Source organism: Mobula birostris, chromosome X, assembly GCF_030028105.1.
Source record: "Mobula birostris isolate sMobBir1 chromosome X, sMobBir1.hap1, whole genome shotgun sequence".
Classification (NCBI taxonomy): domain Eukaryota; kingdom Metazoa; phylum Chordata; class Chondrichthyes; order Myliobatiformes; family Myliobatidae; genus Mobula; species Mobula birostris.
In genome coordinates, this window is record NC_092402.1 from 14,990,030 (window position 1) to 15,132,292 (window position 142,263).

Here is a 142,263-nt window from a genome sequence, read left to right on the forward strand (position 1 = left end):
CAGGTCGAGAACCCTGAAGACCCAAGCCAGACCTTGACCCAGATTATGGCCATTCATAAGCCTTTCACCCCAGGGAGAAACACAGCATCTTGTCAGAATTGCCCTCGCTTAAAGTTACATGTGGGAATTCAGAATCATGGTGCAAACTCGAGGAATACTTTGCTTCAGTATTCACTATGGAAAAGGATATTGGCGATTGTAGGGATGACTTACAGTGGACTGAAAACCTTGAGCATACAGACATTAAGAAAGAAGATGTGCTGGAACTTTAGGAAAGCATCAAGTTGGATAAGTCTCTGGGATCTTATGAGATGTACCTCAGGCTACTGTGGGAGGCGAGGGAGGAGATTGCTGAGCCTCTGGCAATGGCCGTTGCATCATCAATGCGGACGGGAGATGTTCCCGAAGATTGTAGGGTTGCAGATGTTGTTCCCTTATTCAAGAAAGGGAGCATAGATAGCCCAGGGCATTATAGGCCAGTGAGTCTTACTTCAGTGGTTGGTCAGTTGATGGAGAATATCCTGAGAGGCAAGATTTATAAACACTTGGAGAGGCATATGATAAGGAATAGTCAGCATGGCTTTGTCAAAGGCAGGTTGTGCCTTATGAGCCTGATTGAATTTTTTGAGGATGTGACTAAACACGTTGATGAAGGTAGAGTCATAGATGTAGTGCATGTGGATTTCAGCAAGGCATTTGACAAAGCTTAATGAGAAAGTAAGGAAGCATGGGATCAAAGGGGACCTTACTTAGTGGATCTAGAATTGGCTTGCTCACAGAAGACAAAGACCAGTTGTAGATGGGTTATATTCTGCATGGAGGTCGGTGACTAGTGGTGTGCCTCAGGGGATCTGTTCTGGGACCCCTACTCTTCGTGATTTTTATAATTGACCTGGATGAGGAAGTGGAGGGATGGGTCAGTAAATTTGCTGATGACACAAAGGTTGGGGGTGTTGTGGATAGTGTGGAGGGCTGTCAGAGGTTACAGGGGGATATTGATAGGATGCAAAACTGGGCTGAGAGGTGGCAGATGGAGTTCAACCCAGATAAGTGTGGCGTGGTTCATTTTGGTAGGTCAAATGTGATGGCAGAATATAGTATGAATGGTAAGACTCTTGGCAGTGTGGACAATCAGAAGGATCTTGGAGTCCGAGTCCACAGGACACTCAAAGCTGCTGCGCAGGTTGACTCTGTGGTTAAGAAAACATATGGTGCATTGGCCTTCATCAATCATGGGGTTGAGTTTCGGAGCCGACAGGTAATGTTGCAGCTATATAGGACCCTGGTCAGACCTCACTTGGAGTACTGTGCTCAGTTCTGGTTGCCTCACTACAGGAAGGATGGGGAAACCATAGAAAGGGTGCAGACGAGGTTTACAAGGATGTTGCCTGGATTGGGGAGCATGCCTTATGAGAATAGATTGGGTGAACTTGGCCTTTTCTCCTTGGAGTGACGGAGGATGAGAGGTGACCTGATAGAGGTGTACAAGGTGATGAGAGGCATTGATGGTGTGGATAGTCAGAGGCTTTTTCCCAGGTCTGAAATGGCTAGCACGAGAGGGCAAAGTTTCAAGGTGCTTGGAAATAGATACAGGGGAGATGTCAGGGGTACGTTTTATTTGCGCAGAGAGTGGTGAGTGCATGGAATGGGCTGCCAGCGATGGTGGTGGAGGCGGTTACGATTGGGTGTTTTAAGAGACTCCTGGACAGGTACATGGAGCTCAGAAAAATAGAGGGCAAAGGGTAACCCTGGGTAATTTCTAAGGTAAGGACATGCTCGGCACAGCATTGTGAGCTGAAGGGCCTGTATCGTGCTGTAGGTTTTCTCTGTTCTATGTTCTTAGATGGATGAGAGGATTTCCACAAGTCTAATGATTTACAGAAGTGTGCCACTGCAAAGTGCCCTTTCACCAGCCCAAATGCTGATGGGTCGACACAAACACACTAACCTTCCAATGCATGAAAACATGTTGACACCCACAGGAGCACATTAGGTCAAACTGGCTAAAGTGAAAGGGAAAGAAAAAGAGAAATGGTATCATGACAAGTCTACAAAAAGCCTACCAGTTCTGAAGCCTGGAGATCAAACTCGAATCCCAGTTCACAATTCTGGAACATGGTCCATGTCACGATACGTGCAAGAGGAAGTCACTCCATATTCCTATCAGATTCAGACAGAGCAAGGGACACCTCTGAGAAAGAATCGTATGGATCTACGACCACAGGATCCAACCCATGGCTGTGATGTCACCTGTCAGGACAGCAAAGGGGTCAGCATTTGTAAAAGATGAACATGTTGATCAGAGTTCTCAGAAAAACACAAATAGTAACACAGCAAATGCAAGCAGTACTCCTGGGGAAACAACTAGCAGACCAAAAGGACCATTAAACCATCTCAGAGACTGACTGAAAGCTGTTGAGTGGATAAGAGACTGTAGTTGCTCATCACAATTGAAGTTGAAATGTTGAACAGCTGAAAATTCAGCAAAAATAAAGGAAAGAGACCAGTTATGGAATGTAGATAACTTTGTTGGAAAGGATTATTGCTCCTTGCAGGTTTATGAGGACAAGATATTGTATTTGTTTGTCTATCATGGGTGGAAGGGAAAGATGTTTTATTATGTGTGCATAATAAAGAACTTCATTTCCCAGAGAGCAATACAAGGGGTTCACCCAGAACCTGAAGCTGTGATGGTGACCTGGTTGTGCACATTGGGGTTGAGCAGCAGTCCAGTAACAAAATGTTCCAATGTTTGCAGGCGCCAAGTTTGTCTTTATTAAGAACAAAAATAACAATAAATTTGATTCTCCTGGATTCCAATTCTCATATTTTCTCTCTCTCTCTCAAACCCCCTCCCTCCCCCCCCGACCCCCGCTGTGTGAAAAAAGACTTATATTTCCCAGTTTGAGCTCCTAATTAGCAGTTTTAGTTCAGTCACAACAGGAACCCTTTGGAGAGGGTGCAGAGGAGACTGACCAAGATTGGGGCCAATGTCTTACAAAGCCAAAGTTGTGAATGTTACGGCTTTTCTCCTTGAGCAAATGGAATGAGAGGTGGCTTGATAGTGGAGTGCAAGATGTTAAGAGACAAATGCAGAGTGAACAACCAGTGCCTATTTCCCAAGGCAGCAATGGCTAAAATGAGACGTCATAATTTTAAGGAGATTGGACGAAAGCATAGGGAGCATGTCACAGGGACATACTTTACAGCAGGGGTCCCCAACCTTTTTTGCACCGTGGACCGGTTTAATATTGACAATACATCACTTCTCGGCCTTTTGGCTAAGATCAAGTGTAGTATCTGTTCTTATCAGATCAGAAGGCGGAGGAGAAGATTTCGCGCTGACGCAGGGGTGCATCCTAATGCTGACTGGCTTCCAATCTAACACCCCATACCAGCGACGACAGCGGTGAGGAAGATGGCTGCAGAGACCAGCACATCGGCTCGAGGTCCAGAAATCAAGAACACTGTCAGGCTGACTGTGCGATACCGGAACGGGGGCACCGGCTTCACCCAAAAGATCTTCATCCGGAAGGTCTTGATGGAATGCTGCAGATTTACGCCCCAGGACATCTGCTGCGTGCAAGATTTCGCCGGCTTCTTCGACGTCACCTTCCAGCAGGCTGCAGGCTGGCAGAAGCTGCACCAGCAGTTTCAGCTGAAGGGGGGAGAGGCGCCACTGTCGCTGTTGAAAGCACAGGCCCTCTTTGCGACTGCCACCCAGCAGGAACGGACAATCACGGTCCAGATGGTTAGCCTGTACATGCCAGTGGTGGACGTTCTTACATTCCTCGCTCGGTATATGGAGAGCGTAGGAACTCCAGCGGACGTGAAGGACGGACTGGGGATCTGGACCAGCAAGCGGCAGGTCAAGGTGAAGCTGAGGTTGGACTCCAACAGCTGCGTCATCCACCCCTCCCCCCTCGGTCTTCGCCATCGGAGGGAACCGAGGCTTCGTGGTGTACGCGGGGCAACCCAGGGTGTGCTGAAACTGCAGCAAGGCGGGGCACATCGCAGCCCAGTGCAGGGTGGTGATGTGCAAGAACTGTAAAACGGAGGGCCAGCTGACCAAAGACTGCATGCAGGCCAAGTCCTGTAACCTCTGCGTGCGGACAGGCTGGCCACCTGTACAGAGCCCGCCCGAGACATGGGGGCACCTACGCACAGGTGACCAGGGGAGGTGCTGGCACAGAAAGGGCCCCGGCAGGTTCGGGCGTACCCGCCAGCGCTGCAGACGAGGCACCCGACAAGACGGACGACGATACCAGGGAAGAAGCTGCAAGCACCCCAAGACCTGCCACCCCCCTGCAGACCCTCCAGGACCCGGCAAACGACGAGGAGGAGTCCATGGAGGAGGGGAGAGCCGAAGTGGAAAGCGGATGGAGCGTCGTGGCCAAACGCAAAAAGACCCTCAAGGCAGCGGCCAATCGACAGAAGGCGGAGGAACAAAAGAAAATGGCAGTGAACCACACAGTCTCCGGTACCCTGTCCTCTTCAGAGGAGGAAGGAGTTGGGGGAGGCCAGCAGCCCCGGCGGAGGAGGCAGCTGGCAGAGCAGGCGGAGAGGAGGAGAGAGGAGGGAGAAAGTCTGCTGGCCACCCCCCCAAGTACAGGAGGCGGAGAGCAGCAGAGACACCCAGCTCCGGGAATCCGGGAGCAGAGCCACGGCTGTCACCCAGCAGCCCAGGAAGTCAACAACCCCCCAGGCTCAGTACCAGAACTGCCACACCCGGGGGAGTATAACCTGCAGTACCTGAGCCCACAGAAGGTGAAAGACTTCACAAAGGCGGTGGGCATGAAGGCTCAGGACTGCAAGGGTGAGGAAGGAGAGCAGTCGAAATAAAGGACTTACAAAGATGGCAGACCTTAAATTGGAGTGCTTGAACGTGCGCAATTTGAAAAGTATGGGGCGATGCGTCAACACGCTCCAGTACTTGGACACTGTAAAGGCCGACGTGACCTTCCTCCAGGAGTGCGGACTACCACACCTCCGCAACTACCGGAGGTGGACCAAAGGTTTGTCTGTGTGGTCGGGGGGCAACGATTGTCGCACTTCTGGCCTGGGGATTCTGCTGCGGGGAGGCAACTTCTCAATCACCCAAGTTAAAGAGGTGGTTGCGAAGCACCTCCTGGTAGCAGACGTCAAATACCGGGACACTCCGCTCCGGCTGATCAACGTGTACGCCTCCCCCATGCGGAGCGAGCGGCTGGCCGTCTTCGAGCAGCTCCCACAGCTGCTGGTGACGTCCCAGCCGGTTGTTCTGGCCGGAGACTTCAACTGCACCATTGATGCGGCTGGAAGATCCGGCAGAGCCGATGGCAGGCTGGACAGTACCTCTAGACTCCTGAGGGAAACGGTGAAGACAGCCAAGCTGCGCGACGCCTTTGGCACCCCCACAGGTGGAGCACAGCCACAAGCCGCCTGGACACGGTCGGACTCAGCCTGCTCCCGGATCGACTTCCTCTTAGAACATAGAATATAGAATAGTACAACACAGTACAGGCCCTTCAGCCCACAATGTTGTGCCGACCCTTAAACCCTGCCTCCCATATAAGCCCCCACCTTAAATTCCTCCATATACCTGTCCAGTAGTCTCTTAAACTTCACGAGTGTATCTGCCTCCACCACTGACTCAGACAGTGCATTCCACGCACCAACCACTCTCTGAGTAAAAAAACCTTCCTCTAATATTCCCCTTGAACTTCCCACCCCTTACCTTAAAGCCACATCCGCTTGTATTGAGCAGTGGTGCCCTGGGGAAGAGGCACTGGCTATCCACTCTATCTATTTCTCTTATTATCTTGTACACCTCTATCATGTCTCCTCTCATCCTCCTTCTCTCCAAAGAGTAAAGCCCTAGCTCCCTTAATCTCTGATCATAATGCATACTTTCTAAACCAGGCAGCATCCTGGTAAATCTCTTCTGTACCCTTTCCAATGCTTCCACATCCTTCCTATAGTGAGGTGACCAGAACTGGACACAATACTCCAAGTGTGGCCTAACCAGAGTTTTATAGAACTGCATCATTACATCGCGACTCTTAAACTCTATCCGTCGACTTATGAAAGCTAACACCCCATAAGCTTTATTAACTACCCTATCCACCTGTGACGCAACTTTCAGGGATCTGTGGACATGTACTCCGAGATCCCTCTGCTCCTCCACACTACCAAGTATCCTGCCATTTACTTTGTACTCCGCCTTGGAGATTGTCCTTCCAAAGTGTGCCACCTCACACTTCTCCGGGTTGAACTCCATCTGCCACTTCTCAGCCCACTTCTGCATCCTATCAATGTCTCTCTGCAATCTTTGACAATCCTCTACACTATCTACAGCACCACCAACCTTTGTGTCATCTACAAACTTGCCAACCCACCCTTCTACCCCATATCCAGGTCGTTAATAAAAATCAGGAAAACTAGAAGTCCCAGAGCAGATCCTTGTGGGACACCACTAGTCACAATCCTCCAATCTGAATGTACTCCCTCCACCACCACCCTCTGCCTTCTGCAGGCAAGCCAATTCTGAATTCACCTGGCCAAACTTCCCTGGATCCCATGCCTTCTAACTTTCTGAATAAGCCTACCGTGTGGAACCTTGTCAAATGCCTTACTAAAATCCATATAGATCACATCCACTGCACTACCCTCATCTATATGCCTAGTCACCTCCTCAAAGAACTCTATCAGGCTTGTTAGACACGATCTGCCCTTCACAAAGCCATGCTGACTGTCCCTGATCAGACCATGATTCTCTAAATGCCTATAGATCCTATCTCTAAGAATCTTTTCCAACAGCTTTCCCACCACAGACGTAAGGCTCATTGGTCTATAATTACCTGGACTATCCCTACTACCTTTTTTGAACAAGGGAACAACATTCGCCTCCCTCCAATCCTCCGGTACCATTCCCGTGGACAACGAGGACATAAAGATCCTAGCCAGAGGCTCAGCAATCTCTTCTCTCGCCTTGTGGAGCAGCCTGGGGAATATTCCGTCAGGCCCCGGGGCCTTATCTGTCCTAATGTATTTTAACAACTCCAACACCTCCTCTCCCTTAATATCAACATGCTCCAGAACATCAACCTCACTCATATTGTCCTCACCATCATCAAGTTCCCTCTCATTGGTGAATACCGAAGAGAAGTATTCATTGAGAACCTCGCTCACTTCCATAGCCTCCAGGCACATCTTCCCACCTTTATCTCTAATCGGTCCTACCTTCACTCCTGTCATCCTATTTTTCTTCACATAATTGAAGAATGCCTTGGGGTTTTCCTTTACCCTACTCGCCAAGGCCTTCTCATGCCCCCTTCTTGCTCTTCTCAGCCCCTTCTTAAGCTCCTTTCTTGCTTCCCTCTATTCCTCAATAGACCCATCTGATCCTTGCTTCCTAAACCTCATGTATGCTGCCTTCTTCCACCTGACTAGATTTGCCACCTCACTTGTCACCCATGGTTCCTTCACCCTACCATTCTTTGTCTTCCTCACCGGGACAAATTTATCCCTAACATCCTGCAAAAGATCTCTAAACATCGACCACATGTCCATAGTACATTTCCCTTCAAAAACATCATCCCAATTCACACCCACAAGTTCTAGCCTTATAGCCGCATAATTTGCCTTTCCCCAATTAAAAATTTTCCTGTGCTCTCTGATTCTATCCTTTTCCATGATAATGCAAAAGGCCAGGGAGCGGTGGTCACTGTCCCCCAGATGCTCACCCACTGAGAGATCTGTGACCTGACCCGGTTCATTACCTACTACTAGATCTAGTATGGCATTCCCCCTGGTCGGCCTGTCCACATACTGTGATAGGAATCCATCCTGGACACACTTAACAAACTCTGCCCCATCTAAACCCTTGGAACTAATCAGGTGCCAATCAATATTAGGGAAGTTAAAGTCACCCATGATAACAACCCTGTTACTTTTGCACCTTTCCAAAATCTGCCTCCCAATCTGCTCCTCTGTATCTCTGCTGCTACCAGGGGGCCTATAGAATACTCCCAATAGAGTAACTGCTCCCTTCCTGTTCCTGACTTCTGCTCTCTTCCTGTCCAGAGTCCCTCATGGTCAGGTCCACCGACGTCACACCGGTGTTCTTCTCTGACCACCGCCTTCTACGAGCCACCTGTCTCTTATGGGAGGACCAAAAGGCAGGCAGGGGGACTTGGAAGCTGAATGTAAAGCTGCTGGCCCCAGAGAACATCGAGGAACTAGAGAGGGAGTACACAGGTTAGAGAACCCTGAAAGCCTTCTTTGATTCCCCGGTTCACTGGTGGGAAGCCACCAAGGAGAACATCAGGAGTTTCTTCATTCGCAAGGGTATCTAGAAAACAAGTCAGGAGCAGAGGGAACTGCGTAAACTCCAGACAGAGTTGCAGCAACTTCTCCTTCTGCAGTCAAAGGGGGTGGATGTCAGGGAGGAATTGCGAGAGGTGAAGGGCCGGCAAGCCCAGCACCTCGCCGCCGAATCCTCCAAGATCAAATTCCGATCAAGGGTCCAAACCGTGGAGCAGGACGAGACATGCTCACGCTTCTTCTTCCAAAAGGTGCACAGGGGGAGTTCTTCTTCCTCACACGTCCGTCCTCTCTGCTTGCCTCCCGAAAAAGTCCGCACACCTCAACTCAGCATACATATAGAAGATAACAGAACATGACTTCCATTGGCTAACAAATGAATACAATTTCCATTTTCACACTGTATAACCCAAACATTGCAGTTCAGAGAACCCCTTGCTCAGCAGTTAACATTACGAGAAGCTATTTTAATATAACACTTCAGAGAAGCTATTTTGGTAATAAGCGATCAACAGTTAACACTCCATCTAGTATACTGAGAGCCCTACAAAAATACGTTGACACCTACAGGAGCACACAAGGTCAAACTGGCTAAAGAAAGAAAAAGGGAAATGGTATCATGTAAAGTCTACTAAAAGCATACCAGTTCTGAAGCCTGGAGATCAAACTCGAATCCGAGTTCACAATTCTGGAACTTGGTCCATGTCAGGATACGTGCAAGAGGAAGTCACTCCACATTCCTACCAGGATGAGAGGTGACCTGATAGAGGTGTACGAGATGACGAGAAACATTGATCATGTGGATAGTCAGAGGCTTTTTCCCAGGGATGAAATGGCTATCACGAGAGGGCACAGTTTTAAGGTGCTTGGAAGTAGGTACAGAGGAGATGCCAAGGGGAAGTTCTTTATGCAGAGATTGGGGAGTGCGTGGAATCGGCTGCCGGCGATGGTGGTGGAGGCGGATACAATAGAGTCCTTGAAGAGACTCCTGGGTAGGTACATGGAGCTCAGAAAAACAGAGGGCTATGGGTTACCGACAGGGGGGTGGTGGTGTTCAAGTTCAACAGTGCGTGACAGGGAATGAGGAAAGGTGCAGCTGACTCATATCGTCAAATCATATCGTTTCCTCGCGGCCCAGTGGTTGGGGACCAGTGTTTTACAGGACTGGTAAGTGGTGGAATGCACTGCCAGGGGTGGTGGTTCAGACAGATTTTCAGCAGTATCCAAAGTGATATACCTGTTATTGAGGGGAACAGCCACGGGTATTCTCTGTCCTGTCTGTCTTCTCGATCCGTCTCCTGGCATTCACCTGCCTCCTGCAACTTAAGGGTGACTGCCTCTCTGAACCTCTCATCTATCATCTCCTCATTCTCCCATATCAGCCGAAGGTCATCCAGTTGCAGCTCCAGTTCCCCAACACGGTCTCTAAGGAGGTGCAGCTGGATGAACTTTACACTGATGCAATTATAAAGTGCACTGGAGGTCTCACAGAACTCCCAAATCTGGCATGAAGAACACACCACTGACCATGGATCCATTCTCACTACTCTGGCCAGGCCTAACAGACAAGGAATGAAAGCAACTCACTAGAAACTCACCTTAACCTCCACCTCTTCTTGCCAAAGCCTCCAGCTCCCAACTCTAACCCTATCCACGCATATGATGACCACTCAGCTGAAACCTCACTTCTTTTGAAAGACCTTTGTCAAGTACCTGATAAACCACGATATTTGAAGACCACGGTTAAGTTTCTTCTTCTACTTCGAGTCATGTTTAACACACTTCAATTCCCCTCCAAGATGAAAATTAAGTAATATCAAAAATTCTATTGCTTTTCAGAAAGTCAGATCTGCACTTCTATGCATTACGGTGGCAGTACATCCCAGCCAACTTTCCACGTTAACTGTGTCTGTCCTAAAGATCTCAATTTAGCAATTGACATTTCCTTTGCACCTCATAGGAACTGCATTGAAACAATCTATGCGGCACTGTTTGTTGACAAGTGCACTCCCTACAAATGCCTGTATCATGCACAGTAATTCTGAACGAGGAATTATCCAACCGATTACGTCCAATATGTAAACGTGGAAGTATAACTTCTTCCCTCCTTTTATAACCATCTCTTGCTTGAGCTCTCCCCATCCTCTGATTTTTATACCAATGCCATCCTTTTCCTTACCCCAACTTTGTTACCACAGTGATCAAATGGAATTTTTAATTAGAAACATAGAAACAACACAATCCAGGCCCTTTGGCCCACAATGCTGAGCAGAACATGTACTTACTTCAGAAATTACCTTGGGTAACCAATAGCGCTCTGTTTTTCTGAGCTCCATGTACCTGTCCAAGAGTCTCTTCAAAGACCCTATCGTATCCGCCTCCACCCCCATCACCAGCAGCACATTCCATGTACACACCAATCTCTGAGTAAAGAACTTCCCCCTGGCATATCCTCTGTACCTACTTCCAAGCACCTTAAAACTGTGCCCTATCGTGATAGCCATTTCAGCCCTGGGAGAAAGCCTCTGACTATCCACATGATCAATGTCTCTTGTACACCTCTATCAGGTCACCTCTCATCCTCCATCACTCCAAGGAGGAAAGGCCAAGTTCGCTCAACCTATTCTCGTAAGGCATGCTCCCCAATCCGGGCAGCATCCTTGCAAATCTTCTCTGCACCCTTTCTATAGTTTCCACATGCTTCCTGTAGTGAGTTGACCAGAACTGAGCACAAGTGGGGTCTGACCAGTGTCCTGTACTGCTGTAACATTACCTGTCAGCTTCGAAACTCAGTCCCACGGTTGATGAAGGCCAATGCACCGTATGCCTTCTTAACCACAGATTCAACCTGCCCAGCAGCTTTGAGTGTCCCATGGAGTCGGACCCCAAGATCCCTCTGATCCTCCACACTGCCAAGTGTCTCACCACTCATACTACATTCTGCCATCATACTTGACTTACCAAAATGAAGCACATCACACTTATCTGGGTTAAACTCCATTTGCCACTTTTCAGCCAAGTTTTGCATTCTACCGATGTCCCGCTGTAACCTCTGACAGCTCTCCACACTATCCACAACACCACCAACTTTGTATCCTTCACTAACCTATCCCTCCATGTCCTCATCCAAGTCATTTATCAAAATCACGAAGAGAAGGGATCCCAGGACAGATCCCTGAAGCACACCACTGGTCACCAACCTCCGTGCAGAATATAACTCGTCTACAACCATTCTTTGCCTTCTGTGAGCATGCCAATTCTGGATCCACAAAGCAAGGTCCCTTTGGATCCCATGCATCCTTACTTTCTCAATGAGCTTCGCATGGGGTACCTTATCAAATGCCTTGTTGAAATCCATATACACTATATCTACTACTCTACCTTCATCAACACGTTTGGTCACATGCTTAGAAAATTTAATCAGGCTCGTAAGGCACAACGTGCCTTTAACAAAGACATGCTGACTATTCCTGATCATATTATGCCTCACCAAATGTTCATAAATCTTGCCTCTCGGGATCTTTTCCATCAACTTACCAACCACTGAAGTAAGACTCACTAGTGTAAGACTCTTGGGCCATCTCTATTCCCTTTCTTGAATAGGGGAACAACATCTGCAACCTTCCAATCCCCCGGAATCTCCCCCATCCCCATCGATAATGTAAAGATCATTGCTTCAGGCTCAGCAATCTCCTCCCTCGCCTTCCACAGTAGCCTGGGGTACATCTCGTCCGATCCCAGAGACTTATCCAACTTGATGCTTTCCAAAAGCTCCAGCACGATGAAGGTTAAGGGTGTTGGGAAAGTAAGAAATGATTCTCTGATTCTGGTAAATAGCGGGTTAAAATTAGGTGCCGGCTTGTGTATGCTCGGTTCTGTGAAAAGTTGGAGAGACTGTCCTTGACTGAAAAAAAACTGCCTTCAGTGTTTTTGTTTTAACAACTCACAGCTGTCCCTTTGAGAACGATCTGTGGGCTGTATTCACACATGCTGCATACATCATGTCTTATGAGTTCACATATTGATCTATGTTGCCACCTTTTGTCTATCCAAGTTTCACTGATAAGGCAAGAATTTGTCTGTAATTAAAACCCGTGATTTAGTGTACTCTCTTATCTAATTAATTAAGTTTGCTCTAACTGACTTGGCGGGAATATCATGGTAACTAAGTGTTCTTTGTCTGTTAGTCCTATAAATTGTAGCATTCCAGCTTGTTAAATCAGAAGCTCGTTTGAGCTGCCAGAGAGACAGGTAGAAACTCTGTCTCTTTGATGTTCGGCTTTGAGTTTTCTCGCCGGCTGAGCTCGAATAATAAACTAGTGAAAGGTTAAAGTAAAGACTTGTGTGTGGTGTGATTATTTGGTCCGGCAAAAGTTAAGTTTACATTTGGTGCTGTGACTCGGATCCCAACATAGGGAAAGTCCCTACGGGCTGAATAAGTGACAGGGAATTCCGGGTGAGTGTAAACGGGTGGTAGGGCGCCCCGAAGTGTTTTACCTCTGACCGTCCCTTCCACTCATTCAAAAAACTATTGCCCCTCGCCCCGAGGAACCTGTACCTTGACGGGATCCAGCGAACCACCCGGACCAGGAGAATAAGGTAAGCAGTTGTTTTTTAAGTGTTAATGTCTGAGGTGCTGAAGAATTGGGTAACAGGTCTCTGACCTGGTCAATTGAACTGTATAATTAAGTCGTCTTAACTAATTGGGTAACGGGCAAGGAAAGGGCCCAGTCTATTTGTATAATTGGGCAACAGGTCCTTGGCCTGGTCAATTGAGTCGACTGAATTAATTGGGCAATGGGTCTCTGGTCTGGTCGATTAAGCTGTATAATCAGCACAGGATGGGGCAGACTTTGGATACAGCAGGCAAGGGAACTCCCTTGCAGTCTGTGTGTGAACAAAAGCCAGATGAGGAAAAGGATCTCTGGATGTTAAGTGTAGCACTGACTAAGAAACTAGGAAAGGCCGGGTGGCCATTAGGGGGAACTTAGGACATAACCTCTTGTGAAAAAGCAGTAAATTTAATTTGAAAAAGAATTGCGGTAAAAAGTGGAAATTATTGATTTAAGAATGAAAAGATAAAGCTGATACCAAATGGAATAGTACTTTACTGGCCAGTTGGAGGAACAATGCCTGTGATAAAAGGATGTAGCGGTACGTATATCAAAAGGAAATCCCAAGAGTCAGGAAACATTAAAGGCGGAGTGCGAATGGGTAGAAGGGAGAAGAAAGAGAGAACGAGAAACAAAGAAAACAGGCAAAGGCAGAGCAGATATGGACAGACAGGAAGGTTTAAGATCAGCAGTGTGGCGCGTGAGATCTAGGGCTAATATGGGATCCCGAACGCATGTCTGGCATACCGACCCTATTTGAGGACAATGACCGCGATGAGGATTGGGCACCCACCGTATCCACCTTACCAGGGGCCAAGTGCACCCAGTGCTCCCAAACCCTAATTCTCCCAGTACTTAGATACAGTGGCCGCTCGGGTAAAACTGCGGCGGCAGGGAAGGGGAGGCTCTTTGTACCCTGAGATCCAGGAAGGGAATACAGAGGATTATTCTGAGACAGGGAGGGAAGAATCCAATAAAAACCCCAGAGTTAACGGCTCCACAAAGACAATTGCCCACCCGAATGCTGTCCAGTCCACGAGCAGCCGAGGAGCGACAGCTCTCAGTAATTCCTGTGTATGCATCCTGGAAGCCTCAAGAACTGATAATGATCATAAATCAGGCCCCAGACGGAAAAGAACAACCAGCACAGTTTGCTCAATATGTCTGCAGTATAATGCGTGTATAATGTGTATAATGCAACCCCACAAGATTTATTCGGTCTCCACAGCATGATTCTCTCAGCTGATGAGGGGCGGAAGTGGAAGGCAGAATCAAGTCCGTGTTGGCAGGAACATCTCTGACTCCATCACACTGAGCACTGGATCCCCACAAGGCTGTGTGCTTAGCCCATTGCTGTTTACACTGCTAACACATGACTGTGCAGCCAGATTCAAGGAGAACCTGATCATTAAATTTGCAGATGATACCACAGTGGTGGGGCTCATCAGCAAAAATGATGAAACTATGTACCGGGAGGAGGTCAAACACCTAGAGAGCTGGTGCAGGGATATCAACTTGATGCTTAATATCAGCAAAACCAAGGAGATGATTGTTGATTTCAGACGGTCTCAGCCTGAGCACACACCCCTCAGCATCAGCGGCTCCACAGTGGAGAGAGTGGAAAACATCAAGTTCCTTGGGCTGCAGATCTTGGACAATCTCACCTGGTCCAGGAACACCACTGGGATTGTGAAACAGGCCCAGCAGAGATTTCACTTTCTGAGGAAGCTTAAACAAGCATCACTCCCCACTAACGTCTTAACTACATTCTACAGAGGCGTGGTTGAGTGTGTGCTGACCTTTTGTATCACAACCTGGTACTCCAGCTGCAATGCTGTCGACAAAAAAGCCTTGCAGAGGGTGGTTACGGGAGCAGAGAAGTTTATTAGTGTCTCCATACCTTCTGTCGAAGACCTCTTTCAGAGTCAATGCCTCCAGAAGACACGGTACATCATTAAAGACCCCTCACACTCTCTCCGTGAACTGTTTGTTCTTCTGCCATCAGGCAAACGTTACAGGAGCATCAAAACTAAAACCACAAGGCTACTAAACAGCTTCCTCCCACAGGCAGTCAGACTGCTAAATGCTGCTCTACCTGACTCTGCTTTGGACACTTTTAACTTGCACTGGACACTTATAACTGATTTTAACTGACATGTGGCTGTTGTGTTTTACTATATATTGTGATGTTTATTATTTAGTGTTGCATTTGTTATGCTTGATTGCACTGCCCCTGAGAAACGCTGTCTCGTTCTGCCCTGCAGAGCTGATGTATGGTTAGAATGACAATAAAGTTTTTGAATCTTTGAAAAAAAAGATATGAAACCTATCAGGAGTTACAGGTGGGAATCCATAATGAGAATGGACAGACAGACCAGATTATTCAAGCCAAGGAGAGGGCTCTCCAACAACCTGTAAATATCATTGAAGTATTTATACATATATGGTTACTTTAATGCAAACCTAAGCCCAAGAAATCGGGAGCAATTTGTGGCCTGCTACGGCACTTTCACAGGAGACTAAGCCTTTAAATAGTGGGAATCCGTCCCCCCAGTTTAATGCCTTACTGCTTCAATGCTTACCAATTAAGTTAGCCAACATGATTAAAACTAATAATACGGATTGGCCTCGCAATGTCCAAAATCGAATGTGACGAGCTTTGACATATAACTGGGACCGGGCTTTCGAATCCCGATCAACCCAGAGGGGAACTAATATTAAATGTGAATATGTTCAGCGGGAAGAAGAACGCCAGCGGGCTATATCTGGAGATCAGAAATGGGAACCGAAGCATGGGTTGGAATATGGCTGGTGTGGTGGCCGGCTGGTTTTTGGTGTGGACTGGCAGTTGGGGCTGTTGATTGAGTGGGTGGGGACTTTGGCGTGGAGGAGCCTAGTAGTTTGGAAAGGGTTAGTTTGTAGCCTATGGCTGCAAAGGGGAGGCGGAGGGAGTTGAGATTGAAGGGGGAGGGCGGGAGACTGTGGAATACTCCAGAAGTAAGGGTAGCCAAAAAAGGGGTGCATCAAGTGAAAGACCTGAAGTAATGGGGGACAACAAATTGAGGAAAATGGGTGAATTGGAGGAATTTATAGTTCTGTATGAAATTAAAGGTCAGAAGGAAGGAAAAGAAGGATTTAGAGCCCTTAATCCTTTCAAAGTGGCAGCAGCATCAGAGAACCAAATAGGTAAAGGATTCCAGGCCAAGATTTTGTCTAATGGATTGCTGAAAATTTGTTGCAAAGATATTGACCAATATGACATATAAAATGGTGGGAAAATTGGTTGTGAAAGTGGAGTGTATTACTCCGAAAGAAAGGAAGGGAGTTAAGGGGGTAGTGTATGATATTTGGTCTGGCATGACTGAACAGGAAATTTTGGACAATATTAAAGGTGCTCGAGTGCTTGAAGCCAAACAATTAAAATCCAGAGAAGGTGGTAACTGGGATTCCCCTGTTCTTCTGGTTTTTGCAGGTGATGTTCTTCCAACTAGGGTCTATCTTGGGTGCATGTCTTATCAAGTTAGAGAATACGTTAGGCCTCCCTTGCGCTGTTATAATTGCCAGAGATTTGGACATGTTGCTGATTCATGTCGAGGTAAAAGAAGATGTATGAAATGTGGAGAGGATCATGATATTAAAGCATGTAAGGCAGCGGTGCCTAAATGCAGTAACTGTGGAGGGGACCATATAGTGGCGTTCAGAGGATGTGAGTATTTTAGTAAGGCAAAGCAGATTCAGGATGTTAGTATCCAACAAAAAATATCATATGCTGAAGCAGTAAAGAAAGTTGATAGAGAGCAAAGGATAAGTAAAGAAAAGATTGGAATGATGGGGAGTCAGTTCTTTCCGAGTTCTCCCAACTATGGTTCCTTCAGGCATGTTGTTGATGACTAAAGAGTCTTTTTTGGCGTTTGTTGTTGATGTACTGGTCGGGGCTAAAACTACAGCCAAGAGGTCGGATATGATAAAAGTAGTTGTTGGAGCTACAGAGAGATTCCTTGATATTAAACAGATTTTGCCGGAAAAAATTACATGAGTATATGACAGACAAACAATCACTGAATACTTCCCAGTTGTTGGGATCAGAGAGTATGGAGGAGCTTTATGTGGATGAAGAAGCTAATAATTAGTATTTCAATGTTTTTAATATTACAATGGAATGCAAGAAGTTTATCTGCAAATGGTCAAGAATTAAAAAGATTTATTGGAACTTTTAAAGACCTGCCTGATTTGATCTGTATACAGGAGACATGGTTAAAGCCTCATTTAGATTTTGTGATCCCTGGATATGATAGTTTGAGAGCTGACAGAACAGGTAAATCTGGTGGAGGGTGTGCAACTTTCATAAAAACAGGACTCCAGTTTAGAAGACTTGATATTAAATCAAACCTTGAAATTGTGGCTGTGGGGGTTTGGAGCTCTCGTGGTCAAATAAGTTTGATTAACTTTTATAAACCAGGTAATATGATGTTATCAGATTTGGATGAAATTATGAATAAAGTAAGATCCCCAGTAATCTGGGTTGGAGATTTCAATGCTCATAATCCTATATAGGGTAGTGAAAGTAAAGATAGTAATGGAGCAGTAATAGAGGAGTTTCTAGGTAAATACAACATGGTACTGCTAAATGACGGAAGGCCTACAAGAATTAATATTGTAAAGAATACTTATAGTCACTTAGAATTATCTATCACTTCCTCAAACTTAGCTAGGGTTGGGGAATGGGATGTTATGGACAGATACACACTAGGAAGTGATCACTATCCTATATTATGTCAATTTGGTAGAAATTTGATAGTAGAAGTTGAGGAGAGGTCTGCCAGGTATAATTTTTCTTTGGCCCATTGGGATGAGTACCAGGAGAAAGCTGTGGATATAATAGAAGAGATTAATAGCGAGGGCTTCATGGATGATTGGAATGAATCCCTCGGTTCTATAATTCAAAAAGTTGCTCAGTTGACTATTCCGCTACGGAATGTGCTTAAGGCTCGAGCATTAGTTCCGAGGTGGAATAAAACTTGTGATATAGCAGTAAGAAACAGAAATAGAGCTTACAGGAAATTAAGAAAGTGCCCAGTGTTAGATAATGTCATGGAGTATAAAAAGGAAAGAGCAGTAGCAAGGAGAGGAATTAGAAATGCAAAGAGGGATAGTTGGAGAAGATCTTGTGGAACACTGGGCCCTGGGATACCTGTGAAGCAGCTATGGACAATCATTCACAGAATGTCAGGGATATATAGGAAACCATCTATCCCAGCTTTGCTGGAAGGAGATATTGAAGCTGTAACCAATAAGGAAAAGGCTGATATGTTTGTAGAAGTGTTCCAAGCGTTACACAGTTCTGGAGAGTTAGGTGATTTGAGAAAGGAAATTATATTAAAGGAAAGTTGGAAATTGGACAGGAGTTTGAATGATAATAGCTCCATAAATTTGTTTTTCTCCCTTCAGGAATTGCAGGAAGCTGTCCAATCAGGTTCAAACACTTCTCCTGGCGGGGATGGACTGTGTTATGAATTGCTTAAGCATTTAGATGACTCTGTATTGATAGGAATTCTAGCATTGTTTAATTCAGTGTGGAAAGAAGGAAAATTACCAGTAGAATGGAAGCATGCAGTGGTAGTTCCAGTTTTAAAGCCAGGTAAGGATGCGTCTAGTCCTAGCTCGTATCAGCCTACAACTTTAGCGTCAGTGCTTTGTAAAACTATGGAACAAATGGTGACCAACAGACTTGTTTTTTTTTTGGAAAATAAGGGACGTTTTTCTGCCTATCAAAATGGTTTTAGAACTGGAAGATCAACAATGGAATCTGTTGCCCTTTTAGATCATGATATTAAAAAAGTGTTTCAAAATAGAGAAGTAATGGTAAGTGTATTTCTAGATATTGAAAGAGCGTATGACTCACTATGGAAGGATGGCTTATTAATTAAACTCTATGATGCGGGAATTAGAGGGAGAATGTTTAATTGGATCAAAGATTTCCTTAAGGAAAGGACAATTCAAGTAAGAATAGGTGGAACAAGCTCCAAGTCAGTTAAAATAGATAATGGTACCCCTCAAGGAAGTGTCATTAGTCCAGTTCTTTTTAATGTCATGATAAATGATATCTTTGCTCAGGTAGGGACAGGATTTGGCAAATCATTGTTTGCAGACGATGGTGCAATCTGGAAAAGAGGAAGAAACATCAAGTATCTATTAAGGCAGGTACAAAAGGCTTTAAGATCAGTTGAAAACTGGGCTAATAAATGGCGTTTCAGGATTTCTGCTTCTAAGTTCAAATACATGATTTTTGGCTTTAGAAGAAAGATTCCTGATTGTGGATTGTGTCTATATGATTCTCCACTAGAAAGAGTCAAGGTATTCAAGTTTTTAGGTGTCTGGTTTAATGAAAGACTTACTTGGAGGGTTCATATAGATGAAACCATTGGAAAGTGTGAGAAAGTTTTAAATGTTATGAGAAGTATTGCTGGATGCGACTGGGGAGCAGGGCGGGAAACTATGTACTTAATATATCTAGCTATGATTAGATCAGTTATAGATTATGGTTGTATTGTTTATGGTTCCACTGCTACGGCAGTACTTGGAAAACTAGACACTGTGCAGTCCAAGGCACTTAGACTCTGTTGTGCAACCTTTAGAACAACATCAGTCCCAGCACTATGTGTGGAGATGGGAGAAGTGCCTCTGCATTTAAGACGAATTCAGTTGGGCCTGGAATATTGGGTAAAACTGAATGGATTCAATCACAGCAGGGGAAGTCAGAGTGCCAAAGTAAAATTAAAAGATACCCATTTTCAGATTTGGTTAATAATTGGGCTGTGAAATTGAAACTGACTGAGGAATACATAGTTGGCCAAATTTGCCTGCCACCCATCCCTTTTTGACTCTTTCCAGAACCAGAAGTAGACCTATTCCTCCTTTTTCAGCTTAAAGGAAGCAGTGCAATTTTATCAGCGTTGATCACAAATGAATATTTAAATAATAAATGGGGATCTTACCTGAAGATCTTTACTGATGGCTCAGTGGACCCAGAGAGCAGTAAGGCAGGATTTGGGATGTATGTGTCTCAACTTGGAGTTAAGATTGGTCACCAAGTTTCAGATGGTGCTTCTGTCTTTGCAACAGAATTATTAGCAATCCTCTGGGCCTTATGGTGGATAGAAGACTCTCAACCACGTAAGGTTATCATCTGTTCGGATTCTGCTGCTGCCATGGAGTCTATAAAAGGGAGTAAATCAAAAGCTCGTCCTGACATAGTTCTTGAGATTCTCTTAGTGTTGTTTAGAGTAGGGAAGATGGGTTGTGCAGTTAGATTTTCATGGATACCTGGGCATGCTGGGGTGGAGGGAAATGAAATTGTGGATGGCATTGCAAAGTCTTCCTTACAGAGCAGGCAAGTAGAAATTAGAGTTCCCCTAGGCAGAGCAGAATTGAGAAGTAGGATTTAAAAAGGTACAGAGAAGAAGTGGCAGGAGGATTGGAAAAATGAATTAAGGGGCAGCCATTATTTTTCTAGTCACCCACTAGTTAAAAAGGTCTCAGACTGTTACCTTTTAAGTCGTAGAGATATGGTGAAATTTACAAGACTTAGGTTGTGGCATTGTGGGCTAAACTATTATTTAAAGATAATAGGCAAACATCCTACTGGATTAGGTGACTGTGGTAGTCCAGAGACAGTCCAGCATGTTTTGCTGAGCTGTAATCGATACAAAATTGAAAGAAGCATACTGTTCAAGAGGCTATCTGGCTTAAATTTATTTTGGTTTTCTATTAAATCTTTGTTTGGCCATCAAGAGAATCAACATCTGACTGAAGAGCCTATCATTCAGTTTATACGTGAGACTAGGCTGTATTCGAGAATTTGAGTTCCTTGAAGTTCTATAATTAGTTATACATCCTGCGGAGGGCTGTAATACACCTAGATGCTTTTAAACAGCCGGAAATGAAGATGAAGAAGATGAAGATGAAGAACCACCACCACCACCGGAGCACGGAACGCACGTGGAATTCCAGGGGGACCCAGTGCAAGGTTTCATTTACAGCCGCCAGCAGTATGGGGTGTAATCTAGCAGAGTGAGACTTGCTCTGTTGGAAGTCGAGATTCTAAGCACAGACAAGGGTATCACCTTGGGACTAGTGAACAACCCACAGCTTCATCAGTTACTGATCCCCAGTGGTGGGCACTTAATCTGGACTCGTCTTCATTTGAGCTCCCACTGCCAGCAGTCGACCCCCATGTGACCCTGTGCTATGACCCTACGGGGTGAGCCACTGAGGAAAGCCAATATTATGCACCCCTCGAAGGACAGAAGTTCCCAGTCGCGGTGTTTGGAGAGGTTAAAGGAAAAGAGGGCAGTGCATTACTGGCTAAAGGTCTGGATTCCCTTTGGTGACAGACAGGACTGGTGGTTTCCCATACCACCGTTAGGCTTTGCCCTGGGTTTAAGCCAAAGAACCTAGGGTTTCTTGCCTACGCCCTGACAAAACAAACCTCCAGCACTGAGAGAGACTGGCAAAATTTGGCCGCGGGCCAACTCTGATACTGGAAGGAGGCAAAGGTGAAGACAGGACATCTGGTAAGACACTCTTTTAATAATGACTGAACCCAAGAGGTTGTACCCCATCTCTGAGCAATTTCAGGCCAAGAAGTCAGTCGCACCAACTGCACCCCTCCCACCATGAAAGAAGGACAGACTCTCCCATCCCTTCCGCAATACACCCTCAAGCACGAGGCAACATTTTATGAGGATGGAAGCTCTTTTGTGGATCCAGCAGGTAAACGATGTTCTGGCTACGCAATAAGTGACGACAGTGAAGTAATTGAGCAAGTCTCCTTTGCAGCAGCTGTCTCCGCCCAGAAAGCTGAGCTACTTGCTCTATCTCATGCATGTATCCTAGCAACAGACTACTCAGTTCTGATTTTGAAGAATCCACCACAGAACCAATTCTTTGTAGCAGACCTTAAAAAAAAACGCAAAGTCATAAATGAAGATGACTTTGAAGAGGGAGCACACAACTATTTGGAACAAAATAAAAAGGGCCTGAATGAGGACTTCAGGGGAAGAGCCAAAAGTACAAGCCTAAGCTAGAATCCTCTTTGATTAACGTTTCGAATTTTAAAATGAAAAAGCCTGTGGAAAAGAAATCTCAAACAGTAGAGCTACTAGGACTTGATATTTCAATCCCTATTGTAAGTCGGCACTCTTGATATTGGCAGTGGGCTTGGAGTGGTGACAAGGAGGGAGGGTAGGTACATCATCAAGGTCATCAGGTGGGCACCCTCCTTCTTTGACGTTTCATTGATAAGCCCACGACATCTCCAGAAGGCTCAACGGTGCTACCTGGCATCCCAGATACACCCCCCTCAGTTCCATACCCTCCTGTCTTCATCTTGCAGCCCAGTTGTTGCCTTTCCTTTTAATCCAAATCCAATTGCTGCTTTCTTCTGCTGCATTTGACAAGGACTTGATTGCTTGTTGGAGGAAGTGACCCCTCACCCCGACCTTCTTCAATAGACTGGTTGTAGATATAGCAACGAATCCCCTGCATCCTACTTCTACAGGGAAAATGTTGGTCTTCCAGCCACTCTGGGCAGCTTCAGTTGCCAGTTCAGAGTACTTAGTCTTTTTCCTCTGGTAAGTTTCTTCGACACCATCTTCCCATGCTACTATCAATTCCACAACATATGCCAGCTTGGCTGTTGTAGACCACAGGACCATGTCTGGCCAGAGTGTTGTAGCTGCAATGTCTGGGGAAACACAAGCTTTTTTGCCAAGTCCACGTCCATTTTCCAATCCCAAGCAACCTGCAGAATGCTTACATCTTTTGATGTTATATGGTGCTCTGGAGGTTGGCCTGCTGGTACAAATCGTGTAATGTGGACATTTCCTGCCGATGTTTGTGGGGGAGCATTTGTGATGATTCGCCTCTGTTCCAAGATTGATGCCAGCTGTCCAAGAACTTGGTTATGCCGCCAAGTGTACCGCCCCTGGATGAGGCTCGTGGTGCATCCAGTTAAAATGTGCCTTAGTGATCCAGGTGCTTGACAAAGAAAGCAAGCAGGGTCTTCTCCCCACCACTGGTTCAAGTTCTGGGGTGTGGGTAAAAGGTCATAAGTGACTCTGATGACAAAACTTAGCCGAGATCCCTCCATCTCCCAGATGTCACGCCAGCTAAGTTTCCTCTTTTCCAGGCTCTCCCAATTAGTCCAGTGGCCCTGCTTGGTCATTGAGACGGCCCTGGCGTGTCGCTCTGCCTCCTCCTGTCTTCTCAACTCCTCCACCATGAGTCGTCTCTTCTGCACTGATGTTGCCTTCTGCCATTGAGGAGTCTTTGGGACAAGCCCAAGCCCGGCTCTCCCACGTTGGACTTGGCCTGCCACATCCCTGAAGCGAAGAACAGACTTAGCTACCCTCCCTCCTTGACACCACTCCAAACTCACTGCCAACATCGAGAGTGCCGACTTACCATAGGGATTGAAACATCAAGTCCTAGTAGCTCTACTGATCTTCTGGAAGAAAATCAGTGACTGCTGTGAAAGTGCAGCTGACAACAAGGGAAAGACCGTGTGACAGCTGGAGAGACAGCTGACAGGAGAAAATAGGCCCCAACAGGGCTGTTATGGGCTAGCTACCCATAACAGCAGGCTCCGTCACCTTGTCAGGGCACAAGAGCCACCCTCACTTGGCTACAGGAAGTTTAAAAAGAAGTATACCCCCAGAGTCTGCGAGAGCGGGGGCGCAAGAAGACTCTCTGACTGACCTCCCGGTAACGAACCTTGGCATGGACACGACAATGAATCAAGAAAACGGCAATACTCTTGAGAAAGCAGCAGCTGGATATGTTCTTCAGACCTGTAGGTGTGGCTGGACTAAAGTAACATCAACTCATGGTCTAAAAATTCATCAAGGACGGAAGAAATGCTTGAAAATCTCCAACCCAGGGCCCCGCATTGACCAGATTCTGTTAAGAGGAAGGTCAAATCAGTCAGATGAAACTTAGTGGCAGGAAGAAACCCACAGTCCGCAGAGTATCAGCACCCTATGGGATGTGCAAGAAGTTTCAGGCACAAGCAGCAGTCCAAGACACAGCCAGGCACATTGTAAAGTGGAGAACATGCAAGGCGTGAGCCGTTGGTGAAATGGCCAAAGTCTAATAGCAAGGAGTGGGAAACCATCAATACAGATGTGAGTCTGATCTTAAGTGGCATCAAGGGATCAGCAGAAAAGAAGTTAGAGAGTATGGGTGACCTGATCTACAGCTACAGAAAGGAGAAATTTGGAATAAAGGAACAAGTCAGCAGGAAAGATATGCCTCCTCCCCCCAAATCCCGTCGTCTCCAGGAAATCCAACGACCTGTTAAAGAGAGAAGAGGCCTGAGGATGTTGTGGGAAAAAGCAACAGCAGAAGAAAGGGAGGGCATCAACCTCCTTCAAGAGGACCTAAGACAGAGGCTCTCAAAACTGCGCAGAGCAGAGAATTTAAGGAAACGACGCAAAAAGAAGAAGAAAGCAAGAACAGACTTCTACAAAGATCCCTTTAAATATCTGAAAGGCATTTTCACAAAAGAGAAAAGCGGATACTTGAAAGTATCAAAAGAGGAGATTGAAAGACATCTCAGAATCATCCACACTGATAAGCAAAAAGATGAACCGATATTTGTCCCAGCTGACATCCCACCAATCTCACCCCCACAACATCAATTTAACATCAGCCCTCCCAAGCTGAGTGAGGTGAAAGAGGCAGTGAAGAAGGCAAGATCAGCATCAGCGCCAGGCCCTAACGATGTTCCGTATTGTGTCTACGAGAACACCCCGGATGTTCTGAAATTCCTTTGGAAAAACATGAGGGTTGCGTGGGAAAAGCAAATTATCCCCAAAGCCTGGAGAAGAGCGGGGGGAGTTCTGATCCCAAAAGAAAAGAATTTGTCCACCATCGAGCAGTTTCGCCAAATAAACCTTCTGAACATAGAGGACAAGATCTTTTTCAGCGTGTTGGTGCAAAGACTTACAAAGTATCTGAAACAAAATCATTTCATTGATACGTCAATCCAAAAGGCTGGCATAGTAGGCTTCTCGGGATGCCTTGAACATACCAGCATCATATGGTATCAAATCCAGATGGCTAAGAAAGAAAGGAAGGATCTGCATGTCTTGTTCCTCCACCTGGCCAATGCCTATGGATCAGTTCCTCATTCCCTACTGTGGACTGCATTTGAATTCTTTCAGGTGCTTGCAACAATAACAAATCTGGTAAAACACTACTTCCAGGATCTGCAAGTCTGTCTCACAACATCAGACTTCACCACAGCGTGGCAACCACTGGAAGCAGGCATCATGGCGGGGTGCACCATCTCCCCATTGGCCTTCACTATAGCAATGGAGCTCATTATCAGAGCCTCAAAATGGGTTGCAGGAGGAAAAGGGCTACAGTTTGGTCAACCACCGATACGAGCCTATATGGACGATATAATGATACTGACGACAACTGTCCCCTGCACCAAGAGATTTCTGGGAAAGCTTCATCAAAACATCACGTGGGTGAGGATGAAGATCAAGCCCAGCAAGTGAAGAAGCATCTCCATTGTCAAAGGTCAAGTCACGGATAAAAGATTTCAGATTGACGAGACACCTGTCCCAACTGTTTCAGAAATGCCAGTGAAGAGCTTGGGCCGATGGTATGATGCTAAGCTCAAGGACACTGAGCAGTTTGAACAACTCAAAAAGGATACCATCGTGTACATAGCTCGCATCAACAAGACCTTGCTGCCAAGAAAACTCAAGCAGTGGTGCTTCCAGTTCGGCATACTCCCAAGACTCGTGGCCTTTAACAGTGTATGAAATCCCCATCAGCAAGGTTGAAAAGCTTGAAAGAATGATCAGCACACATGTAAAACAGTGGCTTGGACTTCCGCGATGCTTAAGTCCTGTTGGACTGTACGGGAACGGCAAATTGGAATTACCAATTGCAAGTCTTGTGGAAGAATTCAAATGCACCAAAGCAAGGTTGGTCATGACCCTCACTGTATCTGAAGATACTGTTATTCAAACAGTGGCCCCCCGTGTGGTAACGGCAAGGAAGTGGATTCCATCTGAAGCTAGATTAAAGTGCGGACTTTTATATTATGCCCGTGATGACCTGACTATGGAACTTTGGGGATTCCTGACTTCCTCTGCACCCCCCCCCCCCCATTAGTAATGCTACCTTTGTAAACAACTTACTTACCGCTCTACAGCTACCTCGAGTTTTGGCTATTATTAGATGTGCAGTCCATACTGGGGAATCTGATGAGATATTTAAGGGTAATGCTCGGCTGGTGCAGCAGCAAAACGGACAGCCTTGGACCCCACACTTTTAGCCCCCTCGGGAACCTAGTAAGCTGCTATTACACAAAATCGAAGGACGGGTATGCCAGATATGGGGGAAATACATACGTTCAAAGGGGGACGCCCCTGAAGGAGAGCGCAGACTATGGTCCCAAATGGGTTGCCACCTTGAACCTCAGACCAATTTATGGGTGACCCCTGCGGGACAGGTCTGTGTTCCCTCTGTGTTTTTACTTATTTTTATAGATTATGTAAATAATTGTACACACTTGGGAAAGGAGGGAATGGTTGATACATTATTACAATCTTGGTGACACCTTAATTTCCAGAAAGCGAGCCACAGCATGTTTAATTTGTAAAAAGAAACAAATGCTGAAAAGGGATGCCTTGTGTTTCTGGAACTACCCCCTTGCCTGGTGGACCTTTTCCTTGTTTACAACTTGATTTTATAGAATTACCTAGAGTACATTGTTATAAGTATTGCTTAGTGATAGTAGATGTATTTAGCAGATGGATTTAGCTGTTCCTACAACTAATAATACCGCTGTGACGGTTATGAAAATATTGCTAAAAGAAATAATTCCTCGCTATGGACTTCCAGAAATGATAAGCTCGGACGACAGACCGCATCTTGTTGCCAAAATAAATGAGGAAATTTGCAAGGAGTTGGTTATAAAACAACAGTTCCACTGCACCCATCATCCAAAAGCAGCCGACGTAGTGGAATGAGCCAATCGTGCCTTGAAAGATAAGTTGGCCAAACTTACGCAAGAAACTGGATTGACCTGGTTGAAGGTTTTACCCTGAGCCCTATTCCATATGAGAATCATGCCAGCAAGTAAGACGGGGTTATCATCTGCAGAAATTATCTACGGGAAGCCTTTGAGAACCCCACGGGACACTGACCTTGTTTGCCGCTCCTCCCTGAGAACTTACCTGCAAAATTAGACATGCATACCTTGGGGGAGGAGATGGGAAAATATTTATGCAAATTAACTAAAACTTTCCTAAGCTTGCATTTACAGGTACGACGGGCCTATCGGGAAGACGAAACCCAGCCTAAAGGCGACTACCCAACAAGTGAGCCTGGAGATTTTATCCTGATCAAGAATTGGGATCCAGGGAAACTCGGACCTCGGTGGAGAGGACCACACTCGCCATGACTGATTCTAAATATTTCACAACAACCAAGAAAGGAGAAATCTTCGAAGTCAAAGCAGAATTCAATAGTGACAAGCAGGAGAAAAAGAAAGAAGCAGTGAAGAAAGGGATTACGTCAATGACCGGTGGCAGAAATGTCAGTGCCCTCTTTCCTGATGTCATAAACTACATGCAGACAGACAATTTGGAGTTGAAGAAGCTGCTGTACCTCTATCTAATGAACCATGCAAAGAGCCAACCAGATATGGGCAACTATGGCTGTCAACGCTTTTGTTAAGGACTGTGAAGATCCCAATCCATTTATCAGGGTGCTAGCCGTGAGAACAATAGGCTGCATCCATGTGGAGAAAATTACTGAGAGTTAGTATGAGCCCCTGCGGAAAATGTCTAAAGGATGAAGACCGTTAAGCTTGAAAAACTGCTGCTGTCTACGAAGCCACGCTACATGACATCGATGCACAGCTGGTAGAAGATCAGGGATTGCTGGACACTCTAAAGGATCTGATATCTGACTCTAATCCAATGGTCGTTGCAAATGCTGTGGCTGCTCTGTCAGAGATCGCACAACCTCATCCAAACAGCAAGTTACTAGACCTCAATTTTCAGACAATCAACAAGCTTTTAATAGCCTGAAATGAATGTACTGAATGGGGCCAGATATTTAACCTTGATTGTTTGGCCAATTGTAGCCCAAAGGATGACCGAGAAGCTCAAGGCATCTGTGAGTGTGTGACGCCACGTTTAGCTCACGTCAACTTAACTGTTGTCCTGTTGGCTGTAAAGGTTCTGATGAAATTCATGGAAATGCTTTCAAAGGACTTGGATTACTATGGCACTTTGTTGAAGAAACTGGCTCCCCCACTGGTAACGCTGTTGTCTGCAGAACCAGAACTCCAATATGTTGCCCTCCGGAACATCAGCCTCATTGTACAGAAAAGTTCTGAGATTCCTAAGCATGAAATGAAGGTTTTCTTTGTAAAGATATATGTGAAACTGGAAAAACCGGATATTGTGATTCGATTGGCTTCTCAAGCCAACATTGCACAGGTTTTGGCAGAATTGAAGGAGTATGCCACTGAAGCAGATGTTGACTTTGTATGAAAAGCTGTGCGTGCAATTGGATGATGTGCAATCAAAGTTGAGCAATCAGCAGAATGCTGCGTGAGTACGCTACTTGACCTCATTCAGACAAAAGTAAACTACGTCGTCCAAGAAGCTATTGTAGTAATAAAGGACATTTTCTGTAAATAGCCAAACAAGTGTGAAAGTGTTAATGCAACACTTTGTGTAAACCTGGACTCATTGGATGAACCAGAAGCAAGAGCAGCAATGATACGGATAGTTGGAGAGTATGCTGAAAGAATTGACAATGCTGATGAGCTATTAGAGAGCTTCCCGGAAGGATTCCATGAGGAGAGCACACGGGTTCAACTACAACTTTTGACTGCTATTGTGAAACTATCTTAAAAATACAACAACTGAGACACAAGAGCAGATAAACCTCTAATTTCAGAAGAAACTGATCTTATTGAGCCAATGCTCCTTGATGAATTAATCTGCCATATTGGAACACCGGCCCCTGTGTACGGTAAGCCACCCAGTGCACTTGTGGAGGGGCACTCTCGGAGGATACATCGAACAGACTGCAAACGTCTCACTGAAGGAACTGAGCAGAAGGACTCTCTTGGATTAAAGGAAAATATGTTGATTGATAGTGGTGTTTATGCATGTCCGAAGTCTGATTGTATTAACTTTGATTATTATCTGTATCCTATGCTGCTTGTGGCCATGTTTCGTATCATGTTGTAGAAGCGACAATCTGTTCTGAAAGGTTATCGTGTAATGATAAAAAGGAGGGAATGATGAAGGTTAAGGGTGTTGGAAAAGTAAGAAATGATTCTCTGAATCTGGTAAATAGCGGGTTAAAATTAGGTGCCAGCTTGTATATGCTCTGTTCTGTGAAAAGTTGGAGAGACTGTTCTTGACTGGAAAAAAAACTGCCTTCAGTGATTTTTTTTAACAACTCACAGCTGTCCCTTTGAGAACGATCTGTGGGCTGTATTCACACATGCTGCATACATCATGTCTTATGAGTTCACATATTGAGCTATGTTCCCACCTTTTGTCTATTCAAGTTTTACTGATAAGGCAAGAATTTGTCTGTAATTAAAAGCCATGATTTAGTGTACTCTCTTAACTAATTAATTAAGTTTGCTCTAACTGACTTGGTGGTAATATCATGGCAACTAAGTGTTCTTTGTCTGTTAGTCCTATAAATTGTAGCATTCCAGCTTGTTAAATCAGAAGCTCGTTTGAGCTGCCAGAGAGACAGGTAGAAACTCTGTCTCTTTGATGTTTGGCTTCAGTTTTCTCGCTGGCTGAGTTCGAACAATAAACTAGTGAAAAGGTTAAAGTAAAGACTTGTGTGTGGTGTGATTATTTGATCCGGCAAAATTTAAGTGTACAAGCACATCCTCTTTCTTAATGTCCATATACTCAAGTTTTTCAATCCACTGTAAGTCAACCCTACAATTGCCAAGATCCTTTTCCATAGTGAATACTGAAGCAAAGTATTCATAAAGTACCTCAGTTATCTCCTCTGGGTCCATACACACTTTTCCACTGTCACACTTGATTGGTCCTATTCTCTTATGTCTTATCCTCTTGCTCTTCACAGACTTGTAGAATACCTTGAGGTTATCTTTAATCCTGCTCACCAAGGCCTTCTCATGGCCCCTACTGCCTCTCCTAATTTCATGGCTTTCGCTACCCCTTTATGCAAAGACACCACATTTACTTCCTTAATTTGAAGTCATTGCTTGGCTAGAAGGTCTGGCACCTTGTTTCCTTCAACCCCAACAAGGGCAGGGAGCCATATGAAATGTATGCTCAACACTGCAGCCTCAACAGATGTTGTCCAATCTCAATGTAACACCCTGATAGAGGTTTCACTGTTGATGTAATGGTGTTTCTGTAGGAGCAGTGCTTGAGTTATGGTTGGAGATAACAGGTGCTTTGGAATGAGAGCCATCCAATCTGGGGAGCAGGTTTTTGTCGGTGTGCCTGACACCCGTGTGATCTGGGGTCTTGGTTCAGAGGGACATGAAGAGAGAAGACATTGGAGAGAACTGGTTGCAGGATTCGACCCGGTAGAGGACCATCATTCGATGGAGCAAGGTGCAGAGGTCTACTGAGTATCGGTGAATATAACTTTGGGAAGAGCTGAGCTCCAACTTGTACACATTTGACTGTTTAATTATAATGGGCCCTTTTTGTTTTTTTTCTTTCTGTTCTTTACTAACCCTTTTGTTAAGTTAACATTCATAAATATAATTCATATAATCACATGCAGCGTGCTGTTATTTCTTGGCACTGAGATGTACCAAGGGAGCAAAATACACAGTCTCCACACAAACCGAGGTTTGAGGCGGGAGTACCATCTGAATCTCATGGATTTGGCAGGACCAGAGTGTGTATTCCCTGAACTAGCACAACCCAAGGAAACCAGGGGTTTTCATCAAGAAGAACGTCTGGCCTACAATTTGAAGTACGTTTTTTAACATATGTCAAAACAGATCAAATCAGAGCATGGAAGTACATAATCAGGATGTACTTCTCTGACCCATTCCAAGATTAAAATGATAGCAACCATCTCAGCCGTGAATACAGACACTTTGTATGATAATCCTTTCTTAATAATCACCTGAACCTTTGGAACATAATCAGAGACACCTGAACGACCTGTCACTGGGTCTTTGAATTAACTATGTAGATGTGTAAGAATCCACAATGTCTGCCTTGCATGTATTGCTGAATTGCCTGTACCACGGATGTACAATCAATTGTCATCTTGATCTTTTCTTGAAGGCTGAAGTCAACCACCGGCAAAGGGGAAAACTATGGAGTCGTGACAGAAAGGGGTACACCGGGACCATATTTCACATCAAAAAACCCAAGATTTTCTGCCCATTCATTTTCCATCCACCCAAAACTGAAGACCTTGCGAATGCAGTAGTCTCAACACTCCTGCTGTTGGCAATATTTTAGGACCAGCTTTATGTCCTCTTACATTAACCCAATAAACCATTGCTAACTGTAACCTGTGTAGATGTAAAGGTACTTAATCCATTTCCACTAGTAATGCTGAAATTGGGAATGATTTAATAGCACCACAACATAATCTCAATGATTGAATTTGAACTTCATCTAACGGGCTTTAAGACCGCTGGTGAGGCTGACCCAGAAGCAAAACATCCATAATCAAAGACAGATTTGATTAAAGCAAAATACATTTAAGTGACCTCCCACTCGCACCCTCATCAGACCCAACTCAGCAACTTGAGCACATTAAAGACATTATTTACGCATCTGCAGATTTTTATTGACATGATCCTTCCAAATTATCCTTGTGTCCATCCACATACTGAGACACTTTATCACTGACTCGATATGAGATTTAACATGTAAATTGAGATCAATTGTGGGGGCAATGTTCCTTTTAGAACACAAAATAAACAGCGTAAGTTTTCGCAATGGAAAATTTCAGCCCCCACTGATAGTCTCCATTTCACTACTTCATTAATAGCTGCTTGCATTTTCCTAACTATATAATTTATAGAACATAGAATAGTGCAGCACAGTACAGGCCCTTCGGCCCACAATGTTTTGCTGACCCTCAAACCCTGCCTCCCATATAAGCCCCCACCTTAAATTCCTCCATATACCTGTCTAGTAGTCTCTTAAACTTCACTAGTGTATCTGCCTCCACCACTGACTCAGGCAGTGCATTCCATGCACCAACCACTCTCTGAGTAAAAAACCTTCCTCTAATATCCCCCGTGAACTTCCCACCCCTTACCTTAAAGCCATGTCCTCTTGTATTGAGCAGTGGTGCCCTGGGGAAGAGGCGCTGGCTATCCACTCTATCTATTCCTCTTATTATCTTGTACTCTTGCATTATATTCCTACCTCTCTTCCACACTGCACCATCATTACCATTTCATGCTGTTCTTCTTCTTCTTCTTTTATTTCCGGCTGTTTAGACGCATCTAGCGTATTACAGCCCTCCGCAGGATGTATAATTAATTATAGAACTTCAAGGAATTCAAATTCTCAAATACAACCTAGTCTCACATATAAATTGAATGACAGACTTTTCAATCAGATGCTGATTCTCTTGAGGGCCAAACAATGGAAAACCAAAATAAATTTAAGCCAGATAGCCTCTTGAACAGCATGCTTCTTTCAATTTTGTATCGATTACAGCTCAGCAAAACATGCTGGACTGTCTCTGGACTACCACAGTCACCTAATCCAGTAGGATGTTTGCCTATTATCTTTAAATAATAGTTTAGCCCACAATGCCCCAACCTAAGTCTTGTAAATTTCACCATATCGCTACGTCTTAAAAGGTAACAGTCTGAGACCTTTTTAACTAGTGGGTGACTAGAAAAATAATGGCTGCCCCTTAATTCATTTTTCCAATCCTCCTGCCACTTCTTCTCTGTACCTCTTTTAATCCTACTTCTCAATTCTGCTCTGCCTAGGGGAACTCTAATTTCTACTTGCCTGCTCTGTAAGGAAGACTTTGCAATGCCATCCACAATTTCATTTCCCTCCACCCCAGCATACCCAGGTATCCATGAAAATCTAACTGCACAACCCATCTTCCCTACTCTAAACAACACTAAGAGAATCTCAATAACTATGTCAGGACAAGCTTTTGATTTACTCCCTTTTATAGACTCTAAGGCAGCAGCAGAATCCGAACAGATGATAACCCTACGTGGTCGAGAGTCTTCTATCCACCATAAGGCCCAGAGGATTGCTAATAATTCTGTTGCAAAGACAGAAACACCATCTGAAACCCAGTGACCAATCTTAACTCCAAGTTGAGACACATACATCCCAAATCCTGCCCTGCTGCTCTCTGGGTCCAATGAGCCATCAGTAAAAATCTTCAGATAAGATCCCCATTTATTATTTAAATATTCATTTGTGATCAACACTGATGAAATTGCACTGCTTCCTTTAAGCTGAAAAAGGAGGAATAGGTCTGCTTCTGGTTCTGGAAAGAGCCAAAAAGGGATGGGTGGCAGGCAAATTTGGCCAACTATGTCTTCCTCAGTCAGTTTCAATTTCACAGCCCTGTAATAAACCAAATCTAAAAATGGGTATCTTTTAATTTTACGTTGGTGCTCCGACTTCCCCTGCAAAAGACACTTTGATGGACAGCTGTGACTGAATCCATTTAGTTTTACCCAATACTGCAGGCCCAACTGAATTCGTCTTAAATGCAGAGGCACTTCTCCCATCTCCACACGTAATGCCGGGACTGATGTTGTTCTAAAGGCTGCACAACAGAGTCTAAGTGCTTTGGACTGCACAGTGTCTAGTTTTCCAAGCACTGCTGTAGCAGCAGAACCATAAGCAATACAACCACAGTCTATAATTGATCTAATCATAGCTAGATATATTATGTACATAGTTTCCCGCCTTATTCCCCAGTCGCATCCAGCAATAGTTCTCATAACATTTAAAACTTTCTCACACTTTCCAATTGTTTTGTCTATATGAACCCTCCAAGTAAGTCTTTCATCAAACCAGACGCCTAAAGTCTTGAATACCTTGACTCTTTCTCGTGGAGAATCATATAGACACAATTCACAATCAGGAATCCTTCTTCTAAAGCCAAAAATCATGTATTTGAACTTAGAAGCAGAAATCCTGAAACCCCATTTATTAGCCCAGTTTTCAACTGATCTTAAAGCCTTTTGTACCTGCCTTAATATACACTTGGTGTTTCTTCCTCTTTTCCAGATTGCACCATCATCTGCAAACAATGATTTGCCAAATCCACTCCCATATCTGAATGGGAGTGGGAGCACATTATCTTCCGCCACCTTCAACAGGACCCCACCACTAAGCACATCTTTCCCTCTCCACCCCTCTCCGCTTTCCACAGGGAGCGGTCCCTCCATGACTCCCTGATCTGCACGTCCCTCCCCACGGATCTCCCACCCGGCACTTACAGGTGTAGCACAAGTGCTACACCTGTCCCTACACCTCCTCTCTTGCCACCATTCAGGGCCCCAAACAGTCCTTCCAAGTGAGGCAACACTTCACTTGTGAGTCTGTTGCAGTCATCTATTGCATCCGGTGCTCCTGGTGTGGCCTCCTCTACATCAGTGAAACCCGACGCAGATTGGGGGACCGCTTCATCGAGCACCTCCGCTCCGTCCGCCACAACAGACAGGATCTCCCAGTAGCCACCCACTTCAACTCTGCTTCCCACTCCCATTCAGATATGTCCATACATGGCCTCCTCTACTGCCATGATGAGGTTAAACTCAGGTTGGAGGAGTAACACATCATATACTGTCTAGGTAGTCTCCAGCCCCTTGGTATGAACATAGAATTCTCCAACTTCTGGTAATTCCCTCTCCCTCCCTTCCTCTATCCCTATGTCACTCTGCCCCCTCCCCCAGCTGCCTATCACCTCCCTCATGGTTCTGCCTCCTTCTACTACCCATTGTACTTTCCCCTATTCCTTCTTCGCCTTTCCTGCCTATCACCTCCCTGCCTCCCCTCTCCAACCCCTTTATCTTTCCCCTTACTGGTTTTTCACCTGGAACCTACCAGCCTTCTCCTTCCCACCCTCCCCCCCCCCCCCCCCACCTTCCTTATAGGGCCTCTGCCCCTTCTCTCTTCAGTCCTGATGAAGGGTTCTGCCCGAAACATCGACTGATCGTTTCCACGGATGCTGCCTGACCTGCCGAGTTCCTCCAGCGTGTTGTGAGTGTTGCTCGGTGTCGGAGAGCTGTCGGAGGCTCCAAGTTTTCAGACGGACTCGGAGTCGGACTGTGGTTGGGTGCTTCCAAGGATGCTGCATCAGCAAGTTTGCGGCGCTGGAAGCTCGTGGCAGGAAGAGTTTTCTTCCCTCAACCGTCTGCCTGAAATGATGGGACTTCCAAGAGACTTTGAGATTTTTTACCGTGCCCATGCTCTGTTCTTCTATCAAATTACGGTATTGCTTGCACTGTTGTAACTATATGTTATGATTATATAGTTTTTGTCAGATTTTTTTTAGTCTTGGTTTGTCTTGTGTTTCTGTGATATCATTCTGCAGGAACAAATTGTATTATTTCTTAATGCATGCATAACTAAATGACAATAAAACAGGACTGCGTGTCCTCATAATCTAATCTAATCTAATCTAATTTCTAAAGTAAGTACATGTTCTGCTCAGCATTGTGGGCCAAAGGGCCTGGATTGTGTTGTTTCTATGTTTCTAATTAAAAACTCCATTTGATCACTGTGGTAACAAAGTTGGGGTAAGGAAAAGGATGGCATTGGTATAAAAATCAGGAGATGTGGGGAACTCAACTAGGAGATGGTTATAAAAGGAGGGAAGAAGTTATACTTCCACATTTACGTGTTGGACGTAATCGGTTGAATAATTCCTTGTTTAGAATTACTGTGCTTGATACAGGCATTTATAGGGAGTGCACTTGTCAAGAAACAGTGCCGCATAGATTGTTTGAATGCAGTTCTTACGAGGTGCAAAGGAAACAGCAATTGCTAAATTGAGATCGTTAGGACAGACACAGTTGCCGTGGAAAGTTGGTTAGGATATACTGCCACCGTAATGCATAGAAGTGCAGATCTGACTTTTTGAAAAGTGATAGACTTTTTGATATTACTTGATTTTCATCTTGGAGGGGAATTGAAGTGCGTTAAACATGACTCGAAGTAGAAGAAGGAACCTTTCAGTGGTCTTCAAATATCGTGGTTTATCAGGTACTTCACAAAGGTCTTTCAAAAGAAGTAAGGTTTCAGCTGAGTGGTCATCGTATGCGTGGATAGGGTTAGAGTGGGGAGCTAGAGGCTTTGGCAAGAAGAGGTGGAGGCTAAGGTGAGTTTCTGGTGAGTTGCTTTCATTCCTTGTCTGTTAGGCCTGGCCAGAGTAGTGAGAATGGATCCAGGGTCAATGGTGTGTTCTTCATGCCAGATTTGGGAGTTCTGTGAGACCTCCAGTGCACTTTATAATTGCATCAGTGTAAAGTTCATCCAGCTGCACCTCCTTAGAGACCGTGTTGGGGAACTGGAGCTGCAACTGGATGACCTTCGGTTGATATGGGAGAATGAGGAGATGATAGATGAGAGGTTCAGAGAGGCAGTCACCCTTAAGTTGCAGGAGGCAGGTGAATGCCAAGAGACGGATCGAGAAGACAGACAGAACAGAGAATACCCGTGGCTGTTCCCCTCAATAACAGGTATATCACTTTGGATACTGCTGAAAATCTAGCTGAACCACCACCCCTGGCAGTGCATTCCACCACTTACCAGTCCTGTAAGATAGTGGTCCCCAACCACTGGGCCGTGGATCAGTATTGGGCCATGAGGAAACGATATGATTTGGTGATATGAGTCAGCTGCACCTTTCTTCATTCCCTGTCACGCACTGTTGAACTTGAACAACCCCCTCTCCCTCTCCTCCCCCCCCCCCAGATTGTCACTATTAAACCGGTCCACAGTGCAAAAAAGGTTGGGGACTCCTGCTGTAAAGTATGTCCCTGTGACATGCTCCCTATGCTTTCGTCCAATCACCTTAAAATGATGATGTCTCATTTTAGCCATTGTTGCCCTGGGGGAAAAAGGAACTGGTTGTTCGCTCTGCATTTGTCTCTTAACATCTTGTATTTCACTATCAAGCCACCTCTCATTCTATTTGCTCAAAGAGAAAAGCCGTAACGTGCTCAACTTTTCTTTTGTAAGACATTGGCTCCAATCTTGGTAAATCTCCTCTGCACCCTCTCCAGAGGGTTCCTATTGTGACTGTACTAAAACTGCTAATTAGCAGCTCAAACTGGAAAATATAAGTCTTTATTCACACAGCAGGGGGTGGGGGTGAGGAAGAGAGAGAGAGAGAGAGAGAGAGAGAGAGAGAGAGAGAGAGAGAGAGAGAGAGAGAGAGAGAGAGAGAGAGAGAGAGAGAGAGAGAGAGAGAGAGAGAGAGAGAGAGAGAGAGAGAGAGAGAGAGAGAGAGAGAGAGAGAGAGAGAGAGAGAGAAAATATGAGAATTGGAATCCAGGAGAATCAAAGTTATTGTTATTTTTGTTGTTAATAAAGAAAAACTTGGTGTCTGCAAACATTGTGTAAGGGGGTTTCGTCTTTATGTTACTGCGGAGGCTAATTAAAATGGCTTCTTTGTTATGTTATAATCGGAAATGCTTCTTTGTTAGGTTAAATGCTGAGAAAGCTTTGCGCTAGCAGCTTGTTGTGGGTTAGGGGGTGAACCAATTGGGATAGTTGTTATGACTTTGGTGTATCTGGAAGATTTGTATGCGTGGGGTTTTGAGGCAGGAGGTGGGAGAGAGAGACAGAGAATGGACCAGGTGCTGTGAGTCCGCTAACGGAGTCGGACCCCGAGCGGCGCATTCGGCGAGGAAGGGAGTCGGAGACGGACTCGTGTGGAGCGTCTGGTCGACGACCGTTGTTGGTCCCAGGCGGGCAGTCGAGGTGGTCCGGGGGGTTGCAGGGTGAAGAAGGAGGGTCCTGAGCTCCAACTGTTTGTGCATGAGGAGATTGAACTTTGATAAGTGTGGCACCTTTTATTTTCCTTTTATATTTTATTCTCTATTAATCATATAGTTGCAGTAATATCTATAAACTGTAAATCATTTAATCGTATCTGGTCTGTTATTTGGGCGGGGTGGGGTACATCACACAGCATCCACACAAACTATTACCCAGTTTGGCGGGGCCGAGGGCTGTTTCCCTGGACGACAGCGAGCCGAGCGACTCTGAGGCTGGTCGGGGGACTACAATTGGAACATTTTACTACCGGACTGCTTCTCAACCGCAGTGTGCGCAACCAGGTCACTTTCACAGCTTCAGGTTCCGGGTGAACCCCTCATATTGCTCACTGGGAAATGAAGTTGTATATTATGCATACATAATAAAACATCTTTCCTTTCCACCCATGAAAGACAAACAAATACAATACTTTGTCCTCATAAACCTGGAAGGAGCAATAATTCTTTCCAACAAAGATATCTACATTCTGTAACTGGTCTCTTTCCTTTATTTTTGCTGAATTTTCAGCTGTTCAACATTTCAACTTCAATTGTAATGAGCAACTACAGTCCCTGATCCACACAACAGCTTTCAGTCAGTCTCTGAGATGGTTTAATGGTCCTTTTGGTCTGCTAGTTGTTTCCACAGGAGTATTGCTTACATTTGCTGCATTACTATTTGTGTTTTTCTGAGAACTCTGATCAACATGTTCATCTTTTACAAATGCTGACCCCTTTGCTGTCTTGACAGGTGACACATCACAGCTATGGGTTGGACCCTGTGGTTGTAGATCCATACGGTTCTTTCTCAGAGGTGTCCCTTGCTGTGTCTGAATCTGATAGGAATATGGAGTGACTTCCTCTTGGACGTATCCTGACATGGACCATGTTCCAGAATTGTGAACTGGGATTCGAGTTTGATCTCCAGGCTTCAGAACTGGTAGGCTTTTTGTAGACTTGTCATGATACCATTTCCCTTTTTCTTTCCCTTTCACTTTAGCCAGTTTGACCTTGTGTGCTCCTGTAGGTGTCAACATGTTTTCATGCATTGGAAGGTTAGTGTGTTTGTGTCGACCCATCAGCATTTGGGCTGTTGAAAGGGCATTTTGCAGTGACACACTTCTGTAAGTCATTAGACTTGTGGAAATCCTCTCATCCATCTGAGAACATAGAACAGAGAAAACCTACAGCACAATACAGGCCCTTTGGCTCACAAAGCTGTGCTGAGCATGTCCTTCCCTTAGAAATTACCCAGGGTTACCCTTAGCCCTCTATTTTTCTGATCTCCATGTACCTGTCCAGGAGTCTCTTAAAACACCCTATCATAACCACCTGAACCACCATTGGTGGCAGCCCATTCCACACACTCACCACTCTCTGCGTTAAAAAAAACTTACCCCTAACATCTCCTGTGTATCCACTTCGAAACACCTTAAAACTGTGCCCTCTCATGCTAGCCATTTCAGACCTGGGATAAATCCCTCTGACTATCCACACGATCAATGCCTCTCATCGTTTTGTACACCTCCATCAGGTCACTTCTCATCCTCTGTCGCTCCAAGGAAAAAAGGCCAAGTTCACCCAACCCAACCTATTCTCATAAGGCATGCTCCCCAGTCCAGGCAACAGCCTTGTAAATCTCCTCTGCACCCTTTCTATGGTTTCCCCATCCTTCCTCCCCAACCAGAACTGAGCACAGTACTCCAGGTGGGCTCTGACCAGGGTCCTATATAGCTGCAATGTTACCTCTCGGCTCCAAAACTCAATCCTATGATTGATGCAGGCCAATGCACCGTATGTTTTCTTAACCACAGAGTCAACCTGCACAGCTGATTTGAGTGTCCTATGGACTTGGACCCCAAGATCCCTCTAATTGTCCACACTGCCGAGAATCTTATCATTCATACTATATTCTGCCATCATATTTGACCTACCAAAATGAACCACCCCACACTTATCTGTGTTGAACTCCATCTGCCACTTCTCAGCCCAGTTTTGTATCCTATCAATATCTCCCTGTAACCTCTGACAGCCCTCCACACTCTCTACAACAGCGGTCCCCAACCACGGGGCGGCAAAGTATGTGCTACCGGGCCGCGAGGAAACGATATGAGTCAGCTGCACCCTTCCTCATTCTCTGTCACGCACTGTTGAAGTTGAACATAGGGTTGCCAACCGTCCTGTATTTGCCGGAACATCCCATATATTGGGCTGAATTGGTTTGTCCCTTACGGGACCGCCCTTGTCCCATATTTCCCCCACTAAGGTAGAGCATTCCTATGAAACCTTTCGTGCTGAAATGGCGTAAAGCGAAGAAGCAATTACCATTAATTTATATGGGAAAAAATTTACAGCATTCCCAGTCCCAAAAAATAACCTAACAAATCATACCAAATAACACATAAAACCAAAAATAAATAACACTGACATATGGCAAAAGCAGGAATGATATGATAAATACACAGCCTATCTAAAGTAGAAATAATGTATGTACAGTGCAGTCAGGAAAATTAAGCCAAAACCGACTTGTGGAAAAAAAATCGGCAAGTACGCGCATGTGCACGTCACGCATGCGCACACAGGTGCCCGCACAAGGCTTCATGGTCATGGTCGTCTTTCTTGGAGTAAACAAGTGTCCCGTCAACAGACATACAAAATGCTGGTGAACGCAGCAGGCCAGGCAGCATCTATAGGAAGAGGTACAGTCGACGTTTCGGGCTGGAACCTTTCATCAGGATTTGACTGCTATTTTTGTCCCTTATTTGGGACTGAGAAAGTTGGCAACCCTTAGTGTAAAAGACATGTTGAGGTGAGTTTAACCCCATTTGAACATTCCACACACCCCCCACCAGTCAGCCGGTCCACAAGAATATTGTCAATATTAAACTGGTCCACGGTGCAAAAAAGGTTGGGGACCCCTGCTCTACAACACCTCCCAAGCTTTGAGTCATCAGCAAATTTACTGACCCATCCCTCCACTTTCTCATCCAGGTAATTTATAAAAATCTTAGGGATCCCAGAACAGATCCCTGAGGCACACCACTGGTCACTGACCTGCATGCAGAATATGACCCGTCTACAACTGGTCTTTGTCTTCTGTGAGCAAACCAACTCCAGATCCACAAAGCAAGGTCCCCTTGGATCCTATGCCTCCTTACTTTCTCAATAAGCCTTGCATGGGGTACCTTGTCAAATGCCTTGCTGAAATCCATATGTACTACATCTATATGCTCTACCTTCATCAATGTGTTTAGTGACATCCTGAAAAAATTCAATCAAGCTCATAAGACAAAGCAATGCTGACTATTCCTTATCATATGCCTCTCCAAGTGTTTATGAATCTTGCCTGTCAGGATCTCCTCCATCAATTTACCAACCACTGAAGTAAGATTCTCCTTCCTATAATGTCCTGGGCTATCTATACACCCTTTCTTGAATAAGAGAACCCTCCAATCCTCTGGAACATCTCTCGTCCCCATTGATGATGCAAAGATCGTTGCCAGAGGCTCAGCAATCTCCTCCCTCGCCTCCCACTGTAGCCTGAGGTACATCTCATAAGGTCCGGAGACTTATCCAACTTGATGCTTTACAAAAGCTCCAGCACATCCTCTTTCTTAATGTCTGTATGCTCAAGGTTTTCAGTCCACTGTAAGTCATCCCTACAATCGCCAATATCCTTTTCCGTAGTGAATACTGAAGCAAAGTATTACTCGAGTTTGCACCATAATTCTGAATTCTCACATGTAACTTTAAGTGAGGGCAATTCTGACAAGATGCTGTGTTTCTCCCTGAGGTGAAAGGCTTATGAATGGCCATAACCAGGGTAAAGGGCTGGCATGGGTCTTCAGGGTTCTCGACCTGATGTTGCCTGACCACAGTAGGTGCCATCCTAACAGACATATCTGGGTAAAATCTGTCCCTGAAATATCTCCACACTAATTCCCAGACTACAAAATATAAATAAAGGGTACCAGTTAAGCATTACATACTTATAACCACTGAGAATGTACTCTGCAATCTGCCACAGATGTGCATCGAAACTCATGAAGCCTGCTGTGTTCCTTTGTATCAGTTACACCAAGGCACACACACTCGCAAACATGCTTGCTGAAGTACAGTTCCTGGAACGAGTATACATGCCTCCACTGGCATCTTGAACCTTCAATAACCATCCTTCGCGACTGGTAGCCCCGCCTAACCAAATTAACACACAAAGATTAGCTTCTTACATAAAGGCACGTGCATGCACACACACTACTTTTATCTCCCAGTTCAGTTTTCCATTGTTTTCGTGATACGTAGCAATCCCGTAGCCACCGACCTGAACAGGTCCAAGTGAGAGTGCTAATTTAAAAAATACCTACCCACTTAGACTGCTGAGATCATCGTCCACACAATGGGCCACAAGAAGGTATCCCACTCCTGACACCAAATGTGGCATGGACAAAGTCACTGGAGAGAAGTACTGGTAAATATTAAGCAGCCTCTCTATTCAACAAAATGAGATACAGCAGCCATCAGATGGAGACCCTTTCAGAGGACAGTGGTCTGTCTGACCCAATGCTACATGACATTTTATGCGCTAAAGAGCAAAGGAAAATTCTATATTTACAATGCATCCACAATGCTTTCTTTGAACTACACACAAACTTCACACCTCCCTCTTCGCACCCACACCACAGACATGTCAGTGAATCTTAATCAGCATTGTCTGGTCTTCCAAATAACTGTGGTTCACAGTTCTTAGGAACCCAGGAGCTGCATTTTAGATTTAATCTACAGTTCATATTGGCATCTGAAGACTGGTGGCTGAAAGTCAGTTGCTGAAATTATTTGCCATATGTGCTGACCCAAAAAATCATTCTAACAGAAGACAAGGTTTATAGGTTTTTGGTTTGTCAGGTTACAGTGAAAAAGTAGGAGAATAGGGTTGAGAGGGATAATCAATCAGCCATGATGAAATGACAAGAGCAGACTTGATGGGCCGAGTAGCCTAATGTTTTCTGGTCTTATGCTTTAATTGAAGAAGAAATTAGTGAAGCTACACCTGAAGTATTGTGTTCAGTTTTGGTCGTTCTTCTCTCGCAAAGATGCCATTAAGCTGGAACAAGTCAGAGGAGATTTACGAGACTGTTGCTGGCTCTCATGAGACTGAGTTATGGACAGAGATTGGGCAGGTTTGTACTTTTGCCTTGGAGAATGAGGGGTGACCTTATACAGGTGTATAAAACCATGAGGGTCACAGAGAGTCTGAATGCGCATGGTCTTTCCCAACGGTTGGGGAATCAGGAACCGGAGAGCACATGTTTAACATGAGAGAGAGAGAGAGATTTAATAGGGACCCGAGGGAGAGGTCCAAATATGGGACAAGCTGCCAGAGAATGTGGTTGAGGCAGGTACATACATGAACAACATTTAAAAGACACTCAAGACAGGTTGGTGGATAGGAAAGGTTTAGAGAGCTACAGGCCAAATGCAGACAGATGGGAATGGCTCAAATGGGGATCCCTCTGCTGCCTCCCCCTCCATTACTCCCCGAACCCCAGATCATCGAAACGAGCTGGTACCATTGGCTCAAGGATGATAAATGTCATTAACAGAACTGGCCAAATTGAATTCCCTGATTGGCTTTGGGATATTGATATCACTGAGAAATCCTTCCAGACCGGTTTCTGTGATTGGCTCTGGGACAATAACATCACCAACTTCTTCAAGCAAGCCCTTGGCTGTGAGTGTTCCCAGAATTCTCAGCTCCAAAAATTTCTGCAGCAATGACTCCTGCGATTGGCTGTTGGGTTGTGCCTCCACTAATGGTTATTGGCTCCAGAGATTTGATGTTATCATACGGTCCATCCAATTTCACCCAATTTTGATGGGTCCTGGGTCCTCCTGCGGCCCCATTGGCTCATGGTCTGTTTCACTGGTGATTGGTTCATCTACTGTGACACAGTGAAGAGATCCTATCCAGTTTCACCTGTCGACGGTGGGTGGTCCTTCAGCAACAGAATCAGCTATTGGCTCCTATCCAATAACCCCATTGATTGGTCCACAGAAGGATAGCTATTTAGTGACCTCATTGGTTGGCATGTCATTGCACTCCAGCCCAATATCTTTGTACCACAATATCGACGGGTGCATCACGATTTGAATTCAACAGCTCCTATTGGTCCATTGACACCAGAACCTCAGCTCTCATTGGTTTGTCAACTAATTTCAGTATGGCCATTACAATTGGATCCTCCGATGACTCAACAACAGCACCGGTTGGCTCACGCAATGGTTCAACTCGGGCAGCTCTGATTGGCTCAAGTACAACAGCACCTCCTCCAATGACTGAAGCACAGCGCCATTGATTGACTCATCCAGTGAGCCGGCCCTGACGCAGCCAATTAGCTGGCCCAACAACTCGAGTCAGGCTGGTCAGTGGCTGACCAATCTCACCATGACTATTGCCATCATTTTGGGGAATTTTCACCAGGCCAGCCTGAAAAAGTCACTAAATAATTACTATCAACAAGTTGCTTGTAGTACCAAAGAAACAGCACATTGGACCACTGTTATGCCACCATCAACAATGCTTGCCATGTTATTCCACACCCTCACTTGAGAAGTCTGATCATCCGGCTGTACTTCTACTCCCTGAGAAAAGGCAGAGAGTGAAGACTGCAGTTCAAAGCTTAAAGTAAATTTATTATCCAAGTACATGTATGTCACCATATACGACCCTGAGATTCATTTTATGCAGGCACGTACAGTCGATCTACTTCTTATGCCTCAGATTTATAGACCCTGTATTTATCTCCTGAGTGAATACAGATGCAAAATATAGAATACAGATACAGATCTCCCCCCTCCCCATATCTTTCGGTTCCCTGCAGAGGTCTACACAATGATCTTCAATTCTCCCCCTTGCTATCCTTTTGCCTGTGATATATTTATGGAAAACTTGGGACTCTCTTTCATCTTGTCTGCCAGAGCATCCTCATGTCCTATTTTAGTTCTCTGATTTTTCTCTTGCATTTCTTACAATACTGGCAAAATAATAATTATAGAGCACTTTTCAAACAAACAATGTAGTTCCAAATGCTTTATAGTAGAAAATGAAACTAAAAGACAAAAAGCTGTTAATTAAAAGTAAGTCTAACTTAATAGGCGCTGCTTCCTGCACACATGCTGAGCTTGTTGACTTCACTAACTTTGCCTCCAACTTTCACCCTGCCCTCAAATTTACCCGGTCCATTTCTGACACCTCCCTCCCCTTTCTTGATCTTTCTGTCTCTGGAGACAGCTTATCTATTGATGTCTACTGTAAGCCTACGGACTCTCACAGCTGCTTGGACTTCCTCTTCCCACCCTGTCTCTTGCAAAAATGCCATCCTCTTCTCACAATTCCTCTGCCTCCGCCGTATCTGCTTTCAGGATGAGGCTTTTCATTCCAGGATGAAGGAGCTGTCTTCCTTTTTTAAAGAAAGGGGCTTCCCTTCCTCCACCATCAACTCTGCTATCAAACACATCTCTCCCACCTCACGCACATCTGCTCTCACCCCAATCTCCCGCCACCCCACTAGGGATAGGGTTCCCCTTGTCCTCACCTACCACCCCACCAGCCTTCGGGTCCAACATATAATTCTCTGTAACTTCCGCCACCTCCAATGGGATCCCACCACCAAGCACATCTTTCCCTCCCCACCTCTTTCTGCTTTCCGCAGGGATCACTCCCTATGTGACTCCCTTGTCCATTCGTCCCCCATCCCTTCCCACCGATCTCCCTCCCGGCACTTATCCTTGTAAGCGGAACAAGTGCTACACCTGCCCTTACACTTCCTCCCTCACCACCATTCAGGACCCCAGACAGTCCTTCCAGCTGAGGTAACATTTCACCTGTGAAGTCGGCTGGTGTGATATACTGTGTCCAGTGCTGCCGGTGTGGCCTTCTATATATTGGTGAGACCCGACACAGACTGGGAGACCATTTCGCTGAGCACCTACGCTCTGTCGGCCAGAGAAAGCAGGATCTCCCAGTGGCCACCCATTTTATTTTCATGTCCCATTCCCATTCTGATATGTCAATCCATGGCCTCCTCTAATGTCAAGATGAAGCCACGCTCAGGTTGGAGAAACAACACCTTGTATTCCGTCTGGGTAGCGTCCAACCTGATGGCATGAACATTGCTTTCTCTAACTTCCGTTAATGCCCCTCCTCCCTTTCTTACCCCATCCCTTATTTATTTTTATTCCCCCCCTTTTTTTCCCCTTCTCTCTCTCTGTCCCTCTCACAATCACCCCTTGCCTGCTCTCCATCTTCCTCTGGGCTACTTTCCCTCTTTCTTTCTCCCTGGGCCTCCTGTCCCATGATCCTCCCCCTTCTCCAACTGTGTGTTACTTTTGCCAATCAACTTTCCAGCTCTTAGCTTCTTCCCTCCCCATTCCGTCTTCTCCTATCATTTCGGATCTCCCCTTCCCCCTCTCACTTTCAAATCTCTTACTATCTCTTCTTTCAGTTCGTCCTGATGAAGCGTCTCAGCCCAAAACGTCAACTGTACGTCTTCTTATAGATGCTGCCTGGCCTGCTGCGTTCCACCAGCATTTTGTGTGTGTTGCTAAATTAATCGGGTTTGAGCAGGTGTCAACTGAGTGTGCATCCCTCATACTTTTCAGATTTAATTTGACAGTTTAGGTGCATAGTTCAATAAAACTGACCTGCCAATTCTCTTTTGAGGAGATTGTTTAAATTTAAGAGACTGTTGAACGAAGACCGAAGAGCTCGAGCAGGTTTATAAAACGAAAGTGATTCTGCGATGTGCTCCGCTCCCAGAACATTGAGAAATTTAAAAACAAGTTGGAGAACATTAAGTTCAATTCTTAAAAAAAAAATCAGGAAGCTGATGCAGAGCAGCTTGGGCAGGAGTGATATGCTCTCTCATCCTAGTTTCAGTTAAAAGTCCAGTAGTGGTGTTCTGACTGAGTTGTGGTTTGTCAAAAGATTGCTTTGGAAGTCCACTTAAAAATTGCAATGCAGTAATCCAATCTATTTGATATAAAGGCATGAATTAGTTTTTCAGCTTCATTACATGACAGAAATGGGTGTACCTTTGCAATATTTGTAAAGTATAGAAATGCTGCTTTGGTTACTTTCTTTATGTGGGATTAAAAATTCAAATCTTAGTCAAGGAGAACACCCAGGGGAACCAAGTTCCCAAGTTTATCAAGGAGTATATCTGGTTTGGCTTTGGGACCAACTAAAAGTGTTTCAGTTTTATCTTCATTTATTGTTAGGAAATTATTGCTCATCCATTTGTTTATTGCAGCCATACCACAAGACAGAGAAGATGAGGTGCATCAGGCTCAACTGAGATATACAATTGTGTGTCATCTACATAACTGTGGAAATCAAGTTTATGCTCTCTAATGAAGTCTCCAAAGGGGAGCATGTGTAAGGAGAATAGTAGGGGACCAAGACAGCTTCCCTGAGGAAAAGTAAAAGTGAATTCAGACAAATCTCAAGGTTGAATATTTTGTACATACTTTGATAATAAATATACTTTGAATCTTGAAACAGAACTGAGAGTCTGTTGGCATCAGTGCTGAGCCTGAGGTTGCTGATAATTTTGGTAAAGCCCTGAAACACCTTACGCTCCTTCAACACCTCATTTGATTCATATCACCTGCACCTGATAAGTAATTCCTTCTTCTAAACCTAGGCCTCAACATCACTGGAAAACCAAGGTTCCCTAAATGTGTTAGCCTTGCCTTTTATTCCAACAGGAACATGCAAGTTCCTACTTTCAATATTTCACTTATGAGGATGTTGCAGTTGCAGGGGAAGTGTGTAATAGAGGGGGAGGGTAGTGGATGGGAGTGGATCTGGGAGTCCAAAGTGAGTGGTCCCTGCAAAACCCCGTGATATCCTTACACTGGAAAGAGGGCAAAGGAGATTTCCAGTGATGTTGCTGGGACTGAGTTGTGGAGGGAGTTTGAACAGGTTGACTCTATCTTCCTTAGGTTGAGGAGAACAATGAGGGATCTTGTAGAGGTGTATAAAATCATTGGTTAATTGATTTACTATTGTCCCACGTACCAAGATGCAATGAAGTCAAGTCAAGTCACTTTTTATTGTCATTTCGACCATAACTGCTGGTACAATACACCGTAAAAATGAGACAACGTTTTTCAGGACCATGGTGCTACATGAACAATACAAAAACTACACTGAACTACGTAAAAAACAACACAAAACTACACTAGACTACAAACCTACCCAGGACTGCATAAAGTGCACAAGACAGTGCAGGCATTACAATAAATAATAAACATGACAATAGGCACAGTAGAGGGCAGTAGGTTGGTGTCAGTCCAGGCTCTGGGTATTGAGGATTCTGATGACTTGGGGGAAGAAACTGTTACATAGTCTGGTCGTGAGAGTCCGAATGCTTCAGTGCCTTTTGCCAGATGGCAGGAGGGAGAAGAGTTAGTATGAAGGGTGTGGGGGTCCTTCATAATGCTGTTTGCTTTACGGATGCAGCGTGTGGTGTAAATGTCTCTAATGGCAGAAAGAGAGACCCCGATGATCTTCTCAGCTGACCTCACTATCCACTGCAGGGTCTTGCGATCCGAGATGGTGCAATTTCCGAACCAGGCATTGATGCAGCTGCTCAGCATGCTCTCAATACAACCTCTGTAGAATGTGGACTTTCCTCAGCCTTCGCAGAAAGCAGAGACGCTGCTGGGTTTTCTTTGCCATGGAGCTGGTATTGTGGGACCAGGTGAGATTCTCCGTCAGGTGAACACCAATTTGGTGCTCTTAACGATCTCTATGGAGGAGTTGTCGATGTTTGGCGGAGAGTGGTCGTTCCGTGTCCTCCTGAAGTTAACAACCATCTGTTCTCTTTTGTTCACATTCAGAGACAGGTTGTTGACTCTGCACCAGTCCGTTAACCGTTGCATCTCCTCTCTGTATGCTGATCATTGTTCTTGCTGATGAGACCCACCATGGTCGCGTCATAAGCAAACTTGACGATGTGGTTCGAGCTGTGTGTTGCAGCACAGTCGTGAGTCAGCAGAGTGAACAACAGTGGACTGAGCACACTGCCCTGGGGGGCCCCCGTGCTCAGTGTGATGGTGTTGGAGATGTTGCTTCCAATCCAGACTGACTGAGGTCTCCCTGTCAGGAAGTCTGCGATCCAGTTGCAGAGGGAGGTGTTCAGGCCCAGCCAGCTCCTTGTCCTGCATACTGCATAATGAAAACCTTGTCCTGCATACTGTTCATAGACATCAAATCGTTGTACAGTACATTGAGGTAGAAGAAGATAAAATAATAACAGAATACAGAATAAAGTGTCAAAGTGCTGCACAGGTAGACAAGAAGGTGCATTATCATAATAAGGTAGACCGTGAGGGCAAGTGTCCATTTTATCATATCAGGGAACCATTTAATAGACTTATAACAGTGCAGTGGAAGCTGTCCTTCAGCTTTCTAGGACATGCTTTTGTCATGGTCCGGTCCGTGAAGTCCGTATTCCGGTTCACGGTCCGGTCCATCGACCCTTGCTCCAGGTTTTCCTGTCTACCCTGTTTCTGTTCTTGTTGAGCTCTAATTGAGGCAGCTGATGCTTGTTGGGGCTGGCTGCATAAATACCTTTAGAGACCAGGGCGTGGCTGCTAGATTATTCTTGTCCTTACTCCTTGTATCCCTCCCTCTGCCTTCTGTTTCCTCGCCTGAAGCCCTGCCTTGTCTTGCCGGTAACTCTCGCCTCGCCTGAAGTTCTTGTCTCACCTTGTTTTGCCAGAAGCCTTGCCTTGTCTTGCCAGTAACTCTCACCTCATCTCGCCTGCAGTCTTGTCCTGGAGCCACCCTGTACCTAGCTCCCTTCCTGTTCCTTGCCTCCACCCAGGTAAGCCAGGTCATCTTGCCGTTACCTGCAGTTGGTTCTGTCCCTTGCCTCCGTTGGGTAAGCCAGGCCGTGTTGCCGTTACCTACAGTTGGTTCTGTCCCTTCCGAACCCTTGCCTCCATCGGGTAAGCCAGGTCGTCTTGCCGTTACCTGCAGTTGGTTCTGTCCCTTCCTGTCCCTTGCCTCTGTCAGGTGGTGATTTACGCCCTGCCCAGGAGGAGCCTCTAACCTCCTACCTCCTGCCAAGCCTCGCCTCTAGTCTCTAGCCTGAAGACTCCAGCCTCCTGCCAAACCTCGCCTCAAGCGTGAACACTCCAGCCTCCTGCCTAGCCTCAAGCCTGAAGACTCAGCCTCCTGCCAAGCCTTGCCTCGAGTCTCTAGCCTCCTGCCTCCTGTCAAGCCTCGCCTCAAGTCTCCTGCCAAGCCTCGCCTCAAGTCTGCAAGACTTCAGCCTCGTCCTGCCTGCCAGCCAAGCCTCATCCTTGCCTAGTTCTGGGGTCCGAGCCAGAGGTCCTTGTCCAGTCTCTGGTTCGGAGTCCAAGCCCAGGCTCCCAGCTCCCTTGTTCAGTCCTGTTCCAGGTTCCTGGTTTTCCTGTCCATGTCCTTGCCATCGCCCTGTATCCCAGTCCTGTCCCTAGTACTTCAGTGTCTGTGTCTTGCACTTGGGTCCATTCCTAGCCACCTCCTTATGACAGTTTTCAGGCTTTTGTACGTTCTGCCCAATGGAAAGGAGAAGAAATAATGTCTGGGGTGGGTGTCAAAGTGACATGGAACATATTATGAACAGCAGGGCACTAGGGAGTTTAGTGGAACTGAGGGACCTAGGAGTACATGTGCATTGTGCATTGAAAGCAGCTTCACAGGTACACAGGGTGGTGAAAGAAAGCATTTAGCATGCTAGTATTCATTTGGGCATCAGAGCAGGGATATTACATTGCAGTTGAATAAATCATTGGTGAGGCCACACTTGGAGTACTATGTAGAGTTTGAGCATCCTTTTAAAGGAAAAATTGAAAGATTAAGAAGATTTAATATGGTTAAGCTGGAAGGAGTGCAGAGATTTACAAGGATTCTGCCAGGATGAGAAGGCCTCAGTTACAGGGAGAGACTGACCAGGCTAGGTCTTTAATTGTTGGAATGCAACAGATGTTGGGTGACCTTGGGGAAGTGTTTACAATGGGTGGTTAAGTCCTCAGACAAGGTCTGGAATCAAAAGATTGAGTATGGTACGACTAACCATTTAAACGGCTGGCTCTCATTGACCCGGTTCAAGTTGTTGGGCCAGATAATTGGCTGTGTCATGGCTGACCCACTGTATGAGCCAATCGGCGGCAAGGTGGTGTTAAAGTCGAATCTGAATGAAACTCGGGAGACCAGCTTCTTATAACTACCAGTTTATTGTGCACCTTCCTGCAGGAGTTTGAGACTCAGTTGTCAAAGGGAAGGCACCTAAGTACTGCCACCATCTGACAAGTGGACCCGCTCCCTCAGGTTACAGCCATATATTTATACACAGTAAGCCCCATACATCTATAATAACTAAGCAGTATCTATAGCAATGTATTCCAGGCAAATCAATAAAATCAACTTGTAGACATGAGGAAAGTCCACCTGGCAAGGGAGTCGTACTGTGTGCAGGGTACAGCTTACCAACCATTCCCTCCTTTCCCAGGTGTGTACAATTATGTATATAATCGACCAATTTTGGTAAAAACTGTGTGGGAACACAAACCTGTCCCGCTGGGATGATCCAAAGACCTAGGTCGGGGTCTTTCTGGCACCCCATCTGGGACCACAGTTTGCACTCCTCCTCAGAGGCGTCCCCTGAAAGGTACGTACCTCCCGCATGTCTGGCGTACCCGTTCTGATTGAATCGTGGTGGGTTGCATGACGTGAACCTGAGGGGACTACAACCAACGTGGATTGTACCGCACTCTTCACTGACTCATCCGCTAAAGAACTGCCTTTAGAGACCCAGTCAAACATGCGGGTGTGGGCTGCACATTTAATGTTAGCCAAAACTCAAGGTAGCTGTAGAGCTGTGAGTAAGTTGTCTACAAAGGTGGCATTACCAATGGGGTGGCCAGAGGAAGTCAGGCATCTCCGATGTTCCCAGACAGCCCCGTAGTCATGTGTAACTCTATATGCATAATGAGAGTCTGTGTAAATGTTCGCACTTGTGTCTGTTGCTAGGATACAGGCACGAGTCAGAGCAAATAGCTCAGCCTTCTGGGCTGAGACAGCTGCTTCAAAAGAGGCCTGCTCAACTACTTCACTGACGTCACTATCGCAAAGCCAGAACATCGTTTCCCTGCTGGATCCACAAAAGAGCTATCATCCACATAAAATGTCAAGTCTGCATCTGCAAGGGGCTGGTCAGTTAGATCCTCTCGAGCGGTAGTGAAAAGATGATTTCTAAGCACACAATCATGCTGTGGAGAGGAGGTATGCTTTGAAGGTTGGTTAGGAAGGTGGCGGGATTAAGCGTTGTGCAGTGAGAGAAAGTAAGCAATGGATTATTTAGTAGAGCTGTTTCATATTGATTCTGTCGTGCTTGAGTGAGATACTGGGTCTGCTGAGAGGTCAACAATTCTACCAATGAGTGGGGTGTCAGGACAGTTACAGGTTGGTGCAATGCTATGCTGGATGCTGCTGTTACTAAAACGTAGATGGCTGGAAGTACTTGCATGCATGAAGGTACTCCCGCAGCTACGGGATCAAGCTTGGTTGAGTAATAGGCTACTGGACGCTTCCTGTCTCATCTCCATGGTTTTGGGTGAACACCGCAGTAGCACATTCTTCCTTTACCGTTACATAGAGCTGGAATGGCCGGTCATAGAGTGGGCGACCAAGAGCCGGTGCTCGAATGAGGCTCTCCTTTCGCTCATTGAAAGCTTCCAGCTGTGTGTCTGTAAGCGAGAAAGTAGATGGTGAGTTTGATGAAGCGAGGGGGGTCAGGTGCTTGGTGTGAGTGGCGATGTGAGGAATCCATTGCCGACAGAAATTCAGGAGCCCCAAGAAGACCCGCATCCATCTCGGGGTAGTAGGTGGGGGAGTATTTACAATGGGTGTTATCCGATCTTCTGTGGGGCACCGCTCTGCCGCACTTATCAGGATGCCCAAGAATTTTACCTCGGGCTGTGATCACTTTACTTTGTAGGGTGGAATAATGTATCCCAATGAATGCAAAAAGTTTAGTAGGAGTTTCACAACTCTTCAAAGTGTCACTTACCAGTAATAAATCGTCCACATATTGGATTGTAGTAGAGTTGCCAGGCAACTGGAGATCACGTAACTGCTTCTGGAGCGTCTGTGAGAAGAGTGTGGGAGAATGTACAAATCCTTGGGGTAGACACGTCCAAGTGTACTGACACCCCTGATAGGTAAATGTGAATAAATATTGAGAATCTGGGTGCAAAGGGACAGCAAAAAAATGCGTGCTGTAGGTCAATGATAGTAAGTACCAGGGCAATAGCTGGTTTGTGATTCAGGGTCGTTGCGAGGTTCGGAACCAGAACATGGAGAGCAGCCACAATCTCATTTATTTTGCGCAAATCTTGGACAAGATGCCAGTCCTTGCTTCCTGGTTTAGGTACCGGGAAGATAGGTGTATTGCATGGAGAGGCGCAAGGAATCAAGATTCCTTGTGCCAAAAGGGAGTCAATTAACGACTGTACCCTTTGTATTGCCTTGGGTTTGAGGGGGTATTGCGGAATGGATGGGGGAGTCTGTCCTTCTTTCACAGTGATCCGGACAGTGGGGCAGTTGGTGTGGCCGACTTCATGGTCCGAAATTGCCCAGAGATGGGGTACAACATCCTGGGTTCTGTCAGTATTAAAAGAGTGTCTTACCAGATGTCCCGTCTTCCAGTATGGGAGTTGGCCCGCATGCAAGTCTTGCCAGTCTCCCTTCGGGGTTGATCAGAAATCGGAAGCCGGGTCCCAATAATATGTCAAAGCTCCTCGCAATCGATTTTGGTCATTGTCAGGCCAATGCATATTATTTGTTTTAATCATGTTGGCTCACTCAGTTGGTAAGCATCGTAGTAGTAAGGCATTAAACTGGGGGGATGGATTAAAGGCCTGGTCTCCCGCGACAGTGCCGTAGCAGGCCACAAATAGCTCCCGATTCCCCAGGCTTAGGTTTGCATTCAAATACCTTAGTGATGTTTACAGGTTGCTGGAGAGCCCTTTCCAGGGCTTGGATAATCTGGTCTGTCTGTTCATTCTCATTGTGGTTTCCTGCCTGTAACTCCTGATAGGTTTGGTATCTTAATTCTGCCTTCCATTTCCGCCCCTCATCAGCTGAGAGAATCATGCAGCAGAGACAGAATAAATGTTGCGGGGTCACATTATACATTTGTATAGTACTGCTGACATACTGAGCAAACTGTGCTGGGTTTTTTTCTACTTGGGGCCTGATTCATGATCATTATCATTTCTTGAGGCTTCCAGGGTACATACACAGGAATCACGGAGGGCTGTCCCTCCTCCACTGCTCGTGGACTGGGCAGCATTCGGGTGGGCAATTGTCTTGGTGGAGCCGTTAACTCTGGGGTTTTATTGGATTCTTCCCTCCCCGTCTCCGAACAATCCTTGGTATTCCCTTTATGGATCTCAGGGTACAAAGGCCTCCCCTTCCCTACTGCCACTGTATCTGAATACTGGGAGGATTGGGTTTTGGGTGCACCTGGCCCCTGGTAAGATGCAGGGCGGGGGGGTTGCGGTGGGTGCCCAATCCTGATCGTGGTCACTGTACTCAAACCGGGTTGGTATGCCAGACATGGGTTCGGCATCCCTTGTTTCCCTGTTAGTTCGAAATCCAGACCGACTTTCCTGCCCTTCTCTCCTATCTCGGTCAGCCTTGGTTTGCTTACGTTGTTTTTCCCGCTCTCATTTTCAGTGCCCATCCACCCATTCACGATCGACTTTAGCGTCTCCCAACTTTATGGCGTTCCTTCTCCTGTACATACCTTTATCCCATTGTCACACACATTATTCCTCCAACTTGCTAATAATGTACTCTTCCACTTTACATCTGCCTTTTCCTTCCATTCCTTTACCAACAATTTCCACAGTTCTTTTTCCCTATCAAATTTACTGCTTATTCACATGAGCTAATATCCTAGGTCCCCCCCCCTCCCCCCAGTGGCCACATTTTGTTCCCTAATTTCTTATTCAGCGTTGCACTCAACATTCGCAAATCTTTTTCCTTGTCTGGAAAACTCTCACACATGTTGTGTAGGGCTGTTCCTGGCCCAGTCGTATCAATCAACTGCAATTGACCATGTTCGCTAAGTAATTCACCCGGCACAAAGCCTCCTGCTCAATTAATAAATCAGATAACTTTACCTGGCTTGGCACCTCCTGCCCAATTAATAAATTGACCTGGCACAAATGCCTACTGCCAAATTAGTAAAATTTACTCGCTACCGCCTCCTGCTCAATGAATAAAATTTGCCTGCCGTATGAGTCTCCCAGCAGATTCTTTCCCGCTCCCGTCAAGAGTATGTGATCAGCCTTGGGCGAGGGACTGTACCTCCAAAGGAACTAACAGAGAGCGACGAAAGGTAAAAAGGTGATAAGATTATCAGTCTCCACAGTCCCCAGAGTGGTCCAGCCACTGACTCAGCCCATCTGCTTGGCACTCCATCTGTTGGGATCCTGTTCGTGACGCCAAATGTTAAAGTCGAATCTGAATAAAACTCAGGAGACCAACTTCTTATAGTTACAACAGTTTATTGTGCACCCTCCTGCAGGAGTTGGAGACCCAGTTGTCAAAGGGAAGGCACGTAAGTATTGCCTCCATCCGACAACTGGACCCGCTCCCTCAAGTTACAGCCATTTATTTATACATCGTAAGCCCCATACATTACTGTTGCAAGATGTTATTTGAACTGGTATGCCCCACCAAATCTGTTGGTGCAAAACTTAGTTACTGTCATAAGGTGGTGGCTGTGAACGGACCCAAGTGCAAGACAAAGACACTGAAGTAATAGGGACAGGACTAGGATACAGGGCGATGGCAAGGACATGGACAGGAAAACCAGGAACCTGGAACAGGACTGAACAAGAGAGCTGGGAGCCCGGGCTTGGACTCCGAGCCAGAGACTGGACAAGGACCCAGTACCTGGGTCTTGCCTCTGGCTCGGACCCCAGAACTAGGCAAGGACGAGGCTTGGCAGGCAGGCAGGCAGGATGAGGCAGAAATCTACAGGCTTGAAGCTCGGGGCTCGGCAGGAGGCTGGAGTCGTCCGGCTCGGGGCTCGGCAGGAGGCTGGAGTCGTCCGGCTCGGGGCTCGGCAGGAGGCTGGAGTCGTCCGGCTCGGGGCTCGGCAGGAGGCTGGAGTCGTCCGGCTCGGGGCTCGGCAGGAGGCTGGAGTCGTCCGGCTCGGGGCTCGGCAGGAGGCTGGAGTCGTCCGGCTCGGGGCTCGGCAGGAGGCTGGAGTCGTCCGGCTCGGGGCTCGGCTGGAGACTTGAGGCGAGGCTTGGCAGGCTCCTCCTGGGCAGGGCGTGGATCACCACCTGACAGAGGCAAGGCACAGGAAGGGTCAGAAGCAACCCCAGGTAATGGCAAGACGGCCTAGCTTACCTGGGCAGAGGCAATGGACAGGAAAGGAGCTAGGTACAGGGTGGATCCAGGTCCAGACAGCAAGACAAGGCAAGGCTACTGGCAAAGCAAGGCAAGACAGAACTTCAGGCGAGGCGAGAGTTACCGGCAAGACAAGGCAGGGCTTCAGGTGAGGAAACATAAGGCAGAGGAAGGGATCCAAGGAGTAAGGACAAGAACAATCCAGCCGCCATGCCCTGGTCTCTGGAGGTATTTATGCAGCCAGCCCCAACTAGCATCAGGTGACTCAATTAGAGCTCAACAAGACAGAAACAGGGTAGACAGGAAAACCTGGAGCACGGGTCGATGGACTGGACTGTGAACCGGAATATGGACTTCACAGACCGGACTATGACAGTTACAGGTAAGAGAGTCTGTTAGATCAAGGCTTAATTACAGATGGATGTGCTGTCCAGTCCTTATCAGTTATTCCCTTTGCTCAACCTTGACTTAATTACAGATGGATGTTCCTTCCTGTCCTTATCGGTGAGCCCTCCTACCCCACTCAAACGAGGGTACAATGTTATCAAACTCTCAGTGTCTCTGTACAAGCTGGGGAGAACTGGTAATGAGCCTGTCTTAGCTGGCTGCTGAAGGCAGAGTTTACTTCAGTTCAATAATTCCTATTCAATCCCAATTATTCTTTTAGCCAGAGGTTACATAGGTTCAAAATGATTTTTTAATATTCTTAATTCCTTAGTGCTTGAGTCACAGGAGCGGGCAATTGGTGCTGTTGTGCTTGAGTCCTTGGAGGAGCTGCTGCTGTACTTGAGCCAATCAGTGCTGTCTGGGTTGAATTGTTATGTGAGCCAATTGGTGTTATCGTTGTTGAGTCATTGGAGGATCCAATTGCAATAGCCATACTGAAATTAGTTGACAAGCCAATCAGAGCTGACACTGGTGTCAATCAATGGGCCAGTCGGAGCTGTGGAATCCGAATCGTGATGAGCCCATCGGTGTTGTGCGACAAAGATGTTGGTCTGAAGTGCAATGATATGGCAGCCGAGAAAGTCACTGAGTAGTTATCCTTATGTGGTCCAATCAGTAGGGTTATTGGGTAGGGGCCAACGAGTGGGATTATTGAATATGAGCCAATCAGTGATGATGTTGCAGGTCAGCCAATGGACGAGGGCAGTCCGCTGGAGCCAACAGCTGATATTGTTGCTGAAGGACCACCCATGGGTGAAAGGTGAGAGCTGGAGAGGATCCCTTCACTATGTCACAGGGGATGAGCCAATCACTAGCGAGACAGGCCCAATGGGGCCACAGGTGAAGCTTATCACAGGGGTGAAATAGGTTGGGCTGCACAATGACATCAATTCTCTGGAGCCAATCACCATTGCCGTGGGCAGAACCCAAGAACCAATTGCAGGAGCTGTTGCTGCAGAACCTGTTGGAGGTGAGCCCTGGGAGTAATGACAGTGAAGTGCTTGGTCAGTGAAGATGATGATGATTTTATCGTCCTGGAGCCAATCACAGAGACCGGTGTGGAAGGATTGGTTGATGATATCAATGTCCCGGAGCCAATCAGGGAAATTGATTTGTCCAGATCTGTTGATGACATTATCATCCTTGAAACAATTCCACCAGCTTGTCTGAATGATCTGGGGTTAGGGGAGTAATGGAGGGGGAGGAAGCAGAGGGATCCCCATCTGAGCCAGTCCCATCTGTCTGCATTTAGCCCACAGCCCTCTAAATCTTTCCTATCCATCTACCTGTCCGAGAGTTTTAAACATTAATTATGTATCTGCCTCAGGCACTTCCCCTGGCAGCCTATACCATGTATGGACTGCCATCTGGGTTAATAATTTTCCTCTCAGGTCCCAACTAAATCTTTCCCCTCTCATCTGAAACCTGTGCCCTCTAGTTCTTGCTTCCCTAAAGAGGAAAAAGACTGTGTGCATTCACCCTATCTGTGCGTCTCATGGTTTTGTAAACCTGTATAAGGTCACCCCTCATTCTCCAAGGAACGAAGTACCAACCTGCCCAATCTCTCTCCATAACTAAGTCCCTTAACAGCTGACTACAGTCTTGTGACTCTCCTCTGCTCTTTTTCCAGCTTAATGGCATCTTTCTGAGTCAGGTAATAGAGAGTACCCCGGTGGCTGTGCCCCTTGACAATAGGTACTCCTGTTTGAGTACTGTTGGGGGGGACAGCTTACCCGGGGGAAGCGACAGTGGCCGTGCCTCTGGCACAGAGTCCGGCCCTGTAGCTCAGAAGGGTAGGGAAAGGAAGAGGAGGGCAGTTGTGATAGTGGACTCGATAGTAAGGGGGTCAGACAGGCGATTCTGTGGACGCAGTCCAGAGACCCGGATGGTAGTTTGCCTCCCTGGTGCCAGGGTCCGGGATATTTCTGATCGTGTTCAAGATATCCTGACGTGGGAGGGTGAGGAGCCAGAGGTCGTGGTACATATAGGTACCAATGACATAGGTAGGAAAAGGGAAGAGGTCCTGAAAGGAGAATAAAGGGAGCTAAGAAGGGAGTTGAGAAAAAGGACCGCAAAGGTAGTAATCTCGGGATTACTGCCTGTGCCACGCGACAGTGAGAGTAGGAATGCGATGAGGTGGAGGATAAATGCGTGGCTGAGGGATTGGAGCAGGAGGCAGGGATTCAAGTTTTTGGATCATTGGGACCTCTTTTGGTGCAGGCGTGACCTGTACAAAATGGACGGGTTACACTTGAATCCTAGGGGGACCAATATCCTGGCAGGGAGATTAGCGAGGGCTACTGAGGTGACTTTAAACTAGAATGGTTGGGGGGTGGGAATCAAATTAAAGAAGCTAGGCGAGAGGAGGTTAGTTCACAACAGGGGGATGGGAACCAGTGCAGAGAGACAGAGGGGTGTAAAGTGAGGGTAGAAGCAAAAAGTAGTAAGGTGAAAAGTAAAAGTGGCAGGCCGACAAACCCAGGGCAAGCATCAAAAAGGGCCACTTTTCAACATAATTGTATAAGGGCTAAGAGAGTTGTAAAAGCGCGCCTGAAGGCTTTGTGTGTCAATGCAAGGAGCATTTGTAACAAGGTGGATGAATTGAAAGTGCAGATTATTATTAATGATTATGATATAGTTGGGATCACGGAGACATGGCTCCAGGGTGACCAAGGATGGGAGCTCAATGTTTGCGGATATTCAATATTCAGGAGGGATAGACATGAAAGAAAAGGAGGTGGGGTGGCGTTGCTGGTTAAAGATGAGATTAACGCAATAGAAAGGAAGGACATAAACCGGGAAGATGTGGAATCGATATGGGTAGAGCTGCATAACACTAAGGGGCAGAAGACGCTGTTGGGAGTTGTGTACAGGCCACCTAACAGTAGTAGTGAGGTCAGAGATGGTATTAAACAGGAATTAGAAATGTGTGCAATAAAGGAACAGCAGTTATAATGGGTGACTTCAATCTACATGTAGATTGGGTGAACCAAATGGGTAAAGGTGCTGAGGAAGAGGATTTCTTGGAATGTATGCTGGATAGTTTTTTGAACCAACATGTCGAGGAACCAACTGGAGAGCAGGCTATTCTAGACTGGGTTTTGAGCAATGAGGAAGGGTTAATTAGCAATCTTGTCGTGAGAGGCCCCTTGGGTAAGAGTGACCATAATATGGTGGAATTCTTCATTAAGATGGAGAGTGACATAGTTAATTCAGAAACAAAGGTTCTGAACTTAAAGAGGGGTAACTTTGAAGGTATGAGACGTGAATTAGCTAAGATAGACTGGCAAATGACACTTAAAGGATTGACGGTGGATACGCAATGGCAAGCATTTAAGGATTGCATGGATGAACTACAACAATTTATGTTCCTGGCAGGGAACATAAAAACTGACTGTAAAAGCTTTTATAGATATGTAAAAAGGAAAAGACTGGTAAAGACAAATGTAGGTCCCCTACAGACAGAAACAGGTGAATTGATTATGGGGAGCAAGGACATGACAGACCAATTGAATAATTACTTTGGTTCTGTCTTCACTAAGGAGGACATAAATAATCTTCCAGAAATAGTAGGGGACAGAGGGTCCAGTGAGATGGAGGAACTGAGGGAAATACATGTTAGTAGGGAAGTGGTGTTGGGTAAATTGAAGGGATTAAAGGTAGATAAATCCCCAGGGACAGATGGTCTGCATCCCAGAGTGCTTAAGGAAGTAGCCCAAGAAATAGTGGAAGCATTAGTGATAATTTTTCAAAACTCTTTAGATTCTGCACTAGTTCCTGAGGATTGGAGGGTGGCTAATGTAACCCCACTTTTTAAAAAAGGAGGGAGAGAGAAACCAGGGAATTATAGACCGGTTAGCCTAACGTCGGTGGTGGGGAAACTGCTGGAGTCAGTTATCAAAGATGTGATAACAGCACATTTGGAAAGCGGTGAAATCATCGGACAAAGTCAGCATGGATTTGTGAAAGGAAAATCATGTCTGACGAATCTCATAGAATTTTTTGAGGATGTAACTAGTACAGTGGATAGGGGAGAACCAGTGGATGTGGTATATTTGGATTTTCAAAAGGCTTTTGACAAGGTCCCACACAGGAGATTAGTGTGCAAACTTAAAGCACACGGTATTGGGGGTAAGGTATTGATGTGGACAGAGAATTGGTTAGCAGACAGGAAGCAAAGAGTGGGAATAAACGGGACCTTTTCAGAGTGGCAGGCAGTGACTAGTGGGGTACCGCAAGGCTCAGTGCTGGGACCCCAGTTGTTTACAATATATATTAATGACTTGGATGAGGGAATTAAATGCAGCATCTCCAAGTTTGCGGATGACACGAAGCTGGGCGGCAGTGTTAGCTGTGAGGAGGATGCTAAGAGGATGCAGGGTGACTTGGATAGGTTGGGTGAGTGGGCAACTTCATGGCAGATGCAATTTAATGTGGATAAATGTGAAGTTATCCACTTTGGTGGCAAAAATAGGAAAACAGGTTATTATCTGAATGGTGGCCGATTAGGAAAAGGGGAGGTGCAACGAGACCTGGGTGTCATTATACACCAGTCATTGAAAGTGGGCATGCAGGTACAGCAGGCGGTGAAAAAGGCGAATGATATGCTGGCATTTATAGCGAGAGGATTCGAGTACAGGAGCAGGGAGGTACTACTGCAGTTGTACAAGGCCTTGGTGAGACCACACCTGGAGTATTGTGTGCAGTTTTGGTCCCCTAATCTGAGGAAAGACATCCTTGCCATAGAGGGAGTACAAAGAAGGTTCACCAGATTGATTCCTGGGATGGCAGGACTTTCATATGAAGAAAGACTGGATGAACTGGGCTTGTACTCGTTGGAATTTAGAAGATTGAGGGGGGATCTGATTGAAACGTATAAAATCCTAAAGGGATTGGACAGGCTAGATGCAGGAAGATTGTTCCCGATGTTGGGGAAGTCCAGAATGAGGGGTCACAGTTTGAGGATAAAGGGGATGCCTTTTAGGACCGAGATTAGGAAAAACTTCTTCACACAGGGAGTGGTGAATCTGTGGAATTCTCTGCCACAGGAAACAGTTGAGGCCAGTTCATTGGCTATATTTAAGAGAGAGTTAGATATGGCCCTTGTGGCTACGGGGATCAGGGGGTATGGAGGGAAGGCTGGTGCAGGGTTCTGAGTTGGATGATCAGCCATGATCATAATAAATGGCGGTGCAGGCTCGAAGGGCCAAATGGCCTACTCCTGCACCTATTTTCTATGTTTCTGACAGCAAAGTGATCAAACCTGAACACAATACTCCAGAGCTAGCTTCAGTAATGTCTTCTTCAATTAGACCAGTAGACATAGGAGCAGAATTAGGCTGTTCAGTCCATCGAGTCTGCTCTGCCATTCCACAATGGCTGATTGAATACCCCTCTCAACCCCATTCTCCTGCCTTCTCTCTGTAACCTTTGAAGCTCAGACAAATCAAAAACCTATCAACCTTTGCTTTAAATGTACTCGATGATGGCATCCACAGCGATCCATGGCAATGAATTCCACATATTCAGCATCTCTGGCTGAAGAAATTCCTCTTCATCTCTGTTCTAAATGTTTCAGAAAGGACAGGGAGGGAGGCAAAAGAGGTTGGAGCATGGCACTGTTGATCAGAGATGGTGTCACAGCTGCAGAAAAGGTGAACATCATGGAGGGATTGTCTGCAGAGTCTCTGTGGGTGGAGGTTAGGAACAGGAAGGAGTCAATAACTTTACTGTGTGTTTTTTTATAGGCCACCCAATAGTAACAGGGATATCGAGGAGCAGATAGGGAAACAGATCCTGGAAAGGTGTAATAATAACAGTTGTCGTGATGGGAGATTTTAATTTCCCAAATATCCATTAGCATCTCCCTAGAGCAAGGGGTTTAGATGGGGTGGAGTTTGTTAGGTGTGTTCAGGAAGGTTTCTTGACACAATATGTAGATAAGCCTACAAGAGGAGCGACTGTACTTGATTTGGTATTGGGAAATGAACCTGGTCAGGTGTCAGACCTCTCAGTGGGAGACCATTTTGGAGATAGTGATCATAATTCTATCTCCTTTACAATAGCATTGGAGAGAGATAGGAACAGACAAGCTAGAAAAGCATTTAATTGGAGTAAGGGGAATTATGAGGCTATCACACAGGAAACTGGAAGTTTAAATTGGGAACAGATGTTCTCAGGGAAAAGTACGGAAGAAATGTGGCAAATGTTCAGGGGATAATTGTGTGGAGTTCTGCAAAGGTACGTTCCAATGAGACAGGGAAGTTATGGTAGGGTACAGGAACCGTGGTGTACAAAGGCTGTAATAAACCTCATCAAGAAGAAAAGCTTACAAAAGTTTCAGAGAACTAGGTAATGTAAGAGATGTAGAAGATTGTAAGGCTAACAGGAAGGAGCTTAAAAAGGAAATTAGGACAGCCAGAAGGGGTTATGAGAAGGCTTTGGCGGGCAGGATTAAGGAAAACCCCAAGGCATTCTACAAGTATGTGAAGAGCAAGAGGATAAGATGTGAGAGGATAAGACGTGAAAGGATAGGACCTATCAAGTGTGACAGTGGGAAAGTGTGTATGGAACCTCAGGAAACAGCAGAGGTACTTAATGAATACTTTACTTCAGTATTCACTGGGGAAAAGGATCTTGGTGATTGTAGTGATGACTTGCAATGGACTGAAAAGCTTGAGTGTGTAGATATTAAGAAAGAGGATGTGCTGGAGGTCTTGGAAAGCATTAAGTTGGATAAGTCACCGGGACTGGATCAGATGTACCCCAGGCTACTGTGGGAGGCGAGGGAGGAGATTGCTGAGCCTCTGGCGGTGATCTTTGAATCATCAATGGGGATGGGAGAGGTTCCGGATGATTGGAGGGTTGTGGATGTTGTTCCTTTATTCAAGAAAGGGAGTAGAGATAGCCCAGGAAATTATAGACCAGTGAGTCTTACTTCAGTGGTTGATAAGTTGATGGAGAAGATCCTGAGGGGCAGGATTTATGAACATTTAGAGAGGTATAATATGATTAGGAATAATCAGCTAGCCATTCATTGATTCAATTTAAAATTGTACATCGTTATCATTTGACAAAAGAGAGACTTTCTAAGATCTTTTCTAATGTTGATAGTCATTGTGATAGATGTAAAACTGAGATAGCTCCACTGACACATACGTTTTGGTCTTGTTCTATATTGGAACAGTTCTGGAAGTCAGTTTTCTCAACAATTTCTAAAGCACTTAAAATTAATTTACAAACTAATTAATTAACTGTGCTTTTTGGAATAGTTCCTCAAAATATTCATGGTATTTCTGTGTCTGACCAACATGTTATTGCATTTGTCACATTGATAGCCATTTTGTTGAAGTGGAAGGATACATCAGCTCCCACTTTGTCACAATGGTTCTCTCAAGCGATGCTATGTCTTAGTTTAGAGAAAATTAGAAGTCGAACCTTTGAACCTTTATTTGATTTTGAGAAAACATGGGGCTCATTTGCTCATTATTATCATTTGAGTTAATTGATATAATTTTTCCACGATCTAATTGTAAATTTTTTAGAATATTTTCTTTTCTTGCTGGTGGTTTGATGGTTATTTGTATGATGCATGACTCCGGGGTTGTACACCTAATGGGTTCTTTTTTTCTCTCTCTCACTTTTCTGCTTAGTAGGTTTTTTTTGTTATCACAAAATTTTTTTTCAATCTTTAAGATAATGTTTTTTTTTGAGGCATTGTAAGTGTCGTTACTTCAATGTACTCATGTTATTTTTCCTGTATAATACAATAATAAAAAGATTTGAAAAGAAAGAAATAGTCAGCATGGCTCTGTCAAGGGCAGGTCGTGCCTTACGAGCCTGATTGAATTTTTTGAGGATGTGACTAAACACATTGGTGAAGGAAGAGCAGTAGATGTAGTGTATATGGATTTCAGCAAGGCATTTGATAAGGTACCCCATGAAAGGCTTATTGAGAAAGTGAGGAGTCATGGGATCCAAGGGGACATTGCTTTGTGGATCCAGAACTGGCTTGCCCACAGAAGGCAAAGAGTGGTTGTAGACGGGTCATATTCTGCATGGAGGTCGGTTACCAGTGGTGTGCCTCAGGGATCTGTTCTGGGACCCTTACTCTTCGTGATTTTTTATAAATGGCCCGGATGAGGAAGTGGAGGGATGGGTTAGTAGGTTAGCTGATGACACAAAGGCTGGAGGTGTTGTGAATAGTGTGGAGGGCTGTCAGAGTTTACAACGGGACATTGATAGGATGCAATACTGGGCTGAGAAGTGGCAGATGGAGTTCAACTCAGAACAATAGTCCCCCATGCTCAACCTTTTGCTTCCTAATTTTGTCTGAGTTCTGAACAACATGTCTCCAGAACCACTCCACTATCTGTTCTGGCATCCTGATTCCCATCCCCCTGCAACTCTAGTCTAAACTCTCCCATGCAGTATGACCAAACCTTTCTGTTGGGATATTTGTCCCCCTCCAGGTTAGGTACAAACTGTCCATTTGTTTTAGATCTCACCTTCCCTGGCAAAAAGCACAATGATCCCAAAAATCTGAAGCCCTCCTTCCAACACCAACTCCTTAGTCACATGTTAAACTCTATGATCTTCCTATTTCTGGCCTCACCAACACAGGGCATGGGAAGCAATCCTGAGATCACAACCCTGGAGGACCTGTCTTTCAACTTTGCACCTGACATCCTGAGCTCACTTTGGCAAACCTCGTCCCTCTTCCTACATATGTATGTCATTTGGATCGATATGGACCATGACCTCTGGCTGCTCACCCTCCCACTTAAGAACGTTGAGAACTCTACCTGAGATGCCTTGGATTCTGGCATCAAGAAGGCAACATACCATCCTGGGATCCTGTTCTCATCCACAGAGCCTCTTTTCTGTTCCCTAACTAAAGAATCTTTAACCACAGCTCACCGCTTGTCCACCCTTTCCTTCTGAGCCACAGAGCCAGAGTCAGCGCTGGAGACCTCATTGCTGTGACTTTCCTCTGCTCGGTCATCCCTCCAACAGTATCCAAAGTGAATTACTTGTTTTTGAGGGAGATGGCCACAGGGATACTCTGCATTGGCTGTTCACCCTCCTGACTGTCACCCAGTTTCCTGTATCGTTTTACTTTGGGTGTAACTACCTCTCTATACACCCTGTCAGCCTCCCGAATGATCCAGAGTTCATCCATTTCCCCAGCTCCGACTCCTTTATGTTGATTGTTCAAAGCTGCAGCTGGATGCACTTCTTGCCGTTGCTGTTCTGCCATCATCTCTGCCAGTGTTCCCTTCCAATCAACTTTGGCCAGGTCCTCTCTCATGCTTCTGTAATTCTCTTTACTCCACTGTAATACTGATGCACCTGACTTTATCTTCTCCTTCTCAAACTGCAAGATGATTTCTATGATATTATGTTGACTGCCTCTTAAGGGTCCCTTTGCTTTATGCTCCCTAATCAAATTGGGTTCATTACACAACACTCAATCCAGAAATGCTTTTTTCCTGGTGAGCTCAGCCATAGGTGCTCTATAAAGCCACTTCGTAGGTATGTTACAACTTCTCTTTGTTGGGATCCAGCACCAACCTGATTTTCCCAATATACTTGCATGTTGAAATATGCCATCACGATCATAATATTGCCCTTAATGCATGCCTTTTCTATTACCTGTTGAAATTTCTAACCCACATCCTGCCTACTGTTCGGTGGCCTGCACACGACTTCCAACAGTGTCTTTTTTCACCTTGCAGTTTATTTAATTCTACCCACAAGGATTCAACATCTTCCGTTCCTCTGTCACCTCTTTGTAAGGATTTGATTTGATTTTTTTTTAACCAATAGAGCCTCCCCACCTTCATAGCCCCTTGTGGCTCTCCTAATTTCCTTTTTAAGCTCCTTCCTGTTAGCCTTATAATCTTCTACATCCCTTAGATTACCTAGCTCTCTGAACCTTTCATAAGCTTTTCTTTTTTTCTTACAAATATAAGAAACACAGACATAACCAACTGGGCAAACAGAAGATTTAAAGGGGACAAAAGAAACAACACAAGGGCCTAGGTACAAGCCAAAAACTTGGCACAAGCCAAATGTTACTTCATTTTAAACCATAATATTTTGGAGCAGAATTCAGCTATTCGGCCCATTAGATGTGCTCCGCCATTCCGTCATGTCTGATTTAATATCCCTCTCAAACGCATCCTCCTCTTTCCTCCCTGTAAACTTTGACACTCTGTTTAATCAAGAACCTATCTACTTTTGCCTTAAAAATACCCAATGACTTGGCCTGCACAGTCACAATGAATTCCACAGATTCACCAACTCTGGCTGAAGAAACCTAAGAATGCAGAACCTCTCATGGTTCCAGACCCATCCAACGCAATCAGGAAATCTCACCAAATCTTCCTCTACGATTTGTAGAGTTAAGAGCCTCTTTCCATCAGGAAAGCTCACCAACACTTCTACTTTCTGAGGGGGCTAAAGAGAGCTGGATTTTGCACATCTGTTCTCACATCCTTCTGCAAGTGCACAGTAGAGAGCATCCAAACATGCTCCATCGCTGTTTGGGACAGAAACTGCACTGCGGTGTACTGGAGGACTCTGTAATGGGTAGTCAAAACAGCCTATGGCATCACTGGCACCAGCCTACCTGCCACCAAGGACATAGATACAGAGAGGCACTGGAAAAGTGCCAGTAACATCATGAAAGATTCTACCAGTTACCTTCCCCAAGCAGCAAGGTTAATTAACACCTGCACCTACTAACCCACCCCTCCATACCCTCAACCACCACTGCTTTATCATTTCCTGTCTGTCACCTTATGTACAGACATCCCCGTCCCTGGCTTCACTTTCTGAACATACAATCAATCTATGTATATAAACTATCTTATCTACTTATTTTCATTGTGTTTTCTTATTATTGGGTTCGTTATCTTATTGTGTTTTATTTTGTGCTGCATTGAATGAGTAATAACAATTATTTTGTTCTCCTTTACACTTTTGCACTGGAAATGACATTTTAATATCCTCAATCTTGAATCTCCAGTCTGGCAGCTTTCTCCACATACCCACCACCTTCTGTGTGGGAAACGTATCCCTCAGGTCCCCTTTAAATCTTTCCCCTATCATCTTGAACCTGTGCCCTCCAGTCTCAGACTCCCCTATCCTGGGGAAAAGACTGTGACCACCCACCTTATCTCAGTCCCTCATAATTTTACAAATATCCATGAGGTCACCACTCAGCTTCCAGAATTCCAGGGGAAACGGTCTCAGTCTGTCCAGCATCTTGTTATAAACCAGCCTCCACCCTGACACAGTTACATTTTGTGAATCTGTTTTGCCCCCTCTCCAGCTTATCAGATGCTTTCTGTAGCAAGGAGACCAGACTGCACACAATCCTCTCAACATGGTCTCATTTGCCATCTGTGACATAAGACCAGAAAACAAAGGAGGAGAACTTGGATATTCAGCCATCGAGTCTGCTCCACCATTCTATCATGGCTGATTTATTATCCTCCTTATCTGCAACATGACACCCGAAGTCCTGTAGTCAGTTGGCAAATTGATTGCCTTGCTCACCTGGATCTCAAGAGGTCAGATTTTCCAACACTTCTGACCCTGATTTCCAATTACAGCAAACACTCTCACCTGGTGGTGTCTTAGCACAATGACATATCCCCTGTGGACAACATCCCCACCTAGTGGTGTCCATCCACAATGACATGTCCTCTGTGGACAACATCCCCACCTACTGGTGTCCTAGCACAATGACATGTCCCCTGTGGAATACACCCCCACCTAGTGGTATCCTAGCACAATGACATGTCCCCTATGGACAACACCCCCACCTAGTGGGGTCCTAGCACAATGACTTGTCCCCTGTGGACAACATCCCCACCTAGTGGGGTCCTAGCACAATGACTTGTCCCCTGTGGAATACACCCCCACCTAGTGGTATCCTAGCACAATAACATGTCCCCTATGGACAACACCCCCACCTAGTGGTGTCCTAGCACAATGACATGTCCCCTGTGGAATACACCCCCACCTAGTGGTATCCTAGCACAATAACATGTCCCCTATGGACAACACCCCCACCCAGTGGTGTCCTAGCACAATGACTTGTCCCCTGTGGACAACATCCCCACCTAGTGGGGTCCTAGCACAATGACTTGTCCCCTGTGGACAACACCCACACCTGGTGGTGTCCTAGCACAATGACATGTCCCCTGTGGAATACACAAGGGGATGGACACAGTTTGTGAAAGTGAGGCAAATCAGCAGCGAGGTCATGCACCCGATAGAGATTACAGAGGAAGAGCTGTTTGCACACATTAGACATGTGGAAGGTGTTTGATGATCAATTGCACAGAGTACAGAAAAGCTGTGTTCCTCTTAGAGGGAAGGATGGGGATGGGATAGAAAGATAAGAGAGTCCTGGAAGTCCAAGGAAGTGATAAAGTTAAGTGATAAGGTAACTTGGACCAGGTAAGAGTAAGAGTTTGGCATGGAATAGAAGGGTCAAGATGGCCTGTTTCTGTGCTGTAATTGTTATATGGTTATAGATGGTTTTTTAATCAAGAAGAAAAAGGAAATGTATGTAAAGCTTCGGAAGTCAGGATCAAATGAAACACATGAGGAGGGCTGTGGATGTTGTCTACATGGAGTTTAGTCAGGTGTTTGAAAAAGCCCCTCATGGGAGGCTACTCCGGAAGATTAAGATGCATGGGATCTGCGGCAAATTGACTGCTTGGACTCAGAACTGGGTTGCGCAAAGAGGACAGAGGGCAGTGGTTGAAGGGACTTACTCACACTGGAGGTCTGTAATTCGTGGAGTTCTGCAAAGTCTGTGTTGGGAACTCTGATGTTTGTAATGTATATAAATGACCTGGATGAAAATGTAGGTGGGTGGCTTAGTAAATTTATGGATAACAGCAAGATTGGTGCAGTTGTGGACAGCATAGAAGACTGGCAAAGAACACAGCACAATATCGATCAGTATCTATATGGACCACAACTCTGGCTGCTTACCCTCCCACGTAAAAATGTTGAGAACTCTGTCTGAGATGCCTTGGATTCCGGCACCTGGGATGCCACATACCATCCCGGAATCTCGTTCTCATCCACAGAACTACCTTTCTGTTTGCCTAACTAATGAATCCCCTTGAACCACAGCTTGCCTCTTGTCCCCCCGCTTTCCTTCTGAGCCACAGAGCCTGGAGACTGGACTGCTGTGACTTTTCTCTGCCATGCCATCCTCCCCAACAGTGTCCAAAGTGAATTACCTGTTGTTGAGGGGGATGGCCACAGGGGTACTCTGCATTGGCTGTTCACCCTCCTGACTTTCACCCAGTTTCCTGTGTTGTTTTATCTTGGGTGTAACAACCTCTCCATACACCCTGTCTATCACCCCCTCAGCCTCCCGAATTATCCAGAGTTCATCCAGTTCCAGCTCCAACTCCTTAACATGGAGTGTTAGAAGCTGCAGCTGGATGCACTTCTCACAGTTACAGTTGTCAGGGACATTGGACGACTCCTTGCTTAACCACATACTGCAAGAGAACCATCCAAATATCCTGCCTGTTATCCTGACTGCTCTATGCTTCTGTTGGTTTTTTAAAAAGCTTCCCAATCCTCTAACTTCCCATTAATTTTTGCTATATTATACATCCTCTCTTGCTTTATGCTGTCGCTGACTTCTTTTGACAGCCATGGTTTCCTCACCCTCCCTTTAGAATATTTCTTCATCTCTGGGATGTATCGATTCTGCACATTCCCAATTACCCTGGAAATTCCAGCCATTGCTGTTCTGCTATCATCTCTGCCAATATCCCCCTCCAATCAACTTTGGCCAGCTCCTCTCTCATGCCCCTGTAATTCCCTTTACTCCACTGTAATAATGATGCATCTGACTTCATCTTCTCCTCAAACAGCAGGGTGAATTGCATCATATGGTGATGACTATCTCCGAAGGGGTCCTTTGCTTTCTGCTCCCGAATCAAATCTGGTTCATCATACAACACCCAATCCAGAGTTGCTTTTCTCTTAGTGGGCTCAACGACAAGCTGCTCGGAAAAGCCATCTTGTAGATATTCTACAAATTCCCTTTGGTGGGATCCAGCAACTTGATTTTCCCAATCTACCTGCATATTGAAATACATCATCACTATCGTAATATTGTCCTTATTACATGCCTTTTCTATTACCTGTTGAAATTTCTATCCCACATCCTGTCCACTGTTCGGCAGCCTGTACATAACCCCCAACAGAGTCTTTTTACCTTGCAGGTCCTTAACTCTACCCACAAGATTCAACATTTTCCATTCCTATGTCACCTGTCTCAAAGGCTTTGATTTCAGATTTTTACCAACAGAGCCTCCCCTACCCCTCTGCCTACCAGCCTGTCGTTTTGATAAAATGTATTTCCTTGACTGTTCAAATGTTCAAAGGTCAAATTTAACGTCAGAGAAATGTATGCAATATACATCCTGAAATGCTTTTTCTTGACAAACATCCACGGAAACTGAGAATGCCCCAAAGAATGAACAACAGTTATACGTGAGAACCCCAAAGTCCCCACCAGCTCCCCCCTCCCGCGTGTAAGCGTCAGCAAGCAACAATCCCCCCTCCCCCCACCACAAAAAAAAGGGCATCGGTACCATCACCGAGCCCAAGCGTGTGCTAAGCAACAGCAAAGACACAGACCAAAGTTGCCCCAAAGGTTTTGCATTTCATCCGACATTCGACAAACCAAAAGTTCTCTCTCTCCCTGGCAAGGGAGAGGGAGGTGTCCCCCATATTCACAGCGAGCGGGAGACATAACAACAACCCGCTGGTTTATGATGTTAGAAGTCCGTTTTGTCACCTTTTTCGAGCTTGATGTCCGAAGATCACAAAGAACTCGGGTCTTTGGGCCCACAGCGAAAGATTTTCAGGCCTCCCCGACGACACGAGTCTCCTGCCGCGACATCGACCCTCAATCCGCCCGTCTCCAGAGCCCCGAGATCTTAGGCTTCCAAACACGATCGAGATTCTCAGGTCAAACATTTGGCATGTGGAAAAATGGCCAATCGTGGAACCCCGAGAAGGGGTCCCATTCCCCCAAAGAAAGGAACCTGCGTGTAACTCCTGGTCAGGGTCTTCAAAAGAACCCCGAAAGGGAAAAATAAAGATATTGAAGGTAGAAATAGAGCTGTTTTCGAAGATGTAGGCAAAGGAGTTGCCATTAGGTGCCATCATTCCTGCTAAGCTCCGCCTTCTGGTAGTTCACCTCCCAACTATGATCTTCTTTCAGCCACGACTCCATGATAACCACAACGTCACACCTAACAATCTCTGACTGTGCAACAAGATCATCTTCCTTATTCCATATACTGCGTGCATTGAAATAGAACACCTTTCATCACATATTCATCACCCTTTTCAATTTGGTCCCCTTGCTACACTTTAACTCATCCCACCAACTGCAATTTTGCCCTGTTATCTACCTGTCCTTCCGCACAGCCTCACTGCACACAGCATCGGGTTGTATACCAACTGTCCCACCCCTAGCCCTTTCATTCCAATTCCCATCTCCCTGCCAAATTAGTTTAAACTCTCCCCAACAGCTCTGGCAAACCAGCCCACAAGTATATTGGTCCCCTTCAATTTAGAGTGGGAGGGTGAACCCTCTGATCCCAAAAATGATGGGATAAAAATGAGGCAAGAGAGGTGGTTTCATACCATCTCCAAGACTCAGTCGACTCGTGGAGAGGAATGGTCATGGCTATTGGGTTAGTACCGAGAGGTGGATGGGACACAGAGGGACTGACCTGAGGAACATCAGTTCGATTTCAGTCAGGATCTGCTTTTGAGCTTGTATCGTGGACTGGTCACTCACGGCTACATCACTGGCTCACGCGGTGAAAGCCTGCGCTCACCTAGATGCCATGGTTTCAGCAGTCTCGTCCCTCTGGGAGAAGAAAGAGAAAATAAATTAAATACAACTGGATAATGACAGGACCATTTACACTTAGCCACAGACTTACCTGCATGAGAACCTGTGCACACCTTCTTCAGTACCCTGTCCACCTGTGTCGCCACTTTCAGGGAACTCTGTACTTCTATCACTTGTTCTCTCTGTTCTGTAACTCTCCCTGGGCCCTGTCATTCACTCTGTATGTTTTGTTCTGGTTTAACTTCCCAAAATCTACCACATCGTACTTGTTGAGTTCAGTTCCACCTGCCATTCCCTGGCTACTTTCCCAGCTGGTCTCCAATCCATTGTAAGCTAAGAAAACCCTCACTATCACCACACACCAATTATGGTGTCATCCACAACCTCATGAAATGTTCGACCTACATTCTCCGAATCATTAACACACTTGACCATCTTAATAATTACTACAAGACAAGACCGTTTACACTTCTAGATTGGGACAATTTGGACACTACCTGAGTATTAAAGGCAGCAGATTTCCTGGTCTGCATTTGGACATTGGACACCATCTTCAGACAGGCCCAAGGAGTGCATCTGACATCACTGAAGGGCCTCTGTTGACATCACCTTGGGAGCAGATCCTTAGCAACGGCACAGGATCAATAAACACCGTGGGCCCCAAGCAGCAATTACATATATTGACTGAGTTGACCCCCAAAATCCCAACAACTAAACTATCATCCCTCCCAAATACAATCCTTCTGAACATTGCCTCCTGTAGGAATGGAAAGAATTGGTACATTGTCTCACTGTTGTTGGAGTTCCCTCTCTCAGGTAGTCTCTCCATCTGATCCAGGTTTCTTCCTTCCTCTTCACACAGAAGATGTTGTTCATGAAATGAATTTGAGGCCATGAATAAATCCCAATGATTTTCACACATCGTGTCTACACATGCCTCCAGATCAGCAAACTATCCTCCAGTCAAGCTGAAAGTGGATGTTCTGTCTCTCGTCTCCAAGTGACCAGAGTTTAAATCCTATTGTGATGCTGCATCTCATTGTGATGTTTCTCACTGGTGTCACAATGGCCTTGAGATGTCAGATCTCTCCCTGAGTGACCACACCTCAACATCTCCATATTTAGTACACGCCTTGGTCATTTGGCTGGGTTACAATGACGTGATGAGGGTGAAACGAATAAATGGTTTACTTGCTGCCCCTGGATCTGTCATTACAACAGGATACCACCAGAGTGTTGTCCACAGTGGACTTGTGATTGCGACAGAAGGCCACCAGGTGGCAGTATGGACCACAGGGGAGCAAAGCCAAACCCTTTCTCTCCCCATCCTAATCTTGTAGACATCTATATTTGGAGATACAGTGTGGAATAGGCCCTTCCAGCCCTTTGAGCCGCACCACCAGCGACCGTCAATTTAACCTGAGACTAATCATGGGGCAATTTACAATGACCAGTCCACCTACCAAAGGCTAGGTGTTTGGACTGAGAGAGGAAATTGGGATACCCAGAGAAAATCAAGACATTCCATGGGGAGGACGTACAAATTTCCTACAGACAGCACTGGAATTTGACTCTAATCTTTGACTCTCTGAGCTGTAATAACGTCGCACCATCCGCTATGCTACGTGCTGCCCCATCTCTCCTCATTCTCCTCCACTCCAGGGAATAATGGGTTAACATATTCAACCTTTCCCTTTCAATCAACTCCTCCAGTACTGGCAACATCCTTGTAAAATTTATCTTTCAATCTTATTCACATCTTTCCTATTGGTAGGTGACCAGAACTGCACAAGGTACTCACCAACACCTAAAACAAAATTAGGAAAACATCCCAACTCTTGTACTCAATATTTTGATTAATGAATGCCAAATGGGCAAAAGCTTTCTTTACAACCCTATCTATTTATGATGCCACTTTCAATGAATTAGGGATCTGTATTCCCAGATCCCTCTGTTCTACCGCACCCCTCAGTGCCCTTCCACTCACCGTGTAAGCCCTACCCTGGTTTGTCCTCCCAAAGTGCAACATCTTACACTTGTCTGCATTATCCTCCATCTGATATTTTTTAGCACATTTATCCAGCTGGTCCAGATCCCTTTGTAAACTTCGATGCCCTTCGTTGCCGACACTACACCCCAGTCATGGTGTCATCCAGAAATGTGCTGATTCAGCTCACCACATTATCATCCAGACTGTTGAAAAACATGACAAACAACAATCAGCTGATCCCTGCGGCACAACAGCAGTCACAGGTCTCGAGTCAGAGAGGCAACCATCTACTACCACTCTTTGGCTTCTCCCAGAAAGTCAATATCCAGTCGAATTTACTACATCATCCTGAATGCCCAGCGACTGAACCTCCTTCACCAACCTCACATATGGGACCTCATCAAAGACCTTGCTAAAGTCCACGTAGACTACCTCCACTGCCTTGCCTTCATCAACTTCCTGGCCAGCTTCCTTGAAAACATCGATAAGATTGGTTGGACATGACCAAACACACACAAAGTCCTGTTGATAATCCCTAATCTGTTCTGGTCCATCCTAATACTCATATAGCCAGGCCGTTAGAATATCTTCCAATAACTTATTTTCTAAATAGGGAGAAAATTCAAAAAACAGTGGTGCAAAAAAAATTGGGAGTCCTCGTGCATGATTCCCTAAGGATTAACTTGCAGGTTAAACAGAGATGAGGAAAAATTTCCTCTGCAAGAAGGTGGTGAATCTGTGGAATTCATTGCCACAGATGGCTATTGGGTATATTTCAGACCACTGTGAACAGTTTCAGGCCCCTTATCTAAGAAAGATGTGCTGGCATTGGAGAGGATCTAGAGGAGGTTTACGAGAATGATCCCAGAAGACAGGAGAATGGGATTGAGAGGAATAATAAATCGATTATGATGGAATGGTGGAGCAGACTCAAGGGGCCGAATGGCCTATTTTAGCTCCTGTGTCTTACCCACTGCTGATGTCAGGTTTACAAGCCTGAAATTTCCCCGGTTATTCTTACAGCCTTTCTTAAACAACAAAACAACATCAGCTGTGTTTCAAGCAACACATATCAAATTTGCTGGTGAACGCAGCAGGCCAGGCAGCATCTCTAGGAAGAGGTACAGTTGACGTTTCAGGCCGAGACCCTTCGTCAGGACTAACTGAAGGAAGAGCTAGTAAGAGATTAGAAAGTGGGAGGGGGAAGGGGAGGGGGAGATCCAAAACGATAGGAGAAGACAGGAGGAGGAGGGATGGAGCCAAGAGCTGGACAGGTGATTGGCAAAAGGGATATGAGAGGATCATGGGACAGGAGGCCCAGGGAGAAGGAAAAGGTGGGGGGAGGGAACCCAGAGGATGGGCAAGGGGTATAGTCAGAGGGACAGAGGGAGAAAAAGAAGAGAGAGAGAGAAAGAATGTGTGAATATTAATAAATAACGGATGGGGTCCGAGGGGGAGGTGAGGCATTAGCGGAAGTTAGAGAAGTCAATGTTCATGCCATCAGGTTGGAGGCTACCCAGACGGAATATAAGGTGTTGTTCCTCCAACCTGAGTGCAGCCTCATCTTTACAGTAGAGGAGGCCGTGGATAGACATATCAGAATGGGAATGGGATGTGGAATTAAAATGTGTGGCCACTGGGAGATCCTGCTTTCTCTGGCGGACAGAGCGTAGGTGTTCAGCAAAATGATCTCCCAGTCTGCGTCGGGTCTCGCCAATATATAGAAGGCCACATCGGGAGCACCGGACACAGTATATCACCCCAACCGACTCACAGGTGAAGTGTTGCCTCACCTGGAAGGACTGTCTGGGGCCCTGAATGGTGGTAAGGGAGGAAGTGTAAGGGCATGTGTAGCACTTGTTCCTCTTATAAAGATAAGTGCCAGGAGGGAGATCAGTGGGGAGGGATGGGGGGGACGAATGGACAAGGGAATCGCGTAGGGAGTGATCCCTGCAGAAAGCAGAGAGAGGTGGGGAGGGAAGGTGTGCTTAGTGGTGGGATCCCGTTGGAGGTGGCAGAAGTTACGGAGAATAATATGTTGGACCCGGAGGCTGGTGGGGTGGTAGGCGAGGACCAGGGGCACCCTATTCCTAGTGGGGTGGTGGGAGGATGGAGTGAGAGCAGATGTGCGTGAAATGGGGGAGATGCGTTTGACAGCAGAGTTGATGGTGGAGGAAGGGAAGCCCCTTTCTTTAAAAAAGGAGGACAGCTCCCTCGTCCTGGAATGAAAAGCCTCATCCTGAGAGCAGATGCGGTGGAGACGGAGGAATTGCGAGAAGGGGATGGCATTTTTGCAAGAGACAGGGTGAGAAGAGGAATAATCCAGATAGCTGTGAGAGTCAGTAGACTTATAATAGACTTCAGTAGATAAGCTGTCTCCAGAGAGAGAGACAGAAAGATCTAGAAAGGGAAGGGAGGTGTCGGAAATGGACCAGGTAAACTTGAGGGCAGGGTGAAAGTTGGAGGCAAAGTTAATGAAGTCAACGAGCTCAGCATGCTGTGAGCTGTGTTTCAATCTGGCACCTCACCCATTGGTAAGGGTGTTTTAAATACAGTATCTCTGCTGGGGACGGTGAAATTTCTGCGCAAGACTCTGACAGCGTCCGAGAGAACACCTTGTCAGACCCTGGGGATTTATCCTCCCTGATCTGCTTCAAGACAGCAAACACCTCTTCCTCTGTAATCTGTAGAGGGTCCATGACCTCGCTGCTGCTTCACCTCACTTCTGTCGAATGTGTTTGTCCCCGAGTGTTGTCCGCTTGGGGAGCTGTCATTGCAGCAGGACACCACCAGGTGGGAGTGTTGTCCACAGGGAATCTGTCATTGTGGCAGAGATCCACCAGGTGGGAGTGTTGTCCACATTAGGCCTGTCACTGCTGGAGACCACATTCAGAGTACTGTGTGAAGTCTGGTCTCCTTGTTTATCGAAAGGAGCTGATAGCTGGAAATGGTGCAAAACAGATTCACAGAATGACACTGGGTCAGGGTGAGGGTTTGCTTATGAGAAGAGGCTGGACAGACAGAGACAGTTTCCCCTGGAATTCTGGAAACTGACGGTTGACCTTAGAGGTGTTTAATTATGATGGGCTTAGAGAAAGTGGATGGTTACAGCCTTTTCCCCAAGGGCGGGGAGTCTGAGAGAAGACGGCACAGGTTCAGGGTGAAAGGGGAAAGGGGAAAGATTTAAAGCAGACCTGAGCGATACATTTCCCACACAGAAGGTGGCTGGTATGTGGAACGAGCGACTGACGATTCAAGATTTTAAAATGTCAAATCCAGCAGGACAAAAAAACACAATTAGATAAAGAACACAATGATAAAATACCTATTATACATATAAATACATAAAATAGGTTATATACATAAATGTCCAGAAAGTGACGATAGGCACATAAGGTGAACATAAGGTGACTCAGACGGGAAATGATAAACTAGTGATGGTTGGGGGTGGGGTAGTGGGTGGAGGTGTTAATCAGCTTTACAACTTTGGGAAATTACCAGTTTCTCAGTCCGGTGGTCCTGGCATGGATGCTACGTAGCTTCCTCACTAAACGTTCCTCCATTCTGAGGCTATGCCCTCTGGTCTTAAGACTCCCCCACTGGAGGAAACAACCACTCAACATCCACTTTATCTGGACCTTTAAACATTCGATAGGTTCCCCCCTTCATTCCTGTCAACTCCAGGGAGTACAGACACAGAGCCATCAAATGCTTCTCACATGTTAAATTCTTTAATTCCTGGGGTCATTCTCAGAAACCTCCTCTGGACTCTCTCCAGCGCCAGCACATTTTTTTCGTAGATGAGGGACCTAAAACTGCTCACAATACTTCAAGTGTGGTCTGACCAGTGCCTGATAGAAGATCAGCATTATATCACAAACAAGAGAAAATCTGCAGATGCTGGAAATCCGAGCTGCACACACAAAATGCTGGAGGAACTCAGCACACCAGGCAGCATCTCTGGAAAAGAGTACAGTGGACGTTCTGGGCCCAGACCCTTCAGCAGGACTGCAGAAAAAAAAATGATAAGTATAAAAAGTGGCGGAAGGAGCGAGAAACACAAGGTGATTGGTGAAACCAGGAGGGGGAAGATGAAATTAACAGCTGGGAAGTTGAATGTGAAAGAGATGCAAGGCTGGAGAAGGGGGAGTCCGTCCACTGTTTCTCTCGCTGCTTCTCTCATTGCGCTCTATGCCCCACGCTTTCCGCCATGAGGAGGTACCTGGAGTCCCTATCCCAGTCACTTCCACAACTTTGGGATTCTCTCTCTACCGCCTGTAATGGACCTGTCTGCTACTTTATCCTCCGCCAGATCCACCCTTTCAATCATCAGTTCTTTGACTTTCTCACATCCTGCAACGATCAGAAAATCACCCGTCTCCAGACCACAGAACCTGCCGTCTCCAACACCAGCAGGCCCAGATGTCTCCAGACCGTGATCCCTGCTACCGACCTCAACAGCTCCAACGATCCAGAGCAGATTCAGATCCGGACTCCACAGCCATCAATGAGGGTTCCAACGACCTTGGACATCTCCAAGGTGCCGACTGCACAACCTCCAACTCTGACTCCAGACTAGGTCTTCACGTGCTGCCTCTGGAACCTGTCTTCTCTTCCCCCACCACCACTCCGCAACCCCGTCTCTCTGAGGTCCCACCGCCAGCTCCTGAGCCCTCGAAGACTCCATCTCACCCTGCCAACCCTGAACACCCCAAACCTCCCTGCTCCTCAGACACTACCAACCCTTTTCCCTCTTCTGATTCCAGCTTTCATCTGTGCTGGGTCTTCACTACTCCCTCCGACCTTGCCCTCTGAGCCAGAGCGTTCTGTCCTCAGTAAGGGCCTCACTTTTGTCCCCCTACGCTCACACCTCAGTGAGTTCCACGCCCACCATGATGATGAGCTCTTCTGCCACCATTCTTCCTTTTCTGGCAAGGACGCTCCACCCTGCACCAATGATCCCTTCTCCCATCTTCAACCCTGCTCTTCTTCCTGGACGCCCAGCCCCAGTCTTCTGCCTGCTCTGGACCTTTTCATAGCCAACATCAACCGTCTCGACTTCAATACTCCTCTCTCCCATTCCAACTTCACCCCTTCCGAACACTGGGCTCTCCACTCCATCCTTGCTAATCCTAACCTCACCGTCAAACCCGCAGATAAATGGGGTGCTGTAGTAGTCTGGTGGACTGACCTCTACCTTACTGAGGCCCAGTGACAACTCTCTGACACCTCATCTTACTTACCCCTGGAACAGAACCCCACTAAGGAGCAGCAGGCCATTGCCCAGTCACCAACCTCATTGACTCTGGGGATCTCACATCCACTGCCACAAACCTCATTGTTCCTGCACCACACACTTCCCATTTCTACCTCCTACCCAAGATCCATAAACCTGCTCATCCTGCAGACCCATTGCTTCAGCTTGTTCCTGCCCCACTGAACTCATAACGGCATACCCCAACTCTGTTTTATCCCCCCATAGTTCAGTCCCTTCCTACCAACATCCGTGGCATTTCGCAGGGTCTTCAATTCAATTCAATTCAAAAAAAAAACTTTATTGTCATTCTAACCATACATCAGCTCTGCAGGGCAGAATGAGACAGCGTTTCCCAGGAGCAGTGCAATCATAACATAACAAACGCAACACTAAATAATAAACATCACAATATATAGTAAAACACAACAGCCACATGTCAGTTAAAATCAGTTATAAGTGTCCAGTGCAAGTTAAAAGTGTCCAAAGCAGAGTCATGTAGAGCAGCATTTAGCAGTCTGACTGCCTGTGGGAGGAAGCTGTTTAGTAGCCTTGTGATTTTAGTTTTGATGCTCCTGTAACGTTTGCCTGATGGCAGAACAACAAATCTTGATCCTTTCAAGGATTTCAAGTTCTCTGGCCCCATCATCTTATTTTTACCATTGATGTCAAGTCCCTATACACCTCCATCCCACACCAGGAAGGCCTCAAAGTTCTCCATCTTTTTCTGGACTCCAGACCAAACCAGTTCCCCTCCACCACCACTCTCCTCTGTCCAGCAGAACTTGTCCTCACTCTTGATAACTTCTCCTTTAGCTCCTCCCACTTCCTTCAAACAAAATGTGTAGCCATGGGAACTCGCATTGCTCCCAGCTATGCCTGCCTTTTTGTTGGCTACATTGAACAGTTTATGTTCCAAGCCTACACTGGTGACCATAGGAAATGCACTTTTCCGATGCTACATCGACAACTGCATTAGTGCAGTTTCCACCCTGCCCTCAAATTTACCTGGTCCATTTCCCATACCTCCCTCCCCTTTCTCAATCTCACTGTCTCTATTTCTGGAGAAAGCTTATCCACTGATGTCTATTATAAACCCACGGATTCTCACAGCTACCTAGACTATACCTCTTCCCAGCCCATTACTTGTAAAAAAGAAAAAGCCATCCCCTTCTCTCAATTCCTCCTTCTTCACTGTATCTGCTCTCAGGGTGAGGATTTTCATTCTAGAACAAAGGAGATGTCCTCCTTTGTCAAAGAAAGGGGCTTCCCTTCCTCCACCATCAATGCTGCCTTCAACCGCTTCCCTTCCATTTCACGCACGTCTGCTCTTACCCCATCCTCCCGTCACCCTGCCAGGGATGGGGTTCCTCTTGTCCGCACCTACCGCCCCACCAGTCTCCGCGTCCAGCACATAATTCTCCAGAATTTCCGCCATCACCAAGCACATCTTTTCCTCCTCCCCACTTTCTGCGTTCCGCAGGAATCACTCCCTCTGCAACTCCCTTGTCTACTCGTCCCTCCCCACCGATCCCTCTCCCACCACTTATCCTTGCAAGCAGAACATGTCCTACACCTGCCCCTATACCTTCTCCCTCACTACCATTAAAGGCCCCAAACTCTCACAGGTGAAGCGACACTTCAATTGAGAGTCTGCTGGGGTCATGTACTGTGTTCAAGTGCTCCCAGTATGGCCTCCTGTATATTGGTGAGATCCACCAATATCCTCCTGTATATTGGGAGACTGTTTTGCTGAGCACCTACGCTCCGTCCGCCAGAAGAAGCAGGACCTCCCAGTGGTCAACCATCTTGATTCCACTTCCCATTCCTATTCTGATATGTCCATCAATCACCTCCTCTACAGTTGTGATGAGGCCACATTCAGGTTGGAGGAACAACACCTTATATTCCATCTGGGTAGTTTCCAACCTGATGGCATAACCACTGATTTCTCAAACTTCCAGTAATGACATCCCCCAACTCCCCCTCGCCCTCTCCTTCACCATACCCCATCTCCTTTCCTCTCTCCTTGCCTGCCCACCAAGAATGTACAAGGTAAGGTCAGGAAGTTTGCAGATGACACTGAAATAGATAAAACAGTGAACAGTGAAAAAGGGTTTCAAAAACTACAGAGCAATTTTGATCAGCTGAGTACATGGACTGAGGAATGGCAAGTGGAGTTTACTTCAGAAAAGTCTGGAATATTGCAATTTTGAAAAGTCAAATTCAGGTTGGACATTCATAGTGAATGGAAAGGGCCCGAGGAGCGTTGTAGGACAGAGAAACCTTGGAGTACACATGCAAGGCTCACTGAAACTGGAGTCAAAGGTTGACAGGGTAGTGAAGATGGCTTTTGGCATGCTCAGCTGCATCAATCAGCCATTGAGTTTAAAGGTTTGGAGATTACAGTGCACAAGGGATTTTGCAGATGCTGGAAATCTAGAGCAACACACACAAAATATTGTACCTCAGCAGGTCAGGCAGCATCTATGGAGGGGAATAAATGGTTGACACTTCAGACAGAGACCCTTCATCATTACTGAAAAGGAAGGGGGAAGAATCCAGAACAAGGTGGGGAGTGGGTCAGGACAAGCTGGAAGGTGATCATTTATTCCCCTCCATAGATGCTGCCTGACCTGCTGAGTTTCTCTAGCATTTTGTGAATGTTACTTGGAGTATCATGTTCAGTTTTGTTTGCCCTGCTATAGCAAAGTTGTTATTAAACTGGAAAGAGTGCAGCTGAGATTTATTAGGATGTTGCCAGGATTTAAAGGACTGAGTTACAGGGGGAGTTTGGATGGGCTGGGACTTTATTGCTTCAAGTAAAGGAGACTGAGAGGTGTATAAAATGCTGAGGGGCATTAGTAGGTTGAATGCACGCTGCTTTGTTCCGTGAGGTAAGGAATTAAGAATTAGAGGGCATAGGCTGAAGGTGAGAGGGAAAAGACTGAATAGGAACCTGAGGGGCAACTTTATTTACACAGAGTGTGGTATCTATATGTAGTGAGCTGCCAGAGGAAGTGGTTGAGGCAGGTACAATAACAACTTTCAACAGGTACATAGATTGGAAAGGTTTAGAACAGGGGTTCTCAACCTTCTTTTATGCCAGCGACCCCTCCCATTAACTGAGGGGTCCATCAAACCCAGGTTGGGAAGGTTATGGGCCAAATGCTGGCAAATGGGTCCAGCTTGGATGGGGTATCTTGGTCAGCATGGACTAACTGGGCCAAATGGCCTGTTTCCATATTGTCTGAAGTATGGTTGAAACCTCGTTGGTTTCCTTGGCTGTACAAGTCAAGGGAAAACACACTCCGGTCCTGCCAAAGCCATGAGATTGAGACGACCCTCCTACCCCAAACCCCGGCTTGTGTGGATACTGTGTAATTTGCTACCCTGTTACAACTCAGTGCCAAGAAATAACAGACAGCACACTGCATACGACTAAAGGAATTATATTTATGAATCTTACTTAACTAAAACACAGTCAAATGTGTACAAGTTGGAGCTCATCTTGAACTTCTCTGTCATTCACGCACTGGGCCTCAGGTCTGCGTGAAAGCACACACCACCTTCTGAACGTCACTCACAATCCATCTCGAACAATCAGGTCTCCCACTGGGTCGTATCCTACAACAGGTTCCCCCTGGCATCTTCTCTCTTCATCTCCCACTGAACAAAAGACCCAAGACCAACCTTCGTGACCCTCACCAAAAAAACCTCCCCGCAGTTCCACCATCCTAATTGGATGGCACACATTTCTCATCATCCTTTATGTTCAACAATAACCCAAAAAGGCTGAAAGCAGGACAGATTGCTCATACAGAACTTCCAAATGAAATACATACAGCCTAACAGTAAAGTTGTGAACCAGGGCATTACATGGTTCTGTATGACTAGATCGAAGTTGCCAGTGTGGCTGATAATGAAGTGACTGGGATGTCCAGGCGTTGGGATGAAAAGTCGTTTTTGATGGATGATAGATCATAGTCTCTGGGGGTTTGCTATTGCTTGCGTGTTGGGTGGTGTGGGGGCTCATGCTTTCTGCTGGGACACATGGGGGGGAGAGGAAAGGGGAGGGTTGATGCTTTGCAACTGCTTGTGCATGGGAGGGTGAGGGGGCTTTGGGGTTTTAATGTTATCCTGTCATTCATTCTTTGGTGTTTTTTTCTCTGTTTTGTGGATGTCTGTGAAGAGTAAGGATTTCAGGTTGTAGATTGTTTACATTCTCTGACATTAAATTGAACAATGGAACCATTGAACCATTGAAATACAAGTGCGACTGCCTGCCGTTTGATACCTCACCCTAAACCCAATACAGTCTGTACATAATCAATGTGGAAGGTGGTTATTACTCAACCAACGAGTGTGAACCACTGTCCACCTTCCCAAATGTCCAATTCCAACGAAAACAAGGAAAGCTCCCGAAACATCTTTGTATCAACTGCAATCACTATAGATAACTGACCTCCCAACACCAGCCCTAACATAACTGAAGCCTTAAAGACCTTTTGGTAAGAACCTTCTGGTCTTTTGGTCAAACCAAAGTGCAGGTCTTCAAGATTCTCAAGAGGGAGGGTGAGCACCAGATATTGTTGTGCACATTGGCATATTGACATGGAGAGAAAGGGGGAAGATGTCCTGCACAGTAAGTACAGGGAGTTAGGGAAGGGGCAGAACAGCAGGACCTCCAAGGTAGGAATCTCTGTATTACTCCCAGTGCTAGTCAGGGCAGGAATAGGATGAAAGTACAGATGAATGAATGGCTGAGGAATTGGTGCAGAGAACAGGGGTTCAAAATTCTGGTAGACCCGGATCAAATTCTTATTTTTATTTTGTTTTATTTTATTTAGAGATACAGTGTGGAATAGGCCCTTCCAGCCCTTTGAGCCACACTGCCAACAACCCATGATTTAACCCGAGACTAATCACAGAGCAAGTTACAATGACCAACTAACCAGATACCCTTGGATCGTGGGTAGAAACTGGAGCACCTGGAGGAAATCCACGAATTCCACAGGGATTCAAACTCCAAAAGTCCAAACTCCTTACAGACGGTGCCGGAATGGAACTCTGATCTATTACAGCCCAAACTGTAATTGTGTCGCACTAACCACGATGCTACCGTGGCGTCACGTCTCTCAAATTTCTCCTCCACTCCAGGGAATCATGTCCAAACCTATTCAACCTTTCCATAATTCAGGTCCTCAAATCTTGGCAACATCCTTGTAAATTTTCTCTGCACTCTTTCAGTCTTATTGACATCTTTCCTGTTGTTAGGTGACCAGAACTGCACAAAATACTCCAAATTCAGCCTCACCAACAACTTCAACATAACTTTCCAAGTCCTGCACTCAGTGCTTTGATCAACCAAGGCCAGTGTGCCAAAAGCTTTCGTTATGACCCTCTCTATCTGTGATGCCACTTTCAAGGAATTATGGACCTATATTCCCAGTTCCTTCTTTTCTACCGCACCCCTCGGTACTCTTCCACTCCCTGTGTGAGTCCTACCCTGGTTTGTCCTTTCAAAGTGCAACACCTTACACTTGTCTGCATTACCCCCCATCTGATACTTTTTAGCCCATTTCCAGATGGTCCAGGTCCCACGGCCAACTTTGATAGCCTTGCTCACTGTCCACTACACCCCCAATCTTGGTGTCATCCACAAATATGCTGATTCAGTTTACCACATTATCATTCAGATTGTTGATACAGATGACAACAACCAACCCATCCTGCAGCACAACACCAGTCACAGGCCTCGAGTCAGAGAGGCAACCATCGACGACCACCCTTTGGCTTCTCCCAGAAAGCCAATGTCTAATGTCATTGATACAGCATCCTGAGTGCCAAGCAACAGAACCTTCTTGACCAATCTCCCATGCAGAACCTTGTCAAAGCAATTGCTAAAGCCCACGTAAACAACATCCGCTGCCTTGCCTTCATCAACTTTCCTGGTAACAAAGCCATACAGATATCCCCAACCAATCCTTGTCTAAACCCAATACTTATATACCCAGTCCATTAGAATACCTTCCAATAATTTATTTTCTAAATAGGGAGAAAATTCAAAATCAGTAGTGCAAAGGAAAATTGGAAGTCCTCGTGCATCATTCCCCGAAGGTTAACTTGCAGGTTGAGTCAGTGGTAACGAAGGCAACTGCAATGTTAGCATTCATTTCAAGAGGACTAGAATACAACAGCAAAGATGAAAAGCTGAGGCTTTGCAAGACATTGGTCAGACCACCCGGGGAGTATTGTGAGCAGTTTTAGGCTCCTTATCTAAGAAAGGATGTGCTGGCATTACAGAAGTTTCACGAGAACGATCTCAGAAATGAAAGGGTTAACATATGAGGAGCGTTTGATGGCTCTGGGACAGTACTGTCCGCAGTTTAGAAGGAGAGGGGATCTCACTGAGACCTATGGAAAATAGAGCAGATGCGCAGAGGTTGTTTCCTGCAGTGAAGAAGTCTCAAACCAGAGGGCACAGACTCGGAGTAGAGGGACGTCCATTAGAATAGAGATGAGGAGGAATTTCTTTCGCCAGAGGTTGATGAACCTATGGAATACATTACCACAGACGGCAGTGCAGGCCAAGTCACTGAGAATATTTCAGGCAGAGGTTGATAAGTTCTTCATTAATCAGGGTGTCAAAGGTTAATGGGAAAAAGCAGGAGAATGGGGTTGGGAGGAATAATATATCAGACATGATGGAATGGTGGAGCAGACCCGATGGGTTGAATGGCCTATTTCTGCTCCTATTTCTTATGATCTTATGGTCTAACTTACACACTACCAATGTCAGGCTCACCAGCCTAAAATTTTCTGGGTTATACTTGGTGCCTTTCTTAAGCAACAGAACACTTGACGTGCTCCAATCCTCTGATACCTCTCCCATTACTGAGGACATTTTAAATACAGTATCTCTGCTGGGGTCCCTGCAAATTACGCACGAGCCTCCCACAAACTCTGAGAGAACACCTTGTAAGGCCCTGGGGAGTTATCCACCCTCATTTGTTTCATGACAGCAAAGAACATAGAACATGAAGTGTACAGCACAGGAACAGGCCATTCACACCACAATGGTGCGTTGAATCAGCTGAAAGGCAAATCAAAAACACCCAAACACTAATCCCTCCTACCTCCCTCATATCCATATCCCTTCATCTTCCGTACATCCATGTACACATCTAAACGTCTCTTAAAATCATCTCATGTATTTTTGCCTCACCCACCATACCAGGTAGCACGTTCCAGGCATCCATCACTCTGAGTTGAACATATTACCACTCACTACTGCCTACTGCCTCTCACCTTCAATGCATACCCTCTGGTATGAGACAACCAGAAATGTATGCAATATTCCAGATGAGGCCTTACCAGTTTTATAAAATTGCAACATAACCTCCTGACTTTTGAACTCAATGCCTCAACTCATTAAAGCAAGCATTCCATAAGCGTTCTTACCATCAACCTGTGTAGCCACTTTCAAGGAGCGATGAACTTGGATCCCAAGATCTCTCTGCTCAGCAACACTGTTAAGGACCTTTCCCTGAACAGTGTACTGTCTCCTTGCATTTGCCCAACTGAGGTGCAACACCTCACATTTATCTGGATAAAATTCCATCTGCCATTTCTCAGCCCATATCTGCAACTGATCGATATTGTGCTGTGTTCTTTGCCAGTCTTCTATGCTATCCACAACTGCACCAATCTTGGTATCATCCATAAATTTACTAACCCACCCACCGACATTTTCATCCAGGGCATTTATATACATTACAAACATCAGAGTTCCCAACACAGACTTTGCAGAACTCCACGAATTACAGACCTCCAGTGTGAGTAAGTCCCTTCAACCACTGCCCTCTGTCCTCTTTGCGCAACCCAGTTCTGAGTCCAAGCAGTCAATTTGCCGCAGATCCCATGCATCTTAATCTTCCGGAGTCGCCTCCCATGAGGGGCTTTTTCAAACACCTGACTAAATCCCATGTAGACAACATCCACTGCCCTCCTCATGTGTTTCATTTGATCCTGACTTCCGAAGCTTTACATACATTTCCTTTTTCTTCTTGATTAAAAAAACATCTGTAACCATATAACAATTACAGCACAGAAACAGGCCATCTCGACCCTTCCATTCCATGCCAAACTCTTACTCTCACCTCGTCCCACCGACCTTATCACTTCCTTGGACTTCCAGAACTCTCTTATCTTTCTATCTCGTCCTTCTTTCTAAGGGGAACACACCTTTTCTGTACTCTGTGCAATTGATCATCAAACACCTTCCACATGTCTAATGTGTGAAAACAGCCTTTCCTCTGTAATCTCTATCGGGTGCATGACCTCACTGCTGATTTGCCTCACTTTCACAGACTGTGTCCATCCCCTTGTGTATTCCACAGGGGCCATGTCACTGTGCTAGGACACCATCAGGTGGGAATGTTGTCCACAGGCGACATTTCATTGTGGCTGGACACCACCAGGTGGGGGGGTTGTCCACAGGGGACATGTCATTGTGGCTGGACACCACCAGGTGGGGATGTTGTCCACAGCAGACATGCAATTGTGGTAGGACACCACTAGGTGAAGAATATTTGTTGTATTTGGAAATCTGGGTGAGAAGAGTTGGAAAATCTGACCTCTTGAGATCCAGGTGAGTAAGTCAATCAATTTGCTCACTGACTACAGGACTTAGGGTGTTACGTTGCAGATAAGGAGGATAATAAATCAGCCATGATAGAATGGTGGAGCAGACTCGATGGCTGAATATCCAAGTTCTCCTCCTTTGCTTTCTGGTCTTATGTCGCAGATGGCAACGAGACCATGTTGAGAGGATTGTGTGCATTCTGGTCTCCTTGCTACAGAAAGCATCTGATAAGCTGGAGAGGGGGCAAAACAGATTCACAAAATGTAACTGTGTCAGGGTGGAGGCTGGTTTATAACAAGAGGCTGGACAGACTGAGACCGTTTCCCCTGGAATTCGGGAAGCTGAGTGGTCACCTCATGGATGTTTATACAATTATGAGGCAGTTTAAATGGTTTGGCACTGACTAGATGGGTCGCAGGGCCAGTTGTTCTCTGTGTTTTTCTATGATTCTGTGACTCTATCTGCCTAGTCCCATCACCCTGCACTCTCATCCATGTACACATATAAATTTCTTTTTAATGTTGAAATCGACCCCACATCCACATCTTACACTGTCTCGGAATAACATAGGCCAATTATTATTGGCTGTTGGCGTTTCACAGGGCTTGGTATCGGGACCATTCCTTTTTACAGTATATGTCAACGATTTTGATGACAGAATTGATGGCTTTATTGTCAAGTTTACAGATGAAACAAAGATAGGTGGAGGGGCAGGTAGTGCTGACGAACCAGGGAGTCTGCAGAAGGACTTGGACAGATTGGGAGAACAGGCAAGGCAGTAGGAGATAGAATAAAGTGTAGGGAAGTGTATGATCAAGTACTTTGATAGAAGGAATAAAGGCATAGAATACTTTCTCAACGGGGAGAAAATTCAAAAATCAGAGGTGGAAAGAGACGTGGGAGTCCTTGCACAGGATTCCCGAAATCCCTTGTGCAGGGATTCTACCACTGATCATTTCTTTTCCTCCCTACCCCTCTCCCACTTTCCATAGGGATCACTCCCTCTGTTATTCCCTTGTCCATTTGTCCCTCCCTACTAATCTCCCTCCAGGCACTTAACCTGGCAAGCAGCTCAAGTTCTACAGCTACCTATACGCCTCCTCCCTCACCTCCATTCAGGGTCCTGAACACTCCTTCCAAATGAGGCAACACTTCACCTGCAAATCTGCTGGGGTTGTCTGTTGTGTTCAGTGTTCCAAAATGCAGCCTCCTCTACACTGTTGAGCCCCCTCGTAAAGTGGGGGACCCCTTCATCGAGCACCTGCACATCATCCATCACAAGCGGGACTTCCTGGTGGTCAAACATTTCAATTCAGATTCCCATTCTGCCATGTCAATTCATGGCCTCCTTTCGTGCCCAAGATGAGGCCACCCTCAAGGAGTGGAGCAACACCTTATATTCTGTCTGGTTACCCTCCAACCTGATGGCATGAACATCGATTTCTCCTTCCGGTGACCAAAACCACACCCCCCACTCCCATTCCTCTATTCCCCACTCTGACCTTTCATTTCTCCTCACCAGCCCATTACTTCCCCCTGGGTCCCCTCCTCCTTCCCTTTCTCCTATTGTCCACTCTCCTCTCCTATCAGATTCTTTCTTCTCCAGTCCTTGACCTTTCCCTCCCACCTGGCTTCAGCCATCACCTCACCTTCCAACTGCCATCTTTCCCCTCCCACTACCTTTTTATTCAGGCATCTTACCCCCTTCCCTCTCAGTCCTGAAACGCCAACATGGATGAGGTCTCCTCCAAGAGGACCACAACCTTGTCCTGGTATGGAGGCATGTGTGCCTCAATGACTCAGAGAGCTCTGTTGTCAGGGGCCAGGGTTTATGCTTTGGCACCTGGTAGGGTCACCCATGCCGTGTAGGTCAAAGAGCAGAGACCAGACTAAGAGTGGTCCACAGGTCCTCCAGGTTCAGGGGTTCAGCTCAGGGCAAACAACTCTGGTTAAACAAAGTTGTTATGGAAACAGCAATGAAGAATCCTTCTACATTTGGTTGTGATCGTATTCCTGAGTCTCCACCCAGGACTTGCAGGACTGACAGGAGTGAAAACTGAGGATCTACTGACATGATGAAGGAAGCCATGAACACCACCAGAAATGGAGGACCTTCGTTGCTGCCCTAAAGGTCACAGTGCAACAGGCAGTAAAGAAAATGAGATGCTCCCTGACCTGCTGAGTTCCTCTAGCGGTTTGTGTGCGTTGCTTCGGAATCTGTAAAGGTTAATTTGCAGATTGAGTTGATTGTAAGGAAGGCAAATACAATAAATGCATTCATTGCAGGAGGATGAGAATATAAGAACAAAGACATGACACTGAAGCTTTATAAGGTATTGGTCAGCCAACATCTGGCGTATTGTGAGCAATTTTGGGCCCCTTATCGAAGATGTGCTGGCATTGGATAGGTTCCAGAGAAGCTACACGAGAATGATTCCAGGAATGGAAGGGTTAACATATCGGAAGCATTTGATGGCTCTGGGCCTGTACTCACTGGAGTTTAGAAGAAAGAAAAGAGAGATTGATGATGGTAGGGCAGTGCATATTGTCTACATGGATTTTAGTCAACTCTTCAAATGTGAAGAGGTTAGGTTGCAACTTTACAGCTCTGTATAGGCCACATCTGAAGTATTGCACACAGTTCTGGTCACCCCACTCTAAGAAGGATGTTGAGTCTTTGGAGAGGATATAGAAGAGGTTCACCAGAATGCTGGCTGGTTCAGAGACCATGTTGTGAAGGTGAAATGGGGTAGGGTTCATGGGGAATGTGAGGAGAAAGCTTTTTTGTCTCAGAGTGGTGGATGACTGGAATGCGCTGCCTGGTATAATGGTAGGGGCAAATGCATTAGAGACTTTTCAGAGATGTTTGGATAGGCACATGGGTGTAAGTAAGATGGAGGGATATGGGTATTGTGTTGGCAGGAGAAATTATTGTTTGGGTGTTTTTGATTTGCTTTTTAGCTGGTTCAGAATAACATTGTGGGCCAAGTGTCCTTTTGCTGTGTTGTATTTGCTGTGTTTAATGTTATAATAAGGGTGATCTCATTGAAACCTGTTGAATATCGAATGGGCAGAGCAGATGTAGAGAGGATGTTTCCTACACTTGGTGAATCTAGGACCAGAGGACACAGCCTCAGAAGAGAGAGACATCCATTCAGAAACAAAGAAAACCTACAGCACAATACAGGCCCTTCTGCCCACAAAGTTGTGCCGAACATATCCCTACCTTAGAAATTACAAGGCTTACCCACAGCCCTCTATTTTTCTAAGCTCCATGAACCTATCCAAAAGTCTCTTAAAAGACCCTATCGTATCCGCCTCCACCATCGTTGCCGGCAGCCCATTCCACGCACTCACCACTCTCTGAGTGAAAAAACTTACCTCTGACATCTCCTCTGTATCTCCTCCCCAGCACCTTAAACCTTGTCCTCTTGTGGCAACCATTTCAGCCCTGGGAAAAAGCCTCTGACTATCCACACAATCAATGCCTCTCATCATCTTCTACACCTCTATCAGGTCACCCCTCATCCTCCGTCACTCCAAGGAGAAAAGGCAGCGTTCACTCAACCTGTTTTCATAAGGCATGCACCCCAATCCAGGCAACATCCTTGTAAATCTCCCCAGCACCCTTTCTATGGCTTCCACATGCTTCCTGTAGTGAAGCGACCAGAAATGAGCACAGCACTCCAAGTGGGGCCTGACCAGGGTCCAATACAGCTGCAACATTACCTCTCAGCTCCTAATTCAGTTTCATGATTAATGAAGGCCAATACACTGTATGCCTTCTTAACCACAGAGTCAACCTGCGCAGCTGCTTTGAGCATCCTATGGACTTGGACCCCAAGATCACTCTGATCCTCCACACTGCCAAGTGTCTTACTATTCATACAATATTCTGCCATCATATTTGACTTAGTGTGGGCATGTGGCCAAGAGGTTAAGGCATTGGACTAGCGACCTGAAGGTCATGAGTTCGAGCCGCAGACGAGGCAACTTGTTGTGTTCTTCAGCAAGGCACTTAATCACACATTGCTCTGTGACAACACTAGTGCCAAGCTGTATGGGGCCAAATGCCCTTCCCTTGGACAACATTGGTGTCGTGGAGAGGGGAGACTTGCAGCATGGGCAACTTCTGGTCTTCCATACAACCTTGCCCAGCCCTGCGCCTTGGAGAGTGAGGACTTTCCAGGCGCAGATCCATGGTCTCGCAAGACTAACGGATGCCATAACATTTGACTTACCAAAATGAACCACCTCACACTTATCTGGGTTGAACTCCATCTGCCACTTTTCAACCCAGTTTTGCATTCTACCGATGTCCTGCTGGAATCTCTGACAGCTCTCCACACTATCCACAACACCACCAACCTTTGTATCCTTCACTCACCCATCCCTCCGTTTCCTCATCCAGGTCATCTATAAAAATCACAAAGAAAAGGGATCCCAGGACAGATCCCTGAGGCACACCACTGGTCACCAACCTCCATGCAGAATATAACCCGTCTACAACCACTCTTTGCCTTCTGTGGGCAAGCCAATTCTGGATCCACAAAACAAGGTCCCCTTCGATCCCATGCCTCCTTACTTTCTCAATAAGCCTTGCATGGGGTAGCTTATCAAATGCCTTGCTGAAATCCATATACACTACATCTACTACTCTACCTTCATCAAAATATTTGGTCACATACTCAGAAAATTCAATCAGGCTCGGAAAGCAAAACCTGCCTTTGACAAAGCCATGCTGACTATTCCGAATCATATTATGCCTCTCCAAATGTTCATAAATTTTGCCTCTCAGGATCTTTTCCATCAACTTACCAACCACTGAAGTAAGAGTCACTGGCATTTAATTTCTTGGGCTATCTCTACTCCCTTTCTTGAATAGGGGAACAACATCTGCAACCCTCCAATCCTCCAGAATCTCCCCCGTCCCCATTGATAATAGAAAGATCATTGCGAGAGGCTCAGCAATCTCCTCCCTCGCCTTCCACAGTAGCCTGGGGTACATCTCATCCGATCCCAGAGACTTATCCAACTTGATGCTTTCCAAAAGCTCCAGCACATCCTCTTTCTTAATGTCTACATGCTCAAGCTTTTCAATCAGCTGTAAGTCAACCCCACAATCGCCAAGATCCTTTTCCGTAATGAATACTGAAGCAAAGTATTCATAAAGTACCTCAGCTATCTCCTCTGTTTCCATATACACTTTTCCACTATCACACTTGATTAGTCTTATCCTCTTGCTCTTCACAGCCTTGTAGAATGCCTTGGGGTTATCTTTAATCCTGCTCGCCAAGGCCTTCTCGTGGCCCCTACTGCCTCTCTGAATTTCATGGCTTTTGCTTCCCCTTTATGCAAAGACACCACATTTAGTTCCTTAATTTGAAGTAATTGCTTGGCTGGAAGGTCTGGCACCTTGTTTCCTTCAACCCCAACAAGGGCAGGGACCCATATGAAATGTACGTGCAACCCTGCAGCTTCAACAGATGTTGTCCAATCTCAATGTAACACCCTGATAGAGGTTTCACTATTAATGTAATGGTGTTTCTGTAGGAGCAGTGTTTGGATTATGGTTGGAGATAACAGGTGCTTTGGAATGAGAGCCATCCAATCTGGGGAGCGGGTTTTTTTCTCGTGTGCCTGACAGTGTGATCTGGGGTCTTGGTTTGGAGGGACATGAAGAAAGAAGACACTGGAGAGAACCGATTGTAGGATTCGACCTGGTGGGGGACTATCATTTGATGGAGCAAGGTGCAGAGGTCTACTGAGTATCGGTGAATATAACTTTGGGAAGAGCTGAGCTCCAACTTATGCACATTTGACTGTTTAATTATAATGGGCCCTTTTTGTTCTTTTCTTTACAAACCCTTTAGTTCAGTTAACATTCATAAATATAATTCATATAATCGCATGCAGCAGGCTGTTATTTCTTGGCACTGAGATATACCAGGGGAGCAAAATACACGGTCTCCACACAAACCGAGGTTTGAGGTGGGAGCACCGTCCAAATCTCATGGATTTGGCAGGACCAGAGTGTGTATTCCCTGGACTAGCACAACCCAAGGAAACCAGGGGTTTTCATCAAGAAGAACATCTGACCTACAATTTGAAGTACGTTTTTTAATAGATGTCAAAACAGATCAAATCAGAGCATGGATGTACATAATCAGGATGTACTTCTCCGACCCATTCCAAGATTAAAATGATAGCAACCATCTCAGCCATGAATACAGACACTTTGTATGATAATCTTAATAATCACCTGAACCTTTGGAACATAATCAGAGACACCTGATCGACCTGTCACTGGGTCTTTTGAATTAACTGTGTAGATGTGGAAGAATCCACAATGTCTGCCTTGCATGTATTGCTGAATTGCCTGTACCACGGATGTACAATCAATTGTCATCTTGATCTTTTCTTGAAGGCTAAAGTCAACCACCGGCAAAGGGGAAAACCATGGAGTAGTGACAGAAAGGGGTACACTGGGACCATATTTCACATCAAAGAACCCAAGATTTTCTGCCCATTCATTTTCCATCCACCCAAAACTGAATACCTTGCGTATCAAATTTGCTGACGATACCACCCTAATAGGTATCATATCAGACTGTGATGAGACAGCCTATAGGGAGGAGGTACAGCATTTGACAGAATGGTGTTGTCATAATAACCTGGACTTGAACATCACAAAAACCAAGGAGCTGATAGTAGATTTCAAGAGATTAAAGCGCGTCGAGCACTCTGCTCTGCACATATACGGGAAAGAGGTGGAGAGAGTACAGAGTTTAAAGTTCCTCGGCGACCACATCTCAGCTGACCTCACCTGGACCACCCATATCTCTTATCAGGTGGGGAAGGCCCAACAGAGCCTCTACTTCCTAAGGAAGCTAAAGCACGCTCTCCTCCCTCATCACTTGCTGATCAACTTCTATCGGACAACTATAGAGAGCCTCCTGACGTATTGCTGTGCAGTGTGGTTTGCCAGCTGCACAGAACAGAACAGGAAGGACTTGCAGCGGGTGGTGAGGGTAGCAGAGCGGGTTATTGGCACAACATTACCCTCCCTCAGAGACATTTATACTGGCAGACTTCAAAAGAAGGCTACTTGTATTTCAAAGGATCCCACTCATCCTGGACATCACCTGTTTTCCCCTCTACCTTCTGGGAAGAGATACAGAGCATTAAAGACGAAAACAAAGAGACGCCTTAACAGCTTCTACCAACAAGCAGTGAAATGTCTAACACCCCCTTCCCTTCTCCTGCCCCCCTCTAAGACGGCGGCAGCTAAATGCATCACACTTCCAGGAATGGCAGGTGTGCAATAGCCCTACCACCGCACCCCCCCGCCCCCCCATCCATATATTATTAATTTTGGACTGCACTCCTGAGGTTTTAGAGTTTATTTTATGTATATATTGTTTGTCATGCTGCAAAACGTTGAGCTGCTAAACTGTGTTTCATTGCTCCACAACAATGACAATAAAGATATTAGTCTTCTTCTATACAGTAGTCACAACACGACTGATGTTGGCAATATTTTAGGACCAGCTTTATGTCCTCTTACATTAACCCAATAAACCATCGCTAACTGTAACCTGTGTAGATGTAAAGGTACTTAATCCATTTCCACTAGTAATGCTGAAATTGGGGATGATTTAATAGCACCACAACATAATCTCAATGATTGAATTTGAACTTCATCTAACGGGCTTTAAGACCGCTGGTGAGGCTGACCCAGAAGCAATACATCCATAATCAAAGACAGATTTGATTAAAGCAAAATACATTTAAGTGACCTCCCACTCGCACCCTCATCAGACCCAAATCATCAACTTGAGCACATTAAGGACATTATTTACGTATCTGCAGATTTTTATTGACATGGACCTTCCAAGTTAGCCTTGTGTCCATCCACATACCAAGAAACTTTATCACTGACTCAATACAAGATTTAACATATAAATTGAAATCAATTGTGGGGGCAATGTTCTTTTCAGAAAAAAAAAAGCAACGCAAGTCTTTGCAATGGAAAATCTGAGCCCACACTGATGGCCCCATATCACTTCTTCATTGATAGCTGCTTGCATTTCCCTAACTATATAATTTATATTCCTACCTCTCTCCCACAATGCACCATCATCACCATTTCACGCTGCTCTTTCCGAAGGACCTGCTCGTTTGTTTAAATCTCGCGCTCACTCTCGCGATATCTCAATCCCGCCGAAAGGCTCCTCTCGCGTCCGATGACCTCCACAGAAACGGCTGCTCGGCTGCCCCGGGTTCCCGTCTCCGTCCGCCAGCACCTTCTCCGCCCGCCGCGCCCGACAGCTCAATGCCCCACCCCGGGCATGAGGCAGGGGCCTGATTCTGCTATTCGACACACATTTTCTTTCATTGTAGAGCCACGCCCGCTCGATCTCGGGCCGCTCCTTCTCTGTGTGAAGGGGAAGTGGGGGGCAGCGTCATCTGGGAGATAGTGGGGAGAGAGGACCAGGGAATGATCACTCCTGAGGGGAGGTGGGGAGAGAGGGGAGGGTGGGGCAGGTCAGAAGGAGTGAGGTGGGCTGAGGCTGGAGGGGGTAGGGAGAGGGTATGAGGGACATGGGGGTGGGGAGGAGGGAGCAAGGGTCACGGTGAGGATGGGGCTGTTTGAGGGTGGGGGAATTGGGGATAGGGAGGGAGGGTGCATGGGGGAGGTGGATTGGTGGTGAGGGGCTCGTTGAGGATGGGAAAGTGTGGATGGATGGTGGTGCAGACATGTCACAAGCCCACCAGTCCCTGAGACATTATTGTTTAATACAGAAGATCTCATTCCCTTCTCCCTTTCCTCTCTCCTTCCTCTAAAAACACATACAGAGTCACTCGGAATCAGAGGACACTTTGAAGGAGTCTAGAACTAAGCTGTGCCCGTGGACCTGGTCCAGTCCTGGAGCCAAACAACACCCTCTTCCTTCTGAAGAACCAATCCCTCTTGACCTGGACCCATGGGGCCCTCTGGACATTGTGGCCTTGGGCTGGCGCTCCCTCAGCAGCTACCACTTCTTTGGTAAGTAGAAGTTGGCCCAGCACTCAAGATCAGTGCAGGACATCCAGACCAACTGGCTGTTTGGGACTGGGGTGGAAGAAGAAACCTGTCCTGTCAGCTGTTGATTCAGGCTCTGCACCTGACACTCAGAACCTTTCGGGGGTAGTGGAGGGAAATGGGTGAGTGACCGAGATCTTTAATTGCATCCCTGCTGGAGCATTCTTCTCCATCAGGCCTGCGTTTTGTCCTCCCCCTTGCCCCATCATATCTGGTGTTCTCTTCCACTGGAGGGAGGTGCCGAGGATGAACGATGTCCTGGGCCCGGATGGGGATGAGCAGGCATCTGCAGCGGCCATTTACCAGACGACAGGAAGGTGGTGTCGGCACCGCAGACGTGATTTCCAACTCTGAAAATCCACGTGATTCATTCCCCTGCTGCTTCACCTCTGGAATGGTAGACCATCTGTCACAATTGCAGCAGGACAGGGAACCTTGTGGAAAGTAATTGCAAAGCAGACCTCTCCAGTGGCCAGTTGCCATGACCGTGCATGGCTGGTGTAGGCCTGACAGCTGACTGCAGAGGTTGCATAATGGTGGTTCTCCTACGGGATGTGGGAGCGTGGCCATTGACCATCGTGGTCAGGGCTAGGATGAAGTGGGACTGCATCAGCGCCAATGTTGTCCTTACCAACTGTACCTGACTGCACTAAGGTTCAAGGTACATTTATTGTCAAAGAATGTATGCAGTACACAACTCAGATTCATCATTAACACCACTATTCTCCTACATCAGGACGTGGACACACCCACGGACAAAATAACTGGCCAATGACAGCCCAGAGGTTGCAGTGAGCATAGTCACAGGATGATGCCATGCCAGAGACACTCTCGAGTTGAGGCAAGGAGAGATAGAGAATGGCAGTGCTACATAGGCACGTGGTGGCTCATATACTGGGAATGGGAGAGGGGTTAGAATCTCCAAAGAAAAAGAAATTTTCCAGAATTCCCACATTGGTAGGAGGCTGTGGTTTATTTCTAACCCATGGGATTATGGAGATGGGAACTCCTTCTGTGGGTCTGACCTTGTGATAGGGAGACAGAAAAGTGCATGGTCTTTCCAGATTTAACCCACATTCTACAATTCACTGCCGAATCCTCACTACATGTGACTGACATTCCAGGTTGATGAGTTTTTCCATTTTTGCTGAATGCCTATAGAGGTTCATAGATTTCTGCCCAGTAATGCCCAAAGGGAATTACATGTACAATTGGAGCAGAATCTGGTGTTGTGGATTCTCTCGATGACAGGCGAGGGGTGACAGAAAATGGCAAGGTACTATCAGCAAGTCGTGAATCATACTGTGGAGAGTGGAAGGAGGTCAGAATGTTTAAAAATAACTTTTTCAATTTCCCACACATTCACTGTGCTCCCAGTGTTCCTAACCTGGGCACGGGAGGAGGGAACTGTGCACAGTGCTCATGGTGTGAGTCATACAGAGATGACTGCACAGAGCTCCTGCAGTGCTGACCAGGGATTATGGAGGCAGGAACTGTGTGTGGTGCTCCAAGTGTGGGTCTGACCCAGAGGATATGGAAATGGGAATCACAGACAGTTCTCTCAGTGAGAGTCTGCAGCTGTTCTTTGCAGATTTAAGCCATGATTATCAGTCCCACTGCCAAACCTTCAGTACCTGTAACTAATGTTCCAGGGGCATCCAGCAGGGAGCACAGGCTTGTCTTGGTTCCTATTACATATGTGATTCCATGCCCAACTGCACGTTCAGTGTTGATGGGCTGCCACCCCTGCAACAGGACTGGGAACCCTGTGGAAAGAAATTTCAAAGCTAGGCAATTTTGCTCGGTGCATGACTGTGCGCCTTTCTGGATTTAATCCATGATTGGCAGTCCTGCTGTACAAGACTCAATCAAAATTTTCAAATCAGGAGACAAAGGCTTGTCTGGGTTCCCACTGTATGAGATTCCTTGTCTTGCTGCTCGACCATCAGAATTGTCAATGGACTGTCACAGCTGCAACATGACTAGGAACACAGTGGAAAGAGATTGCGAATTTCCTGAAACATACCTTTGTGGTGAACAGTTGACCTGCTGTGGTCTGATCCAAGGAAATGAGGTCCAGATCCGTGCATGATATACTCAGGAGCAGAGATTCGTCATCAATTGGAGAACTGGCCTTGTCCCAAGTCTATCAACAAAAGTTAAAACAAACAATGGAAATAAATAAAGGCAGCATCAAGAGCAGTAAAGACAGTTTGGTTTTAATAAGTTGCTGCCCATTGGTTGCAGGAGGGCGCAGCAAAATTTCCTGCCCCAGGATGTGTCGAATCTTGGGATAATTAAATGCTAATTTCTCCTTTGGGGAATATTGTACAGGAACAGGACCTTTGGCCCACTATTTTGTGTTGAACAACTTAAACAAGTAACTGAATGCCGAACTGAATCTCCATTCTCTGCAGATTCATGTGCACAGCTAAGAGTCTCTGAACCACCTATCACCATCCCTGTCTGGATTATAGGTTCACACCACTTCACATGTTGGAAACATAAAAAAATAACATAGAAACATACAGCACAACACAGGCCCTTCGGCCCACAAAGCTGTGCCAAATATCTCCCTATCTTAGAAATACCTTGGCTTGACACAAAGCCCTCTATTACACATGCCCTGCACATTTTCTGTGAATTTACTCCTTTCACATCAAACGCATGATATCCAGTATTATACAATTCAAGCACAGGGGAAAATATTCCAGCAGTCTATTCTATCTCTGCCTATCATAATCTTACAAGTTTCTCTTGGGTCTTCCCTCAGCCTTTTTCTCTCCAGAACGTTTCTTTGTGGATAGTCCCCTCTTACTCAGACACTGGGTGAGAATTTTCCTCCCCGCTCTTACTTCCCACGCGGTTTAGTCGATGGAGAACTCACTGACAAACAACATGTCCAATAACACAGAAGTTGCCTCAAGGTGTTGAATGCAGAGACAGTACAAGCGTTCTCTTCCCGTCTCAAATTTCTCCTTTTCACGTCATCTTCAGTGGGACAGGAACAGAGGATCTTCACTCTGTGTCTAACCCAGAAAGTGCATGATGGTTTTAATCACATGAACCAAATACACATGAAAAACACCGCAAACAATGGAAATATATAAAGGCAGTATCAAGAGCAGTAAAGACAGTTTGGTTTTAATAAGTTGCTGCCCATTGGTTGTAGGAGGGCGCAGCAAAATTTCTCGCCCCAGGATGTGTTGAATCTTGGGATAATTAAATGCTAATTTCTCCTTTGGGGAATATTGTACAGGAACAGGACCTTTGGCCCACTATATTGTGTTGAACAAATTAAACAAGTAACCGAATGCCTAACTGAATCTCCATTCTCTGCAGATTCATGTGCACAGCTAAGAGCCCCTTAACCACCTATTACCATCACTGACTGGATTACAGGCACACACCACTTCACGTGTTGGAACCATTTTATGTGGATGTTGTGCAAGTAGAAGGTGGTTAAAAGTTCATCACAACATCATGGGCTGAGTAGCCTGTTCCTGCACTGCACTGTGGTCCATAATTTGTTATATTTACCTGGGAATGCTGCATTGCTGATGCTGTGTGCCTGGGATGCTGATGCAAGTAATAAACCGATTCAACAAGTTGTTTCGCATGCCACATCTCTTCCTCTGCAGTCACTCTGTAAGGCTGAAGGTTCTGGGTCTGAGAGGTGGGGGTGGATGGGCAGGGAGGTGGGAATGATTGTTTGCTGGTATTCCAGACAGTGGAAGGAGATCAGAATGTTTAAGAACAAGTTTTCCAATTTCCCACACATGCACTGTGCTTCCAGTGTTTCTGACCCAGGCACAGGGAGGAAGGCACTGTGCACAGTGCTCCTGGAGTACTGACTGGGGATTATGGAGGATGGAACTGTGTGTGGTGCTCCAAGTGTGGGTCTAACCCAGATGGTATGGAAATTGGAATCGCAGACAGTTCTGACAGTGTGAGTCTAAAACAGCTCTTTCCCAATTTAAGCCACGTTTGACATTCCCACTGCCAAACCCTCAGTACCTGTAACTAATGTTCCAGGGGCATCCAGCAGGGTACAAAGGCTTGTCTTGGTTCCTATCATGAATCCTCGGCCGACTGCACGTTCCGTTTTGAAAGGCTGAAACCCCTGCAACAGGACCGGGAACCCTGTGGAAAGAAATTTCAAAGCTAGGCAATTGTTGCTCGGTGCACGACTGTGCGCCTTTCTGGATTTAATTCATGATTGGCAGTCCTGCTGTACAAGATTCAATCAAAATTTTCAAACAGGAGAGAAAAGCTTGTCTGGGTTCCCACTGTATGAGATTCCTTGTCTTGCTGCTCGTCCGTCAGAATTGTAGATGGACTGTCACAGCTGCAACAGGACTAGGAACACAGTGGAAAGAGATTGTGAATTTCCTGAAACGTACCTTTGTGGTGAACAGTTCACCCGCTGCGGTCTGATCCAAGGAAATGAGGTCCAGAACCGTGCATGATATACTCAGGAGCAGAGATTCGTCATCAATTGGAGAACTGGCCTTGTCCCAAGTCTATCAACAGAAGTTAAAACAAACAATGGAAATAAATAAAGGCAGCATCAAGAGCAGTAAAGACAGTTTGGTTTTAATAAGTTGCTGCCCATTGGTTGTAGGAGGGCGCAGCAAAATTTCTCGCCCCAGGATGTGTCGAATCTTGGGATAATTAAATGCTAATTTCTCCTTTGGGGAATATTGTACAGGAACAGGACCTTTGGCCCACTATTTTGTGTTGAACAACTTAAACAAGTAACTGAATGCCGAACTGAATCTCCATTCTCTGCAGATTCATGTGCACAGCTAAGAGTCTCTGAACCACCTATCACCATCCCTGTCTGGATTATAGGTTCACACCACTTCACATGTTGGAAACATAAAAAAATAACATAGAAACATACAGCACAACACAGGCCCTTCGGCCCACAAAGCTGTGCCAAATATCTCCCTATCTTAGAAATACCTTGGCTTGACACAAAGCCCTCTATTACACATGCCCTGCACATTTTCTGTGAATTTACTCCTTTCACATCAAACGCATGATATCCAGTATTATACAATTCAAGCACAGGGGAAAATATTCCAGCAGTCTATTCTATCTCTGCCTATCATAATCTTACAAGTTTCTCTTGGGTCTTCCCTCAGCCTTTTTCTCTCCAGAACGTTTCTTTGTGGATAGTCCCCTCTTACTCAGACACTGGGTGAGAATTTTCCTCCCCGCTCTTACTTCCCACGCGGTTTAGTCGATGGAGAACTCACTGACAAACAACATGTCCAATAACACAGAAGTTGCCTCAAGGTGTTGAATGCAGAGACAGTACAAGCGTTCTCTTCCCGTCTCAAATTTCTCCTTTTCACGTCATCTTCAGTGGGACAGGAACAGAGGATCTTCACTCTGTGTCTAACCCAGAAAGTGCATGATGGTTTTAATCACATGAACCAAATACACATGAAAAACACCGCAAACAATGGAAATATATAAAGGCAGTATCAAGAGCAGTAAAGACAGTTTGGTTTTAATAAGTTGCTGCCCATTGGTTGTAGGAGGGCGCAGCAAAATTTCTCGCCCCAGGATGTGTTGAATCTTGGGATAATTAAATGCTAATTTCTCCTTTGGGGAATATTGTACAGGAACAGGACCTTTGGCCCACTATATTGTGTTGAACAAATTAAACAAGTAACCGAATGCCTAACTGAATCTCCATTCTCTGCAGATTCATGTGCACAGCTAAGAGCCCCTTAACCACCTATTACCATCACTGACTGGATTACAGGCACACACCACTTCACGTGTTGGAACCATTTTATGTGGATGTTGTGCAAGTAGAAGGTGGTTAAAAGTTCATCACAACATCATGGGCTGAGTAGCCTGTTCCTGCACTGCACTGTGGTCCATAATTTGTTATATTTACCTGGGAATGCTGCATTGCTGATGCTGTGTGCCTGGGATGCTGATGCAAGTAATAAACCGATTCAACAAGTTGTTTCGCATGCCACATCTCTTCCTCTGCAGTCACTCTGTAAGGCTGAAGGTTCTGGGTCTGAGAGGTGGGGGTGGATGGGCAGGGAGGTGGGAATGATTGTTTGCTGGTATTCCAGACAGTGGAAGGAGATCAGAATGTTTAAGAACAAGTTTTCCAATTTCCCACACATGCACTGTGCTTCCAGTGTTTCTGACCCAGGCACAGGGAGGAAGGCACTGTGCACAGTGCTCCTGGAGTACTGACTGGGGATTATGGAGGATGGAACTGTGTGTGGTGCTCCAAGTGTGGGTCTAACCCAGATGGTATGGAAATTGGAATCGCAGACAGTTCTGACAGTGTGAGTCTAAAACAGCTCTTTCCCAATTTAAGCCACGTTTGACATTCCCACTGCCAAACCCTCAGTACCTGTAACTAATGTTCCAGGGGCATCCAGCAGGGTACAAAGGCTTGTCTTGGTTCCTATCATGAATCCTCGGCCGACTGCACGTTCCGTTTTGAAAGGCTGAAACCCCTGCAACAGGACCGGGAACCCTGTGGAAAGAAATTTCAAAGCTAGGCAATTGTTGCTCGGTGCACGACTGTGCGCCTTTCTGGATTTAATTCATGATTGGCAGTCCTGCTGTACAAGATTCAATCAAAATTTTCAAACAGGAGAGAAAAGCTTGTCTGGGTTCCCACTGTATGAGATTCCTTGTCTTGCTGCTCGTCCGTCAGAATTGTAGATGGACTGTCACAGCTGCAACAGGACTAGGAACACAGTGGAAAGAGATTGTGAATTTCCTGAAACGTACCTTTGTGGTGAACAGTTCACCCGCTGCGGTCTGATCCAAGGAAATGAGGTCCAGAACCGTGCATGATATACTCAGGAGCAGAGATTCGTCATCAATTGGAGAACTGGCCTTGTCCCAAGTCTATCAACAGAAGTTAAAACAAACAATGGAAATAAATAAAGGCAGCATCAAGAGCAGTAAAGACAGTTTGGTTTTAATAAGTTGCTGCCCATTGGTTGTAGGAGGGCGCAGCAAAATTTCTCGCCCCAGGATGTGTCGAATCTTGGGATAATTAAATGCTAATTTCTCCTTTGGGGAATATTGTACAGGAACAGGACCTTTGGCCCACTATTTTGTGTTGAACAACTTAAACAAGTAACTGAATGCCGAACTGAATCTCCATTCTCTGCAGATTCATGTGCACAGCTAAGAGTCTCTGAACCACCTATCACCATCCCTCTCTGGATTATAGGTTCACACCACTTCACATGTTGGAAACATAAAAAAATAACATAGAAACATACAGCACAACACAGGCCCTTCGGCCCACAAAGCTGTGCCAAATATCTCCCTATCTTAGAAATACCTTGGCTTGACACAAAGCCCTCTATTACACATGCCCTGCACATTTTCTGTGAATTTACTCCTTTCACATCAAACGCATGATATCCAGTATTATACAATTCAAGCACAGGGGAAAATATTCCAGCAGTCTATTCTATCTCTGCCTATCATAATCTTACAAGTTTCTCTTGGGTCTTCCCTCAGCCTTTTTCTCTCCAGAACGTTTCTTTGTGGATAGTCCCCTCTTACTCAGACACTGGGTGAGAATTTTCCTCCCCGCTCTTACTTCCCACGCGGTTTAGTCGATGGAGAACTCACTGACAAACAACATGTCCAATAACACAGAAGTTGCCTCAAGGTGTTGAATGCAGAGACAGTACAAGCGTTCTCTTCCCGTCTCAAATTTCTCCTTTTCACGTCATCTTCAGTGGGACAGGAACAGAGGATCTTCACTCTGTGTCTAACCCAGAAAGTGCATGATGGTTTTAATCACATGAACCAAATACACATGAAAAACACCGCAAACAATGGAAATATATAAAGGCAGTATCAAGAGCAGTAAAGACAGTTTGGTTTTAATAAGTTGCTGCCCGTTGGTTGTAGGAGGGCGCAGCAAAATTTCTCGCCCCAGGATGTGTTGAATCTTGGGATAATTAAATGCTAATTTCTCCTTTGGGGAATATTGTACAGGAACAGGACCTTTGGCCCACTATATTGTGTTGAACAAATTAAACAAGTAACCGAATGCCTAACTGAATCTCCATTCTCTGCAGATTCATGTGCACAGCTAAGAGCCCCTTAACCACCTATTACCATCACTGACTGGATTACAGGCACACACCACTTCACGTGTTGGAACCATTTTATGTGGATGTTGTGCAAGTAGAAGGTGGTTAAAAGTTCATCACAACATCATGGGCTGAGTAGCCTGTTCCTGCACTGCACTGTGGTCCATAATTTGTTATATTTACCTGGGAATGCTGCATTGCTGATGCTGTGTGCCTGGGATGCTGATGCAAGTAATAAACCGATTCAACAAGTTGTTTCGCATGCCACATCTCTTCCTCTGCAGTCACTCTGTAAGGCTGAAGGTTCTGGGTCTGAGAGGTGGGGGTGGATGGGCAGGGAGGTGGGAATGATTGTTTGCTGGTATTCCAGACAGTGGAAGGAGATCAGAATGTTTAAGAACAAGTTTTCCAATTTCCCACACATGCACTGTGCTTCCAGTGTTTCTGACCCAGGCACAGGGAGGAAGGCACTGTGCACAGTGCTCCTGGAGTACTGACTGGGGATTATGGAGGATGGAACTGTGTGTGGTGCTCCAAGTGTGGGTCTAACCCAGATGGTATGGAAATTGGAATCGCAGACAGTTCTGACAGTGTGAGTCTAAAACAGCTCTTTCCCAATTTAAGCCACGTTTGACATTCCCACTGCCAAACCCTCAGTACCTGTAACTAATGTTCCAGGGGCATCCAGCAGGGTACAAAGGCTTGTCTTGGTTCCTATCATGAATCCTCGGCCGACTGCACGTTCCGTTTTGAAAGGCTGAAACCCCTGCAACAGGACCGGGAACCCTGTGGAAAGAAATTTCAAAGCTAGGCAATTGTTGCTCGGTGCACGACTGTGCGCCTTTCTGGATTTAATTCATGATTGGCAGTCCTGCTGTACAAGATTCAATCAAAATTTTCAAACAGGAGAGAAAAGCTTGTCTGGGTTCCCACTGTATGAGATTCCTTGTCTTGCTGCTCGTCCGTCAGAATTGTAGATGGACTGTCACAGCTGCAACAGGACTAGGAACACAGTGGAAAGAGATTGTGAATTTCCTGAAACGTACCTTTGTGGTGAACAGTTCACCCGCTGCGGTCTGATCCAAGGAAATGAGGTCCAGAACCGTGCATGATATACTCAGGAGCAGAGATTCGTCATCAATTGGAGAACTGGCCTTGTCCCAAGTCTATCAACAGAAGTTAAAACAAACAATGGAAATAAATAAAGGCAGCATCAAGAGCAGTAAAGACAGTTTGGTTTTAATAAGTTGCTGCCCATTGGTTGTAGGAGGGCGCAGCAAAATTTCTCGCCCCAGGATGTGTCGAATCTTGGGATAATTAAATGCTAATTTCTCCTTTGGGGAATATTGTACAGGAACAGGACCTTTGGCCCACTATTTTGTGTTGAACAACTTAAACAAGTAACTGAATGCCGAACTGAATCTCCATTCTCTGCAGATTCATGTGCACAGCTAAGAGTCTCTGAACCACCTATCACCATCCCTGTCTGGATTATAGGTTCACACCACTTCACATGTTGGAAACATAAAAAAATAACATAGAAACATACAGCACAACACAGGCCCTTCGGCCCACAAAGCTGTGCCAAATATCTCCCTATCTTAGAAATACCTTGGCTTGACACAAAGCCCTCTATTACACATGCCCTGCACATTTTCTGTGAATTTACTCCTTTCACATCAAACGCATGATATCCAGTATTATACAATTCAAGCACAGGGGAAAATATTCCAGCAGTCTATTCTATCTCTGCCTATCATAATCTTACAAGTTTCTCTTGGGTCTTCCCTCAGCCTTTTTCTCTCCAGAACGTTTCTTTGTGGATAGTCCCCTCTTACTCAGACACTGGGTGAGAATTTTCCTCCCCGCTCTTACTTCCCACGCGGTTTAGTCGATGGAGAACTCACTGACAAACAACATGTCCAATAACACAGAAGTTGCCTCAAGGTGTTGAATGCAGAGACAGTACAAGCGTTCTCTTCCCGTCTCAAATTTCTCCTTTTCACGTCATCTTCAGTGGGACAGGAACAGAGGATCTTCACTCTGTGTCTAACCCAGAAAGTGCATGATGGTTTTAATCACATGAACCAAATACACATGAAAAACACCGCAAACAATGGAAATATATAAAGGCAGTATCAAGAGCAGTAAAGACAGTTTGGTTTTAATAAGTTGCTGCCCATTGGTTGTAGGAGGGCGCAGCAAAATTTCTCGCCCCAGGATGTGTTGAATCTTGGGATAATTAAATGCTAATTTCTCCTTTGGGGAATATTGTACAGGAACAGGACCTTTGGCCCACTATATTGTGTTGAACAAATTAAACAAGTAACCGAATGCCTAACTGAATCTCCATTCTCTGCAGATTCATGTGCACAGCTAAGAGCCCCTTAACCACCTATTACCATCACTGACTGGATTACAGGCACACACCACTTCACGTGTTGGAACCATTTTATGTGGATGTTGTGCAAGTAGAAGGTGGTTAAAAGTTCATCACAACATCATGGGCTGAGTAGCCTGTTCCTGCACTGCACTGTGGTCCATAATTTGTTATATTTACCTGGGAATGCTGCATTGCTGATGCTGTGTGCCTGGGATGCTGATGCAAGTAATAAACCGATTCAACAAGTTGTTTCGCATGCCACATCTCTTCCTCTGCAGTCACTCTGTAAGGCTGAAGGTTCTGGGTCTGAGAGGTGGGGGTGGATGGGCAGGGAGGTGGGAATGATTGTTTGCTGGTATTCCAGACAGTGGAAGGAGATCAGAATGTTTAAGAACAAGTTTTCCAATTTCCCACACATGCACTGTGCTTCCAGTGTTTCTGACCCAGGCACAGGGAGGAAGGCACTGTGCACAGTGCTCCTGGAGTACTGACTGGGGATTATGGAGGATGGAACTGTGTGTGGTGCTCCAAGTGTGGGTCTAACCCAGATGGTATGGAAATTGGAATCGCAGACAGTTCTGACAGTGTGAGTCTAAAACAGCTCTTTCCCAATTTAAGCCACGTTTGACATTCCCACTGCCAAACCCTCAGTACCTGTAACTAATGTTCCAGGGGCATCCAGCAGGGTACAAAGGCTTGTCTTGGTTCCTATCATGAATCCTCGGCCGACTGCACGTTCCGTTTTGAAAGGCTGAAACCCCTGCAACAGGACCGGGAACCCTGTGGAAAGAAATTTCAAAGCTAGGCAATTGTTGCTCGGTGCACGACTGTGCGCCTTTCTGGATTTAATTCATGATTGGCAGTCCTGCTGTACAAGATTCAATCAAAATTTTCAAACAGGAGAGAAAAGCTTGTCTGGGTTCCCACTGTATGAGATTCCTTGTCTTGCTGCTCGTCCGTCAGAATTGTAGATGGACTGTCACAGCTGCAACAGGACTAGGAACACAGTGGAAAGAGATTGTGAATTTCCTGAAACGTACCTTTGTGGTGAACAGTTCACCCGCTGCGGTCTGATCCAAGGAAATGAGGTCCAGAACCGTGCATGATATACTCAGGAGCAGAGATTCGTCATCAATTGGAGAACTGGCCTTGTCCCAAGTCTATCAACAGAAGTTAAAACAAACAATGGAAATAAATAAAGGCAGCATCAAGAGCAGTAAAGACAGTTTGGTTTTAATAAGTTGCTGCCCATTGGTTGTAGGAGGGCGCAGCAAAATTTCTCGCCCCAGGATGTGTCGAATCTTGGGATAATTAAATGCTAATTTCTCCTTTGGGGAATATTGTACAGGAACAGGACCTTTGGCCCACTATTTTGTGTTGAACAACTTAAACAAGTAACTGAATGCCGAACTGAATCTCCATTCTCTGCAGATTCATGTGCACAGCTAAGAGTCTCTGAACCACCTATCACCATCCCTGTCTGGATTATAGGTTCACACCACTTCACATGTTGGAAACATAAAAAAATAACATAGAAACATACAGCACAACACAGGCCCTTCGGCCCACAAAGCTGTGCCAAATATCTCCCTATCTTAGAAATACCTTGGCTTGACACAAAGCCCTCTATTACACATGCCCTGCACATTTTCTGTGAATTTACTCCTTTCACATCAAACGCATGATATCCAGTATTATACAATTCAAGCACAGGGGAAAATATTCCAGCAGTCTATTCTATCTCTGCCTATCATAATCTTACAAGTTTCTCTTGGGTCTTCCCTCAGCCTTTTTCTCTCCAGAACGTTTCTTTGTGGATAGTCCCCTCTTACTCAGACACTGGGTGAGAATTTTCCTCCCCGCTCTTACTTCCCACGCGGTTTAGTCGATGGAGAACTCACTGACAAACAACATGTCCAATAACACAGAAGTTGCCTCAAGGTGTTGAATGCAGAGACAGTACAAGCGTTCTCTTCCCGTCTCAAATTTCTCCTTTTCACGTCATCTTCAGTGGGACAGGAACAGAGGATCTTCACTCTGTGTCTAACCCAGAAAGTGCATGATGGTTTTAATCACATGAACCAAATACACATGAAAAACACCGCAAACAATGGAAATATATAAAGGCAGTATCAAGAGCAGTAAAGACAGTTTGGTTTTAATAAGTTGCTGCCCATTGGTTGTAGGAGGGCGCAGCAAAATTTCTCGCCCCAGGATGTGTTGAATCTTGGGATAATTAAATGCTAATTTCTCCTTTGGGGAATATTGTACAGGAACAGGACCTTTGGCCCACTATATTGTGTTGAACAAATTAAACAAGTAACCGAATGCCTAACTGAATCTCCATTCTCTGCAGATTCATGTGCACAGCTAAGAGCCCCTTAACCACCTATTACCATCACTGACTGGATTACAGGCACACACCACTTCACGTGTTGGAACCATTTTATGTGGATGTTGTGCAAGTAGAAGGTGGTTAAAAGTTCATCACAACATCATGGGCTGAGTAGCCTGTTCCTGCACTGCACTGTGGTCCATAATTTGTTATATTTACCTGGGAATGCTGCATTGCTGATGCTGTGTGCCTGGGATGCTGATGCAAGTAATAAACCGATTCAACAAGTTGTTTCGCATGCCACATCTCTTCCTCTGCAGTCACTCTGTAAGGCTGAAGGTTCTGGGTCTGAGAGGTGGGGGTGGATGGGCAGGGAGGTGGGAATGATTGTTTGCTGGTATTCCAGACAGTGGAAGGAGATCAGAATGTTTAAGAACAAGTTTTCCAATTTCCCACACATGCACTGTGCTTCCAGTGTTTCTGACCCAGGCACAGGGAGGAAGGCACTGTGCACAGTGCTCCTGGAGTACTGACTGGGGATTATGGAGGATGGAACTGTGTGTGGTGCTCCAAGTGTGGGTCTAACCCAGATGGTATGGAAATTGGAATCGCAGACAGTTCTGACAGTGTGAGTCTAAAACAGCTCTTTCCCAATTTAAGCCACGTTTGACATTCCCACTGCCAAACCCTCAGTACCTGTAACTAATGTTCCAGGGGCATCCAGCAGGGTACAAAGGCTTGTCTTGGTTCCTATCATGAATCCTCGGCCGACTGCACGTTCCGTTTTGAAAGGCTGAAACCCCTGCAACAGGACCGGGAACCCTGTGGAAAGAAATTTCAAAGCTAGGCAATTGTTGCTCGGTGCACGACTGTGCGCCTTTCTGGATTTAATTCATGATTGGCAGTCCTGCTGTACAAGATTCAATCAAAATTTTCAAACAGGAGAGAAAAGCTTGTCTGGGTTCCCACTGTATGAGATTCCTTGTCTTGCTGCTCGTCCGTCAGAATTGTAGATGGACTGTCACAGCTGCAACAGGACTAGGAACACAGTGGAAAGAGATTGTGAATTTCCTGAAACGTACCTTTGTGGTGAACAGTTCACCCGCTGCGGTCTGATCCAAGGAAATGAGGTCCAGAACCGTGCATGATATACTCAGGAGCAGAGATTCGTCATCAATTGGAGAACTGGCCTTGTCCCAAGTCTATCAACAGAAGTTAAAACAAACAATGGAAATAAATAAAGGCAGCATCAAGAGCAGTAAAGACAGTTTGGTTTTAATAAGTTGCTGCCCATTGGTTGTAGGAGGGCGCAGCAAAATTTCTCGCCCCAGGATGTGTCGAATCTTGGGATAATTAAATGCTAATTTCTCCTTTGGGGAATATTGTACAGGAACAGGACCTTTGGCCCACTATTTTGTGTTGAACAACTTAAACAAGTAACTGAATGCCGAACTGAATCTCCATTCTCTGCAGATTCATGTGCACAGCTAAGAGTCTCTGAACCACCTATCACCATCCCTGTCTGGATTATAGGTTCACACCACTTCACATGTTGGAAACATAAAAAAATAACATAGAAACATACAGCACAACACAGGCCCTTCGGCCCACAAAGCTGTGCCAAATATCTCCCTATCTTAGAAATACCTTGGCTTGACACAAAGCCCTCTATTACACATGCCCTGCACATTTTCTGTGAATTTACTCCTTTCACATCAAACGCATGATATCCAGTATTATACAATTCAAGCACAGGGGAAAATATTCCAGCAGTCTATTCTATCTCTGCCTATCATAATCTTACAAGTTTCTCTTGGGTCTTCCCTCAGCCTTTTTCTCTCCAGAACGTTTCTTTGTGGATAGTCCCCTCTTACTCAGACACTGGGTGAGAATTTTCCTCCCCGCTCTTACTTCCCACGCGGTTTAGTCGATGGAGAACTCACTGACAAACAACATGTCCAATAACACAGAAGTTGCCTCAAGGTGTTGAATGCAGAGACAGTACAAGCGTTCTCTTCCCGTCTCAAATTTCTCCTTTTCACGTCATCTTCAGTGGGACAGGAACAGAGGATCTTCACTCTGTGTCTAACCCAGAAAGTGCATGATGGTTTTAATCACATGAACCAAATACACATGAAAAACACCGCAAACAATGGAAATATATAAAGGCAGTATCAAGAGCAGTAAAGACAGTTTGGTTTTAATAAGTTGCTGCCCATTGGTTGTAGGAGGGCGCAGCAAAATTTCTCGCCCCAGGATGTGTTGAATCTTGGGATAATTAAATGCTAATTTCTCCTTTGGGGAATATTGTACAGGAACAGGACCTTTGGCCCACTATATTGTGTTGAACAAATTAAACAAGTAACCGAATGCCTAACTGAATCTCCATTCTCTGCAGATTCATGTGCACAGCTAAGAGCCCCTTAACCACCTATTACCATCACTGACTGGATTACAGGCACACACCACTTCACGTGTTGGAACCATTTTATGTGGATGTTGTGCAAGTAGAAGGTGGTTAAAAGTTCATCACAACATCATGGGCTGAGTAGCCTGTTCCTGCACTGCACTGTGGTCCATAATTTGTTATATTTACCTGGGAATGCTGCATTGCTGATGCTGTGTGCCTGGGATGCTGATGCAAGTAATAAACCGATTCAACAAGTTGTTTCGCATGCCACATCTCTTCCTCTGCAGTCACTCTGTAAGGCTGAAGGTTCTGGGTCTGAGAGGTGGGGGTGGATGGGCAGGGAGGTGGGAATGATTGTTTGCTGGTATTCCAGACAGTGGAAGGAGATCAGAATGTTTAAGAACAAGTTTTCCAATTTCCCACACATGCACTGTGCTTCCAGTGTTTCTGACCCAGGCACAGGGAGGAAGGCACTGTGCACAGTGCTCCTGGAGTACTGACTGGGGATTATGGAGGATGGAACTGTGTGTGGTGCTCCAAGTGTGGGTCTAACCCAGATGGTATGGAAATTGGAATCGCAGACAGTTCTGACAGTGTGAGTCTAAAACAGCTCTTTCCCAATTTAAGCCACGTTTGACATTCCCACTGCCAAACCCTCAGTACCTGTAACTAATGTTCCAGGGGCATCCAGCAGGGTACAAAGGCTTGTCTTGGTTCCTATCATGAATCCTCGGCCGACTGCACGTTCCGTTTTGAAAGGCTGAAACCCCTGCAACAGGACCGGGAACCCTGTGGAAAGAAATTTCAAAGCTAGGCAATTGTTGCTCGGTGCACGACTGTGCGCCTTTCTGGATTTAATTCATGATTGGCAGTCCTGCTGTACAAGATTCAATCAAAATTTTCAAACAGGAGAGAAAAGCTTGTCTGGGTTCCCACTGTATGAGATTCCTTGTCTTGCTGCTCGTCCGTCAGAATTGTAGATGGACTGTCACAGCTGCAACAGGACTAGGAACACAGTGGAAAGAGATTGTGAATTTCCTGAAACGTACCTTTGTGGTGAACAGTTCACCCGCTGCGGTCTGATCCAAGGAAATGAGGTCCAGAACCGTGCATGATATACTCAGGAGCAGAGATTCGTCATCAATTGGAGAACTGGCCTTGTCCCAAGTCTATCAACAGAAGTTAAAACAAACAATGGAAATAAATAAAGGCAGCATCAAGAGCAGTAAAGACAGTTTGGTTTTAATAAGTTGCTGCCCATTGGTTGTAGGAGGGCGCAGCAAAATTTCTCGCCCCAGGATGTGTCGAATCTTGGGATAATTAAATGCTAATTTCTCCTTTGGGGAATATTGTACAGGAACAGGACCTTTGGCCCACTATTTTGTGTTGAACAACTTAAACAAGTAACTGAATGCCGAACTGAATCTCCATTCTCTGCAGATTCATGTGCACAGCTAAGAGTCTCTGAACCACCTATCACCATCCCTCTCTGGATTATAGGTTCACACCACTTCACATGTTGGAAACATAAAAAAATAACATAGAAACATACAGCACAACACAGGCCCTTCGGCCCACAAAGCTGTGCCAAATATCTCCCTATCTTAGAAATACCTTGGCTTGACACAAAGCCCTCTATTACACATGCCCTGCACATTTTCTGTGAATTTACTCCTTTCACATCAAACGCATGATATCCAGTATTATACAATTCAAGCACAGGGGAAAATATTCCAGCAGTCTATTCTATCTCTGCCTATCATAATCTTACAAGTTTCTCTTGGGTCTTCCCTCAGCCTTTTTCTCTCCAGAACGTTTCTTTGTGGATAGTCCCCTCTTACTCAGACACTGGGTGAGAATTTTCCTCCCCGCTCTTACTTCCCACGCGGTTTAGTCGATGGAGAACTCACTGACAAACAACATGTCCAATAACACAGAAGTTGCCTCAAGGTGTTGAATGCAGAGACAGTACAAGCGTTCTCTTCCCGTCTCAAATTTCTCCTTTTCACGTCATCTTCAGTGGGACAGGAACAGAGGATCTTCACTCTGTGTCTAACCCAGAAAGTGCATGATGGTTTTAATCACATGAACCAAATACACATGAAAAACACCGCAAACAATGGAAATATATAAAGGCAGTATCAAGAGCAGTAAAGACAGTTTGGTTTTAATAAGTTGCTGCCCGTTGGTTGTAGGAGGGCGCAGCAAAATTTCTCGCCCCAGGATGTGTTGAATCTTGGGATAATTAAATGCTAATTTCTCCTTTGGGGAATATTGTACAGGAACAGGACCTTTGGCCCACTATATTGTGTTGAACAAATTAAACAAGTAACCGAATGCCTAACTGAATCTCCATTCTCTGCAGATTCATGTGCACAGCTAAGAGCCCCTTAACCACCTATTACCATCACTGACTGGATTACAGGCACACACCACTTCACGTGTTGGAACCATTTTATGTGGATGTTGTGCAAGTAGAAGGTGGTTAAAAGTTCATCACAACATCATGGGCTGAGTAGCCTGTTCCTGCACTGCACTGTGGTCCATAATTTGTTATATTTACCTGGGAATGCTGCATTGCTGATGCTGTGTGCCTGGGATGCTGATGCAAGTAATAAACCGATTCAACAAGTTGTTTCGCATGCCACATCTCTTCCTCTGCAGTCACTCTGTAAGGCTGAAGGTTCTGGGTCTGAGAGGTGGGGGTGGATGGGCAGGGAGGTGGGAATGATTGTTTGCTGGTATTCCAGACAGTGGAAGGAGATCAGAATGTTTAAGAACAAGTTTTCCAATTTCCCACACATGCACTGTGCTTCCAGTGTTTCTGACCCAGGCACAGGGAGGAAGGCACTGTGCACAGTGCTCCTGGAGTACTGACTGGGGATTATGGAGGATGGAACTGTGTGTGGTGCTCCAAGTGTGGGTCTAACCCAGATGGTATGGAAATTGGAATCGCAGACAGTTCTGACAGTGTGAGTCTAAAACAGCTCTTTCCCAATTTAAGCCACGTTTGACATTCCCACTGCCAAACCCTCAGTACCTGTAACTAATGTTCCAGGGGCATCCAGCAGGGTACAAAGGCTTGTCTTGGTTCCTATCATGAATCCTCGGCCGACTGCACGTTCCGTTTTGAAAGGCTGAAACCCCTGCAACAGGACCGGGAACCCTGTGGAAAGAAATTTCAAAGCTAGGCAATTGTTGCTCGGTGCACGACTGTGCGCCTTTCTGGATTTAATTCATGATTGGCAGTCCTGCTGTACAAGATTCAATCAAAATTTTCAAACAGGAGAGAAAAGCTTGTCTGGGTTCCCACTGTATGAGATTCCTTGTCTTGCTGCTCGTCCGTCAGAATTGTAGATGGACTGTCACAGCTGCAACAGGACTAGGAACACAGTGGAAAGAGATTGTGAATTTCCTGAAACGTACCTTTGTGGTGAACAGTTCACCCGCTGCGGTCTGATCCAAGGAAATGAGGTCCAGAACCGTGCATGATATACTCAGGAGCAGAGATTCGTCATCAATTGGAGAACTGGCCTTGTCCCAAGTCTATCAACAGAAGTTAAAACAAACAATGGAAATAAATAAAGGCAGCATCAAGAGCAGTAAAGACAGTTTGGTTTTAATAAGTTGCTGCCCATTGGTTGTAGGAGGGCGCAGCAAAATTTCTCGCCCCAGGATGTGTCGAATCTTGGGATAATTAAATGCTAATTTCTCCTTTGGGGAATATTGTACAGGAACAGGACCTTTGGCCCACTATTTTGTGTTGAACAACTTAAACAAGTAACTGAATGCCGAACTGAATCTCCATTCTCTGCAGATTCATGTGCACAGCTAAGAGTCTCTGAACCACCTATCACCATCCCTGTCTGGATTATAGGTTCACACCACTTCACATGTTGGAAACATAAAAAAATAACATAGAAACATACAGCACAACACAGGCCCTTCGGCCCACAAAGCTGTGCCAAATATCTCCCTATCTTAGAAATACCTTGGCTTGACACAAAGCCCTCTATTACACATGCCCTGCACATTTTCTGTGAATTTACTCCTTTCACATCAAACGCATGATATCCAGTATTATACAATTCAAGCACAGGGGAAAATATTCCAGCAGTCTATTCTATCTCTGCCTATCATAATCTTACAAGTTTCTCTTGGGTCTTCCCTCAGCCTTTTTCTCTCCAGAACGTTTCTTTGTGGATAGTCCCCTCTTACTCAGACACTGGGTGAGAATTTTCCTCCCCGCTCTTACTTCCCACGCGGTTTAGTCGATGGAGAACTCACTGACAAACAACATGTCCAATAACACAGAAGTTGCCTCAAGGTGTTGAATGCAGAGACAGTACAAGCGTTCTCTTCCCGTCTCAAATTTCTCCTTTTCACGTCATCTTCAGTGGGACAGGAACAGAGGATCTTCACTCTGTGTCTAACCCAGAAAGTGCATGATGGTTTTAATCACATGAACCAAATACACATGAAAAACACCGCAAACAATGGAAATATATAAAGGCAGTATCAAGAGCAGTAAAGACAGTTTGGTTTTAATAAGTTGCTGCCCATTGGTTGTAGGAGGGCGCAGCAAAATTTCTCGCCCCAGGATGTGTTGAATCTTGGGATAATTAAATGCTAATTTCTCCTTTGGGGAATATTGTACAGGAACAGGACCTTTGGCCCACTATATTGTGTTGAACAAATTAAACAAGTAACCGAATGCCTAACTGAATCTCCATTCTCTGCAGATTCATGTGCACAGCTAAGAGCCCCTTAACCACCTATTACCATCACTGACTGGATTACAGGCACACACCACTTCACGTGTTGGAACCATTTTATGTGGATGTTGTGCAAGTAGAAGGTGGTTAAAAGTTCATCACAACATCATGGGCTGAGTAGCCTGTTCCTGCACTGCACTGTGGTCCATAATTTGTTATATTTACCTGGGAATGCTGCATTGCTGATGCTGTGTGCCTGGGATGCTGATGCAAGTAATAAACCGATTCAACAAGTTGTTTCGCATGCCACATCTCTTCCTCTGCAGTCACTCTGTAAGGCTGAAGGTTCTGGGTCTGAGAGGTGGGGGTGGATGGGCAGGGAGGTGGGAATGATTGTTTGCTGGTATTCCAGACAGTGGAAGGAGATCAGAATGTTTAAGAACAAGTTTTCCAATTTCCCACACATGCACTGTGCTTCCAGTGTTTCTGACCCAGGCACAGGGAGGAAGGCACTGTGCACAGTGCTCCTGGAGTACTGACTGGGGATTATGGAGGATGGAACTGTGTGTGGTGCTCCAAGTGTGGGTCTAACCCAGATGGTATGGAAATTGGAATCGCAGACAGTTCTGACAGTGTGAGTCTAAAACAGCTCTTTCCCAATTTAAGCCACGTTTGACATTCCCACTGCCAAACCCTCAGTACCTGTAACTAATGTTCCAGGGGCATCCAGCAGGGTACAAAGGCTTGTCTTGGTTCCTATCATGAATCCTCGGCCGACTGCACGTTCCGTTTTGAAAGGCTGAAACCCCTGCAACAGGACCGGGAACCCTGTGGAAAGAAATTTCAAAGCTAGGCAATTGTTGCTCGGTGCACGACTGTGCGCCTTTCTGGATTTAATTCATGATTGGCAGTCCTGCTGTACAAGATTCAATCAAAATTTTCAAACAGGAGAGAAAAGCTTGTCTGGGTTCCCACTGTATGAGATTCCTTGTCTTGCTGCTCGTCCGTCAGAATTGTAGATGGACTGTCACAGCTGCAACAGGACTAGGAACACAGTGGAAAGAGATTGTGAATTTCCTGAAACGTACCTTTGTGGTGAACAGTTCACCCGCTGCGGTCTGATCCAAGGAAATGAGGTCCAGAACCGTGCATGATATACTCAGGAGCAGAGATTCGTCATCAATTGGAGAACTGGCCTTGTCCCAAGTCTATCAACAGAAGTTAAAACAAACAATGGAAATAAATAAAGGCAGCATCAAGAGCAGTAAAGACAGTTTGGTTTTAATAAGTTGCTGCCCATTGGTTGTAGGAGGGCGCAGCAAAATTTCTCGCCCCAGGATGTGTCGAATCTTGGGATAATTAAATGCTAATTTCTCCTTTGGGGAATATTGTACAGGAACAGGACCTTTGGCCCACTATTTTGTGTTGAACAACTTAAACAAGTAACTGAATGCCGAACTGAATCTCCATTCTCTGCAGATTCATGTGCACAGCTAAGAGTCTCTGAACCACCTATCACCATCCCTGTCTGGATTATAGGTTCACACCACTTCACATGTTGGAAACATAAAAAAATAACATAGAAACATACAGCACAACACAGGCCCTTCGGCCCACAAAGCTGTGCCAAATATCTCCCTATCTTAGAAATACCTTGGCTTGACACAAAGCCCTCTATTACACATGCCCTGCACATTTTCTGTGAATTTACTCCTTTCACATCAAACGCATGATATCCAGTATTATACAATTCAAGCACAGGGGAAAATATTCCAGCAGTCTATTCTATCTCTGCCTATCATAATCTTACAAGTTTCTCTTGGGTCTTCCCTCAGCCTTTTTCTCTCCAGAACGTTTCTTTGTGGATAGTCCCCTCTTACTCAGACACTGGGTGAGAATTTTCCTCCCCGCTCTTACTTCCCACGCGGTTTAGTCGATGGAGAACTCACTGACAAACAACATGTCCAATAACACAGAAGTTGCCTCAAGGTGTTGAATGCAGAGACAGTACAAGCGTTCTCTTCCCGTCTCAAATTTCTCCTTTTCACGTCATCTTCAGTGGGACAGGAACAGAGGATCTTCACTCTGTGTCTAACCCAGAAAGTGCATGATGGTTTTAATCACATGAACCAAATACACATGAAAAACACCGCAAACAATGGAAATATATAAAGGCAGTATCAAGAGCAGTAAAGACAGTTTGGTTTTAATAAGTTGCTGCCCATTGGTTGTAGGAGGGCGCAGCAAAATTTCTCGCCCCAGGATGTGTTGAATCTTGGGATAATTAAATGCTAATTTCTCCTTTGGGGAATATTGTACAGGAACAGGACCTTTGGCCCACTATATTGTGTTGAACAAATTAAACAAGTAACCGAATGCCTAACTGAATCTCCATTCTCTGCAGATTCATGTGCACAGCTAAGAGCCCCTTAACCACCTATTACCATCACTGACTGGATTACAGGCACACACCACTTCACGTGTTGGAACCATTTTATGTGGATGTTGTGCAAGTAGAAGGTGGTTAAAAGTTCATCACAACATCATGGGCTGAGTAGCCTGTTCCTGCACTGCACTGTGGTCCATAATTTGTTATATTTACCTGGGAATGCTGCATTGCTGATGCTGTGTGCCTGGGATGCTGATGCAAGTAATAAACCGATTCAACAAGTTGTTTCGCATGCCACATCTCTTCCTCTGCAGTCACTCTGTAAGGCTGAAGGTTCTGGGTCTGAGAGGTGGGGGTGGATGGGCAGGGAGGTGGGAATGATTGTTTGCTGGTATTCCAGACAGTGGAAGGAGATCAGAATGTTTAAGAACAAGTTTTCCAATTTCCCACACATGCACTGTGCTTCCAGTGTTTCTGACCCAGGCACAGGGAGGAAGGCACTGTGCACAGTGCTCCTGGAGTACTGACTGGGGATTATGGAGGATGGAACTGTGTGTGGTGCTCCAAGTGTGGGTCTAACCCAGATGGTATGGAAATTGGAATCGCAGACAGTTCTGACAGTGTGAGTCTAAAACAGCTCTTTCCCAATTTAAGCCACGTTTGACATTCCCACTGCCAAACCCTCAGTACCTGTAACTAATGTTCCAGGGGCATCCAGCAGGGTACAAAGGCTTGTCTTGGTTCCTATCATGAATCCTCGGCCGACTGCACGTTCCGTTTTGAAAGGCTGAAACCCCTGCAACAGGACCGGGAACCCTGTGGAAAGAAATTTCAAAGCTAGGCAATTGTTGCTCGGTGCACGACTGTGCGCCTTTCTGGATTTAATTCATGATTGGCAGTCCTGCTGTACAAGATTCAATCAAAATTTTCAAACAGGAGAGAAAAGCTTGTCTGGGTTCCCACTGTATGAGATTCCTTGTCTTGCTGCTCGTCCGTCAGAATTGTAGATGGACTGTCACAGCTGCAACAGGACTAGGAACACAGTGGAAAGAGATTGTGAATTTCCTGAAACGTACCTTTGTGGTGAACAGTTCACCCGCTGCGGTCTGATCCAAGGAAATGAGGTCCAGAACCGTGCATGATATACTCAGGAGCAGGGATTCGTCATCAATTGGAGAACTGGCCTTGTCCCAAGTCTATCAACAGAAGTTAAAACAAACAATGGAAATAAATAAAGGCAGCATCAAGAGCAGTAAAGACAGTTTGGTTTTAATAAGTTGCTGCCCATTGGTTGTAGGAGGGCGCAGCAAAATTTCTCGCCCCAGGATGTGTCGAATCTTGGGATAATTAAATGCTAATTTCTCCTTTGGGGAATATTGTACAGGAACAGGACCTTTGGCCCACTATTTTGTGTTGAACAACTTAAACAAGTAACTGAATGCCGAACTGAATCTCCATTCTCTGCAGATTCATGTGCACAGCTAAGAGTCTCTGAACCACCTATCACCATCCCTCTCTGGATTATAGGTTCACACCACTTCACATGTTGGAAACATAAAAAAATAACATAGAAACATACAGCACAACACAGGCCCTTCGGCCCACAAAGCTGTGCCAAATATCTCCCTATCTTAGAAATACCTTGGCTTGACACAAAGCCCTCTATTACACATGCCCTGCACATTTTCTGTGAATTTACTCCTTTCACATCAAACGCATGATATCCAGTATTATACAATTCAAGCACAGGGGAAAATATTCCAGCAGTCTATTCTATCTCTGCCTATCATAATCTTACAAGTTTCTCTTGGGTCTTCCCTCAGCCTTTTTCTCTCCAGAACGTTTCTTTGTGGATAGTCCCCTCTTACTCAGACACTGGGTGAAAATTTTCCTCCCCGCTCTTATTTCCCACGCGGTTTAGTCGATATAGAACTCACTGACAAACAGCATGTCCAATAACATAGAAGTTGCCTCAAGGTGTTGAACGCAGAGACAGTACAAGCGTTCTCTTCCCGTCTCAAATTTCTCCTTTTCACGTCATCTTCAGTGGGACAGGAACAGAGGAGCTTCAGTCTGTGTCTGACCCAGAATGTGTGCGATGGTTTTAATCACATGAACCTGATACACACGACAAACACCACACCTTATCGGAGAGGACTGCATGAACAATGCCCAGTTCCAGATGGGGAGGGGCAGTGTGTTCAGTGCCCACTCCCAGAGTGGGGAGAGGACGGTGTGGCTGACAGCCGGTGTCGGGAGACAGAGGAGGACACATAGACATTGCCATCATTTACTGTTTACTTCTGACCCTCTGCCCTTCACTGCAGGCCTAGTTGAAGAATTATCCTGCAACCCCCATGTGTATTCATCTACCTCCCAGGGTAATTCGCTATAAACTTGCCTCGCCATATCATTGAGCCTCACCCTCCCAGCCCTCTGACACTCCCCTGTAAGCCCCCACCTACTCCTCTCATTGGTTCTCTCACCTTCCCCCTGTTATCTGGCAGGCAGTTGCCAGTCCATCGAGAGATGCGTTTGGCTCCTGCAGGATAACAGTAATTCCTGAAGTTGGCTGGTCTTCGGCAATGACTTGAAGGTGCAGATGGAGAGAGGCTGTGCTACGATCCTGTCTCTCTGGGATCACTCCAGAAAAGTCTGTCCTGGACTTCACCTCACTGCCTGATGCCAAGGTGTGGCAACTGTGTGACTCACAGAGGTAGATGTCTTGGTGCAGAGTGTAGTGGAAGCTTGTTAGGGACAGGGAAGGAAGTGAGTGAGGGGACCCAACACCACCTCTTAAAATTTGAGCTGGACCTGCCTTTTGCTGCCTGACAGCATCCTGCATTCCTTCTCATCTTGTCCAGCCCGCTCAGTGCAGGACAAGGCATGTCATTCTCTCTTCTCTTCACCCCTCTTCAAGTAGAAGATAAAAAATCCTGAAAACACATACCAGGCTCAAGACAGCTGCCACTCCATTATAAAATATTTATGGTGAGTTGGAGGACCTCACAATTGTTATGGCCCTAGCACCTGAATGCGTTTTGAAATAATCACTGTGGGTGGCATGCAAAACCAAAATTATCAGCAACCTCAGGCTCAGCACTGATGCCAACAGTCTCAGTTCTGATTCAAGATTCAAAGTACATTTATTATCAAAGTATGTATAAAATATACAACCTTGAGATTTGTCTGCATTCACTTTTACTTTTGTTCAGGGAAGCTGTCTTGGTCCCCTATTATTCTCCTTATACATGCTTCCCCTTTGGAGACTTCATTAGAGAGCATAAACTTGCTTTCCACAGTTGTGTAGATGACACACAGTTGTATATCTCAGGGTTCACTAGAAAAGAGATCAAGTCAACCAGCAGGACAGTAGCTGAGGGAGCAGAGAAAGGATCAGCATGGGTGTGGACCAAGTATGTCCAGAGGGGCTGATAGTCAGACAGTTGTATACATATCTTGCAAACCCTTCAGTAGTTGCATAGACACCCGAGGAGTAGACTATCTGTTGGATGGAAGTGACCAACAACTCTGATAGAGGCAGATGCCAAGTTTTTAAGCTCACCAGTGGGAGGTGGTGCTTTAGCACTGCTGGCCCACCACCTCGAAGGAGTCTTGATCATAAGCGGGCCGAAACTCCTGAAGACAGGTGACAGATCAACTGATGATCCCACTGGTGATAGCACAGGACAGTTAACATCTTAGTCCACGTGTATTTTGTAACTCTCAGTTGAGCCTGATGATGATAATAACACCTTATCTTTTCTGCCTTCTGGTATGGCTGCAAGAAACAAATGGATGAGCCATAATTTCCTAACACTGAACGAAGGTAAAACTGAACCACTTTTAGTTGGTCCCAAAGCCAAAACAGATATACTTCTTGATAAACTTGGGAACTTGGTTCCCCTTGTAGAATCAGAAGTAACAAGCCTGGGTGTTATCCTTGACTCAGATTTGAATTTTTAATCCCACATGAAGAAAGTAACCAAAGCAGCATTTCTACATTTTACAAATATTGCAAAGGTACGCCTATTTCTGTCATGTAATGAAGCTGAAAAATGAATTCATGCCTTTATATCGAATAGATTGGATTACTGCATTGCAATTTTTAACTGGACTTCCAAAGCAATCTTTTGACAAACTACAACTCATTCAGAACACCACTGCTGGACTTCCAACTGAAACCAGGACGATAGAGCATATCACTCCTGCCCAAGCTGCCCTGCATCAGCTTCCTGATTTTTTTTTTTTTAAAGAATTGTACTTAATCTTCTCCAACTTGTTTTTAAATTTATCAATGTTCTGGGAGTGGAGTACATCGCAGAATCACATTCGTTTTATAATCCTGCTCGAGCTCTTCGGTCTTCTTCCAACAGTCTCTTAAATTTAAACAATCTCCCTCAAAAGATAATTGGCAGGTCAGTTTTATTGAACTATGCTCTTAAACTGGCAAATTAAATCTTAAAAGCATGAAGGATGCACACTCAGCTGACACCAGCTCAAACCCTATTAATTTAGCCTTACTTTTAATGAACAGCTTTGCCTTTTATTTTCATTTTTGTACTGTACTTAGAACTATATTATTTGTTTGAAAAGTGCTCTAGAAATTATTATTTTGTCAGTATTCTAAGAAATGCAAGAGAACACTAAAAGAGAAAAATCAGAGAACTAAAATAGGACATGAGGATGCTCTGGCAGACAAGATGAAAGAGAGTCCCAAGGTTTTCCATAAATAGAACACAGGCAAAAGGATAGCAAAGAGAAGGGATTCCAGGACAGATCCCTGAGGCACACCACTGGTCACTGACCTCCATACAGAATATAACTCGTCTACAACCACTCTTTGCCTTCTGTGGGCAAGCCAATTCTGGATCCACAAAGCAAGATCCCCTTGGATCCCATGCCTCCTTACTTTCTCAATAAGCCTTGCATGGGGAATCTTATCAAATGCCTTGCTGAAATCCATATACACTACATCTACTACTCAACCTTCATCAACATGTTTGGTCACCTACTCAGAAAATTCAATCAGGCTCGTAAGGCACAACCTGCCTTTCACAAAACCAGGCTGACTATTCCTGATCATATTATGCCTTTCCAAGTGTTCATAAATCTTGCCTTTCAGGATCTTTTCCATCAACTTACCAACCACTGAAGTAAGACTCACTGGTGTATAATTTCTTGGGCTGTCTCTACTCCCTTTCTTGAATAAGGGAAAAACATCTGCAACCCTCCAATCCTCTGGAATCTCCCCCATCTCTACTGATAATGTAAAGATCATTGCTTTACATTAGGCTCAGCAATCTCCTCCCTGCCTTCCACAGTAGCCTGGGGTACATCTCGTCCGATCCCAGAGACTTATCCAACTTGATGCTTTCCAAAAGCTCCAGCACATCCTTTTTCTTAATGTCTATATACTCAAGCCTTTCAATCCACTGTAAGTCAACCCTGAAATCGCCAAGATCCTTTTCCAGAGTGAATACTAAAGCAAAGTATTCATAAAGTACCTCAGCTATCTCCTCCGTTTCCATATACACTTTTCCACTGTCGCACTTGATTCATCTTATTCTCTTATGCCTTATCCTCTTGCTCTTCACAGACTTGTAGAATGCCTTGGGGTTATCTTTAATTCTGCTTGGCAAGACCTTCTCATGGCCCCTACTGTTTCTCCTAATTTCATGGCTTTTGCTTCCCCTTTATAGAAAGGCACCATATTTACGTCCTTAATTTGAAGTCATTGCTTGGCTAGAGGATCTGGCACCTTGTTTCCTTCAACCCCAACAAGGGCAGGGACCCATATGAAATGTATGTACAACCCTGCAGCCTCAACAGATGTTGTCCATTCTCAATTTAACACCCTGATAGAGGTTTCGCTGTTGATGTAATGGTGTTTCTGTAGAAGCAGTGTTTGGGTTATGGTTGGAGATAACAGGTGCTTTGGAATGTGAGCCATCCAATCTGGGGAGCGGGTTTTTGGCAGTGTGCCTGACACCGGTGTGAGCTGGGGTCTTGCTTCGGAGGGAAATGAAGAAAGAAGACATTGGAGAGAACCGGTTGTAGGATTCGACCTGGCGGTGGACCATCATTCGATGGAGCAAGGTGCAGAGGTCTACTGAGTATCGGTGAATATAACTTTCAGAAGAGCTGAGCTCCAACTTGTGCACATTTGACTGTTTAATTATAATGGGCCCTTTTTGTTTTTTTCTTTCTTTTCCTTACTAACCCTTTAGTTAAGTTAACATTCATAAATATAATTCATATAACCGCATGCAGCTTGCGGTTATTTCTTGGCACTGAGATGCACATTACACAGTCTCCACATAAACCGAGGTTTGAGGTGGGAGTACCGCCCAAATCTCATGGATTTGGCAGGACCAGAGTGTGCAATCCCTGGACTAGCACAACCCAAGGAAACCAGGGGTTTTCATCAAGAAGAATGTCTGACCTACAATTTGAAGTACGTGTTTTAATAGATGTCAAAACAGATCAAATCAGAGCACAGAAGTACATAATCAGGATGTACTTCTCTGACCCATTCCAAGATTAAAATGATAGCAACTATCTCAGCCGTGAATACAGGCACTTTGTATGATAATCCTTTCTTAATAATCACCTGAACCTTTGGAACACAATCAGAGACACCTGAACGACCTGCCACTGGGTCTCCTGAATTAACTGTGTAGATGTGTAAGAATCCACAATGTCTGCCTTGCATGTATTGCTGAATTGCCTGTACCACGGATGTACAATCAATTGTCATCTTGATGTTTTCTTGAAGGCTAAAGTCAAGCACTGGCAAAGGGAAAAACCATAGAGTAGTGACAGAAAGGAGTACAGTGGGACCATATTTCACATCAAAAAACCCAAGATTTTCTGCCCATTCATTTTCCATCCACCCAAAACTGAAGACCTTGCAAATGCAGTAGTCTCAACACTCCTGATGTTGGCAATAATTTAGGACCAGCTTTATGTCCTCTTACATTAACCCAATAAACCATTGCTAACTGTAACCTGTGTAGATGTAAAGGTACTTAATCCATTTCCACTAGTAATGCTGAAATTGGGGATGATTTAATAGCACCACAACATAATCTCAATGATTGAATTTGAACTTCATCTAACGGGCTTTAAGACCGCTGGTGAGGCTGACCCAGAAGCAATACATCCATAATCAAAGAGAGATTTGATTAAAGCAATATACATTTAAGTGACCTCCCACTCGCACCCTCATCAGACCCAACTCAGCAACTGGAGCACATTAAGGACATTATTTACGCAGCTCTAGATTTTTATTGACATGGACCTTCCAAGTTAGCGTTGTGTCCATCCACATACCGAGAATCTTTATCACTGACTCAATATGAGATTTACCATACAAATTGAGATCAATTGTGGGGGCAATGTTCCTTTCAGAAAAAAAAACATGCAACATAAGTCTTTGCAATGGAAAATTTAAGCCCCCACTGATGACGACCAGTCTCAAGAAACAAAGCCTGGCCTATAGTTTAAAACACCTGTTCTAATAGATGTCAAAACTGTGAAAATATTAGAGAAGTGCATAATCAGGACATACTTCTTCAACCATTCCAAGACTAAAATGATGGCAACCATCTCAGACATCAATACTGATATTTGCCCGATAATCTTTCCTCAATAATCACTTGAAATTTCAGAACATGAGCAGAAGTACTTGAACAACTTGTCACTGGATCTTTTGAGACAATCTTTAGATCCATAAGAAGCTATAACATCTGCAGATATCCCACCTCTTCCAGAAGTTCCGGGAGTCTCCCGCATATGAATAGTGGCTCCCTGATGCCCGCAAATTATATACAATATCACGGAAATCAATTTTTTTGAGAGCGAGCGAGCGAGAAAAAGCAAGCAAGAGAGAGAGAGCGAGCGCGAGAGAGAGCAAGTGAGAGCGCTCCGTGGCAGAGTGCTCCAGAAAAAAAAATATACAATGTACGTCACCTCAGACTACACTAAAGTGTACCCCTGCCTAATAGAGGTCAAAAATAATGACAGTGCTGCTCGCTGTACTGTTTGCAACAGTGACTTTTCTATTGCCCATGGTGGGTTAAGACTGTAAAAGACATGTTGAGGTGAGTTTAACAGGTGTCATTCGTTCATTAGCATAGCGAACGTTATTTAAACTAGCTGGCTGGCTGCTAAGGAGCTACTCTATTACAGACATCCCACCTCTCCCAGAAGTCTCCCGCAAATTGATGGTGCTATCTCCCTGAAATGAGTTTTTGCCGGGGGGGGGGGGGTGGGATGTCTATATCTGTCTTGTATATATTGTCAAATCATTCTTCATCTTGAAACTTTCTTGAAGGCTTAAGTCAGCTACAGGAGAAGGGAAAAGCCATGGAGGAGTGACAGAAAGGGGTACACTGGGACCATATTTCACATTAAACAACCCAAGATTTCACGTCCATTCATTTCCCACCCACCCAAAACTGAAGACCTGATGAAAGCAATGCACCCAAAACTCTACTCATGTTGGCAATGTTAGAGGATCAACTTAATGTCCTCATGTTAACCCAGTAAACCACTGCTGACTGTAACCTGCATAGATGTAAAGGTACTTTACCCATTTCTACCAGTAATGCAGAAATTGGAGATGATTTAACAGCACCACAACATAATCTCCATGACTGAGTTTGAACTTTATCTCGGGGGCTTTAAGACTGCTGGTGAGGCTGACCCATAAGCAATATACCCATAATCAAAGACAGATGTGATTAATTAACATTTGTTAACGTGACTTCCTTCTCGCACCCTCATCACACCCAACTATGCACCCGAGTACATTAAGGACATGATTTACACATCTTTAGAATTTTATTCACATGCACCTTGCTCCCACGTCATGGGAGCTGAATTCTGAAGGAAGGCAGTTTTTTAAGAATCTTTATGGGTTGAGCTAAGAAATTGCAGGGGTAAAAGGACCCTGATGGCAGTTATTTATAGGCCTCCAAACAGCTGCAGGGATATGGACTACAAATTACAACAGGAAATAGAAAAGGCTTGTCAGAAGGGCAGTGTTATGATAATTGTGGGGGATTTTAACATGCCAGTGGATTGGGAAAATCAAGGTCGGCACTGGATCTCAAGAGAGAGAATTTGTAGAATGTCTGCGAGATGGCTTTTTAGAACAGCTTGTTGTTGAGCCCACTAGGGGATCGGCTGTACTGGATTAGGTATTGTGTAATGAACCGGAGGTGATTGGAGAGATTGAGCTGAAGGAACCCTTAGGAGGCAGTGATCATAATATGATTGAGTTCACTGTGAAATTTGAAAAAGAGAAGCCGAATTCTGATGTGTCGGTATTTCGGTGGAGTAAAGGAAATTACAGTGGCAGGAACTGGCCAAAGTTGACTGGAAAGGGACACTGGCGGGAAAGACAGCAGAGCAGCAGTGGCTGGAGTTTATGCGAGAAGCGAGGAAGCTGCAAGACAGGTATGTTCCAAAAAAAAAAAAAAAAAAAAAAAAAGAAATTTTCGAATGGAAAAAGGATGCAACTGTGGTTGACAAGAGAAGACAAAACCAAAGTTAAAGCAAAGGAGAGGGCATACAAGGAAGCAAAAATTAGTGGCAAGACAGAGGATTGGGAAGTTTTTAAAACCTTACAAAAGAAAACTAAGAAGGCCATTAAAAGGGGAAAGATTAACTATGAAAGGAAGCTAGCAAATAATATCAAAGAGGATACTAAAAGCTTTTTCAAGTATATAAAGAGTAAAAGACAGGTGAGAGTAGATATAGGACTGACAGAAAACGATGCTGGAGAAATTGTAATGGGAGATAAGGAGACGGCAGAGGAATTGAACGAGTATTTTGCATCAGTATTCACTGAGGAAGACATCAGCAGTATACCGGACACTCAAGGGCGGCAGGGAAGAGAAGTGTGCGCAGTCACAATTACGACAGAGAAAGTACTCAGGAAGCTGAATAGTCCAAAGGTAGATAAATCTCCCGGACCAGATGGAATGCACCCGCGTGTTCTGAAGAAAGTAGCTGTGGAGATTGCGGAGGCATTAGCGATGATCTTTCAAAAGTCGATAGATTCTGGCATGGTTCCAGAGGACTGGAAGATTGCAAATGTCACTCCGCTATTTAAGAAGGGGGCAAGGAAGCAAAAAGGAAATTATAGACCTGTTAGCTTGACATCGGTGGTTGGAAAGTTGTTGGAGTCCATTGTCAAGGATGAGGTTACAGAGTACCTGGAGGCATATGACAAGATAGGCAGAACTCAGCATGGATTCCTTAAAGGAAAATCCTGCCTGACAAACCTATTACAATTTTTTGAGGAAATTATCAGCAGGTTAGGCAAGGAAGATGCAGTGGATGTTGTATATTTGGACTTTCAGAAGGCCTTTGACAAGGTGCAACACATAGAACATAGAATAGTACAGCACAGTACGGGCCCTTTGGCCCACAATGCTGTGCTGACCCTCGAACCCTGCCTCCCATATAAGCCCCCACCTTAGATTCCTCCATATACCTGTCTAGTAGTCTCTTAAACTTCACTAGTGTATCTGCCTCCACCACTGACTCAGGCAGTGCATTCCACGCACCAACCACTCTCTGAGTAAAAAACCTTCCTCTAATATCCCCCTTGAACTTCCCACCCCTTACCTTAAAGCCATGTCCTCTTGTATTGAGCAGTGGTGCCCTGGGGAAGCGGCGCTGGCTATCCACTCTATCTATTCCTCTTATTATCTTGTACACCTCTATCATGTCTCCTCTCATCCTCCTTCTCTCCAAAGAGTAAAGCCCTAGCTCCCTTAATCTCTGATCATAATCCATACTTTCTAAACCAGGCAGCATCCTGGTAAATCTCCTCTGTACCCTTTCCAATGCTTCCACATCCTTCCTATAGTGAGGTGAGCAGAACTGGACACAATACTCCAAGTGTGGCCTAACCAGAGTTTTATAGAGCTGCATCATCACATCGCGACTCTTAAACTCTATCCCTCGTCTTATGAAAGCTAACACCCCATAAGCTTTCTTAACTACCCTATCCACCTGTGAGGCAACTTTCAAGGATCTGTGGACATGTACCCCGAGATCCCTCTGCTCCTCCACACTACCAAGTATCCTGCCATTTACTTTGTACTCTGCCTTGGAGTTTGTCCTTCCAAAGTGTACCACCTCACACTTCTCCGGGTTGAACTCCATCTGCCACTTCTCAGCCCACTTCTGCATCCTATCAATGTCTCTCTGCAATCTTTGACAATCCTCTACACTATCTACAGCACCACCAACCTTTGTGTCGTCTGCAAACTTGCCAACCCACCCTTCTACCCCAACATCCAGGTCGTTAATAAAAATCACAAAAAGTAGAGGTCCCAGAAGAGATCCTTGTGGGACACCACTAGTCACAATCCTCCAATCTGAATGTACTCCCTCCACCACCACCCTCTGCCTTCTGCAGGCAAGCCAATTCTGAATCCACCTGGCCAAACTTCCCTGGATCCCATGCCTTCTGACTTTCTGAATAAGCCTACCGTGTGGAACCTTATCAAATGCCTTACTAAAATCCATATAGCTCACATCCACTGCACTACCCTCGAACAGGCTTGTTAGACACGATCTGCCCTTCACAAAGCCATGCTGACTGTCCCTGATCAGATCATGATTCTCTAAACGCCTATAGATCCTATCTCTAAGAATCTTTTCCAACAGCTTTCCCACCACAGACGTAAGGCTCACTGGTCTATAATTACCCAGACTATCCCTACTACCTCTTTTGAACAAGGGAACGACATTCGCCTCCCTCTAATCCTCCGGTACCATTCCCGTGGACAACGAGGACATAAAGATCCTAGCCAGAGGCTCAGCAATCTCTTCTCTCGCCTCGTGGAGCAGCCTGGGGAATATTCCATCAGGCCCCGGGGACTTATCTGTTCTAATGTATTTTAACAACTCCAACACCTCCTCTCCCTTAATATCAGCATGCTCCAGAACATCAACCTCACTCATATTGTCCTCACCATCATCAAGTTCCCTCTCATTGGTGAATACCGAAGAGAAGTATTCATTGAGGACCTTGCTCACTTCCATAGCCTCCAGGCACATCTTCCCACCTTTATCTCTAATCGGTCCTACCATCACTCCTGTCATCCTTTTTTTCTTCACATAATTGAAGAACGCCTTGGGGTTTTCCTTAACCCTACTCGCCAAGGCCTTCTCATGCCCCCTTCTTGCTCTTCTCAGCCCCTTCTTAAGCTCCTTTCTTGCTTCCCTATATTCCTCAATAGACCCATCTGATCCTTGCTTCCTAAACCTCATGTATGCTGCCTTCTTCCTCCTGACTAGATTTTCCACCTCACTTGTCACCCATGGTTCCTTCACCCTACCATTTTTTATCTTCCTCACCGGGACAAATTTATCCCTTACATCCCGCAAAAGATCTCTAAACATCGACCACATGTCCATAGTACGTTTCCCTGCAAAATCATCCCAATTCACACCCGCAAGTCCTAGCCTCATAGCCTCATAATTTGCCTTTCCCCAATTAAAAATTTTCCTGTCCTCTTTGATTCTATCCTTTTCAATGATAATTATAAAGGCCAGGGAGCGGTGGTCACTGTCCCCCAGATGCTCACCCACTGAGAGATCTGTGACCTGACCCGGTTCATTACCTAGTACTAGATCTAGTATGGCATTCCCCCTGGTCGGCCTGTCCACATACTGTAACAGGAATCCGTCCTGGACACACTTAACAAATTCTGCCCCATCTAAACCCTTGGAACTAATCAGGTGCCAATCAATATTAGGGAAGTTAAAGTCACCCATGATAACAACCCTGTTATTTTTGCACCTTTCCAAAATCTGCCTCCCAATCTGCTCCTCTGTATCTCTGCTGCTACCAGGGGGCCTATAGAATACCCCCAATAGAGTAACTGCTCCCTTCCTGTTCCTGACTTCCACCTATATTGACTCAAAAGAGGATCCTGCTACATTACCCACCCTTTCTGTAGCTGTAATAGTATCCCTGACCAGTAATGCCACCCCTCCTCCCCTTTTTCCGCCCTCTCTATCCCTTTTAAAGTACTGAAATCCAGGAATATTGATAATCCATTCCTGTCCTGAAGCCAGCCAAGTCTCTGTAATGGCCACTACATCATAATTCCATGTATGTATCCAAGCTCTCAGTTCATCACCTTTGTTCCTGATGCTTCTTGCATTGAGGTACACACATTTCAGCCCTTCTACCTTACTGTCTTTACACCGTTTATTCTGCCTCTCTTTCCTCAAAGCCTCTCTGTATGTTAGATCTGGCTTTACTCCATGCACTTCTTTCACTGCTCTATCGCTCTGGGTCCCATCCCCCTCGCAAATTAGTTTAAACCCTCCCGAACCGTGCGAGCAAACCTACCTGCAAGGATATTGCTCCCCCTCGAGTAGCCACACGAGGCTACTTAACAAGATAAGAGCCCATGGAATTATGGGAAAGTTACATACGTGAATAGAGCATTGGCTGATTGGCAGGAAACAGAGAATGGGAATAAAGGGAACCCATTCTGGTTGGCTGCTGGTTACCAGTGGTGTTCCACAGGGGTCCATGTTGGGGCCGCTCCTTTTTACATTGTACGTCAATGATTTGGATTATGGAATAGATGGCTTTGTGGCTAAGTTTGCTGACGATACGAAGATAGGTGGAGGGTCCGGTAGTGCTGAGCAAACGGAGAGTCTGCAGGGAGACTTGGATAGATTGGAAGAATGGGCAAAGAAGTGGCAAATGAAATACAATGTTGGAAAGTGTATGGTTATGCACTTTGGCAGAAGAAATAAACGGGCAGACCATTATTTAAATGGAGAAAGAATTCAAAGTTCTGAGATGCAACGGGACTTGGGAGTCCTTGTACAGGATACCCTTAAGGTTAACCTCCAGGTTGAGTCGGTAGTGAAGAAGGCAAATGCAATGTTGGCATTCATTTCTAGAGGAATAGAGTATAGGAGCAGGGATGTGATGTTGAGGCTCTATAAGGCGCTGGTGAGACCTCACTTGGAGTACTGTGGGCAGTTTTGGTCTCCTTACTTATAGAAGAATGTGCTGACGTTGGAGAGGGTACAGAGAAGATTCACTAGAATGATTCCGGGAATGAGAGGGTTAACATGAGGAACGTTCGTCCGCTCTTGGATTGTATTTCTTCTAGTTTAGAAGAATGAGGGGAGACCTCATAGAAACATTTCGAATGTTGAAAGGCATGGACAGAGTGGATGTGGCAAAGTTGTATCCCATGATGGGGGAGTCTAGTACGAGAGGGCATGACTTAAGGGTTGAAGGGCGCCCATTCAGAACAGAGATGCCAAGAAATTCTTTTAGTCAGAGGGTGCTGAATCTATGGAATTTGTTGCCACGGGCAGCAGTGGAGGCCAAGTCATTGGGTGTAATTAAGGCAGAGATTGATAGGTATCTGAGTAGCCAGGGCATCAAAGGTTATGGTGAGAAGGCGAGGGAGTGGGACTAAATGGGAGAATGGATCAGCTCATGATCAAATGGCGGAGCAGACTCGATGGGCCGAATGGCTGACTTCTGCTCCTTTGTCTCATGGTCTTATGTTAGCCTTGTGTCCATCCACATACCGAGAAATTTTATCACTGACTAGTTTATGAGATTTACCATATAAATTGAGATCAATTGTGGGTGTAATGTTCCTTTCAGAAAAACAATTAACGCGAGTCTTTGCAACAGAAAATTTTAACCCCCACTGATGTCCCCCATTCCTCTTCCTTTATTTGTAGCTGCCCACATTTCTCAAACGATATAATTTACATTCCTACCTCTCTTCCACACTGTACCATTGTCAGCATATGGTGTGGAAATATCTGAGCCATCATTTAAGAAAATATCATTAATCATAATACCTGTATTAAAAAGACGTGGGTTGCACACAGGCCTCTCTTTCATATTCCTTAGAGAACGTGTTCCCAATCTAACTTGTATCTTCCTATCACGGAAAACATCTTGAATCTAATTCAACATTCTATCAACTGCTTCTATCTTTTCCAGTGTACACAACAACCCTTGTGTACAGAACATATGATAAACTTTCTCTGCATCAATCAATACTGCTATCGCTGATAGTTTATTAACTTGGGATATACGAATATCAGATTCCAAATTTAACACCGAGTCCACAACCGTTCTCCCTAAATAAATTCCAGATTGGTATATAACTAATTTTCCACCATTCTCCCCAAAATAAGAAAGCCCTGCTCTCACCATTCATTCCATTATATTACATGCATCTGATGTTAGCAAATTGAGTCTATAATTGGAAGGCTGCTGAAGGGTCTCGGCCTGAAATATTGACTACTATTTTCCATAGATGCTGCCTGGCTGCTGAGTTCCTCCAACATTTTCTGTGTGTTGGTTGGATTTCCAGCACTGTAGATTTTCTCTTGTCTATAACTGGAAGGATCTGATTTGATCCTTACTAGGTTTCAATTGAGGGGATAACTGAAGTCACACACACTTGTGAGATCCTCAGATACCAGTGTAAGGTCTATATATGAAACAGTGTTATGAAAGAGATTTATCCTTGTATTCCTACCATCATTCAAACACACCAAACACTTCTTCCAGAAAGTCTTCAGCCACACATTAATTATACCCCAGGTGTCAGAAAGAGGTAGCTGAAGAGATTTTGCAGGCATTAGTGATGACCTTAAGAATCACTGGACTCTGGAATGGTTGGAAGACTGGAAAATTGCAAATGTCACTCCACTCTTTAACAAGGGAGGGAGGAAGAAAAAAAATAAATTATAGCTAGTAATCCTGACTTCAGTGGCTGGGAAGACATTGGGAGTTCATTATTAAGAGCCAGGTTTTGGGGCTCAGCTTGTTTTTTTTTTAAAGCAGAAATGTTGCCCGATGAAACTGTTGAACATTATTGAGGAAATAACAGGCAGGATAGACAAAGGAGAGTCAATGGATGTTGTTTACATGGATTTTCAGATATGTTCTTATTCAGTTAGTTTCCAGGGAGAAATCAGGAGAAAGAGATTAAGAGGAATAATAAACCAGCCACAGTGGAATGGTGGAGCAGTGTTGACGGGCCAAATGGCCTAATTCTGCTGCAATGCATTATGGTACAGTCCTCATCATCTACTTGTCAGTTGAAGATATGTCCTGTCCAACTCACTTTTTGAGTTAACACGAAGACATACCCCTCATCCTATCAATCAATAATACACCCCACCCCTCATTCGTGACAAACCCCAGACTCTTCTCTTCCCCTTGTCAATCAATCCTGGGTCCTGTACCTTCCTATCATTACAATGTATAAATCCCACCCCTTCTGATGCACCTGCCTGCTGCTTACCAAATCCAGCCCACTCCCACCCTGTTGATAATATTCCCAAATCCTCCAAAACCAGTCAATTATCATTAATACCCTCATCCTTCTCCACCTGACTTCATCTACAACCCACCATTTCATGCTACTTATCTATCTTTTACCAGTACCACCCACTTTTCACCTCCTTATCAAACATTCCCACCTCCCTGCCCATCCATCCCCACCCCTCACACCCAGAACCTTCAACCTTACAGAGTGACTGCAGAGGAAGAGATGTGGTATGACAAGCAACTTGTTGAATCAGTTTATTACTTGCATCAGCATCACAGGCACACAGCATCAGAAATGCAGCATTCACAAGTAAATATAACAAATTATCGACCACAGTGCAGTGCAGGAACAGGCTACTCAGCCCATGATGTTGTGATGAAATTATTAACTGCCTTCTACTTGCACAACGTCCACATAAAATAGTTTACTATTGCTACATATAACGCACAGACTGCAGACCTTAGGCCAGAGACCATAGACCTCAGTGCACAGTCCACAGAGCATAAACCACAGACTGTTGAGCAAAGACCGTAGTGAAACTCAATGATTTGCATGCCACCCATACTGATTATTTCAACATGCATTAAGGTGCAAGGGCCATAACGATTGTGAGGTCCTCCATCTTACCATAAGTGTTTTATAATGGAGTAGCAGTTGTCTTGAGCCTGGTATATGCATTTTCAGGATTTTTATCTTCCACTTGAAGATGGGGGGGGAGAAGAGAGAATGACATGCCTTGACCCGTACTGGGAGGGCTGGACAAGATAAGAAGGAATGCAGGATGCTGTCAGGCAGGTCCAGCTCAAATTTTAAGAGGTGAAGTTGGGTCCCCTCACTCACTTCCACCCCTGTCCCTAACAAGTTTCCACTCCCCCCACCCGCCGCACCAAGACATCTACCTCTGTGAGTCACACAACTGCCACACCCTGGCATCAAGCAGTGAGGTGAAGTCCAGGACAGACTTTTCTGGGGTGAGCCCAGACAGACAGGATCATAGCACAGCCTCTCTCCGTCTGCACCTTTAATTCATTGCCGAAGACCAGCCAACTTCAGAAATTACTGTATCCTGCAGGAATCAAACGCATCTCTTGATAGACTGGCAACTGCCTGCCAGATAACAGAGGGAAGGTGAGAGAACCAATGGGAGGAGTAGGTGGGGGCTTACAGGGGAGTGTCAGAGGGCTGGGAGGGTGAGGCTCAATGATATGGCGAGGCGAGTTTATAGCAAATTACCCCGGGAGGTGGATGAGTATACATGGGGGTTGCAGGATAATTTTTTTTTGTAATATAATTTTTATTGAATTTTCAAAATGAATACATGAAAAAATAGAATCTACCCCCCCCCCATATATAGTCCTACCTAAAAAGAAAGAAAGAAAAAAGAAAGAAAGAAAGAAAAGAACCGCCTGGGTATTGGAAGGTTTCCACATGCTCCATGGGATTCAAAATAAATTTGGTATAATTATTCGTTTCTTTCCCCAAGTGACCAAAGTCTTTATCGGAGCACTTAAATATGCCATCCTATCTTTTGTAAATAAGGGCGCCAAATATTCAAAAATGTTACATATTTGTCTCTTAAATTATAAGTAATTTTTTCGAGTGGAATAGAACTAGCCATTTCATTATTCCAACGATCCATACTTAAATACGAATCAGATTTCCAAGTAACTGCTATAGTCTTCTTAGCTACTGCCAATGCAGTTTTTATAAATTCTTTCTGATATTTATTCAATTTAAGTTTCAGTTTTATCCCTTCAATATCACCTAACAGAAATAATACAGGGTTATGTGGAAGTTGAGTTCCAGTAATTTGTTCCAATAAGATTCTTAAATTTACCCAAAAGGGTTGAATTTTAAAACAAGACCAAATAGAATGTAAAAAAGTACCAATTTCTTGATTACACCGAAAACATTTATCAGATAGATTTGAATTTAATCCATTTATTTTTTGCAGTGTAATATATAATTGGTGTAAAAAATTATATTGTACTAATCTAAGTCGAACATTTATTGTATTTGTCATACTGTCAAGACAAAGTCTTGACCAATTTGTTTCATCAATATTAATATTCAGATCTGTTTCCCATTTTTGCTTTGACTTATGGGTTCCTTGTTTAATTGTCTGTTCTTGAATCAAATTATACATACAAGAAATAAATTTTTTAATTTTCCCTTTTTGTATTGGCAAAAACATTGTTTGACCCAGCTTACCTTTTAAGTAAGCCCTTAATTGAAAGTAACAAAAGAAAGTATTATTAGATATTTTATATTTATCCTTTAATTGTTCAAATGACATCAATATACCTCGTTCAAAACAATCTCCTATAAATTTAATCCCTTTTTGGTACCAATTATATAAAAGTTGATTGTCCATTGTAAAAGGAATAAGTCTGTTTTAGAACAAAGGTCTCCTTGCTAATAGAGATTTCTGTGTTTCATTATCAACATTTATCTTATTCCATAGATCAATCAAATGTGTTAATATAGGAGATTCTTTCTTTTCCCGTATCCATTTAGATTCCCATTTATATATAAAATCTTCAGGTCTATTTTCTCCTATCTTGTCTAGTTCTATTTTAATCCATGCTGGTTTTCGATCATCGAAGAAAGATGCAATAAATCTAAGTTGATTTGCTTTATAATAGTTTTTAAAGTTTGGAAGTTGTAACCCTCCTAACCCAAATTTACATGTCAATTTTTCCAATGATATTCTTGACATTTTACCTTTCCAAAGAAATTTTCTCACACATTTATTTAACTCTTGAAAAAATTTCTGTGGCAATTGTATTGGCAATGTTTGAAACAAATACTGTAATCTAGGAAATATATTCATTTTTACAACATTGACTCTACCTACTAAGGTTATTGGTAATATCATCCATTTGTCAAGATCTTCTTGAATTTTTTTCAATAGTGGTAAATAATTAAATTTATATAAATTCTTTACATCATTATCAAGTCTTATACCTAGATACTTCATACCATTTACCGGCCATCTAAATTGGGTTACTAATCGACATTGACTATAGTCTCCTTTAGTAAGAGGTAAAATTTCACTTTTATCCCAATTTATTTTGTAACCTGATACCTTCCCATATTCATCCAATCTAGAAGATAATTTATGTAACGAATGTTGTGGGTTTGTTAAATAGATCAAAACATCATTGGCAAAAAGATTAATTTTATATTCCTCCTGATTAACTCTAAAACCCATAATATCTGGATCAATTCTAATTAGTTCTGCTAATGGCTCTATCGCCAATACAAATAAAGCAGGTGATAGTGGACAACCTTGTCTAGTTGACCTTTTTAACTGGAATGGTGTTGAAATTTGAGAGTTTGTCACTACTTTGGCTTTAGGGTTAGAATTTAAAGTTTTAATCCAATTTATAAAAGATGTTCCTAACCCATATTTTTCTAGTACTTTAAATAAAAAATCCCATTCTAATCTATCAAATGCTTTTTCAAGACAAGGAAAGGATTCTACAGGCAGCTGCTCGAGCCGCCAAAGATAGAAAAGGGCCATTGATAATTAAAGGGAACAAAGTTTTTTTCTACCCTGATATAAGTTACGAACTTTTGAAGAGAAGGAAGAAATTTAATCCAGTGAAAAAAATCCTATGGGATCATGGTTATCAATTTACACTGCGTTATCCTGCAACCTTGAAGATTTTTTTGCCTGGTGGAGAAAAAAGATTTTTTGATGACTACCAGAAAGCAGAGCAGTTTGTGCGAGATTCTCTGAATATTCACCAGATACAAGAACAAACCCAGGAGAGTGAGATAGATTGAAGATGAAGATTGGGTTAAAGAATGGACTTGTTGGATTTTTGAAGCTGGATGAATGTATAAATATATTATTAATTATACGAGGGGGGTAAGAAAGGTTAAAACTGGAGGAATATTAGTTGGGAATAGTAATACTAATTTTGTCTGTCTACATAATGTTTTTTTTGTTGCGGGGGAGCTGAAAGAAGCACTGATCGATTGCTACGCTAGTCATGTGTGCAAGCGTGGCTTTTGCCACGACCCGTAAAATGGAGGGGGGTAGTGTTGTGTATCCTTTCATTCACAACATTAGTGGGGGGGGGGGGGGTATTTTGTTTTTTCTTTTTTTGTTTTTTTTCTATCTTCTTTTTTCTTTCTGCCTGGAAGGTTGGGAGGGAGACACATAGCAACATGGTGAAGTTTAAAGAGATTCCCCAAATAACTATGAGAGTTGAGAAGATAAATAATGTTTTAGATTGGAGTAACTTTGTTAAGAATAATGACTAATTTATTGAATTTTTTGAGTTTTAATGTTAACGGGCTTAATGGACCAGTCAAAAGAAAAAGAATCTTAACACATATTTAAAAAATGAAGATAGATTTAGCTTTTTTACAGGAAACGCACCTAACGGAAACAGAACATCAGAAACTAAAGAGAGATTGGGTGGGTAGTGTTGTTGCGGCTTCTTTTATTTCAAAAGCGAGGGGAGTAGCAATTTTGATCAATAAAACGTTACCAATTAGAATACAAAATGTAATAACTGATTCTGCGGGAAGATATGTGATTATACATTGTCAACTTTTTTCTGAACTATGGACTTTTATGAATATTTATGCACCAAACGAAAATGATGCAAAATTCATACAAGCTTTTCTGAATTTGGCGGATGCGCATGAAAAAAATATTAATTGGAGGAGACTTTAATTTTTGCTTAGACCCAGTCTTAGATAGATCAACCAAGGCTGTTATAAAATCGAAGGTAGTAAATTTAACTTTATCATTGATGAAGGATTTAAATCTGATTTTATATGGAGAAGAATCAATCCTAAAGAAAGAGACTATTCGTTCTACTCCCATAGACATAAAACTTTCTCAAGGATAGATTTGTTTCTATTATCAATGCATATTCAACAGAGTGAAAAATATGGAATATAAAGCAAGAATATTATCAGATCATTCCCCTTTATTAATGACAATAATAATGGCTGATAAGGAAGAAGTGGCTTATAGATGGAGATTTAATTCAACATTATTAAAACGTCAAGATTTTTGTGATTTTATGAAAAAACAGATTCAATTTTTTTTGGATACAAATTTTCATTCAGTGGATGATAAATTTATATTATGGGATGCGATGAAAGCATATCTTAGGGGCCAGGTAATAAGTTATACGTCTAAAATTAAGAAAGAATATATGGCAGAACTAGATCAATTGGAAAAAGAGATTACAAAAATAGAAAAAGAATCTCAAAGATATATGTCAGAAGAAAAACGAAGACAACTTGTCAATAAGAAGTTTCAATATAATATGCTTCAGACATATAGAATGGAAAAAGCTATTATAAGAACTCAACAAAGGTATTATGAGTTAGGTGAGAGAGCACATAAAATTCTTGCCTGGCAGTTGAAAACAGAACAAGCTTCCAAAACAATAAATGCAATTAGAACAAGGGCAAATAAAATATCTTATAAACCTCTTGAAATAAATGAAACCTTTAAAAATTTCTATTCTGAATTATATCAATCAGAATCCCAAAATGATGTTAATGAGATAGAAAGGTTTTTATCACAAGTTTCTCTTCCAAAATTGAATTTGGAAGAACAGAAGGGATTAGATATGCCTTTTACATTAAAAGAAGTTGAAGAAGCTTTAGGATCACTCCAAAGTAATAAATCTCCAGGAGAAGATGGTTTTCCACCTGAATTTTATAAAAAATTTAAAGATTTATTTCCTCTTTTTATGGAACTAATACGTCAAGCA

The 142,263-nt window shown here is 45.0% G+C and overlaps 2 long non-coding RNA genes and 2 pseudogenes across 3 annotated transcripts; 2 read left to right on the forward strand and 2 right to left on the reverse strand.

The window, feature by feature from the left end:
• The first annotated feature begins 3,261 nt into the window (after positions 1 to 3,261).
• Positions 3,262 to 3,393, forward strand: LOC140191957 (U2 spliceosomal RNA; annotated as a pseudogene).
• A 23,995-nt stretch (positions 3,394 to 27,388) lies between these two features.
• On the forward strand, positions 27,389 to 29,441 carry LOC140191442 (AP-1 complex subunit beta-1-like; annotated as a pseudogene).
• Positions 29,442 to 55,614: 26,173 nt separating this feature from the next.
• On the reverse strand, positions 55,615 to 96,889 carry LOC140191724 (uncharacterized). Its single transcript, XR_011883893.1, has 4 exons — positions 96,838 to 96,889; positions 72,703 to 72,842; positions 71,757 to 72,030; positions 55,615 to 56,391 (listed from the first exon to the last, which is right to left on the reverse strand). It is a non-coding gene; the product is annotated as an uncharacterized lncRNA (long non-coding RNA).
• A 173-nt stretch (positions 96,890 to 97,062) lies between these two features.
• On the reverse strand, positions 97,063 to 121,311 carry LOC140191723 (uncharacterized). 2 transcript variants are annotated; one of them, XR_011883891.1, is made up of 28 exons: positions 121,223 to 121,311; positions 120,837 to 120,962; positions 119,707 to 119,848; positions 118,846 to 118,965; positions 118,460 to 118,585; positions 117,330 to 117,471; positions 116,469 to 116,588; positions 116,083 to 116,208; positions 114,953 to 115,094; positions 114,092 to 114,211; positions 113,706 to 113,831; positions 112,576 to 112,717; positions 111,715 to 111,834; positions 111,329 to 111,454; positions 110,199 to 110,340; positions 109,338 to 109,457; positions 108,952 to 109,077; positions 107,822 to 107,963; positions 106,961 to 107,080; positions 106,575 to 106,700; positions 105,445 to 105,586; positions 104,584 to 104,703; positions 104,198 to 104,323; positions 103,068 to 103,209; positions 102,207 to 102,326; positions 101,821 to 101,946; positions 100,691 to 100,832; positions 99,839 to 99,949 (listed from the first exon to the last, which is right to left on the reverse strand). It is a non-coding gene; the product is annotated as an uncharacterized lncRNA (long non-coding RNA). The 2 variants fall into 2 exon arrangements; XR_011883892.1 differs by lacking the exons at positions 99,839 to 99,949; positions 100,691 to 100,832; positions 101,821 to 101,946 and adding an exon at positions 97,063 to 97,155.
• Positions 121,312 to 142,263: the final 20,952 nt, after the last annotated feature.